General features: G+C 47.7%; 3 protein-coding genes and 1 long non-coding RNA gene across 5 annotated transcripts in view; 1 reads left to right on the top strand and 3 right to left on the bottom strand.

Moving 5' to 3' along the window:
• The window catches only part of ACACA (acetyl-CoA carboxylase alpha), a 111361-nt gene extending 77996 nt beyond the window's left edge, over window positions 1-33365 (top strand). For both annotated transcript variants that reach the window (XM_075032988.1, XM_075032987.1), the window contains 9 exons: window positions 1785-1881; window positions 5662-5758; window positions 6450-6585; window positions 12832-13009; window positions 14841-14953; window positions 24796-24950; window positions 25702-25872; window positions 29243-29379; window positions 30712-33365. In XM_075032988.1, the coding sequence (XP_074889089.1) occupies window positions 1785-1881; window positions 5662-5758; window positions 6450-6585; window positions 12832-13009; window positions 14841-14953; window positions 24796-24950; window positions 25702-25872; window positions 29243-29379; window positions 30712-30838 (1211 nt within the window). In that variant the 3' untranslated portion in view covers window positions 30839-33365. The remainder of the gene's footprint in view (window positions 1-1784; window positions 1882-5661; window positions 5759-6449; window positions 6586-12831; window positions 13010-14840; window positions 14954-24795; window positions 24951-25701; window positions 25873-29242; window positions 29380-30711) is intronic.
• Window positions 33330-34141, bottom strand: LOC142033208 (uncharacterized). The gene is made up of 3 exons (XR_012651115.1): window positions 33747-34141; window positions 33524-33630; window positions 33330-33433 (listed from the first exon to the last, which is right to left on the bottom strand). It is a non-coding gene; the product is annotated as an uncharacterized LOC142033208 (long non-coding RNA).
• A 4272-nt stretch (window positions 34142-38413) lies between these two features.
• Window positions 38414-95797, bottom strand: AATF (apoptosis antagonizing transcription factor). Its single transcript, XM_075032989.1, has 12 exons — window positions 95692-95797; window positions 92975-93163; window positions 91907-92326; window positions 91104-91241; window positions 74617-74731; window positions 74059-74263; window positions 73130-73294; window positions 72270-72353; window positions 61303-61370; window positions 59195-59275; window positions 55846-55917; window positions 38414-39648 (listed from the first exon to the last, which is right to left on the bottom strand). Exons 1-12 carry the CDS (start codon window positions 95774-95776, stop codon window positions 39585-39587), a joined length of 1686 nt encoding a protein of 561 aa, XP_074889090.1. The 5' UTR covers window positions 95777-95797; the 3' UTR covers window positions 38414-39584.
• A 9449-nt stretch (window positions 95798-105246) lies between these two features.
• LHX1 (LIM homeobox 1) lies at window positions 105247-110598 on the bottom strand. Its single transcript, XM_075033368.1, has 5 exons — window positions 109349-110598; window positions 107934-108160; window positions 107233-107510; window positions 106299-106464; window positions 105247-105864 (listed from the first exon to the last, which is right to left on the bottom strand). The coding sequence occupies exons 1-5, from the start codon at window positions 109516-109518 to the stop codon at window positions 105485-105487; spliced, it is 1221 nt and encodes a 406-aa protein (XP_074889469.1). The 5' UTR covers window positions 109519-110598; the 3' UTR covers window positions 105247-105484.
• Window positions 110599-143021: the final 32423 nt, after the last annotated feature.

Genomic DNA, 143021 nt, shown 5'->3' with positions numbered 1-143021 from the left:
CACGAGGCCAGAATCTAAACGATCAGCTTTGGGCTCACGATAAAGAGATAATTTTGAAATGGATGGTCACATTTTACAGTGGGGCCACAGAGGCAAGGAATGTAGAACACAGTAATTACAAGTTTGGTCTTGATAAAACACTCTCCATCCTGTTTAAGTCAGCAGAGGTTAGCTTGCTTGGATCTCCACTTTTAATTGGTTTTGGACTTGGGTTTGCAGAAGCAGAGGTGCTTGTTCAGATTAAAGCATTCCTCAGAAGCTGTGTGCCAAGGGGTAAAGCTGGGAGGGTTTTTGGTTTTTTTGGTTTGGGTTTTTTTGCAGAGCTTCATGAAGCCCCAGTGGAAAGCAGGTGCCCCCAGAGAGTTGTGATTTCTGTAATTGTCTGGGTGGGTGGAGTATCTCGATGCCTTGACTTTGGGATATACAGCATATACAGGCTGGAGGACTGCAGAAAGAGAGCTGTCTGCAAATCTTGTCACTCCCTAATCCAGCATCAGCAGTCAGCCCAAATGGAAGCTCTTCATCGTGGCCTTACCTGTTCACTGGAGTAGGGACCAAGCTGAAATATTGGAAAACCTTCCTGCCATGGTCTTCCTGTCTGGAGAGTGGAAACAGTGCCATGCCACCACATAGGTCAGCGTAGTGAGGCTTAACTCGTTCCTAGTGTCTTTCACGCCTGCTTAAAAAACACCTGTGGAAAGTGGTGAAATACACTGTAAACTGCCACCCCGCTTCTCATGGGGGTAATTGTCATCCTGAGAATTTTATTTGAAGGAATATATGTGGATTGTTAGTGAAGTGATATGTTGTTGCACATGGGGGTGGAGAGGTATTGTCAATATTGGAGTTTGTGATGCAGGAGGAACCCCAAGTCTGATACTGCACTGGCTTTATAAAGGGCAGATAATACTTGTTCATAGTTAGCACGATCAGGGTAATCAAGCCCTCATACTTCAGTGTAGAAGCTGATTGTCTGCAAGGGTCAGGAAAAGTTTATTTCTCTTAGAACTGCAGAGTCATCTTGGTGATGTTCTCTTCGGGAACAGTTTGATTTCTCTCAAGCATTAGGAAGCCGCTGCCGCCTTTGGGCAAGAGAATAGGTCTGATAGCATATGGTCTGGTCCAGGATGGTGACTCTTAAAGCACGCTTTAGTTTAGGGAGAGGTACATCATCTGGTGTCTTCTATGGAGCAATTAGGTTTTTGGTATCAGAATTCAGTTTTTCTAAAAGAATGTGTGAAACATGCTCAGATGTGTTGTCTAGTTTTAAAATATCATAGAAATTTTTACATTTGGTTCCTGAATGTCTTCAGCATTCTTTCTTTAAAAGAAAGATTAGGCAGCATCAAGAAAAAAATGTGAGATAAGTTTTAAAATAGAAACAGGCATTTTGCAAAACATCTTTAATGACTTTACTGCCTTTTGACAAATGTTTGTAGTGTCTTGAAAAAAACAGAGTTATTTATTTAAAAGAATGCAAAGTCCCTTTGCTATCCGAACCCCATCGTTTAACAATAAATGATGCTTTTGCTGATAAATTACTGTCTTTATGCAGACTAGCAAATGAAATAAGACATGATGGCTGAAGGCAGACAAATGCTCAGCTGTCTAATGTTCCCTTGTATTATAATCTATTTAAAAATAAATAAATAAATAAAAAGACAGTGCCACATTCTCCAGTTGGCATTTTTTAGCAAGTTTCAGTTGCTCCTTTGATGTTCTCTCCTCTTTCTTCCCTCCCTCCTCTCTCCTCTGATATTTCCATTTTTTTCCTTTCCCTTTAGGTCAAAAAGGACAGTGGCTAAGTGGTTTCTTTGACAATGGCTCGTTCCTGGAGATCATGCAGCCCTGGGCGCAGACAGTTGTGGTTGGTAGAGCAAGGTAAATTCTAAGAGGCATTTTAGACATTTGTAGAAATCAAGTTCATGATGCTTTGCATTTTTCTAGAACATCCTTTGAAAGTTGGTGGCTATAAGTAAAAATAAGTCATTTCTTGAATAGGATACTTCTTTATCACATGAGTGAAGCATGGTCTGATCGTTTCTCCTGTTTTGCTTGGAGGTGACAGCTTTAACATGGACAAAAGCCAAAAAGAGAGATATTGTTAAAACTTATGGCAGACAATATATGCCTCCCTCGGTACACGGTGGCACAGTGAGACCTTCCTGCAGCTCTGACTTAGTGGAAGGTACCTTACGCCGTTTATTGTTTTGCATTTTATTTGACTTGCAAGAGAAGTTCAGCTAAAAGTAGAGCAAATTGCAAGAAGCTCTGTGTAGAGAAGAGCTTAGTGTTGAGGTTTGTGTGGAATAACTTGCAACGGTTTCCAAACAAGCACCTGCCACACCTGATCTTAGTTGTTTTTCATGATGCAGAGGTGTGCATGATCCAGAGACCTGTGGCACTCGCCTTCCCCCAAGGGGAGTCACTTCCCCTTACCTTGCTGCGAAGTGGCATCTGTGCAGGATTCTACAATGTTCCCCATTGCCTCGAGATTTAGATCCCTGCCTTGAAAATATTTGCAGCCTGGGTCATTCTCGGTGTTGCAGGTTCGTGAACTCTCAGAGCTAGCAGGACGCAAAAGCCTGGAAATAGGATCCTGTATTTTGACAGAACGCAAATTGGAGCTGGGCTCAAAACCCCCTCAATCATCTCTTTTCTAGTTTCTTCTTTAGTTTTTTGGCCCCCCCAAATGGCACTGTGAGTTTCCTGATCCAACTGTGTACTTCCTCTCAGAATAAAGCCATTTTGAAAGAGTACATTTGTCTCCCCCGAGTTTCCACTACAAGTGCTTGAGCTGTCCAAATGCAGCGTGCTTATCCTTTGTCACTCCTCATTCCTCAGACTACTGCCAGCTCTCCTCTCAAGACAGAGCTTCATACTCTTGCCTCCAGCAGACTCACAGCTCCTAGCTGATGTCAGTGTTTTTGGTTAATTGTCAGCCTTTTTTTTTTTTTTTTTTTCCTTAGCAAGTGAGAGGGGAGAAAAAAACCTGAAGTGCCTGAATGGGATCCTGGAGGCTTCAGGTGTTACACTTAATGAGATACAGTTGTGCCCGTGCATGACGGGTGTTCAGAGTGCCTTAGTTCCTAGCAGAAGTCTGCACCAAAGAAAAATCTTTTATTTACAGACCTTTCACCTCCCGTACTGTCAGTATCACAGTGCCAACAGTCCAGAGCCAAATTACCTGATAATGCTTACAATCTTCTGGAAATCTTGTGGCCACCCCTGGGGTCTGACTCCATCAGCCTCCAGCCTCACCAGATCGGTGACTCCAGGACTGACCGTAGTACCAGGATATCCCTGGTGATGCTGTGTTTGATTACCGGAGCATTCAGTGGGAGGCAGGGAGAGACACCACTGTTCCTGAAACACACAGCACAACTGTGATAGCCACCTAGGCTCCCAGCCAGTATAACCATGAATCAATGCTGTTTCTTATCTCCATTATGTTGATAGCACACGTGGCCCTAGAATATTTGGCACTGGGAGCTCCCATTTCTCTTTTAGCCTGTTTAAAGCTGCAGCTCTACAGAGTCTCCCTAATGAGGGTCAGAGAGCCAGAGGTCATGCTATAGAATAGCAAAGCTTATGATATTCACTAGAGCTCATGTGCAACATCTCAGAGGATTGTGTCCGTTCTGGACATCTCTAAAACAACCATCAGAAACTCTGTTAATATGTTCATGAAATGCTGCGTAATAACTGAAGGAGGCTTCCAGATACGAGGATGTGCTCAGCAAAATGTTCCTCTGTTGCTCTTTTCTTAAGACTTTCGAGGGTCTTTGACGGGTTTAGAACAGCCTTTGGACTCTCCTAGTGCAGAATGTGATACGGAGAAACATACCCATTTCCTCAGATACGATATCAGGGCAGGAGGAGGAGTCTGTGCTCCAGACAGAGCAACGTGGTAGTGTGCGGGCTGTACAAGCCCTGCTGGAGACGAACTGCTGCTGAGCCAAAGGGGCGTTCGTGTGCAGGTGCAGCTTAGCTCTGCCTTCTCGGAGTTTCATGTCTCTGACCGCTGCTGGTCCCAGGGGTCTGAGTGTTATTACCCCTGAAGATCCTTTCCACTCAGAATATTGTCTGATCTTTATACGTTGTTGAGAGGAGCCAAAAATACCTGCTGACTCCACTCCTAATTGTCGCAGGTAACCTTGGGATGTCCTGTGACCTTTTGATACACTTTGGTATTTTTATCTGCCATCCGTGACACTCTAAAGTTTTATCTCCAACATCCTATAATTATTTAAAGGCTTTTAGGTTAAGCAGTATACCGTGAGGTGAGGAGGAGGGGGAAATCAATGATTTGGCAAAGCTAGAAGGTCTCTGTCCAGGCCCATGCTCAGTTTCACTTGCCGTTCCTTTCTTCTGACAAATTCCAAGTTGCTTTGGACTCTCACATACAGGTATATATAATACAAATGAAACTGACTTCTTTCAAAAGCAGTGGCATTTTCAAAAAACAAATAGGAATGTATTCTTCTGGGATTGTTACTGTAAGTGCTGCCAAAACTCATCTTTTGTATGTATGTTTGGAATATGTGTGCTGTTGGCTGTAAATTGTCTTTTATTATTCTATGGCAACTTGTCCAGGGACACACTATAAAACAAGATGTAGCATCTTCATGTGCTAGCCTGATAAAATTTATATGAAGTATAATGGAAAACAGAAGTTGTTTTGAGCTGTTTTCAAGTTCAATAAATAACTGTAATACTTGGATAAAGATGTTCTTTATTAGGTCACATGGGCCCTAATATAGAAGTTATAAGTTACCGATTTAAGACGGCTTCTGCAATTACAGGTTTCTAGGCAGACTCTTAATCATAGTGAATGGGAATATTTTCAACCCCCTAGTGCACATAGGCCTTGTCGCTTTTTCTGCCTGCAGTGCATGTCATCCAGCTTGAGGTGGTTAAGGAGAGAGTGTAGGCTCTGCTGGGACTCCCATCCTGGGAGTAAGCAGTTGTCATCGCAAGCAAGATGCCTTTTGTGTAAAGGAGCGGTTAGATGCTGTGGAACATGGAGCTGAGCATCCTCCCTGGTGTCTACACTCCCTGCCCATCCCTCTGTCCCTGCACCCTTCCCACCCTTGCAGTCATACTGCAGCAGAGGGTCTGGGGAGGAGATAGACAGGCAAACCCGAACCTTCTACCCAGCATTCACCCTAACTCTTGGGAGAGGGAGGTTTTGTAAGCAGTGAAGGTTTAGGGCGGCTGAGACATCAGCATTGCTTAGAGACGCAGCCTGTGGATGTACTTAATCAGCTGACAGTGCTTGTGAAAGCAGGGCTTTGGAAGCCTTGGGTCTTCATGTCTATTTTTTGTGGTCAAGACCATCAGTATCAAAACCTTGTGGTGGCAGGTGAAGGGTGGTGGAGATGTAGCTATATTGTTCAAAATTGGGGCTTTGGTTTATTCTATTTAATTTTTAGTGAGGTATGTGCTACTTTTTAGAACTAGATTTTGCTTTGAGAACTGTGACTTCTACTCTGCAATTCTCCATCCATATGCCGAAAGTCTTCAAAAAGGCCAAAATGCTTCTTCCGCCATTTGCTTGTATTATTTGTCTCTCTTGAGTATTTTGAAGCAAATTGGAAAAAAATGTCTAGTTGTATAACAGTAGAAATACGAATTTTGATTTGTCTCACATGTTACCAGGCTGGGAGGAATACCTGTAGGAGTAGTTGCCGTAGAAACAAGAACAGTGGAGCTCAGCATCCCTGCTGATCCTGCAAACCTGGACTCTGAGGCTAAGGTAGGTTGAACGTGTGCTTGGTCGCTTGTCTGTCCTCTACAAATGTCTCTGTGGAAAGAACACTTGTTTTGATGGGATTTTTTCCCCCAAATATGGGACAAAAAGTATAGCCATTCCTTGGTGAGGTGCTAGTGCACGGCAGTTGCTGGGAGGAGTGAATGGATACTTGTGTTGGCCATTCGTCCAGCAGACACATTCCCCAGCAGTCCTGCTTCTTTTATGACTTAGGTGAGGTGCAGGGACTAGGGCCCAGGACACCTGGCAAGCAAAAATCGTTTCCCTGTTCTCTTGCTGTGACCATAGCATTTCATGGTCTTTTTGCTCTGACATTTTGCTTTTCTCCTGCCTGATTTCACAGCTCTGGCCCTACATCATCTCTTTGGAGTTTTCTCCTTTGCATATCCTTTTCTCTCTCTTGTCTTTCACCTTCTTGCAGGAGTCATAGTGTCAAGCTTTCCATACCGTCTCTATACTTCTTAGCTAAATCAATGGGAACACTCCTGTTGATGTTGGTGACAAAAGGATTGTCCCAATTTTTCTGTGGGCATGCATATCCTTAAGCATTTCAAGTGCTGCGTTCCTCATTGTTAATTCCACGTCACAGCTCTTGTTGCATCTATTTCTATGTTTTTATGCCAACTCTTACATTAATGTGTTTCAAGGCTGAATAATCTTTTTTTATTCCCAACAGATAATCCAGCAGGCTGGTCAGGTGTGGCTCCCTGACTCTGCCTTTAAGACTGCGCAGGCTATCAATGATTTTAACAGAGAAGGGCTGCCTCTGATGGTCTTTGCTAACTGGAGAGGCTTCTCTGGTGGAATGAAAGGTAACCATTAATTCGGATCCCCTTTTGGTGTTGTCCTGTAGAATGGCTTGTCTTTTACTGCTCAGGGCACCGCTGCTGTTCGCCGCTGTGCCGTACCCAGTGGCACTAGCTCTACTGGTTTAGCATCCTGAAGCAGTTCTCTGGGGACAGACCAGCAGTGGGAGTGTGTGGCAAGGGACAGAATTAGGTTCTGTCTTTGGGCAGCAGCTAGCTATTAGATTGGCTTAACTGTGGTGACAACTCCTACCCATAAACTTGCAAGGTGGATCTGCTTCACCTGTCTTTGATGCAGCCTGCATCCAGCCCCCCTCTTTCATGGCAAGTATGTGGCCTCCCTTAGAAGTGCTAATAAGGGGATACTTTTCTAGGCCTACCAGAGTGTTTGGACATGTCAGCCCTGTGAAATCATGGCAATGCTCTTCCTGGCTCTCCTGAAAGTCAGTCATGATCATTGCACAACCAGCTAGAGGAAAGGGACACTATCCTGCAGTACCTGTGGTGATGAAGAGTTTCATTCCTCTCCTCCCCGCATGTGTCTTGTCTTTAATAGGCATGTAGCGGGAATAACATAGAATATGCAAGGTGCAAATTTACTATCAAGTTCTTTTGAAAATATGCAATGCAACTGTATTTTTAGATGTGCCCTCATACACAGTTATAGGAACTGGCCAGATCATAGAATCATAGAATCATTTAGGTTGAAAAAGACCTGGAAGATCATTGAGTCAAACCGAGTCTCATCCGCAGTAAGAACAGGTAATTGGATGTTAACAGTTGTCTGATTGCTAACAAAATTTACAGCTGCCAACCTGACCTAGTTAAACAGTAATCTCAGGAAACCCCTTCTGCTCGGAAAGCTTTATCTCCTTCTGCCTCAGCTTAAAAGTGGGGCTGGATAAGCCAACAATATTGCCTATCAAAAATGTATAGGCATATTCTGTCAACATTGTCTCATTGATGATTTTTTCCCAATGTAATGTTGTCCTATCAAGGACTGTCTCCCAGCTGACTCTTTTGGTGGTAGTTATGTTCAGAGGAAGTGAACAGTTATAAAACTGTGCAGTTAATACACCAGCAGTTATGTTTTTGCACCACATATTGCTACTTTAAATTTTGTGAAGTGCCAAGGATCTGAGATTGATACTATGAAATTTAAATAAGAAAAAGATTAGGGCCTCTTACCTGCATGTGTCAGTTAACGAACACGGAAGAAAAGTTACAGATGCACTAAGGTGGTGAAAGTCCCTGCTCTGGAAAGACTCACAGGGTGATAAAGGCCGTCTTGCTCTGCTGTCTCATTAGCAGGGCAGAAAGCAATGCCATTGAGTTTGCAGATGCAAAGATGAAAGATGGCAAAATTCTTTCCTCTGGAAAATACCTGTTACCTTTCGGGATGGTTTCTACTCCATGTGCTGCTACTGCACTCCCTTTGTGACTTGCTTTCCCTACCGCACAACTTACGGGGAAGTTGTTGATGTAACTTTACCAAGCATTCGTTAAATATTATTTTGCCTTGGTATGTTGCAAGATCTGCCGGCTTTGCCAGTGCCCTTTGCTGGGTTCCTCAGAAAATGAGTTTAGCTTTGGAGTTGAGACCAGAAGCCCAAGGAGGAGAAGGCACTACAAGGATGCTAATATTTGTATTGCGTATCCCCACTTACTCCACCCCAGCTGGTAGGAGGAGGAGGAGAGAGCTGCCACAGAGGAGAGAAGAACAGAGCCACTGCAGTTTGCACCTTGGTCCGTGAATTTTCCTGCATCTTGTTTGCTGTTGGGGCCTGCATAGCAAGTGTTGGTCTCTCCTGACACACTCTGTGTTCCTTGGGGAGTTGTTCACAGTTTTGGTTTCAGTGCTGGCTGGGGATTATGCAGGGAGGGAAAATAAACAATTATGCCACCCCTCAGTGCACACAAACACACTGCCAGGAGCCGACTGCACTGTGGGTAAAATGACTCCAAAATTGTGTGTAATGAGTAGGAAAAGATTAGAGACAGCTCTTGCTATGCTGAAAATTGACATTAGTGGAAGGGGAAAAAAAAAAAGAGAGAAAAAAACACCCCCTCTTTCCTCATCGGCCTAGGAGGTCTAATTCAAGCCATAAAATAAATAAATAAATAACATAAATAAAGGCATATCGCAATGGTATTGGTGGTTTTCCCAATGAGCTCTATCTGGCCAGAAGGCTATTCAGCATAATGCAAAATTAAATTATAAAAACTGGCTTGAATATTTAGATGGAGGAGCCATTTGGAAGTGGTTTATTTAGGCGAACCGGCAGTGACCCACAACGGGGAGACATCAAGCGTGAAATTTACTGGAAATTAGCACCAGGGTCTTGGACTCGGCATGAATAGTTTGATAGCATGCAAATCCCCGCGACATTAAACTGCAGCGCTGCTTGTGCTACAGGGTCACTCGCAGTTGGCTTTTCATGTTTTACTTATTATTTTTTCCTGGGACAGGTTATAAATAACAATAAAAAAAATTCCAGCAGAATGAAAAGGCTGTTTTAAATCTCTGATTACCTGGATGTTGAATGACGGTATTGCTTGTGTGTAATGGGTTTATGAGGGACATTATGTGTCTGCAGCCAATATATGCCTGGTGTTTACCTTCAGGTCCTATCTGATAATCCAGCCAAGCTGATGAGATCCGTTCCAGCTTTGGAGGTTCAGGGCACGCTGCCCGACACTATGGAAATGCAAAAAGCGGTCTGCAGCCTTTCGAGCATGCTTGATGCATCTGACTGCCAATATTTACACATACAGTGTAATGATAACAGCTTCCAGCAGATTTCATGTCTACGTGTAGTAGACGCTGATGCACACTGCAGCTGAGCAGGCAGGCAGAGAATGGGAAAGTGTGCTGCGAACACTGTCTGCCCTACTGAATAATGAACAACGCTGCTTTTCCTAGAGGACTTCTGCAGCATTTCTGTCTTACAAGTGGCTCATTATGCTGAGGTTTAAATTAATACAGGAATTAAATTTGGCCCACAAATACAATATTTAATTTTAATTTTTCCATTCTCAACATAAGCAACTTCTTCTCAAAGAACAGTTGTGCAAACACCTGCTCTTAAAATGTGTGTGGTGTTCTTTGCTGCATGGAAGCAACTAGGTTTTGTTTTAAACATAGTAAGTGTGTTAGTTACAGTATTAACAGTTTATAAAGTCTGCACCGTACCATGGCACTACGGCTCAAGCACAGAGCAGTGGGCACCATTGAGACCTGGCATCGTTTACCACCTGCAGCAGTTAAATTTGGTGCGCTGTTTTCCGTTGTAAGAGTGGAAAATGCAGCAAAACTGCAAATAAGAGACAGTTGTCACAGTGTGGCAAATGTTTCATAGTTTCACACTCAGATACAATATTAACGTAAATCAGGGAGGTTGTGTGTTCTGGTGATTGGGTATGGGGACTGCAGGCAGGTGTCTTGGGTTGTCTTTGCAGTATTTTTATGATCTTCATCAACTCAACTTATATTTTGCCTCTTAAAAATACACATTCTTTAAGAGTCCCCATTTTGCTGAAGTGGTAAGTGTAGGCAAATTGAACAGTTGAAATGGTGGGAGGGGAAGACTGTGTAGAAGAGCAGGAGCCCTTCCATTGCCTATGGATGCTGTGGTTCCCCTTGGCTCGTCTCTGGAGCTGTGCATGGCACCATGGGGACCCTTCGGTGGTGGCAGTCAGGTTGATTGTCTCGTCCTTATTTGAGCAAAATTGGTCTCTGTTAGTAGAAGCAGTTACCATAAGAAAAGGGGAAATTCTCTACAGCAGAGGAGTTTACAGCCAGATCTGAAAGTATTAAGGTGTATCTATAGCCCAAGAGTGCAGCAGCAGGTCCATTGACCTCAGTGGAAGTTCTGAGCATGCAAGAGAAGCCAGCAGTTGGTGTAAATCCATATACAAAATATTAAACTAGGGCTGCTGGGACGTTCCAGGAAAATGAAGTGCTCTATTGCAGCATCTCAAAAGGAGTAACTGTGTACAGAACCGCATAGTGGTAAAGTTCATGCTTTGGGCTAGCTTTGACAGTCTGATCCTGAAAGTATTGTAGGCACAGAAATACTTCCCTGACCTTGCTGATGCCACCTGGTAAACCTGAAAGAGATTTGGAGCTATGCACAGAAAGCGGCAAGCTTCTCTCAATTTCTCTGCTCCTTCTCCCTCTGCCCTGTTCAAACAAGTAGCACTTCTTTTTTCTACACTTAACCTGAGTAAAATATATACCCTTGGCAGGAGTGAAAAATGTATTGCTAATTACGCAATTATTTTATTATGTAGCACCAGTAAAAAATGTCTAGTAAAGAATTAATTCAGTTAAAATAATTTGAATCAAGCAATTATTTTCTTAACACTAGAATTAGCTGAAAGTACTTCAAGTGGTTTATTACTTGCACTACATAATAAAATAATTGTGTAATTAGTAATAAATTTGTCACCCCTTTTGAGGTCTTTTTCTTTGCTCAGGACAAAGGAAAAGGTTGGAGTTTTGTTTGGTTCTCAGTCCCCACTGTCTCTGCCAGAATTTATGTTTATTTGCAATTAGAGGAAATAAATTGTTCTTCTCTTCATCAGCATTTGACATTTCTTAAATAACGTGAAACTCCTTTTCTGGGGTACTTGGACAATGACCTTGCAAATGAACCAGAGAGATCACATCAGTGTCTATGGTACTTATATATACACACAGACACACACACACACACACACACAAACAAACTTTATATACACCTCTCTCGCTTGCTCTATATATGTTAGTGTTTGTATATATATGTAAGAGCGTGTGTGTGTGTGTATTTCCCAATGAGTTAAGTGCTTAAGTATGTTCATGTTAATGCTGAACATTAAACTGGGGTTGGGTGGAGTCTCTTTCTTCCCTGGAAATGATGGCTTTCTGAAATGATTGTAAGGATTTTAGATGAATAAAAGCATCTCAGTCTTTTAAGACTGTTACTGAAGGCCAGCATGTATGCGTGGTATGTGTGTGCAACCCACTTAGTTTTTCTGCTCTGTACACTGGTATTTTAATGGCCAGAAAAAATTAAGCGAACTGGGAGGCACTAAGCAAAGAACAAAAATGTTGAAGGGGATTGAAAATACTGTCCTGGGAGACATGAGAAATGAATACCTATAGTGTGTAAGGAAAAAAAACCTGAAAAGCCTACTGCTATTTATAGCAAGCCCGAAGGAGTGAAGAGATTATGTAGGGTGATGCAAGGAGTAGTAGTATGAAATTAATGGGGATGGGCAAGGAGGGGAAGTTTGGCTGAATACTGAGAAAAATTTCATCTATTTGGCTGTGGAAGTGTTCCTAAAGAAGTAGTAGATTTATTTTTGGGGATTTCTAAACGAAAGCTTTAAAAAGCACTGGAAAAGAAACATAGGATACAGTCCTGTGTGAACAAAGAGATGGACTAGATGATCCTAATAAGCATTTTTCATTTCTTGTATCTTTGATTTGATACTTCTACATATAATTATATGTAACAAAATATATATATTCGAGGTTGCCTGTTTCCATTACAAACTATATCCAATATAAACTATATCATCTCATATAAATTCTTTCACCTTCCTTTTTTCTCTTTTATTTAAATCACCTTTGGGGCTGATATGTTCAATGTACTGTCTTTACACAGTGGAGTTGTTCTTATTAATTTTGAGCAAAATGCCTTAAATTTTAATGCAAGAAGAGAAGAACGCTGTTTCACATCCTCCGCACACACTAATTTTTATAAAGATACGTAAAAGGCCTGCTGCTGTTAGGTGTGCCATGCACGTTACATGAATCATGATACAGGTCCATGCTAGTAAGTCTGAAATTGGGCAGCTGCACTCCTATTAAGTACAGAAATACCTGGCCTGACTTCCCAAACTGCTGTAATACGCATTGCCTTGGCTGGGAAGTAAGGGATGGGTTGTCTCCAGGACATGTGGTGTAGGTGTGAACTGAGGACCCTGCAGTCCCTGTTTTGTGAATAGATGTGGCTACGTGGGAAGTAACTGGACCAGGTCTCCAGAGTGGGGGTCCAGTGTCTGGGAGCAGGACCGATGTGGGAACATCTCCTTTCTCAGTCTGTCTTGTCCAGGTCCAGATAACGCCAGCCAGAGCTTGCATTATGGTAGCAGGAGGTGGTTAGGAGAGCTGAATAGCTGTGGGTTTTTTCCAGCTTGATCAAGCATGGCAGGGCTGAAGCACTGACATGCAGCGACTTCAAGCTCTGTGTCCTTTTTCTGCAGACATGTATGACCAAGTGCTCAAGTTTGGTGCCTACATCGTGGACGGTCTGAGAGAGTATCGTCAACCCGTGCTTATTTACATCCCACCGCAAGCGGAGCTGAGAGGAGGATCCTGGGCTGTGATTGACCCAACCATTAATCCTCGTCACATGGAGATGTACGCAGACCGAGAAAGCAGGTACGGCACCTTTCTCCTCCCTCTGTAACCACCTGCTTTGGGGTATAATTACCTGGCTGAGCGAGAAGCTCTCAGTTAAGAGTGTGGCAGTTTGTCACTGAAAGGGACTGACCACTTTCTAGTTATAACTCGTGTCTTGGAGGAGTTTGCTGTGTAGTGATCACAGCTAGGACAACTCAGATGATAGTCTCCTGACTCAGACTTAGATGGGAGTAATTTCTGCAGCCATTCAGAGCCAGCCTCTGGGAAGATTCATTACTAACATTCACAAAGCACAGCGAGGTATTGGTGCTTAGGATTTTCTTACCGTTCTGGTGTTGCCACATACTGCTTTGTGCTTTGAAACAAGTGCCTGTGTATACAATTTTGCAAATTAAATAAGTGTAAATAAGTGTGTACTTTAAAATCCCTGAGTGTTCTACTGTCTGTCATATGGGCACTTGGGTAGTTGTGCCTTTTTAATTAAATACAACTTGCATAAGTGAAGTTCTAGTTACTGGTGGTTCAGGATATAAAACTACAGGCAAACTCTTGAAGCAATTTTTAAAAAATATTTTAAAGACTCTCTAAAATATAGAGATACTGAATCATTTGAAGGAAAAAGCTAGCCCTACCTGGGCTATCTGTAGCAGGTAGAAGGAAGGTGTGTGGAAGGACAGCATGAATATTGTGCTATCAGGGTGTCCTCTCAACTCCTACCATCTCAGCAGGTCAAAATTCCTGGGCAGCTGCTGCAGGGGAATTAAAAAAAGCATACGTGTGGAGGAGTTGAGAAGATGCCCTTTCCAGGTGCACATTTCCCTTGCCCTTCCCAGCTGAATTTTGCTCCTGATGGCACGCTTGCCTCTCTTTCTGTTCTAAAAAAGCGAGACAGAGAGACCTGTGGTCTGTTGGCCTCGGTATTTCCTGCGTCTTTGAGCAAACATTGTCTAATCTTTGCCTCCTGGAAGTCAGAAGTTTTTGCTGTTCTTTTTCTACTTAGAAACGTGGAGCCTGTTTGCTTCACAGTCAGACACAGTGTGAGCAGGATTTCTACAAACTCCTTCCCCACCAAGTGTTTTTCGGGGTGCATGCAGGAACAACTCCCTCGCGCTGCTTCTGCCCCATACCTTTCTAGGATGCCGGCAGTGTGAACTCGCCTTGTGGAAATCTCAAGCCAGCTCCCCACCTTGCAAGACATCGGGAAGGACTGCATGTGGTTTGCAGAGCTGTAGTTGGACTCTAGAGGTCTTGAGCTCCAGTAGCCAACAAAGAGATTATTTTGCAAAATATGTCATCCTCTCCCTAAGTACCATTACGCATTTGTAATAATTCTCATCGCTGTCGCTGTTCCATAACCCTCAGCGCTGACCTTCCTCCTAGACATTACTCCCCCCTCACAGTTAAAGACTGAAGTGATTTTATTTACCAAACGCAAGTTTCAAATCACGTGCTCCTCTGTCTTTGACCTGGGAAGTGGGCAGGATCTCTAATGAAAATGGCTCTTTAATTGGTTTGTTTCATAAAGCTTACCTACCTTTTGAAAGAGCTTTCAGGTCACAGCTTAAAAGAGACTCCTGAAGAGCATTGCTTGTACCAGGCTGTACTATATACTGTTGGATAGACATGTTTCTGTGAAGCCTGGTGTGCGTTTGTGGCATTGGATAAATAATAGCTAAGATTCTTTCTTTCTTGTTCTCTCTTTCTCTTTGTTTTGTCTCCCTCCCCTCCTTCTCTTCTCTTCTCTTTTTTTACATACTTTCTAGATAACATTGAACCATTCCATTTTGTGTTTCCCCTTGTCTGATGACCTGAAAGTGCCTTTCTTTTCTCTTTTCCCGTCACTGATCAGAGGAGGAATCCTGGAACCAGAGGGGACGGTAGAAATCAAATTCCGCAGGAAGGATCTGGTGAAGACGATGAGGCGAGTGGACCCCGTCTACATCCGCCTGGCAGAGCGGCTAGGTACGTCTGCGCGGGGGCTGGCGGAGCAGTGATCCGTGCAGCTGGTGGCTAATGAATGTGTTTATAGACCTTAAAAAGGGGCACTGAGGCATTTTATCAAACTTATGATAATTTTTATTTACTGTCATCTAACTTGGGAAGAAAACCAGATGAGACAAGCTGCATGTATGTACATGCGAGAGAGATTATATTCATGTGCATATAGCGTACTTAGGGTGTCTGTAATCTAGTGTCTTTTCAAACTGGTGGTTGTTTTTTTTTTTTATTGAATGGGTCTTAACAACAGACACTTACTACAGATGGTTGAGTCTACTTTCCATCTCAGCAATTGCTTAGCTCACTAAAAGCTCATGGGCCAAAACTTAAGCTGGTGTCGTTTGGCATAACTAAGAATTTGGTCAAAGACATTTTGGGCTGCTGGTCTATAACTGTGTGTCTGAGGTAGTTTTGAGTAATGATACCTGTCTGCTCTTCAGTTTCAAGAAAATAAAAAATATTGTTCACCTCCTCAGTAAACTACGGGGTGATGTGCAGTGCTCAGTGGCTAGCACGTCACTGTGTGTTGGATTATTATGGTCCCTTTTGCTCCAAATGGTCCCAGCGCTTGGTGTACACCCAACAACCCAAAACACAGAGTGTTCAGCAAAATGCACTTAATATCAGATATGTACTCTCTCAGGGAATAGACTCTTTAAAGAGTTCTTTACTAGCTCTTACTGTAAGAGTATAATCTTACAGAGCCTCTTTTTACCTCCAAAATTGACTACATTTCAGTAGTGGAAGAAGCATGCTACATGGGTATGGTTTGAATTTATAAAGCCTTTTGGGATCCTTCAGGAGGAAAAGTGTTCTGCAAATGACTGATAAATCGTGGCTATTGCTGCAGTTACATTTTATTATTTGGCTTTTTTTAATTTATGGCAGTGCAACAATTTATATACAAAACAACCATTCTGATATGCCTTGGGAAGCGAATAATAATTGTAAAGGGTGCGGGGAGTGTTAAGCATCAGACTGCTGAAAACCAGGTTCTTACTGATGTCTTTGACAGCATCAAAGACATTTTCTCTCTTTTTTTTAATGATAGTATTTTGACACTCTCTTTGTTTTCTCTCACTGTGCCAATTGCTTTCTGGGCGAGAAGCCGATTAGCAGGTGTTTGAGTTTTGCAGACCAGCACAAGGCAGCAGTTTTATCTGAGTTCAGGTCTTGCTCATGTACATTATGTGTTACTGCGTGAGGGAGTGGACACAGATACCCAGATGGATGGATGTGTTGTTCTGTCTGCCCGTGTCTGTTGGAATTAAAAACCAGTTTTAATGTTTGTAGTCGCGGCAAGGAGATTCTTTTCAGAAAACCTTGCTTTTGACCTATGTTAGACTTGACAGTGTCCCTTTAGGAGCACACGGATAGTGTGACGACACCAAATCGTGGAGACCCAGCAGAGGGTCCCAAGAAATGCTCTCCTACGGTGTTTCACCCTTCACAGTTTAAAGGCTGCAGTCGAGTTCCTTATGCAGTCAGGGCTCACAGCTGCGGCTCCTGGGGGTGTTGGACCTCGACGTCCGATGCGGGAGAGCTGCCGCTCTGGTGCGCGAGTCTCCAAGGGCAGGAGAAATCAGATGTGTGGTTAGAGAAGGCAATATGCTGAGCAGTCAGCTCAGGTCCATGCAGATAAATGGCACTACGGCAGGAGCACTGTTTCTGAGAGTATTTACCTTCGCCCCGCTGTAAAAAGCACTGGCTCTGCCGATGAGCAAACCAACCTACTGCCTCTGCAAAGAAACGGTGTCTTCTGCGCGGCGAGTGCCGGATGAATCCTTTCCCAGGAGCGGCGTCACTGGCTGCAGACAAAGAGGGCTGCTGGAGTGTTCAAATCCTGAAGTGGTGGAAGAAGGGGGGGAGCAGAGCAACGCCAGCTTGGTCACTGTTGGGTGGCCCCTCCAGAGGGTCCGTCACCCTGGGATGGGTGCGGGACGCCTGCCGAGCACCCTTGAATCACACCGCTGGGACCTGCACCAGCGTCACCGGTAAAAAATACAGGGAGAAAGAGGGGGTACAGTTTTCTGCCAACAGCCTCAAAAATCCAACGCTGCGCTATGTGAGGAGGCAGGAGCCTGTTCAGGGCTTTTTTCCCCTCTTCCTCTACGGGGTAATTACTCCCAGCAAACTCCATACACTTTAATTAAAATGACTGCAACACAAGAGCAAGTCACTTACAACTGTACATACAGAGAGCTCTAAAAGCTTCAGTCACTGATAAGCATCTCACTTAGATGGCTCGTAATTGCTCCCAACATCGGGCGATCATTGCTGTTGTTTTGCCACTAATTCCGTACCATAGCAGGAAAGCCAAGATTGCAGGACACAGTGAATTGCATAATTTTTTTTTTTTTTTGCTGGTTTTCTTTCTGGCCAATTTAAAATTTGTCAAAGTCGGTCTTCTTCTGGATCACTGCCCTTTGATATTTCGCGCACTCCATTTGCCACAAACAAGCCGCAGGGCCGCAGTTCATGCTGACTCCAGCAGAAGCAGAGAAAGCTCCATTTATCTTACACTGCCTGCTGAATTCTTACTCATTAGCTGGGGGTTCACTGCCTCTCTTTAACCCCTGAATGGCTGTCATCCCTCCCTGGAGCTGCTGAATAGCGGGGAAAAGGGAGATGCTCTCAAACGTGTGCCTGTTGCGGAGGGGTGGGGAAGCAGGGCGACGGTGGTCTCATTCCAGGCGTCTTGAGACACTGGGGTTGGACTTGCAATTGGGGAGTGTGAGAGCAGAGAAGGCTGGCAGATATTGAATAATTTGACATAAATCTGTTCATTATCAATTCTCCAGCACTATTGCTGAAATGTTTATTAGCCCCATGTTTTATTAAAATGTCACTCAGAGTTGTGCTATTACAAACCAGCAAACAGTGCGGAGCAAAGGGCAAGGAAAGAAAGGATAGCCCTTATCCTGCCCAAGAGCACGTTTCCACACTGAGTAGGTGTGCAAGGAGAACGGTGATTGCCTGGAAATGTAGGAGCGATTCAGACTGCAAGCCTCAGGCCGTAGTTAAAAATACAGAAATTCAATTTTATTTTACTTATTTATTAACAATTAGAGTAAAACATGTATGAGTGGAATAAAAATTAGCTTTGTCATGCAGATTCTGGGCGTGTAGTGTGTCAGGTGCACAGTGTAATGTATGCAAAAATTTGGTGGAATATGAATGAAAGGAATGGCGAAATGGCTCCAGTTAGAACAAGATTGGATATTACATTTTCACATTTCTCCTATCAGGTATTTATCTCATAGTAAAAGGGAAGCATCTGTTCATCACCTGATATATGTCATAATAGTGGGAATATCCTCTTCAGCTGATCCTATGAAATGGTTGCCCGTGTGCTGGCATGCATCTTTAATTTTATGTGAAATTATACGCCCATTTTGCATTTGCCTGTATACACTGTACAAGGTCCAGGAGGTGGGGACCATATAGCTCCACGTGTATAGCAGCACTTTGGGAGGTGGGAGGCAGCGGTGGTTTTCTGCACAAACTCCAATACTGTAGACAGCCCTCAACTTCCCACAGGTAATATTACCAGTCAGTCTGTGCTGCTGGCTTCTGACTTGCTTCGCACTTTGTAGGCTAAAGAGCGTACAAAACTCTTCTTAAATTTCCAAATAATGAGTGAACACTCAAGCATTGAACCCATAACTCCACTTTAGCATAGCAGTTTCTCTCTGAAAATAAACGTGCCGGGGTGCGGTACCAGAATTGAACCCGCCGGTCCCTCCCGGCCCCGACTGTACCACCTGGTGAGGACTTTGCTGGTGACCTGGGGACAGCCCTGACGCAGCCGTGGTTTTTGAGTGCCTGGAAACTTCCATCCTGTGACCTGTCTCCTTCCAAGCTTTGCCTTAGAAAGTTAGATTGCAGCTTTAAAGTCTAGTAATTCTTTTCGGGGAGGGAGGCGGTTGGTTTGTTCAGTGTTGTAATTAATCAAAATGCCGGCTGTTTTCTTGAGCAACAACTAAGAAAAACGCTGCCGTTGTGATTCCATCTCTCACAAAGTCTTGGACAAATGCATTCAGTGCAGTTGTAACTTTGTCTTTTTCGGCGATGGTGATTTCCAGTAACTGCTTCTATATGCAAGTGCTGCTGCATTTAAATTGTTCTTAATTCACAATCATGAGTCTAGAAGAGCAAGTACTGCTTTCTGTCAGCTCCTTTGTGACAATTGGCATCTTGAATATCCTCCCAGGAGGGCTGTATATGTTTCCCCCAAAATAGGAATTTTTTGGAATTACCTACCTGCCACATTTTGCCCGTTTGCTCTGGTGCCTTATGAGGCCTTAGGAGCACAAGTTGGAAAGGACTAGAGTGGCACATCACATGGTGCAGCCGAACAAGGATATTTCAAGCCCGTGTCATGAGCATGTGTGACCTTCACTGCTATTTCATATTGCACCTTTATAACATAAATCCTACTGAATATTTAGTGAAGCAATTACAAGCAGTCTCATTTACAGAAACAAGCGACAATCCAAAAATGCCTGTCTCTCCAGGGACGTGAGTGGCTCTGAGTGACCTTCCTTCTCCCTTCTGGAGCGGCTCCCTCCAGCTGGGGTGGGAGATGTGTTGCCTGGACAGCCTGGATGCGGTTGGCATTCTTGCTGCCTTTGCTGAATTTTTGTCTGGCAAGAGCTTTGTTAAAGGCAGAGGAAAAGATGGTGAGATTCAGGTAGGAGGATTATTGTTGCGGGTGTGGAAATTAGATGGAGCAGTCATAACCATTATGTTAAAATCGACATTTAATTACGTCATTGGACGCCGCGTAACTGCTGTACCTCTCCAGAGTTCATTTCCTAAGGACCTGTCCAGCACAGGCTGCGGTGAGATTTAACTGCCCGGCTGAAAAGAATGTCCACAAGCAGCACGCTCACGCTCACCAGCCGCTCGTGCCTCTGCTGGGTCGCTGGCTGGGGGTGATGGGCTGGAGCCGGGGTCGAAGCCGTCTGCTTTGCCCAACTCTCTGCGTGCAGAGCCCGAGAGTAAGCGAGAGAGCCGTCTCCGCCGATCGGTTGGGTCAGAGGCCTTGATGTTGGGCTTTGCCCAGGTCTTTGAGTGCATGTTTGAGGAAGAGGCAAGAAGATGGACAAGTAAATGCTTGGCCATGCTGAGACCGTGCGCTGAGCGTGAGGGAGAAAATCCCACATTTTAACAGCTTAGAAACCATAAACCATCAAATTGATTCAGAAGCTGCCTGGCTTTCCGCAATCAGGGGGAACCTACAATAACATTTCTTGAAGTCATTTTGTCTAACCTGTTAAACTGGTCATATTTAAAAAAAGCACTTTGCTAGTAAATGTTATGGGAAGCCGTGATTCATGGTCCTGCTGAGCCATTTCCATCTGGCAGGAACTTTATTAAAGGCAGCCCGTGCCCTGCCACCGCAGCAGGCTGCAGTCACTGCAGGACACGGTGCTGTCGATGGCTCCCTCTGCCAGGCACATACATCGGAGGGATGCTCGGAGACGCCGCTTACTTCAGAGGAGATTTTTTGTTTAATGGGGCACAAATCAAAATAGTTTAGATGTGCTTTCCCTGCCATGATGCTTTCCCTTAACTTTTGGAGAGGAGTATAAATTGATATTCAGTATCAGAGCGCTTTACAGGAGAGGTCTCTGCGTGGATTTATTGAGGCAGCTTTTCCATTTGTCTGCACGGGGAGGGCAACTCCTCTGAAGCTTTCCTTCCTCCAAGATCGCGGGCAGTAAAGCGTGCGTGCATGTCCCTGCTGCAGTGGCTGGGAAGGGCTTCTCTGCAGGGTGGTCGAAGGGCTTGTTTTGGCAACCGTAGTATTTGGCATTTCTTGTGCTGTGCCAGTGGGGTACTGAGAGCCCCTACCTGAGGTCTGGGGGTCCGTTAGGGGCTCTAGGCCACGGAAAAAAGAGTTTGTAACCCCAAAAGCCAGGCTGTAGCAGCTGGATGGGGAGGCTGGTGTCACCGGGGGGGGAGATGGGGGAGGCATGAGCTGCCAGCTTCCTCCAGGAAGCATGTGGGAACATTTTCGATTAAATACTTCTTATGTGTGGTTTTAAACTAGGTTTTGTTGGCTTAACTGGGTATGTTTGTGCAGAGGGCTTTGGCAAGGCCTTGGCCACTGCTCTTTTGATGTCAGAAGAGACTCTCTAATCTTTTTGGTACCCCAATGTTACTGCTTCCCCAGGGCATTTTTTCAACTTAAGGCAGTTTTGCTATTGTTCAAAAAAAAAAAAAAAGACACCGTAGAACGAAGCGGTCTTGGTGCATTTACCACTGTGGGTGGGCTTCAACGGTGTTGAGAGCAGAATTAAGACATTTACCTGGCCTCTTCCGATCATGCCAATGGCTGTGATCATACCAGCACTATATATAGATACAAGCGTACTTGGAGACTGCAGAGCAAACTGCAATCCAAGATAAATGTGACATTTTATGGCACTTAAGAGTGCTGCCTTAGAAAGTGTCCTGTGCTGCCTGCCAAGTTAGGAAGGTCACACATGTTCTTTCTTCCTTTTAAATTGTCGTCTTGTCTTACCTGCGTGCTCCACCTGCATGCCAAAACCTGCTACACTTTGTGTTTGCATTGTAATGTGGCCGTTTCAGAGTGCTGCTTCTTTTGTTTCTCTATTGATTAGTAGCCGATCCATACCTAGAGGTCTATAATGTTCCTATGATTTAAACTTTAACAGTTTCATTAACTGTCAAGTACCTTTAGAGCAAAGGAATCCCATATTTTAACTCCCCTCTCCTTGCCAGTGTAAGATTTGTGGAAGGAGACTTCTTTTTCCGAGAAATAAATAAATAAAGCCCCAGCTTTCCGAAAAACCCTGAGGCCTCAAGATCTGACTAGGAAAGAAAGAAAACCATTCCAAGATATTTAATTGTACAGGGGGCTTACAGGATTGATCGAGAGCTTAGCTTTTTACAATAGTCCAGTGAATAAGAAATGCTCCTGACAAACGATCGATGATGGGATAATCACTCTTTATCCCCCCTCCTCATTGTTACCTTCTTTCTTCCAGGAGAACAGGGTTCAGAAGTCAAAAATCTTTATAGACGCTGCTTTTAAATTAAGCAGAAAATAGACATTGACATATTTGTTAATCTCACCTAAATCATTACTGGGCCTGGCTGGTTTGACTGTACACCGTGAGTGTGGCAGATAGGCCAGAATACATGAGCGTTACTGGCTTAAGTGCATGCATTGCCATTTAAAACAGGGAGGTGTAGGAGCCTGTGAATTTAACATGGATAAATATATATAATTTTTTATTCTGAAGGTTATAAGAGTAGCTTCTCTTAATTAAAACCTTCTTACTAGCATTTGAAAGGTTAGGTAACATTTATATTGTTAGGCATATAAAAAACATTCCTTCCCTAGAAAGAATCATTGTATGGCTGGCCTGTGGCTTGGAAGTGTGCCTGCGTGTGTGTGTGTTCAAACCTGTTCTGAATTGGAAGAGAAACTCTGGAAGGAAATGAAAACATAGGTAGTGCAAACTAGAAAAGAACAGGGCCAGGATGCAGTGGGCCCCTAAAGGTGGGTCTGAGCCAAAGCCCCGGTGTCGCGGTGCTGTGCATGAGCTGCTGTGGTGCTGCTCCCACTGGGGAGAGCCACTGGGGTGCTCAGCCCTTCGGTCTGGCAGCACTGGACCATCGTGTCTGCGGGAGGTCAGCCATGGGTGCTCACAGAAAGAGTAGGAGCATCGTGTAAATGCAGCGTGATGCTTTCCCCAGGATGCTGTCTCAGCTTCCAGCAGCCCTGTGTTTAGAGGCTTCCTGAGAACAGATCAATATCTGATCTTCATGCTTAGAAGCCTGTGATGAACTTCCCTTGCATGAATTTGTCTAATCGCTTTCTGTGAGCCCATTTGTACTTTTGGCACCCAGGACCTCTGGTGGCAGTGAGTTCCACCATTTGATTTTGCGCTGTGTGAAAGTGTTCCCTGTCGTTGGGGTTTTTGTAAAGCTTCTGCCCCCTAATTTAATCTGGTCTTGCTGGGTGGGACTTGGATTGCTCTGGCTTCTCGCTGCGATTCCAGAGCCTGCTGTTGTCAGACCGGACAGTGGCCGTGGAGGGAGCTGCTGAGGACCACCATTGCTCAGCTGCCCTCCTGCCTCTCCCCAGCGATTGCCTTCCACGTCACCCAGCCTGGAAGTGTGGCAGTTTAACAATAAGTGTAGATGTAATGGTAGATGTTGCATTTAATCCTATTGACAATCCTTCTCCAACGATAAAGATTAAAAAAAAAAAAAAAAAAAGCTCGGTGGTGGTCACACACCACAAAATGCAGTCATGGTACTTGGGCTACAAGATAACTAGGACAGGAACATCATCCTCCGGCTGAATCACGGCATCAGCTTTTGTTCCAGGTTCTCCCATTGACTTCTTGTGCTACTGGGTAGGACACCTCTTTGTTTTAGATCTCAGTTCTGTACACTGAAGGCGCAGTCAGGCTCGCACGTCTCCCAGGCACATGGGCGGTTATATTAACATTTGAACGGAAGGTGCCGTAGGACAGTTGAATGTTACAACCCACCAGTGCTTGGAGCAAGACTTGCCCATGACCCGGCTTCAGATTGCCAGCAACCTTGGCTTTAAAAGGGGAGGTGGGATGGGAGGCAGCTGTGTCTGAGGCCGTGAACTTGCAACCAGAGCTTCTGGTGTGGGTGGGAGGTTAAAAAATGGCACAATTCAGCAGAGTATCCAGTACCATATAATTTGACTCAGATTGCAATCTTTGCTTAAATTGAACTAAGATTGGCTCTAAATACTCTGCCTCTGCACAAGGACCTCTTGCACGTGTGTTGGTGAGGCAGCGTAGGAGAAGCATCAACCTACTCCTGGGCCAACTTTGACCTGGTGTAAATTACTGCAGGTTCAGCGAAGAATTGCACTTATGGTTATGCTCCCTGTGGCCTGTTACAGGGAGAAGAGGGGATTTACATTCTTGGTTTGATAAAGGGGCAGCTGTGGGAAGGAGCACCTTGTTAGGCTGCGGGAAGCGGCAGGAGCTGTGATGTGCCTCCACAGCATGATGTGTTTCCCTTTGCCTGACTTAGTCCGGGTCAGGTAATTCCGAAATTAATCGGAAACTGTTTAATGCACGTTTTTGTTTTAATCAAAGTTAATTTTAGCTGAGCTGAATGATTTAAAATAAATTAAAAATTACAAACTCCAGAGGACATTATCTTCTTGACACGGTTTTATTCTTGTTCATCATGTTAGTCTGTGATTGAGACTATTGTGTTCTGATCCCTGGTAAACTGAATATGAGTGGTTTTGGCATCTCTAGCGTATCTTGTGTTTTCCTTAATGAGGCAGTGGCTCTAACAGCTACTGGTAGGAACCAGCCTGCAGGAAAACTTGAAATTGTGTAGGTGGTTTTACATTGTCCGTGTTTCTTGCTAAATGAACTGCGTGTTGGGACATTATTCTTTTTTAGGAGTAAGTCCAGTAAATGTCACTTAATTGATGGCTCAGCTCATTGGCATTTAAATGGAATAGAGTTTCCATGGTGAAAACTCCTTCAAAGCTCTCGCCTGAATATCGGTGGCAGGAAATCTGGGCTGGAACACTTAGATTTGACTCAAGACTCTGCTTGGCATTGCTGGGAGCTGATGGTCTGGTGTTTGTCCTGGCCAAATGCAGTCTGGGTTTCACCTGTACACAGGAAAAGAAGAAACCTCCGTTCTCCCCCTCTGAACTGTCCAGAGCTGCTTGCCTTTCCTCTGAGCAGCAGTCCTTTGTACACCCCTCTGCTTTAACCTGTCAAAGGTCTCTGACGTGTGGCTGTGCCTGGTTGCAGGTACCCCTGAGCTGAGCCCTGCTGACCGAAAAGAGCTGGAGGCCAAGCTAAAGGAGCGGGAGGAATTCCTGATTCCCATTTACCACGAGGTAGCCATGCAGTTTGCTGACTTGCACGACACACCTGGCCGGATGCAAGAGAAGGGTGTCATAACTGTGAGTATCACGGAGCTTCCCTTGGGGACATCGTTGGAGGGTTTGACACAAGGGAAATGGCAGTCTCCAGTCTAGAGGCAGCCTGTGGGCCTGCAAATAAACCTCTGCCCCAATGGCTCTTGCCACAGGAGCAAACCCTCTCTACCCGCCAGCTGTTTTCTGCTCCCAGAACACAAGTACGTCATGTTTTCTAGCACCTTTACCTGATCCGTGTCCATTTGAGACCCCACATTTTCTGGGCTTCGCTGGTAGCTCATTAGCGACCACATCAAAAACCCCACAGAGCACGCTGCAGCCTGCCCTGGCAGAAAGGGAGGGCAGGGAAGGTGGTGAGTGTACCCGTGGGGACCCTCAGTGGTGGGAAGGGCTGTGATGGCACAGCTGAAGGCCAGCTCTCGTGTCAGGATTAGAACCCTGGCTGATTAGATTTTCCTAGTTCCCTCTCCCCTTGGATGTGAGTGTCTTGGGCAGCGCTGCTCACCCGGGAAGCTCTGTCTCCTTTTGCAGAAGGGAGCAGACTTCTGGTAGACGAAAGAGGCTGGATGTAGCTTCTGGTGACCGAATGGTATGACAGGGTGGAAATCTTCAAAGCTCAGCCGTGGGAGTCTTTGTCTTTCTCTTGTGCAAGCGGTATAACTAAGTATATCATGAGTGCCAGCCTTTTTTTGCCATTGGGAGTAAGGCATATATATTTCTCCATGGAAATGTTGTCCCTCACTCACTTGTCCTTCTCCACTTATGTCTTGGGCAGGACACTCTAGACTGGAAAACTTCCCGTACCTTCTTCTACTGGAGATTAAGACGTCTTCTTCTAGAGGATGTGGTTAAAAAGAAGATCCATGATGCCAATCCTGAGCTGACTGATGGGCAGATCCAGGCTATGCTGAGACGCTGGTTTGTGGAAGTTGAAGGGACAGTGAAGGTAAATGGAAAAGCAGTTTCACCAAAGCATTAGTCTTTCCTGGGCTTAAGTTCAGTGAAGTTCTCCGAGGTGGAGTTTGATCTCTGGTTTTCGATTGTAATGTCCACAAACATTTTAGGTGATGAAAGAAAACTTCTGGGTAATGTTCCAAGTCATGAATTGTTTTATGGGGACACTTTTTATAGCAGGCTAGAAAAGCAAAATAGGTTTTTCCCAAGCACGTAGCACCATTGATACGAAAATCTGAGCATCTTACAAAGACAGCTCGCTCAGCAGAGCGAGACAGGGCAGCGTGTGGGAAGAAGGCTGCGCAGAGGTGCTGCTGTCTGGCAGAACTGGCAGCAGAAGTCCCAAGAGTCACAACACATGCTCTATATACCAGCCCTGAATATCTCCATCTCCTTGCTTCTGTGCACAGCATCCCTAAAATAGCACTGCGGAGCTGCTCGCAGTTACAGAGGCTGTTATGGAGGAGCTGTCCTAGCTGCGCAGACTGCTCCCTGCGTACCCTTGGGATCCTCTGTGATGTGAAAGCAGGGGGTTTATTTTATTTTTAATTATTCTTTCTTACTGAATAATATCCTCAATCCTGCTCTGTCTCACTGACACTGAGAAGGCTATGGAGATTCACTGCTTGTATCCATATGTTTTGACTGGCCGACGTACAGCCAGCCTATCTTACCCGCCTGTCCTGCTGCTTGCAGAGCTGACCACGGCCATGCTGCCTGCCCTCTCCCCTGGGATGCCCTTGCCTTCCTTCCCTTTCCCCAGACCAGGAACTTAGAGACGGTGGGGACAGATCACGGTGCCTGGCGGTCCCTCACCATTGCCATGTCTCAGCCCAGGGGAGCCCCTGCTGTTCTTCCACCAAGTGTCCCACGTCCCCTGGGGTTGTCCCACATCCCCTGGTTTAACGCCAGACAGATTGGCATACCATCAAAAGTAGGGACACAGATCAGCTGTAAGATCTAACTGGCAGGGCTTGGGGTTGGGGGTCGCCTTGGCATCATCCGCAGTCCTCATCTCATAGCTGTGTTGAGGATTTCTTTTTTAATTGTGCTCAAACTGGGAAGCTGGCAATCTCCGAAGAGCAGTTTCTGGACCTGCTCTTAGGTTGTTTTTGTCACAGTCCTCCAATCTGAGGGTTTATTTTATTTTATTTTATTCTATTTTATTCTATTTTTAAAGTCACAAACACTCAGGGGTTCCAGAAAAGGGGGGAAAGTGTTCTCTGGAGGGCAGCAGGCTTTCCAAGGTAGTGTCTGAGCGTCTTTAAAAGCGGGCATCTCGTTAGCTAATACATTACACCAATCAAGGAGAGTTATCTTAAGCCACAATTAATCTGCTCCCTGGCATATGTTGATAGGAAAGCATCATGCTGTTTCTTAATTAAAAGCAAACGGATTAAAAATGATTAATAAGAGTATTAAATATTCTCCTAAACTAAAAGCTTTGGGATTCTTGGGTAAATCTAGCTTTACGCAGGTCTGCAACCGTAAGGCAGCTTCTTGGGGTTTTTTTTTCCCTTCCCTGAAATCTTCCTAAGTGCCCTACTTTGTATGCAGGGAGCATTTCTGTCATGTCTAGGGGCAGAAGCAAGGAGCAAAACCTAACGAGTTTAAAATAATAATAAGAAAAAACAATGAAATAAGCAAAATCTTGAGGTTGAAATGACATCGCTGATTTAAGACAATCATATACATAAAGAAAAAAAAAATCCCAGTTTCTTATTAAAGTGCACAGGCAGGACGAACGCTGGGGGCTGGAATAGGGTCTGCACTTCGGGCTTCCTTACAGCAGTGCCGGCTCTCACCTATGGGTGTAGCAACACCTTCATCAACACGGGGAAGGTGTGCTGCTCGTGAGAGTCCCAGGGAAGAGGGAAACAATTTCTTGGACTTTGAAAGTTGATAATTAAATATATAAACAAAGGATGAGCAGTGTGGAGGCTCATCAGTGTGAGTGCTGCCTTTGCTCCTCTCTGGTATTGGCAAGGATGGTGGAAAATCAGCTTTGTGAAGGCTTGTATTGGGCTGGCAGCTGTCGAGGTGCAGGCATCGCTCTGTCGGGAGAGCAGGAGAGGTGAGACGATGCTTCAGACGGCGTGGCCGGCTGGAGGAACGCATTGCATGCAGTGAAGCCGAGTCCTGGTAGGAGAAGTATTCTGCTGGCTTCACTGCTACCGCTCCAAGGGTTTCCAGGGCCTTTGCAAACATGCTGCCCCCCTGGCACCGAAGGGGTGCAAACATCCATCGTGTGCTTCTGCCTCCTGCTCCCCCGCCAGCCCCTGAAATCACCCCGCTCCTGATCAGGCCACAGAGGCAGCAGGAGGATCGAAGGTGTTTAAGGTTGCTGGTTGGAGCAGTGGTTGCTCTGCTCCCTGCAGCTCCCCGGGGTCTGCGCCCATGCTGGGAAGGTGCCCGCTTGGCCCCACGGTGCATTACTGCACCGAGCTCATTGTCATTCTGACTTTGACTTCGTTAGTGATAACAGAGAAGGATAGTGCACCTTTAAATGACGAGCTTTGTGTTTAATTACCCAAATAAAATGACATAAATATGAATGAGTGCTAATGGCGGTACTTGCTTTTCCGGAAACCATTAACAAAACGATTCTTAAATGATTTGTAAAGAAAATGAGAGGAGAAGAGAGGAGCGAGAAGGCTATTAGGCGTCTAACACACTCCTGAATTATTATGTAGTCAACTACCTAGCAAATATCAGGTGAAATGATCTTGCAAAAGAAAAAAAGGGATTTGTCGCCAAGGCTTTTCAGGGATGTGGGCAACCCGACCTCCTCTGCAGTGCTCACACCTGCTGAAGGGGCTGTTCGGTTTCTGGGCTGGATCGGGGATCCCATGATTGTTGGGGGACACTAACACCAGGCCAGTCTTTAGGTGATGGGGACTCGTGGGTCCCGTGACAGCTTAGTACTGGGAGAAGCCCCAGATCAGCCGCGTCTCTGGCCGCCCCTGCCCTCACCTCAGGGTCAGTCGTATTTTACCAGAAGTTGGGCATCAGATCACAGAAGGAAGCTGGCATTTTAGCTGGGACAGCTTTTGGGGCTGATGCAGCTCGTTCAGCTGCAGCCACTGGCAGCACTGCTGCTTCCGTTGTTCCCCTTTAGTCACGTTTATGGAAGGAGATGCAAAAGTAATATATCATCTTTTGACTTCTGCTAATTGTTAGTTGTGTTTATAAAAGCCACGCACACTGGGAAAACCAGAGAAGGCTGCCAGCCAAATTTTTACCAAAGGCTGCCAATAATTGTGAGTTAAATTTTGGGAATGGTGCATGGGGAGCGGGAGCGTGCTAGCAGCGGTGGTGGCACAGCACTGGGACACCGGGTGACACGTGTGTTTTGTTCACAGGCATACTTATGGGACAGTAATAAGGACCTGGTGGAGTGGCTGGAAAAACAGCTGACGGAAGAAGAAGGCGTTCGCTCGGTTGTGGATGAAAACATCAAATACATCTCGAGGGACTACATCCTCAAACAGATACGGAGGTAAGCAAACTACACACACTGTGCCCCTGCAGAACAGGGATTTTAAAAAGTTCAGCTTCTGATCTTGGCCATGTGCACTTCCCCAGCTGAGGAAAATGGATTCGCTGGCCTTTTTTGTGTGGCAAATACATAAGGAGTATGTGGAAATGCAAACACGGGGCAAATGTGGAGCTACTGTGCAACAGAGGGATTTGTACAAAGTCTGCTCTCCTGTTCCTCCTGCACAGGCTGTAGTGCTACTGTACATGCAGGTGCCTTGCGCAAAATCAGAAAGCAGCAGAGCAGAGATCTAATCCAGCAGTATCCAAACCTCCCTGGCCATGCCCGCCCTTTACTGAAACAGGAGCTGTGAAGAGCCAGGGCACAGAAATTTCACTGCCTATGTGTCTTTTCTCCATTTGAGGCAGATAATGGAAAATTATTTTAGAGGGCTGCATACCAAGGAGAGAAAGCACATCTCTGAGCTGGGCTACTGCTGTCAAAGCAGTGTGTTGACTACATATGGCAAGAATAGCCTTACAGCTTCCTTCCCTTTATTTTTTCTAGCCCCAGACTTTCCAGGCAAGCTACCTAGTTTCTTCTGTGCTCAATGTCATAAAATGTCCAGTTCCCTTCAATTGCTGTTTCAAACTACACCAAATAAACCCCCACATTGGTAGAGTATCTGTTCCTCCTGCTTGTAAGAGTTATTGTGCGCATTCGCACAGACATTCATCCAGCGGAGCCAGTTAAGCCTCGTGAGCCAAACGCTTTGCTAGACTTGAACAGATCTAATTTTGATAATTTTTATGTCTTACACTGGAGGTCTCTTAAAGCAGCTTTGCCTCCGAGAGAGCTGGGGGAGGGCGCCAAACTGCGGAGTGAAGCTCCTGTTCTTTCCGTGTCTAACTCCATAGGGCATCTCTTCCCATCATTTCCACCAGTTTCTCTATCCGTGCTACAGCAGACGGGGCTCTGCGTCATCTGGGAGGGGGAGATGTGGGTGCTCTCGGCAGCCTCTGAAGGTGCTGCTGGTGGGATCAGGGCACGCTCCAGAGCTCCCGGCCTCCCCATGTCCGCCCTGGGTCCACACGGTCCGGCCTCTCAGGATTTCGGCCTCTGTGCATGTCTGAGCAGGTCTGCCACCAGCAAATTAAGTGGCACGAAGGACCTCCAAGCGAGCACAGCTCTTGCGCTGCTCGCAGTCAGCTCACACAAGTGCCTGCTGCCTCGTCCAGTCTCTCTTACAGACCCCATATTTCAGTCCTCCCCCCCGGGCCTGACGGGGAGCTGTCGGACGCGGTCTGGTGTGAGTGCCAGGGCTGCCGTCACTTAACTCTCGCCTCTTTCCAGCCTGGTCCAGGCCAATCCGGAGGTTGCCATGGATTCGATAGTGCACATGACCCAGCATATATCACCCACCCAGCGAGCCGAGATCGTGCGGATCCTCTCCACAATGGACTCGCCTTCTTCAACGTAAGAGCATCGATTTCCCACACTCCCCCCTGCCCGGTACAGTGGAGGGGAAAAAAAAGCTCAGAATTGCCCTTTGTCTGCTCGACTGAGACCACTGTACCGAGACGGGGAGGCTCAGGGAAACGCTGGAAGAGTGACGTTTTTATTTTTTCAAATCAGACTGACCAGAGGAAGTGTGTTCTTTGGCCAGAGACATGAGGAAAATGTATAAACACAAGCGCCTGCGGAATTGAGTTACAGCTGTCTAACTGTACCTTATTTATTTAACAAAGCGTGACTGGACCAATGCATCAGTTCGCTGTTCAGCTGCTACCCGAAAGCGCTACAGCCAGGCAATGAAGGGTGCTCCGGTACCGTGAGGTCTTGGCATAGCAAAGCAGGGGCTCGTTTAAATTACACCCCTGCGCCCCTGCCTGCTTCTCTTTTCACATCCCGCCTGGTAGCGGCAGCTTTGTGCTGACAAGTGCCAATGTTACCCCCTGCGAGAGCGTTGCTGTAGCCGAGGACGGGCTCTGCCTCCCAGGAGCGGGTGGGAGCCCAAGGTCCTCCCGCCTGGCGTCCTGTGGGTGAGTGGAGCCCACCACCGAGTTAACCCTCTTGTCTCTGTCAGCCAGTAGTGATTTGTATTTCCAATGTCTGTCTTGTTACTTAGTAGTAGAGGAAAAACAGCATTTAAGCCGGTATGGCCAGGGCTGTCCCCGTGCCCCAGACAGGCTGTGGGGAAGGCTTCTGGGCTTCCCAGGACTGTGAAGGTGGCGGGGCAGGATTTTGGAGGCTAAATCCCCACTCGCTTTGCCTTTGTGCCCAGTTCCTTTAGAACAGGTCAGTAAACTGTGTGAAAAGGCCCTTTAGGAGGAGGTAAAAGAGGAGACCAAAACCCAGCTGCTCAGCCATTTCTGCTCTTCCTTCCCTACTTATTTTGAGGGATAACAGACATGGGCAGTCCCAGTGTTGCATATACTTCATGTAAGAGCTAATCCCTTTCATACGGGTAGGTAACTGAAGCAGAAAGCAGTTACAGCCTGACAGAGTAAAGGAGGGGAAAGGACAGAGTCAAATACACCAACATGGTGAGAACTGCAAAAGGAAATCTTGGTCTAATGCATCTGAGCAAAGTTTTTCTCCATCGCCCACCTCTGCCCTGGAGCTGGCTCAAGTGGAGCTGCCTGCGCTTGGCTGGTCCTGTTGCGCGGCTGGGGAAGGAACTGCCATTATACACATGGGAAGACAGAAATATAAGGAAAGTTATTCTTGGTAATCCCATTCCAATGGTCATTCTTTGCAGCTGGTTGGGAATAATTGTCTCTATGGCAGGTAAGTGCAGCACCGGCACTGAGCCAGGCTGCCCAGGTCGGAGGTGCGGCAGCAGCGCAGATCACCGCGGGCTGACCCCAGCCCCGGTCCTTGGCTTATTTCCACACTTTTATTTTCATGGGGCTCCTGACCATAATAAAAGATCAGAGAAGTTGGAACTCTGGAGGGAAGCACGGTCAGCCCCTAATACTTGGATACTGTTATGGAACTTGGTCTAAGTAGTACTGGAGAGCTTACACCAATGATTGTCTTAAAAGTATTTCAGATTTTACAGTTCCGCTTTTAGTATAGCATGAACCAGAAGGGATGTTTTTATGAGAGAATTAGTTAATGACGATGCCAGTGCCTCACACCTGTACTGTTCCCTTCTGAAATGCAGTGCAGCCCTTGGGTGCGTGTGGTGCCAGGGCTCCTGTAAAATCGAGGTGCAGCACCGGGGTCTCTGCTCTCCTCCCTGGGGGGACGAGCAGCAGCAGTGCAGCCCTGCCCTGTGGCCAGCGGAGCTGTGTCATCTGAAGGACTAGCTTTTTCTTAATAGTTAAGAACCCTAATTTGATTAAAAGACTTTTTTTCCCACTAGAGCCCCCTGAACAACCCCAAAAGATGCTTTTACTTACTCCAAGGCGGGCTGCAGCAGGACAGACAGAGAATGTCTCAGCCAGGCAGGACCACTCGGGGGGCATCACGGCGCGGGCGACTCGTTGGGCTCCTCCTCCGCTGTCACCGGGATTTCCTACGTGGTAGTGTCACAAGTCAGTCCCTTATCCAGGACGTCTGCAGGTGTTACGGGAAGTGTCCTGGTGCCCACCGCTCCGTTCCTTCCGCTTGGGGTGGGAGCCATCGCTGCCAAAGTCTCTTGCCTGCTGGGCAAGAGCAGACCCCTGTGTTTCAGTGTTACAGGCACTGGGTCAGGCTCCACTTAATTTGGGGGTAAAGTAGCTCCAAAAAACAAGCCGTTAGGTAACATCGGAGCTGGTCCGAAGTCAAATTCCAGCACTAGCCCTGGGAGCCCTGGGTCACCGCAGCGTCACCGGCCAACATCCTGGCCGTTCTCCCCCAGGCCCGGCTGTGACCGCAGTGCCGGTGCCGCAGGCGTGTGGGTCAGTTACCCAGCGGGGCAGGGGTGGCGGGGAAACCACCCTCGGTACATACGGTTCTCGCTGGTGCTGAAGTATTTCACTTACCTCAATTTCTTTTAATAAAAAGAATGAATTACATCTCTGTTGCCGGGAGTGGAAATCTGTCACCCCTCGTCCTGAGCACCCCTCGGGGAGCTCTGCTTCTCCTTAAGGCAAGAAAGAACAAGGAGTTCTATGCGGCACCTCTCAAACAAGGTCTGGTGGCTGCCGGTGCCGGGGGGATGGAGCCGAAGTACCTCGTGGTCTCGGCCGTGCCCCTCGCCTGAACTGCTCAGGCTCACCACAGAACATTGCCTCTCACCAGGCCCCTGTTGCTGCTCTTGTTCCTACCCGTGGTCAGACTCTGCAGATGTTTGAAATAAACCTTCTGAGATGCGACCCCACGGGCCAAAGCCCATCCTGACACCCCAGCCAGCCAGAGAAAAGCAGTACTTACACAAATCGGGCACGAGTATTTACCTTTCTCCAAGTTTCATCGTGTCCCCTTCGCATCCTCAGCAGCAGGAGGAGCTGGCCGGCCGGTGCTGAGCCGTGCTGGAGCCGCGGGTGCCGGGCAGAAGGACCAGCTCCTCGTCCCACCACAGGCTCTGGTCTCTGCCCAGCGCTCCGGCCGTAACTCCCAGTCCAGAGCCACCATCCCAGCGAGCCATTAGCAGGTCCTGTTCCTCCTCCACAGATTTGTCTTTAACATTACAGTGACTGAAAAAAACCAAAAACAGAAAGGAAAAGCCTAGCCCCAGCAGGCAGGGACCCGCTCAGCAGGAGCCCACTGGAAAGGAACCGCCAGGACCTTTGGTTGAAGGGTGTCCCCTGCCAACCCGGCAGCTCGGTGAACACAAACACCTTTCAGAAGTTCCCCACATTAAAGGTGGGTATTAATGTGACATGTTAAATGGGACCACATTAGCAAACACAACCCCAGCAGTTATTTTTCATGCATTTCTCAAACCAGAATCCTGATAGTTAAAAATTGGGGGGGTGGTGAGGGGAGCAGACCCTACTGAACTCCAGAAACACATTTAAAACTCTTTAGCCTAAAATATCTACATATTAAAATGCCAAGAAAAGAAGTACCAAAGCTGTAAGCTCTCAAAAGCCCAAGATCAAAGTGCCATCATCTTTTAATGTAAACCTTTTGTTGCATCAACAGTCTTAAGAGGGATGAGAGACATCAAAATAAAAACTGAGACAAACTGTGGCTTTGTAGCTGTTTTTTGTTTTAGTCTCTTCTCTCAATTTGGGCCATGAAATAGGTCAGCTCCATTACTGATCAGCCTTCCCACAAATATTTAAAACAAATTGAATTGCACACCCAATACCCATCACAATTACGCCAGGCACAATAACTAAATTAGCAATTCAACAAAATAATTGGAAATGCGATTCTCTCTATTCCACAGCCTCCCTCAGGGGTTTGGCCGATCTATGGGGGGAAAACTCTGCTTTACTAATTCTGCAGCTAATTAGAGACACACTTGTAAATGAAGTTGTTTGTCTGAAAGTTGAAATTCTTTGCTGTTGGGGTTGGGGGGGGGAATTAACACAACCCCTCTGTCCCCCCCATCGCACACATAATTCCCCAATACACCTTCTAGTTGCTGTGCAATGTTTTGCAAAGGTCTAATGCCCATTTGTGTAGGTACTAATTAGCAGCTGTATCATGAATTGATAAAGAATTAATATTCTATTGGGGGGGAAAAATATCTCACTTGCTGTTAATTGGCAGCATTAGGAAAACTTAGTGGAAATCATCCTGGTTATCTGTGCCCTTATTAACCAGCGCTCAAAGCTTCTGACCACGCCACAGCCCCGCAAGATCAGACGCAACCGCTCGGAACCTGCCGGGGCTGCCGCTGGGCCACCCGTTCCCAGCGGGAACGGGGCAGGAACCGGGTCGGCAGCGCCTGCCCCAGTTCGCCCAGACTGGGGGTGCCGGGCTATAACCCACAGTGCAGCCCCCTCCCTGGCCGAGCGACCGTCCTTCGGGCGCGCTGCAGGGGGCTGCCGGTGTCCGGAGCCGTGCGAGGTGCCCACCACCGCCACGGCGTGCGAGGACGGAGCCGCCGGCTGCCCCGCTGCCGGACACGGGCACGTCGCTGCCGGAGCCTCTCCGGGCGGTGGCTCTGATGGGTTGTTACTGGGGGATTACAGGGGCTGCACTTTTCTCCTGCAGCGTATTCAAATCCAGGCGAGGGACCATTTTCATGCCAGGAATAAAGCGCTGCCCTTACCAGCAAGGTCAGCAGATGAAACGGGGGCCTCATAAGCTGACGCTGCCGGCCCAGGTTCTCCCCATGTATCACACTGCCCAGGTGGGGGGGGATGGCAGGGAGAAAAGCCTGCTTAAACACTGATAAGTAAATTCAAAAGCATGCTTAGTAGGGCTTTGACTCTTATCTCTTCAAACAATACGAACGAGAAGTTATCACATTTAAAGTGTTTCATATTACCCTTTTAACATTACATCCAGCTCGCGCTCTCAAAAAAAAAAGAAAAAAAAAAAAATCAAGTGCCCTGGTGCTACAACTTTAAAGGACACAGAAGTCAAACTGGAGAGGGGTGGCACAGCTGCGGCGTGTACCGGCAGCACCCCCAGCCTCAGCCACAAAGAGAGGCCAGACAACTTGCCGGCACAGCAAACCCCAAAGTAGGGAAGGGACCTGGTGCTTTCTGTTAAACATCCTTAATGCTTGCGCTGACAGCACAAGCAGCATGAAACCATTTCACCGACACAAACTTTGGAAGCAGCTAATTTACTCCCCTCGATGCCTTTCTGAATTGCGGTTATTAAACCATGAGATTTTAATGATGTCGGAAGACCGCACAGCTTTGCCGCTGCTCAGAAAAGAAGTACGGGTACAGGGCAACGGACGGGGACGCGCGCTTTGACTCTGAGCGGGCGGATTGTGCCAATACGGTGCGGTGGAAGGTGCCACCCTCACACACGGGTTTCTGCCCATTGCTGGGGAGCCGGAATTAGTGGGGTGCAGGTGGACGGGGGGGGCAGGAGGTGACATTGCCAGGATTTGCCATGGAAGATGCTTACACCCAGAGGACCACAACAGCTGGGGAGGCGTGCGGGTGTAAGCCCTCCGCACTGGAGCAGCCCACTGACGGGCTTCACACTAAACTAAACGAACTGGCTCGCTAACGACCACGGGATTGCTGCTCACCATACCCCGGTACGGGTGTCTTTTAAAATAAATCAGCCCTTCCCTGTAGCCACGGACCCTTCAGCTCCCCGGCCGGTGCTTTGCCTGTGACTCTGGCAGCTCGCATGAGCTTCATGGGAGGGATGAGCATCACCGCTGGGCTCTTTGCTGTATGTAAGGTCGTTAGTGGGATCCTGAAATAGAAAGGGCAGCAGAGAGAAGCCAACGGTGACATTTAGTGCGTTTCTGCCTGGCAAATTTTGACCAGAGAGCTGTGAGCTGGAGGGGGACGGGAGAAATCAATGCACTTCCCTGAGAGCTGCAGCTACTGCTTCGCTGCAAGCAAGCATAAAGATTTATTCATCCATGATACGTATGTTTTCCACACAAAGTCAATACTCACCTTGGCACGCACTTATTTCCTGAAGCCAAGAAAAATGCTACATTCTTCCACAGGGCAGGGAGCCTGGCCTCCGCTGCCGCCTCTCCCCACATCGATCGAGAGGGCTAAGGACCAGCACCAGTGAGGAACAGGGAAAAGAAAAGCTCCGATGGCTTCGTGGAGCCGGCAGCTCCTCCTGGCACAGCCAGCGCTGAGGCACCGGGCCCACGGCTGCCTAAAGAACAGGCAAAAATCCAGGTAGCACTCCTGGGTGCATCGGTCAGAGGAGCTGGGTTTAACATTATCACAGTTTTTCCTCCCTGCTTTAAAAAAACCAACCAAAACCTCACAACTCCTCTCAGGGTAGCATGCTGCTTCCTTGCCCAAAGGAAATATTTCCATAACTGGTTAGCAGGCCCCTCACATTAGACTGCACAGGGCTGTCCCCAGGTTACTTTATGCCAGGGAACAGAATTCAGCTAAAACTGCATGCCTACCTACACAGGTGTGCTTCTTTTCCTGCTTTTAAACCCAGGATTTCACACACCACCCACTGCTCAAGCCAAGTCTCTGCAGCTGAGCTGGTTCTCCCTTGCTGGGGTGGACCCTTTGCTCCAAACAATATTGAAGGTACTGGGAAGCTACTTATTGGAAGCAGGTGACTAGAAGGGAGACTTAAATCTGTAATGATGAGGTGCAAAAATGATTAATTAATATCAGCTCTGCAGGCAGCTCCAGGGACACAGTGAAGTGCAACAATGCAGCTACAGAGAAAGTCTTCTAAGGGAAAAAAGGTTAAAAATGTGTTGCAATACATCCCCTTTCAAGCAGAGGCGGGACTGGGGAGCAGCACTGCAGGAGCAGAGGGAAAGGGGTAATCGCTGCGAGGAGACACAAGATGGGATCAGCTGCTCCTGCACACTGGGCCTCGTCTGCTGGGGAAGCATGGGTCATGGAGTGGGCTTCCCTCCCTCCATACAGATCTGTTACATACTTAAAAACTGAATATATTTCTATTTAAGCTTAATAAGAAAAAATAATTTAAAAAGTAAAATTTAGTTGCCCACTGGAAACCTGGTAAGCTCTAACTTATACAGGGAAAAAACCCCCAAAAAAGCCCTTGTCTTACTATGAAGTTTGGAAATGGGGCTTTTCAGTCAGTGAACAAAAAATGTGAATACTATTGCAAGCCTTTGCATTTTTGTGATGTGTGCTGGGTCTCATCAGCACAACACCCACCACCCGGTCGCTGCCGAGTGGCTGTAGCAGCCGCCCTGTGCCTGTAGCTCAGCAGTGACGGGCCCACGGCACCGTATGGATGCTCAGAGACACAAGGTCCCTGCAGAAACTTCCCATGTCACGACTCCAGCTGCACAAGAAGTTTCCAGCCCCAGTCCCGCAGTGCTCCTGCTTCTCTGTCTTTAAAAATCCCGGCATATTTTGGCTGTTCGCTGCTTGCTCCACTGCTGCTCACGCAGCTCCGGCTCTGGGCAAAGTGACGCCGAGGATGCCGGTTAAATAACACTGTGCTGGTGGGGCCAAGAGAGGCCGTGGCTGCTGGTGCCTTTTCTGCACTGATCAAACTTCGCCAGTCAGTTTACAAAGCATTTTAATTAGAGCGCACAAAACATAAAACAAAGACAGTGCAGTTCATGTGGTCACAAGCAATGGCCATCTTACATGCATATATATGCACATATTATTTACGCAAGATAACCTCCATTTCAGATTGGTCACAGCAGGCTAACAAATTCCCCTTACTGGGATTTAATTTCTGGCTTCTGACCTTTGGATATAAAAACCCCACAAAACCCCTCAAGTGAGTCATCTCCTCTGGCCAGTTTTACATTCGTGCTGGCATCCTTCAATAGCGTGTCATGGTGATGGTGAAGACAGGACGGCTCAGAGTCATGATCAGCAGAAATAATTAAGCGTACAGGATCAATGCTGGACTGAAAAATTCACCAATATGTTCTAACTGCAGAAATAGCCTCAGACGTACCCCCCGTGTTGTGCTCATCACCAGTCAGCAAATGTCCCCGTGTGCAGCGAGCGCTCATTCAGAAACAGGAATGGGAACTGGGAGCTCTGGCTGTCTGCAAGGGAGAGCACCTTTTCTCTGTTTTAAGGCCATGTTAATTATGTAAATGACATTTAAATCCTCTTGACTCGGTGAAAAATAAAAAGTCACACATTCCAGATACGCAGCCAACGACCAGAACAGCACGCTTAAACACTCCCCCCTCCCCCCCAGTCCCCCAAATAAAAATCTCGAAGGATTTAATACAGACGTGGGTGACCTGATTGCAGGGGGGGGCTGGTGGTCCCTGCTGGTCTGAATCGCGTGTCCCTCCCCCCCCAGGCAGAACACTGTGCCCGTGCTGAGCAGATATTGCAAAATCAAGGTCAGGAATTTAAAGAGAATAGTTGTTAAAAATGGATTGTCTTTGGGAGGAAGCAGAGTTCATTTTAAAGCTAGAGAGGAGGGTGTTCAGCCAGGCTAAATGTCTCCTCACCCCCCCCCCTTCTTTCTGAGCCTGTGTGGTTTAGCAGTAACCGTATTTGATGTTCCTTCAGTGAGGTTTTTGGGAACAAACCAGCAGCTGGAGAGACCTTGCTCTGGGTGCTCCCGGGCAGCTGTAAGTGACCACACGAGCACCGGGAGCGGAACCCCCACGTGCTGGCCAGGCCGGGGGGTGCACGGTGCGGAGCCTGCCGGCACGGTCAATCTGGCACAGTCGATCCTGGTGCAAAGGGCTGATGCTAATTCTGCACCGGTTCTTCAGGACTTGTTAGTTTTCCAAACAGCGAACGATAAAGCTCCGTCCTGGTGAAAAGAGGAAGGAAGGGGGGAAAAGTTACTTTTCAAGGTCAAAATGGAAGCAAGAGGCTGCCAGCAAAACCATTCACTCCTTATAATGAAAGGCCCTGTATAATTAAAAATGCATTCAACAATCTTTATTAATAAATACAGGCAAAGGGGAGAACTTGCATAAGACCAATCACACGCAGTACAGAAGTATGTAAATATTTCAGTGTGGCTGGATACCGTATCTCTAGAGAATGATGTTTTCTATAAGTTTGCCCTTTACAGACAGGCTCTTCAAGTAAGAAAACAAGATTGAATATTTTAATAGGATGTACGAGACCACAGAGCCATAAGGAGGATTCAATCAGACAGTCTACGTGGGACTATAATTTAGTTTTCATACATTTTCTTGGACTTGACGGTACTTGACAAACAATGAAAATGACCCAGCAACAAGATTCCAATTAATATCACATATGCAGCAATTCTGATAACAGAGGCAAGTTGCCCCTTAAAAAAAAAAAAGTGTTATTGATCTTTAATTTTAGAACCAAAGTAACCTGCAAAGAGAGATGGGGGAAAGGAGAGAGCAGTTTTATAAATCATGCATTTCTGGAAATCAAGAAAAAAGCATCGGGAGAGCCTTATTTTCTACATACATACATGCTTTCTAAAGCAACAGCCTGTTGTAAGAGGGCAGCACACACAGAGCGAAGTGCTGGTTACACGAAGGACGGGATTTTTTCCTTCACAGCATGCTAACAACGACCAGGGTTATTAGAGCAATAACCGAACGAGCCAATTGCTGTGGGCCAGCGTCTCGATGGTTCGTCAGGGCCAGCGCCTGGGAAAGCAGCTGCTGCAGAAGCCAGGCCAGGAAAACTGTCAGGACAGGCAGAGAAAAGAGACTTCTCCACCGCTCAAGAATGAGTAAAACACAGCTTCAAAGGATGAAATTCAGCCCTGACAGAGATGACACTGTGATTTTGGCTGCCTCCTCAATTAAGACCACAACAGGGCCCACTCTCGCCAGGGACTGCTTTGATGCCTTGCTCCTTCACAGATCAATAAAAGATGGCAACTGGCTTGAAAACTGTCTGCTTCTTGCAGACACTTCCACTGGAGAAAGTTACCTGTCAGCCTTGTGAAAGAAGGAACTTCCAAGTTTTGAATGGTGATGGCAGAAAACCGCCAGCCATTAATCCCAGAAAGACAAGGAACAAAGTACCCGTTCCAGCAGAGTAGGAGAATGGATGGACGTGCATGGACCACTGAGACAAGAAACCATTCTAATTCACAGGGCCACATCTCTTTTAAATTAATTTTCATTTAGAAGCTAATTAACCAATCAGCAGCTCTATCCTCAGAAAATGAGTCTTTGGTGAGGGATGCGTCTCCTTACCTAACAAAATGGTTGGCGCCGTGTTTTCTGCACAAAGCTCAGCCGGGACTATGAAGCCACAACTGGAGTATCTGTGTTAAATCAGGAGCGTGCACACAGGTTTTGGCAAGTTTCACATAAATGCAAAATCAAAACACTTCTAGAAAACGGAACTGATACATAAAAAGCTTGTATTGGGTCTGGCTGAGATGGAGTTAATACTCCCCACAGCAGCCCTCATAGCACGGTGCCCTGCATCAGTAGCTAGAAAGGTGTTGATAGCACACCAGTGTTTTGGCTACTGCTGAGCAGTGCTGGCACAGCATCAAGGCTGTCTCCCCAACATTTTTGCCCTCCCCTCAATGGCAGGCTGGGGCAGGGCAAGATCTTGGGAGGGGACACAATCAGGACAGCTGACCTAAACTAACCAAACAGATATCCCATACCATATGACGTCAGCTCAGATATAAAAGCTAAGTAAAGGGAGACAGAGGGGGGGGCATTTTGTCTTCCGGAGCAACCACTACGCGTACTGAAGCCCTGCTTCCCGAGAAGTGGCTAGACATCGCCTGCTGATGGGAAGTAGAGAATAACATCATCTGTTTTTTTTTCTTTGCTTTCGCACGCGCGACCTTTGCTATCACTGTATTAAACTGTCCTTATCTTGACCCACGAGCCTTCTGTTATATTTTCTTCCCCCCCAGCTGAGGAGGGGGAGTGATAGAGCGGCTTTGGTGGGCACCTGGCATCCAACCAGGGTCAACCCACCACAAAGCTGAAAACTTTGACATGTGAAAGAAAAAAAAAGGAGGAGGGAGAGGAATGCCTCACCCAAGCCTACAACATTTCCCATCTTTCTTGACTGTTAAATGATAAACGTAACTCGTTTTTGCTGTTTCAACTGAGAAATCAGCTGGCAAGCGGCACTACTGCCAACAAGGACATTGCGACTTTAAGGCTCCGGCAAGTGATCGGAAGGAAAATGCAGAGCGATGCTATTTAGTCCTCCCACAGTCACGGCCCTCCAGCCTCGCTTTGCCGGCTCGGCTCAGACCCCGTCATTACACTGAGCAAACATTTCCACTTGTGCTGCAATCTCGATGAAATTCCTGGGCAGCGCGCGGCGGTTCCTGTCCGCAGCAGGGTTCACATGTCGGGAGCACAGGGGGAAAAGCTGAAACCGGTGTTTTGATAGAAGATCATTTCACACTCAGGTGGGCAAAGCTGACAAACACTTGTGGGTTGCTCCTGTCAGCGGAGGCCGAGTGGCTTGGGTGCTTTCAATGAAACATCACCGATTTCATTCTTTCTCCCCTCTCTCTGGTATATGCCTCGTTTTAAAAAGGGTGACTTAATTGCATTGAGGAAAACAATCTAAGGAAGGTGCCGTAGTGGGAGCCACACGAGGCCTCGGGAAGCTGACAGCGGCAGACTCCAGGCTGTTCATTCCTGTGCCAGAGGAAAGCATCTCTGCAAAGAAGAACCCCCCCAGCAGCCAGCGGGGTCTCGCGGCTCCTCTTCTCGGGATTGTTTCCATTTTCCCTTCTACCATAGGGATGCTGCTGTTGCCTCGGCTCAGGGCTCGAAGCCTCTAGTGTGTGCCACTCCTGCAGTTTTGTTTGTTTTAATGCACGTGCTGGGCACAGGCAGCACAGCCACTAACCCAGACAAGTTTGATTCTCAGCTATTAAGTAACACCCCGCTCTCGCACGTGGACTCGCTCCCATCCCTTTGTGCTTTGCTAAGGAAGATCACGGTCTCCACACGATTGCAGCGCTCTGTGTGCTCTCCCACAGATTTTGCACAGCCGACCTCCACGCTGTTTCAGCTCTCGGTCCTCATCCATCTCGTGGCTCTGCAGACAAGGCCGTTGCTTGCGAGGATCCACCGCTCCCGCTGCGGATGGCTCCCCAGTGTGGGGATATTCTTTGTCCTGGCTATAAACCCCACACTCTCCTCTGGCCGCTGAGTCGCTCCGGCAACACAAAAGGCTGGGCTGAAGAAATCCCGTTTCGGAGCCTGTGGAAGTGCTGCCAGGGGCACGAATCCATTCCCAGGCAGACCCTGTTCAGCCTGAGCACTGCACACACTGGCAGCAAACTGCGTGCAGGTCCTCTCCTGCTCCTCGCCCACACCCTGGTGCCAGCCAGCATCAGAAACTGCTTTTATTTTGTCCACGAGCCCCACTCACAGGTAACGGCCTTCAAACCTGCCAAAACCGCTGGCTGCTTGCCAAATGCAAAATTCAAAGGGGACTTCTTCCCAAACGTCACCTCCGCCGCACAGAGGGGCTCCCGCCTGCAGTTTCTCTACATATGCCCTTCTCCTCTTATACATGCGTTCATGTTTTTTACAGTCCTCAGTAACGTAGGGAAGTTCAAATACAACGTGCACGTTCTGGGGAACCCCACAGAAACTAGCCAAAGACAGCAAGAGTTTCTGTGTTTTCACTGGGAAAAGCCAAAAGTAATGTTTCTTTGCAGCCTGCCTTGGCCTTTCCCACTGGTGGAGAACCAGTCTCCACAGGCTTTTGTCTTCATTTTTGTTTTTTGATAGTCTTCTGATAGGTACAAGAGTTCAGGGATCAATGCTGAATTTGCTCCAATCCTACAGATTTTAAATAAACAGTCATTTTTCAAACAAGCAGGGCCCAGGGAGACTTCAAGCAAGAATTTGTCTTTGCCAGCAGAGAACTGTTGCCAGCACTGACAGACTCCAACGTTCGCACCCCAGGTTTTCGTGGGTGCAAAGAGGGGTTGCACCCGCAGCCGCAGGCAGGCAGGACCTGCAGCGCCGAGCCCAGCACCCCCATGGCCCTCATCCTGCCGGGCACGATGCTGGCAACCTCTGGTGAAGTAAAACTTCAAGTGGAGCTGTTTGGATAATAACGCAGCACGGGTAGACACCCTGGCAGAGAGTGACAGGAGAAGGAGGGAAATCGGGTAACCCCACCACCCCCGAAACAGAACAAATACTTCACCCTGCAAAAAAAAAAACAATCGTAACCCAACCTCATTTTTTCCTCTCCTCATCATCTAGGCTACCTTTATTCTACAGCATCTCCCCTCAGCAGGATTTAACCATGCAGAGAGTAAAACTCATCAATCCTCCAGGTTTAACCTTGTCTCTGTTTCAATTCACCAGGGTAAGTGTGGATTTTAATACTTTCAGCCCCCTTAAGGCTACGCATAATGAACTTGGATTTTGGTTAAAAAATATAAAATTTCTCTCCTCCACCCACATATATTAAACATCAGACTTGAGCCACTGAGTTGAAACAACCCACCCCACTGCGAGTCCGCTACCTCCAGATGAAGGAAAGGTGACTTTAGCACAAAGAGGTACTGGTCTTAGCAATGTGCTGAGGAATAACCTATGCGAGTAATTAACAGTACTTACACCTCAGGTAGAGAGTGTGGAAGAAGCAGGTCGATACAGGGGTCTTCCTTGAATTAAAATTTAACTTACCCTTTATTGCAACCTACAAAAGCAAGTAATGAGCACTAACATTTTTATTTCTTTTAAACTGTCATTTAGGCTGTAGAGGGGATAATTACCTATTTCCACTGTAGTAAGGTTTTATCACCCTTAGTGAGGCATTTTCTAATTTAATATTTTTACTATATTATCATAAAACCTGTTTCTGGAAAAAATGATCACGAACCACACAGCCATTTGCCATAAAACATGTGTGTGTAAGTACCTTGGCTTAATTATTTATGCATTTCTTCCAAGCTGACTCCGAAGGCAGAGGACGGCACAGGTGCTCGATGCACCGGGAGCGCTGTGCCCGGGCACTCACCCCTTCCCAGCTCCAGGGCCCGCTCCACAGGCACCTGGAAAGTTTGTACAGCCCTCTCCTTCAATGCACCGGCAGTCTGAGACAAAAAGTGTACGCGAGGGAGGCGTTTTATCCCGCTCCCCGTGCCCCCGCGCCGTTAGAAGAATCTTGTTTTCGCTGCAATTTGCAACTTGGTTGTGGCTCCGCTGGTTTCGTGGGAAGAGCAAGGAAGGGATGCCCCTGCGCTGCTCGCCACGCTGCGGACCCCGGGGAGGGCATTCCCCTCGTAACCCCCAAGCCAGCGGCTCGACTGTCTTCCCATTCACGGCTTAACGCCTGCGCAGCCCTTGGCACGGTCACGGCAACGCTCCCGGCTGCGGGGAGCCCCTGTCACGACGCTGCGACGGTGAGCTCTGCAGACAAAGGAGCTGGCTGCGCGCAGAAGAGGTGCCAAGGCCCAGCTCAACCCGAGCCCCGGGTACAGATCCCACTCCACGGCGCTGCAGAAACGCTGACCGCCTCCCCGCCATGCAAACTGGCGATTTCACCCCTACGCCAGTGTTTTGAAAAAGAATTAAAATATAAAGAACAGCTACTTCGGACAGTGAGCTTTGGGTGCTAACTGACCAGCGGACTTCACCACCCTCCAAATCCCAGGTATTGCTACTACAGCCAAAATCCTTGCAACAGAGAGCAAGGAAATGCACAGACAGAGGGCAGGAGTGCCCTGGGTCAATATTAATAGCAATAGCTATTTGATAAATATATGAATTGTCAAAATATAAATCATAAAAACTGTTAGCAGTTCCCCAAAAATCTGCTTTGCCCATCTGCAGTAGCACTATTCCACCAAATATACAAAGGGGAAAACAACTACATACCTGCACATGGGAGAGGGGAACAGCTAAGCCTGCACTATTTTGTGTAATTATAGTCATGTTACTTCTTTTTTTAAATATAGTTCTCTGAACTAGTAGAAGAGCAGTATTAAGAGGGAAATTTGAGTTTCTGGTGGGGGTTTGTCAGAGTGTTATTAATATAGCAATACTGCATGAGTCACTGCTGTGCTGTTTTAGTAAAAATACCCTCCAACAAATTTCTCTACCTTTTCCCATGTACCTTTTACTTCTTCTCTTCTTCCAGGCCAAAAAAAAAAAAAAAAAAAAAAAAAGATAATTTAGACTATGCCACAAGCACTACTGAAATAACTACTGAAATAACTATAGCTACCCCATTCCTACTGACATCCTCCATTGGGAACAATGAATTTTTAATTCACAAAAACCGGCAAAAGATAGAACATGAACACCCATGAAGAAAGGGAGGCTGAAAAACACGCATCTCCTGATGAAAACTGAAGCTGGCTGTGGAACAGATGGCAGATCATTTTCTTGGAAAACTTTCTGTCTGTATCCTAAGAAATCTTTTGTCGAGGGGTGTGAAACTCAGACTACTAGGTGCCCAGCAAGCAGAGCAGGTACCCAGGAAGATAAAACAAGCCGAAGCCCTTTATTTCTCAATTTCTAGTCAAAGGCCTTACCCTAAATCAGCACATGGGGTGTGGGATTTGGCTCTATATTCACACACCTTCCAACTTGCATTCCCCACTCCAGTACTGCCGCAGCGACAAACCCGCGCTACGGTTGATGACGTGGAGCAAAACAAGCCGCGTCAATCGCCAAAGCAGAATTAAAATACCCATGTCTTTTAAAGCGAGGGGCCTGAAACGCAGAGCAGAGCGCTGCTGGGTGTCCAGCGTGCAGTGCTGTGCAGTTTGGTTCGGTGCGGTGTGGTTCGGTTCGGTGCGGTTCAGTTCGGTGCTGTGCGGTGTGGTTCGGTGCGGTGCTGCGCGGTGCTGGCCGGGAAGGCAGGCCCACGAGATGGCAGTCTCTCACTCGCTTCCCCGCCATGGCCCAAAACCGGAGCGTGCAACTCCAGCTATAAATTACACAGCCAGACGGCTCTCATCACCGTGGCCTGGCGCTTGAAGGAGATTCAGAAAGGTCTGCTGCAATTCCCTCTCGCTCAGGCAGGTCAGGATTGGGTCCTTCAAGTCTGTGCAAATGCTTTTAGCCCCACGGCTTTAAATTATGAAAGGTGACATGTGACCTCTGGTTTGTCTCATGAGACCAGGCACAAGATTTATAAATATTTCAGAAAGCTGGTTCTTGCCCTAAACAAAGGGACTCTGCACATTTTGAGGCTGGATCTGGGGATGGGGTGGGGAGCAGGAGGACAGCAGAGACGGAATGGCTGCTGCTCAAGGTACCGTCCCCCAAACTTACCCAGACCAGGGGTTCAGATCTGCCATCTCTTTCACCAATTCTGAACATTTCCCCCTTACACCAGCACACAGCCACCTGCCTATTGACCTGCCTTGTGCTCAGGACAGCATTAAGGGGAGCAGAGATGCAACCTCTCTCATCCTGATTTTGGTCCCAATAGCAGTCACGTTTTCATATGAGCTTTTACAGCACAAAGCATAAAAGATGTGGACAAGTGGCTGGAGAAGTAGCAAAACACAGGGACATGCAGAAACCTCCAGCTTGCTCTGCTGGCATGCTTTCCAGCAGCTTTAATTTCCCCATGAAATTCACAAAATGTTGCCTTCTCAGTCTCTGTTTTTAAATGGGTATTTGAGCAGAGCAGCCACCGTAATGCTGCATGTGAAGTGCCCTGTGCAGACGTGCACACAGGCGCACGGAGGGGACCATTCTTTGTGTACCTTAACATCCCATATTCCTAGGATGATTTCCCTCTTTCACAGCTTGCCTGTTTTATAACAGATTTGATGCAGGAGAAGACAAATTGTCTCACAAAGGAAGGACGACAAATCATCTTGCAGCTCTTAACAGGTTATTTTTTTTCCCTTTAAAAAGGAAATTTCCATAACAGAGGCGTCTGTCTTCTTACTAGGGATGTCAAACATCAAATGTTGGGACACGATGATTTCAGCCCATTGGCACTAACCGGGGTCACGTACACCACTTCACTACTGCCAGCTTCCAAACATACAAAACCTCCTTGCTCAAATACCAGCCCTTTTAACAGTTATGGTTAAAAGCGATACGGGATACTTAACTGCATCTACATGAGCTGACTTTTAAGGCTAAGTCAAAGGTTAGGGGATAAAATCCACCAAAAAACCCGATACACAAAGGGCAGAACGATACCGAAGCCACGGTGCCTCGGGACCAACAATCAAGCCAAGCAAGTTTAGTTTCACAGGACAACACGTGGGTTTTTTTTGGTTCCCAGTACAGGTCAGATCTCCCCCTCCCTGAGCACCAGGCTCCCGAGCGAGCCAGCTCAGGGTGTGCAGCAGGGTGCACATCACCTCCCCAAGAGAGTCCATACATCTCCCCCAAGAGACTGGAGAGGGTCCCTGCCATACCAGGCGGCTCTCTCAGAAGCCAGAAAGCCCAGGTAGGCAGCTTGCCCTCCCACTCCTAGACTCATGCCAGAAACACCAGTTTTCCCTAAAATGTCACAGCACTGCACACTCTGAGAGATTGCCCTCCATGTTAGTGCTACTCCCTTTGTTTCCGAAAACAAAGCTAATACAAAGTAGAACGACCTTTCTTCCAGGCTGTGTCTCTATAAAATTAGAATAATTTTTCTCACACCAACAAACACGGTCACCTGAGGTTTGTGCCGTGCAGCACAGAAGCCGCTGGTTCAGTTGTTCCAGAAAGAAGGGCTTTGCTTCCTTTCAGGGACTTCTGTCGTGGTGAACGTACTGGATTGACAATCACAGAGCCCAAATTCCTCTATTAATCTAGTCTCATGGTGTTTTAATACCTAAAGTACAAAGTGAGCTAAAAGTTAAAGGCTGGTATCTCACCAACCTTTTTTTTTTTTTTTTAAATACTTAACTCTTATGTCATATAAGTAAATTAATCTTTTAATACCAGGATTTCCTACTACGTACCCCCCTCTGCTTGCAGGAAGACACACTGTGACAAAGCAACTACACTAAGTCCAAGAGTGAGAATGCTGATTGGGAAAATACACAACATCCTGGTTGAATCCAAGGGAAATGCTCTAATCCAAACCTCACTGGCAGCTGGATAATCTGTGTCTTAATTCAGATTCCCAGCAGGCACTGGTCTGCTTGTGCAAGAACAAGAGTGGGCTGGATGCTCTTCTACCAAGCATGACCTGAGGCCAACGGGACTGTGGAGTCACGGACTTAATTTCTTGCACTTGGCCGTGGGATTTCAGGCAGTGACTCCTGCCCTGAGCCCAGTTCTGCTGCCTTGCAAGTCTGCGCTTTCAAAGTCAAACACAAAACATACCACCACAGGCATGGGGAGACGATCTATACGGGTATGTATGTATATACAGGCATATATGGTAAAGCACAGTGTGTTGGAACTTGACCATATGCTAAAAAAAAAATACACGTGAGGAAATGCACCACGATGAGCCCTGCAACGCATGGGCAGTACACAGGAGCTGGAAGAAGGGAGCCCCAACACAGACACACAGCCCTAGCTTGAACCCCTGCTTTGCCCGGGGTTCCTACAGACCAGGGACGTGACAATAAAGGAACTTCCACCCCAGGCAAACAGGTTATTTGGCTAAACTAACACCGTCAGCTGGTGGGGTATGATCAGTACCGCCCGAAGGCAGGGACCAGTTCACTAACTGGTGACAATCACAATGTTGAGAGGTCTGAGAAGCGCAGGGGAAATGTCCCCAGCTCCTGGAAAGGCTTCTGTGCCTCACGTTGCAGTGGAACTGCATGGTTTGACACAGTCCCGTTATGGCCATCTTCTTCCCTCTAATCTGGCTCATAATGGATACAAAGTCCTCCTCTGTAATGAAGAACCATTTGCTGATGTAAAAAACAACCCACCTAAAAGCCGATATGGTCTCCCCCACCTTCACCCAGTTATAAATCCCCATTCTGAATTTCAGCTTCCACTTGAGAACACGTCTCTTTTGTCCTGCCTGACTTTACCGCAGAAAAGCCTCCTTTTGCCTCCCATTTCTGCACTGGGTGCCATCTTTAATGATGATGTATGGGTGTCCTTTTCTTCAGCGGTGCTGTGGGGAGGGGGTCAAACATGTGACACCGCCAGCATGTGTATCAACAGCAAATTATAAACCGTGTCAATCCAAGTTAATGCAAAGCTGTAATCCTCTTTAACAAGAGATCAAATCAGTGCCATGAGTTATGTTCATTCTGTAATCTGATAAGAAATAGAGTGAGCCTCTAATAAAAGAGTAATGAGAGCCCTTAATGATGCTGTTAAAAGGTAGCGCCAGTTAAAATATTGCTGTTGTTCCAGCTGATTAGATCACTGTTGCATATTTGCACAATCTTGTTTCACCTGTCAGAATAACCTGAGTCGTCTTGGGAGATAAAGGTGTTTGGACCAAACATCTGTGTCCTTAAAGAACTTGCAGTCTCCTGCAAGTTACTGTCCTCCAGAGGTGAAATAATCGTGTTCATCAAACTTAGCAGTAATTTGATACTATACCTTTTTTTAAAGTGCCTGTGTCTAGTTTCTGTTCCACACACAGGCATACAGTGCAGAGACCTGAAGATCTATATATCAAAGCTGACAGAGAGATATAACAAAACCGAAGTCCACACACAGCTCTTCCCAGGTACACAGACTTTACCTGACCTCGCCACAACTAGGCTGTTTATAGGATCCACTCCTGCAGATACAGCAACTCTGCACGTACTGAAAATACGCTCACTTGTCTATGGACCTGCAGGCCTTCAGTGGGAATCTCTAGCCTCAGTTTGCCCATAAAGAAATACATCTACCTAGCACAGGAGCTTTCTGCGAGTGCGCAGATGTCTGATCTCCTAAAACCAGGAGGCTGTTCAGAGCTAGGCCAGCTGAAGGTGACCGCGCAGAAGATCTGGGTTCAATCACAGCTCTAGCCCAGACCTGCTGCGGCACCTTGGCAAGTCACTGAGGCTCTTGACTCATGGATTTCTGGACCCAAATGCCTTTGGAGATACGGGCTATCATTTCTCCGTGCCTCATTTCTCAAAGTGTAAACCAGAGAAGACTGGCATCTTCCCAGCTCTGTTGCACATGGTGGTACTGACGGATGATTAAGTTCAAGATTACACTATGCTGGATATTGGAGCAATGGGATCGGCAAAGTACCCTAGGTCATGAAGATGGGAAAAGCTTATTTCAAGGGAGGTCTAAGAAGTGGCACCCACATGATGCCACGCTCAAACGCAGGTGAAATCACAACCAGAGAGAGATCAACCCTGTTCTAATCCTGGGTAATTCCTGCCCGAGACAGCTACCCTCTCCTCTGGACAACCATCACAGCGCACTCACGTTCAAGCTTTCGCCTTCAGGTTCCTCGTCTTAGGGCAGGCCCATTTACATAGCAATGACCTTGGACCGATTAGAAAAGCCTTGGCCCAAGAGTACAATAAATGTATTTAAGTCTATAAACACATACCCCAAGATAACCATAAAAATCACTTTCCAGTGTATGTTTTAAAATACTACCAAAGAGGGGTTAAAACAGAGGAGGGCTCGAGGCCACCAGTGTCCCACACATTACAACATAATATATGTGAGCACAAGGTTAAACAGCCATGCCCATGCGTAGGGTGCATGAAAAACTGGCAACTGGAAGATTAATTGCCTGCACGAATGCTATTATTCCAACCAGCAGCAAGAATAAGAAAGAAAGTGGCAGTGATGTTGACAAAGGCAGTTATTATACTTGTACGTTGCTTTGCTCAAATTCAGGCTGTAAAACAATTGTGGAGTGACTGTTCGTCCCCTTCTCTATGCAGCGCTCAGGCTACTTCTCCTCACACGCATTGGCTCTTTGTTTCCCCAGCCAGTGGCAGCGGCAAGTGACAAACCTGACATGCCAGATTCCCAGAAGTCCTGGGCATCCCACAGCCATGACAACACCACACCGGGACCTTCACGTGAGTGCTAGCAGTGCCTTGCACTATTTTAAGGTCTCTCTGCACAGCCAGAGTACTGTAAAATGGCTTAAACATACAGGAGAATCAGGCCCCAAATGCATTCCTAGGCTGCATTAGCTAATTAAATGTACAGAAAACAGCAAGGTATTACAGTGATACACAAACTTGTGCCTTCAAAAGCACTTACAGCAAGCAAAGCAAGACAACAGTCACGGACAACTCCCCTCTGCTTTTGCCCCAGTGACAAACAGCTTGTGCCATTCATCACGGGGAGCGAGGACTTTGCACAGCCAAGGAAGAACCAGAACTACACCACCATACACACCCCTCGGACTCTATGCCATCCCCCCAGGCTTCTGCCCATCCATATCTGCACATACATATTTATTTACTGGCATTTTCCAGGTATCTACCTGCCGCTGTAGGCACTGGTAGAACTTAAGGGGAATGTTCTGCCAGCTCTGTTTCTACAATCCTTTTTTATATACAGCTCACTGACACTTTAAAATTTCTCACACTACAACACAGAGCGCCCCGTTGTTCAGATGTGTATTTATTTGGGGGTCGTGCCTTCTAAGTGCCTGACCAGAAAAAAAAAAATGGCTCTGAGCATGATCACATCACTGTGAAGTGTATACTTGCATTTTCAGTCTAGTAATTCAGACTTGCAAACAATAAAATTACCTTCTTCTGTCACAAAGGAGAGCTGTTATCATTATTGCTTCCCTCTCATGCGTACAGGCCTGGCCCTTTCTTTTTAATTCACCTGCAGTTTAAAGCAGATGCTGAATTCTTCTTGCCTTCTCTGGTACGGCTGTCTGCTGCTAGAGAGGTATTATGGCCCATGGCAAGTGCAGGGGCATTTTAAACAGGGATGTGAAATGAACCCTACAGAGTGGCTATGATTTTCAAAAAAATGACTGATAGCTGCAGGTATCTTCATTTTGGGAGAGTTGAACCAAAACACCTAAAGGGGCCTAATCTTCAGACACTGGCCACTCCAGTATTGTGAATGTGTTGTATGTCTGGATGCAAACACAAATGGTGTAAAGTAGGCAGGAAAAGAAGAAAGCGAAGCTAAGTAACGCCCAGGTTTTCAGTGCACAAAGCAAGAACGCCCACCCAAATGTGCCAGGGCTGCTGCAAACGGGAAGCAAGAATCTGTTCCTAAAGCCCATGTTGAACAGGACAAGAAATAATGGGCTTAGATGACAGCAGAGGGAAATTTAAGCTCAACGTTAGGACTAAACAATGCCAAAGCACATCCTGTGCGGAGGAAGCTGCAGAGAAACTGCTTAAGGAAGACTGTAATGCCTGCAGTAGGCAAAGGTAAGGCATATTCTTTGTGTTACAGGTAACCGGCAGGCATTTTGGCAAACAGTGAGGAAAGCTTAGGCTTCTATTTGTGTGTCTGTCTCTTGTCTGAAACAAAAGCTTTCCTATGCATGTTAAAAAATGAAATACTACTACTACTACTATTACTAAACCAGTTTTTTTACAAGTACGTCTCGACAGCAGGCCGCCATTGCACAGAAGGGGAATCAGAGTCGCAGAAACTCGCAGTGACTTGCTCAAGGTCACCCACGAAGCCACTGGCAGAACTAGGAACAGAACCGGCCCAGCCTGGTTCCGGCATTGCCCCATCCACGTCCAGGGCTTGCTCGAAAGCCTCATCTTGGCAGAATGGGATACAGCTGCCCACACGATACGACCCTCGGGCACACTTGCTGGTACGCGAGCATATCAACCCACAGTCTCACTCTAGACGGCTAAACCAACATCAGGAGATAAGCGACTAAAATGCCATTAACAGAAAGTATGGCGGGCCTCCAAAGTGACTAATAAACTTAATGTAAGAAATAAGTTCCCGCAGTCAGACAATAAGCAGCAGCAGCTGCTGCCACACTGCTGCCACCAAAGAATCAGTAAAACATGCAAGCGATGTAATAACCCGCTCAATGTGGAGAAAACCCCCAGGAGACATTTTCAGTAAACCAAATGTCAAACACTCTGTCCCTACCACAATGATAACTATGTCGACACAGCATAACATAGATAGCATCCTATTAGCTGTAATAGCTTCTGAGGGTCAGCCAGACCCCGTGCAGTTTGTGGTGGACTCAAGGTGCCTCCTGAGAAGTGAGGGGAATAAGGGTTATGAAGATGGCAGCCAGACGAAGTGTAGCTGAGGCCCAAGAAGGCTATTGTGCAGAACGACTCCACTGTCCCAGCTGTTTCAATGCACTTCACGTTTGGATTGACTTGCTGGAGGATTTTGGCTTACAGAATGCATTTTCTATGCAACTTTTGGAACACGAGTGAGTGCGGTGGACTGCGAAGGAGGAAGCAATGTCACCTCGGGGGACAGCAAACATAGTATGGTAACTCCTAGATTATTAGGGTCGGTCTCACTCTTTTTTTTTTTCACCTTCCTCCCGCTCACGCACACCCCGTGCAAGCTAAGTCTGCCTTCATTCTGGGTACAGAGCAGGGGTCTGTATGCCTGCCTAACCTGTAGGACAGTGCAATATGTAGTATACGCAAAAAATGACAGACACTCTAACCTCATTTGAAATTCTCAAAGCATAAGTAGTAACCAGTCAACTGGACATAATACTAAGAGAAATATTAGAGTCATGCATATTATTAATGAATATGGTATGAATTGGTTCTTCCTATACACACATATGCCACCTGCTAATTACCCCCAGACAAAAAATGGGGGGAACGAGCAGCACATCCCAGAACCATTTCTACAGGATGGTACGACTCCACTAGGAATGTCTCTATCCTGCCCCATGTTTTATTTGGGGCTATCCAAAACAGCAAAGACACCAATTCCATACAGGTAAGGAGGTCCTTGCCAGCTGGGAAGCACTGATAGCTGCTCACTCAGGCCCTATATATCAGAAAAAGAAAAAAAAAATGCACCCCATTTTCCAAACAGACAAAAGTGTCTGTATCTAATCTCACAGTGCCTAAGCCACTTCTGTCCCTCTCTTCCTATGATCCAGGTAAGGGGGTGGCAGAACTGACCACCCCCTTATATGGCTGGAGGCATAGCTTTCACCCTACACATCCAACACATTTATTTCTGTGGTGAGAGGAACTAGACAATTTCTGTGGTGAGAGGATCTAGACAATATTCAGAAATCAGAGCAGTTTTCTCACTTGAAGAAAAAGAAAAAAAGAAAGAGTAAAGAACGTATGAGAAAGATGCATGATGAAACGGCACAGGTCTTATTATGGACACAAAACGTCTTAGTGCCAGCTTACTGGAGAGCTCTCATCCAGAAGCCTGTGCAATATCCCAAAAGGCAACAGTCTAAGAACAGCAGGTATTTGGTTTCCATTTTGCAAACAGACAAATGACATCTCTCTCTCACAAAGCACAAACATGTTCCACAACCCAGGGGAAAGATGTTTCTCAAGCCTTCTACATCCATTCACTGGAAAAATTATTCCACCTCCTTCCCACAAAAAGCTCAGCATTTCCAGATTTAGTTTAAAATGTAATACTTAAGAAATATGGGTGTACATGTAGAAAAACTATCTAGTAGCTATGCACAAAACTTCACTAATATTTTCTTTACTAATTAGCACGTTAAAACATTATAGTCTTCTAATAAAATTTTTCACTCTTTAAATAGACATAAACACAAGCAACATTTAGGTCTTGAGTGAACCTTGACTGAACCATTCCAGTTATTAACTGATCTAAGAAAACGCATACTAAACAGAATTTAAAACGGTTGCCACTTCTGTTAAAAGACAAGTTCTTTGTAAGTTTCGATTATACCTGAAGACACCAGATAATGTAAGTTGTCTATTTCCAAAATAATTCCATAAAACTAGAAGATTTCAAAATCGGAGGAGTTTTAAAGCAGGAGTCAAAATGTAGGTACCAAGATTTATGAAAATTTCTTGTTTGGTGTCACAGTAATTACAGAGTGAAAGCTCAGCCAGACTGCCTGGACAGATGTGACCAAGACACCCAGGCTATGATGCCAGTGACAAATGGTTAACTGATAAGAAGAAATGGAGGGGGCGACAGACTGAAGAACAGGTCAATATCATGCTGTCATGAAGCCATTTGAGAAACATAATTAATCTATTACTCACCTGGCATCATCATTCATTGTACAGTGGTCAATAGGTGCCATGAAGCTCACCAGCTTGCTATGGACATGATACCTGAATAGTGCAGGAAATAAGCAGGCAGCACATTAGTAACTATTAATGAAAAGGAAATGTTGCTGCTTGAATAGAAACAAACCAGCCCCTGAAATGCAAACCGCTGGCTTTCCTGGTGGCTGATACCTAATGAGTCACTAGTTGTAGCTGGCAATTCCCCCTCCCTTCCCTCCTCCTCCTTTCTTATAACATGGACACAAGAATAATCAGATGATACACTGAACTGAATAGCAAGCCAATCCTTTTTTATCACAGCTAGAAAGAGGACATAAAGCATCCATTAATTGTGTGCGAGTACCTAATCAGACTCCCAGACAGACAACCCTGAAAAGTCAGAGCAAGAAGAACTCGTTTTCAGCCTTCCATTCAGCTGGCATCTTAATCACCTTCTGGAATTTGTGCCCAAAGAGCCCACTGCAGGCAGCAGAAGCGTCAGAGCATCAGACCTTCCAAGCATCCATCTGCTATCACTTTTTCCTTGCTCTGTGGTATCTAGGGCCCTAAAGGATATCAAAATCCCACTCTGCTAGCCATACCCGTAGTTGGAAAGTCTTACCCTGAATACCTTATAAATGGAGCATGTAAAAACAAGCAAAGGAGACAGGAAAAAGACCTGTGCAAAGAGATGGGGTATATTCAAGGTGATACAGTGCTGCATCTGTCTCAGCTTCTGCAAGCTGTGCTGCACCTCCAGATACTGGAACCCCTTCCCGCTTTCCACACTGGGCTAGGAACTTCTGGTAGATTTCATGACTTATATTCAAGGACCTGACATAAAATTTAACAGAGTACTGAAAAACTCAGAATGGAAAGGTGGCTTTAAACCCTAGTGTCTAAGGGCAGGGGATTCCAAACCAATGGCTTTTGGTGTACACTACCATGCTGCCGACCCAAGTCTGAAATGTTTTATCCGACCAAGCTGCTGCTATTTTTAGAGCTTGACAAATAGCAGGCAAAAGGATTCACAAGCATTTGCCCAGAATCACCTTTCCACTCTGTCACCTCTGCACTCCCTTTTGTTTGCTTATGCAGGAACATTCCCTCGAGGGGATTTTTAGCTCACAAGACTATTTCAGAATGGCTCTTCAGGCACAGCACACACTCACCCTTACACATGGGGCTTCTCTGCACAATCTAGTCTTTCTCACTCGTAATGGAATCAACTGCCCTGGTCTAACGCTGTAATGATCGAGTCAGGGAACAGACATAGCCATGCAGGGCTAGTACTGCAGCAAACAACAGGTCAATAGGCTGGACTATGAAATAGTTCGCTTATGAGACATCAACAACTGATGGATTCATACAGATCAAACCTTATACAGGGACAGCCTGCGTAGTGGCAAGGGGACTTAGCAATTCTGATAAATTCTCTGATACGAGTTGTTTGTCCAGAACTAATTACTGTCACATTTTTTTAAATCAGGACTTTAAAAATACCAGTCTAGCAGATATAAAATACTTAATTTCTTTCACAGAAAGACATCCCATGCAGCACAGGACCAGAAATCACTGACATGACAAATAGGTGTGCACGCATCACTCCTCCGTATCTACCTCAAGAAAAGGCATGTCCTAGTGAGGGATAGCGGAGTTCTAGGCACCATGTTTCTTAAGCTGGATGGTGGAGTTTTAGGACGAGCTCATTTCCCCTCTTAGTGCCCCAATTTCCCTGTCTATGAAGGGGACAGGTACTCATGTCAAGCGCAAGATCGGCTGCTTTTGAAAGCACTTGGAGACCCTCAGACCCTACAATAAGCTAGCACATTTCATCCAAACGTGCTGTAACATTGAAGGTTTGCTAAAGGATTGCTAAAAAGGTAGAATTACAGAGACAGATGAAAATTAGTATGTGATACTTTGCTTTCCAGGATCTCAAAGTCCTTCAGGAAAACAAATCTAAGTACTGCTGCCCCCATTTTAGAGAAGGAAAAAGAAGAACAGAGGATAAGTGATCTGCCTGTGGTGACACTGAGTGTCTCAGTGGAAGAACCAACTATTTAAAAACACCCATTTGGACTCTACTGGACTATTCTGAAAAGATGCTGGAGCTTAACTGCATGTTAATCCTAAACACAGACAATGACACTTTTTTCTTTTATTGATATTTTCCCTGCAGGGTCAGTACAACTTTTATTTAAAGAAGAAAAAAAAGGCACCTAAGATCTAAGAGGCAATTGACTTGGCGAGATAGCTGATCTCTCAGGAATGCTGAAGCGCACAGATTGCACACAATGAGAGACTTCCCCATTATTCCTGGAGGTTTACGAGTCTGACTCAGTTGTGTGATGTTGTCAGTAGTTTTGACTGAATCATGAATATATCCAATTATGTGTGATGCTGACAGAAAAGAATATTGATAGTCAATAATTATAGGCTTTTCAGGCCAACAAAGTAGCTCTTCCCTCTTTTAATAAATTATCTTATGACATCTATCTTAAAAATTGCTATGCCAGGCCTGACCCAGACTGACTCCACTGACTTTCTATCAGATGCCATCTAAACTCACGATTTATAGTTTACTCACAAAAGGATGGTTAATGTTGCGGATTTTTCAGGAAGCGGTGCAGCTTTTCAGCATGCCTCCCTGCCACAAACACCTCCTCCACTACAAATCATGCAGTCATGCTAAACTCAGGGAGACTAATATATCTGCTCTGCAAAGGGGGAAAAAAAAAATCCTATCCTCTCCAGACTGCTTCCCTTTCCACCCCACCGCACGGAAGATTCTTCCACTAGAAACACAACGGGAGAGATCAACCCAAATTAGTGATCCAGGAGTCAGGATGTGAAATGCTTTGAGGCTAAAGAATGCTGCGATGGGACTTATAAAAATAAAGAGAGATTAGACACCAAATTCCAATTGACAGTCAGTGGGAAACAGACATCTACCTCACTGAGGCTTTTCTGCACATCTTCCCCTAGAGCTGCTATTCACGTTTTAGTCAGCTAAATATATATTGCACAAGAGATGTTTATTGGCTTTCACTGGAAATTACGGCCCCAAATTGCTTAGGAACATTTGAACACCTCTCTCCAGTGTTTTCTGAGACCAATGAACACTCTTGCCAAGACCGATCTGGGCAATGCTCACAGGCTGCATCCAGCTAAGCTTTTATTCTAGGCTCAGAGAACATTAAGATTCCCCTGTGGATGCCCCAGAGCAAGACATCTTGCCCTAAGAGGCATGAATAAGCCTACCAATGCACCCCACAGCCAACCCAGTCCAGTCAGACTTTATTTGGCAAAATCAGAACTTCTTGCAGAAGCTGTCACCCACCGGATTCTCCTTCCTTTACTGGCTTTTCTGTCCACTTTCTTCTTTATTTTGCTTCGTAACTTCTGGATGGCCAGCCATTGCCTGAGGAATGCAAAACAACAGTTACACAATGTTTAGAGCCACTAGGAAAATGAGCATTAGGTACACTGGGGTCTGAGGCCCTTCCCAGCCCTTCTACCTATTGCATTTACACAAGAGAAGAGATCAGAACCTCAGAAAAACAAGTACGAAACTTCAGGTGCCCGTGGTACTGCTTCACTCCACAGGCATGGCATTTAAACAATAAGCTGTTCTCCTGACTCCAGCCATAATGGGACGTGCAGACCAGACCTGCTGATCCCGATGAGACAGTTACTGTTCAGTGAGAATATTCTACCTGCAGGGAAATCCATGGAGGCCACAAGCTTGGCTTCATTTTTTATTCTTTCTTGATTACTAAATTTTTTAAAGAATCCTTAGAATTAAAAAGAAAATCTTTACCAAATATAAATGCTAAAATCTGTAAAAAATGTCTTTACAGGTACTGCTTTTTTGTTTCAGCCTTGATTACTAGAATAACTTCTGTTTTGCATATAGAAAGCCCATAACAGAACAGATGGTCTGCCACATCCTAAACTGATTCTTTAAGTGAGATAGGTTATGCTAACTTCATGAACAGAATTACCATGATGCAGTAGATGCTCTGAATTTATTTCCTCCCTCAGTTTTGCAAGGTATATTGAAAATTATAAGCAAGTATTTCTCCTCACCATCTCTGACTTAAACCTGGCAAATCTAGCAAGAAGCCCTATATAATGCTCCAACTATTACTAAACAAAACAGAAGAAAGAAAAGCAATAAACACTTTCAGAAAGTGCTGTCTGATCCCTGACTGTATTTAGAAGGGAAGGCTCAACTTCTCAAACAGAACTTCATCAAGTCAAAGAAGTTTTCAGCAGGGAAAAACTTCTACTAGTTATAAATATTTTTTTATGAAAACGAGCGTCATCTTACCTGATTTATACAATGAAAACTTGACATCAGGGAAAAAAATCTAGCAAAATCCAATTACTGCAATCTTAATATAATCTTAATTACTGTAATCTATTTTATTGTAAAGTCAGATAAATGTACAATGTAATCACCACTTAAATGTAATTTTGTCTATATCATGTTAAATTATAGTGAATAGCTTTCCATAATATTCCAGACATACACAAAATAAATTTGACACATTGCACTAAAATTTGGGTAATATTTTACAAGGATAAAAGTTATTTCACCATCACAAAATTTCCTAATGCATTTTCTCCACCTCCCCATACACATAGCCCCATAGCACTTTTTCAGTGGAGAGCCCTGCTCCAGCATTTTCAGCCTTCCTCTGCTTACACACTTTTCTAAATTATAGCCCATGGCTACTTAAATGTACACAGTTCACTAAGTGGTATTTGGAAGATTCTTTATTTTCTAACTGTAGAATTAAACAAAGAAATAAGAGCTTCCCTGCATGGAATGATATTTTACTTCTGCATGTAGGAAACATTCCCTGACACTGTTCTAATTGTATAGTATCTTTTCTTACAGCAGGGAGAGAGCATACACAGGAATTGCTTTAACAGATCTCAGGACAGAAGGTTTGCTCCTCTAAAACAATGACAAATCAGAGCTCGTAATGAGAAAAGGCCAAATTTCAGCAGCTGGCAGTCACTTTGACTAGTTCCCCCTCGCTAGGGTCACTTAAGACACCCCTCTATGCACTCCCTTTGTGCTGCCTGAACCACTGAGAGACAGAAATATCCAAAGTCTGGAACAAGCCTTTAAAAGGAAAGTATCTTCAGGGGATCGCAGACAAACCAGGGCACAGCTCAAAGGCTGGTGAACTCGGAGTCAGACAGTGTGATCCATAACTAAGGAGTATGTTAGAAGGATGACTTTCTTGACTACTGTCATACTGTTTTAATAATTTGTTATGTAATTTCTTACACCCAGATGATTTCTCCAGAGTAATTCAAAATTTTGCCCTCTACAATGAACTGGACTGGAAGCTCACAAGTAGTTTTGAACTTCTGGACTGGAATACAGTGCTGGGGTGAAACTAGTCATGTTACAGACAACTTCCCACTTACCTGCCCATTGCTACCTGGTCATTGGGGTCCAATGAAGTGGTTTTACGTTCTATAAGTTCTCGAAGGAGCTAGAAGAAAGACAACAATCCCATTTAAAAGCACAGTAAAGACAAGTTAATGCAAACACGCTCACAGGTTTCTCAGATGACTTACTTAAGAAATTAGCTGCCAAGTTCCCAAGGGAACCTGTATGCCTCATTTCTTGAAACTCCTGGTAAAACTCCAAGCCCAGAACCAAGGCTTTTTAACACCTCCTCTGCACAAGAGAGTTTTCCAAGGGAAAAAGCTGATGGCTATGCTAAAAGTTTAAGTTACTGTAGATTATCCCCCTCTTCCAAAAAGGTCCCCACAGAATATGTGACTGGAGCATAGCACTGAAGGCCACTACAAAGAGTTTCTGTATATAATTTCAGATGGATCTAGGAGTAGTATAGTCTTCCCTCCAACACATCATGGTTTATTTAGGTGACATATAGCGTCATGTCATTCATCTGAAGAGAATCTCAAAGGTTATGCAGAGCTGGAGGGGCACAGTTCAGCAGCACCGTGGTCCAAGCACAAGAAGCCCCACATGGGCAAAGCAAACTAATGATCTTAAGTCTAAGCAATGGCAAAGGACTGGAATCCCTGGGGGCACTGCAAAGCCTCTTCTGGGATTGTCAGATGGGCCAACCCTTCGGTAACTGCTCGTCCCAGGAGCCCAGAGCAAAGCGTACAATCCCACAGCAGGCAAATAGGTGACAAGCCTGAGGGGATGTGAGCAGCTGAGCCTCCGCTTGTATCTCAGAGGCTGGTACTGTTCCTTGGGCTTCGGAAGGATAAAAAAGGCCTGAAGGTTCACAGGCTGTTGTGTACACAACTCCCACGGGCAAGAGATGTAATGCAGGCAGATCTGCAGTAACACCTCTGCCCCACAGGTCTTGCCCCACACTTTGAGTGGGGAGGGCAGGGGAGAACTGAAACACTTCACCAAACAGAAGTCAAGCGTTGCTGGGCAGTTACGCTTGCTCTGAGGAACAGCACAGCAAAATAATTTTTATAGCTAGAGCAGGAATGCTCAAGCAGGCTTTTCTATTTCTTTTCATGTCCTGAGGGTTGGGTTTTGTCCTTTTTGCTTCCTGCAGCCAAAGAATATTGTGAACAGCCTTTTTGGATACTTGACCGGTGCTATATGTTTATCACCACTCACTGTAAATTGTACGTGCCGTGCCTTGGGTATTAGCCAACGTATTAACACAAAGAACAGAAATAAACCCTCCAAAACTGAGGGGCATGGACTGCTTTCTAGACGCCGACATTTCAATGCCTAGGGAAATTACTGCCTCAGCTCAGCAAGCACCCAAAACAGACCCACCTGGAAACCAGAGAGTCCAGGCAATTCCACAAAGATGCTAGAGAAGAAAGGATGAAAGATGCTTTTCCTCCACCCTATACTTTTGCTCAAGTAGGAGAGCTGGACTGCAATGGTCATTCGAGGTACAGTAACAGTCATGGAAAGCAGGGCTTGGGGAGCAGCCACGGTCCTGGCTATAGTCTTCACCTGGCCCAAGACAGCATGCACAGACAAGGCAAGAGGACAAGAAAGAAGCTCCACATCTCCCCCACGGCCAGGGATGTGGAGAAGGAAATACCAGCTCAAGTGAGACGACGGCATTTCTGAGCACAGCTTAGCTCGTGACTGCCACTGTGCTCAGAGCAGCCTGCCCTCAACCAGCTTCCCAGGCACCGACGCTGCCCCACCGAGCGCAGCTGACACCAAAAGCTGTCCCGGGCACAGGGCTACGGGAGAAACTTGCTGACCCCCATAGTTTCTGATCGCTTAAGTAAGTAAGTACACTACTGGAGGGAGGGAGGGAAAAGGCAAGCACCCCACAAAAGAAAAATACCATAAAGGTAGATGGGTATCATTTTATGACCCTTTTTTATTTTCAAATAAGAGACACTCAAGCAACAGAGATAATATTTATACCTGTGCACATCTTTTCTCTCCTTCAAGGCATACATCATATTACAAAAACAAAAAAAGAGCAATTCAAGCATAATTAAAAACCTGCCATGACTTTTTTTTCTATTTGCTTAGTTTGGGAGATTATTACTGCAGCAATTACATTTAAAAATTCCAGGATGAGAGGCCGCTGGTTTATTATCACAAGAAAACAGCAAGCTACTTCTCTGCCCTGTTTATCTGATTGATTCCCAACATCTTTCTGGCACACAATCTATCAGTTTATCTCTCCCACTTCATCACAGTCACTTCTGGCAGCTAAATACAAGATCCAAATCCAGTGTTACACAGACATACGACACAGTAAACCTATGTAACACCGCTACTCTGTAAACAGCTGCCCTTAAGGCTAAGCAGAAATGGGATCTTGGTTTCTAGTCAATATTCTGTCAAAAGCAAGGTGGGAGGGAGGGTTTTAACAGCAGCGAGAAATGGTGCAGCAAGGGTTTAGTGGTTTCTTCCTGTACCAGCAATAAGGTGTGTTTACTGTCTCCTCTTATCTTGCTTCTTTGGCACGATGCACAGAAAAAACTGCTGAGTAGTAATGGCAGAGGCTAAGGCACAAAACACGGTAACGCACAGACGTCCTGCGCTCTTAGAGAACTAAGCAGCAAGACATTTTTCAGCAGGACTTGCTCGTCCTGGTGGCCCACCAAATCCACAGACTGGTATAGACTCAGGACTGCCACCAAGATCTTACACCTATGTCCACACTGATTAGAACAAGATGCCTTTTTGGGGCAGGTTCCTAATGCTGCACCTGGGAAGCGGGCAGGATCTTCTCGGACGGGATCACTCTCCTTTTGGCAAGGCAGCGTTTCCCGTGATGGCTGTGAAGGGCAAGGAGCCGAACTGCGTGCCACTTAGCAGGGCGACAGCAGGGATCCCATTATTTGCTGGGGGGCATATCCTCTCCTCTGTGTACAGAATTAGCAGGGAAAAGCTTTGCACAGCAGTAGGAGACTAAACCTTGCACACAGTCGTCTCCTCTGCACTAACTAGGCCACCAGCCGATCAGCCATTAGTTGAGGCAGAGACGGTTTTGTTGACCTTGGGGCTGACAGTGAAATGTTCTTTCGGTGCAGCATCAACTGCAGGACTGGGGACACTGCTGTGGAGAGGAGAGGGGGACAAAGGTGAGGGGGAAGTAAAAAAAAAGCCAGAACAAGAGGGAAATTAGGAAATAGAAATAAAAGCTGCGAAGCATCTTATTACATCTAAATAGTGTACGTCTTAAAGCTAAAGTTATAAATCATGCTAACAATGGTTACTAAAATAAAAGTGGATGTAGCCAGAGGCTACCACTGAAAAAGTCAGTCTAGACCTGCCTCGCTGCCTTTGGTCTTTAAGGATTTGATTAGTTTTTCCGCTTTCTAGTTCAGAGTCTTGCATTCAGCCCATGCTCCAGAGCCAGCTAGGGCTCAGGATACAAAATGAATGATAAATTCATTTACTGAATAAAGCAACACTGTTTTCACAGCACAAGACTTAAAACACTTCCAAAGCTGTAATATTTCATTAAGCTTGGTGATTCTGGTTAAAATTTATTAGTCAAAACAGAAAACTCTCATCAGACCCCATATATTCCATTAGAAGTGATATATGGTGTCTCCCGATGTCTAATTATTAACTAGGAAGTGTAAGTAAATCACTATCAGCATTAAGCCCTGATGTGTGAAGACAGAGTTTGAGTTAGGCAATTTCAGCATCAAAAGGCTTTGATTTGAAACATATCCCTTTTTGCTTTCCTTCCTTCACCTCTTCACATCTTCCCTGGACTTCAAAAACCTAAGCTCAGTCTCCCACATAAGCAAACACAACTGCCTACCTGCAACCAAGTGCAACCATGTCCAGCAGCCTGCAGCTCAACTACCAACTCCAAGCTGCTCCTACCAAAAGCTGGAACCAGGAGGACAAACTATGTGCAAAGCGGACAACGGGCAATAGTAAGAAGAAGAAAGCTGCTAACGTCAGTTTTATTTGCCTCTGGAATGAAGCAGCGATGCTTGCCACGAGTGCTCCTGCGCGCGCGTTTCTGAACTCAACAGAGCTTCGCTATTAGAACCAACCCAGCCAGACTCCCTAGTGAAAACCAAGGACTACCAACCACACGAATAAAGAAAAGCACGCAGAAGTCGCGTGGTTTGCCAAGGCCCACAAGCCGTATTTGAGGAGGGCTGGGACCAGACGGGAACTGACTCTGCCTCCTGCGTCCTGAGCACGTGAGAGAGCTTAAAATCTCCAACTGCTAGCCAAGAGCAAGGCAGTGCTCCCACAGAACAGGTCTGAAGGCAAGAGCTTCAAAAGCGGTTAGTATTCACCTACCTTTGCTGACACCGAAGCTGGAGTCAATGATGTGTGCTTTCTAAAGAATTCACCTTAAAAGGACTCCCTCTCTACACTAGTTAAAGAGATGCACACAAAGTACATTGTACAAAATTAGAGGGATTTAGAAATGCCATCAGGGTGTTGTTCAAGGGTAATAGAGATTCATTTCTCATTTTAGAGGTCAATTTTCATTTTAGAGGTTAGGTCTCATTTTCATGCACTATCTATCAGTGTTTCTAATACTACAGTTGCTGACCTTTCTGATTTGCAGACCCCTAAGAATTTCCAGTTGAGACAAAGAGCTAAGTATAGCTGAAATAAGCCTCGTGACAAAAGGCTCACTTTTCTGAGACCTCACAGATCAATTCAAATTAATACCTTGCAAAAGTTGATCTATAGTATATCACAGGAAACAGTTGAGTTTACAAAGCTTAGAAATATAATCGGAACAAAAGGAACACTTTTTCTCTGATGTTATTAAAATCTTCAGAACAGCCAGCAAAGGCACGGGTCATTTCTGCTACAGCACATCAAAGCCACCTACTCTGTCTTGCAAGTGGCACTGCTGCCTTTGAATTCACCGAGTCAGGTATGCGAAGAGGTGAGAGGCAGCCTCAGCCCGGCCACTGTGCTGGCCGCTGTACGGGAAAGTCAAACCAGTCCTCTTGGGTTCCCTGTGCCAGAAATAATATCAAACAAGGGGCCGACAATGTTCGTCTTAAAACAACTGTGCAGAACAGTGGAAAAGCAGAACCTCGTACCGCTTCTGCCATCTAGTCATTTGCTGAAAGCAACAGGAACAGAAAAAGATTTGACTGTCTGTGGATTCTGAAACAATGAGAAAAATGGGAGAAACCCACACTTCAGGTTTACCAGCAGCTGCTTACCTTTACTAGACTACTCTGTCACTCCTTGGCTAAAAAAATACTCCGTTTATTAGTGAGGAACTCTAAAATATTTGCAAATTGCTTATGTGGACTTTTCTAGCTAAATGTGTATTTGTTACCAGACACAGTAAACAAACAATTATTGGGGTGTGAAGGTCTACTAACGGCGCTCTGCTATCTTTTAATACAGAATCCTTTCAAAAGCTCAGGCAAATTACCTTCATCCTGCCTCACACAGCTGCAACACGATACGTCACATTGAAAACGTGTTATTGTTAAGTTATCTTTTAACAGTTTAAAAAGCAGTTATTTTTTAACAAAATCACCGTAGGAAACAAAAGGAGAGAAGCTAAAGTACAACTTGTCAAGTCCAAGTAAAGTAAGACTGCAAACACCAAATGCTTTTCCTCTTTCCTGGTGAAAATGCAAAGTCACTCCTGAACAGAAAGTTGACAAAGCTGCATTTTATCAATGTAATTTCAATACTTTCTAATTTAATTTTTTTCTCCTTTAGTCTTTGGAGAGACATGGTAAATCACATGACTTTTCCCTTCTTTTTCATATTTATACAGCATACAATTATTTAAAACAGCATAAATTACGAAAAGGTTGCTTCTAGTCCAGGATTCATTCAGCATGCATTCTGTCCCAATGTAGAAACAAGCTGTTTCTTTTCTTCTTTCAAGCTCTCACAGAGTAGTAGTGTAACACCATTTGGATTTCTAGCAACACCAGAGAAAATTTAGACTGCAGCTCAAATATTATTTTTAAATCCCCTTGAAACGCTTTTTAAAAATTTAATTTTCTGCAATCTATATAATGTAAAAACCTAAACTGCAAGATGATATCACTGGACAATGTCTTTTTAAAAAACATTTTATTAAAATTTGGTTTTATATAAAATAGGCATTGACTTGCGTATTTTCTAATAACCCATTAAGAGAAGTTTCAAATCAAGCTTTAAAACGTGTTATTAACCATCTACCCAGCCATTTGAAAGATACATGCCTGTGATAAGAGTATTGTATTGCCATTAACCTGTGGGATGGTTCGAGACATCTCTTATTCACACAAAACTCTAAATGCATCTAATTAAAGCCACAAGATCAGCTGTCCATATTAATCACTCACCAGTTTAATTAAGGTAAACCAGCTTGTCAGAAAGCCAGTCTTCTCTCTATTCCTCACCATTATCGACTTTTAATAGTTCACTGGATTAGTAATTACTTGTTTATGGCATTATGAAATACCTGGGAGAGAAAACCCCAGTATGTGTCCAGTGCTTTATGCCAACTCTTGCTTGGGAAATGAGGAGAAATTTACCCCATCAGGTAAAGTTTTCTAAAAAGCCATACACTGCGATTTGGACACAGGTACAACAAATTGAGCTAGAAGTATCTTAACATGAGATTCAGACTTGCAACTTTATTTTGTGGTGACTCAGATTAGAGCAGGCATTCTGAACACTAAGCTAGGAAAAAGGCAGTTAGTGAGATCTCTTGCTCACTTTAAAAACCATACCTGTCACACAGAGTGTGCAAGAGTGGGCAGGCACATACAGGGCCACTCCACAAGGGACAACAATAAAGTAAGTTACAAGTCCTACAACTAAACAACATTTTCTACAGGATCAACTCCTTTCCTAAGTACTTAGGGTATAGGTAAGGAAGGGAGCAAGCCTCTTCCTTGCTGTTCAAGCACGCTCACCTGGGGAGTAAATCCCGGACAGTAACAGTTCACTGCAACATAATGCAGTAGTTGAGGGATGACAGTCCTCTCCAACCTACTGGCAGTCCTGCCTGGCAAACTGCTGCCATCTCTCTTTGCAGACTTCAGTGTTTCGTTAAATGTTCCCCATCCACTTTGGCTCTGCTCAGCTTCTGAGGTTGTGGTGATCACAAACAAGACTGATGACTGCGGGTTGTTATAAAATGCAGTGACATATAACGTAACCAAAATCAGGGGGAGGAGGGAGCAGGAGAGCAGAGAAAAAAAGGGATTATGTATATTCCTAATTCTCCTTAGGCATACCTGCTGCCATCAATGATGAACATTTGTTCTGGGAAGAGCTGCTACCAGTGGAACGCTTAGCATATGAACACTAACCTAATTCCTGTTGGAAATAAACCAATTTCCACTCTCTCCTTTACTAGAGGAGTATTTCAACCTAATAATAAAATCTCCACTGTAGCATGTCAGACCAGCAGCTCTCTGGTAGCAGGCTGGAATTTTAAGTCTTAATGCTGCAGTATCAGCTGTAATGAATTCTACGTAAATATGACTTCTAAAAATAAAAAGCCTTTTTCTTCCCTTAAAACCATGTATGAAAGAGAGTTTAAAAGAAAAGGAAATGGGGTCTAGCCTCTCACTGCTGTCAGTACTGAGGATCCTTCTGAAACAGTTTAACTATTCCCACCCCGTGCAACCTAGATAAAAATATTTCACTTGCATTATTCAGCTCAGCTTTACATTACCATTCAACATGGGCCACTACAATAAAAATTATAACTGCTTATAAAACAAGTGAAGAATATGAGAAAAGGCAAAGTGAGATGAACAGACAGAACAGAGTTAAATCCTGAATCATCGTAAAATTCCACCAGCCCCACATAGTGAATTCCATTGAATACCAAGACCTGGACAAGAAAACTGTTTTTTTCCACAGGAAAAACAGATTCATTAAAGAGTTTTCTATTATAATCTATAACAAAACAGTACAGCCACTTATTCTGTTATCATTAACTTGTGCACATTCATCAGATCTTGTTCATTTTTACTTGCTTAATTTCACACTGAAATATAAAGGAAGTTGGTTTCCAATGTCCTTTATCTGAATGTTTACCTTTAATAAACCGTAAGCAGTAATCAAAATAAACTAATCATTATAAAATGTTATTTAGAAAAACGAAAATGATACTAAAAAGAGTCTAGATCTAAATTTAAATACAAAGCAAAAAGCACCCATTGAAATGTACGCATATACTTTGCAATAAGTATTACGCACAGAGGTCAGAGCTTCTGAGTAACCTCAGCTCCAACAACCAGAGACGTTGCTGCTGGTTACTCCTGAAGAACCAGTTCCCTTTTCACATTTTATTTGTATATGTACATCCACACACGCAATCACACACGCACACGCACACAAAAGCGCTGCACAGTTATGACCCATCTGAAAGAAAACACATTCACTGTATTGTCAGCACTCTATTGTAATGCACTCTACCCTTTCTGAATGCAATGTTCAGCTTCAGCTTACCACCCTGACAAATAAAGGAAAGCACTTTATGAAACCAATTTAATTGGGAGGTGACAGAAAACATACAGCCATTTTCTTTAGCCTTATCACTGAATTGGCTTCAGCTCCAATCTCTGCCAAATCCCACTCAACAGAAGACATTAACCAGGTCAGCGGAACAGGTGCTGCGCGGTGTCTGGCAAGGGGCTGGCATCCCCACAATTACTTGCACACAATGAAGCGGTAATCTTTACAGATCATCTCGCCCAAGAAGCATATTGGGGATGGGAGGAGAGGAGAAGGGTGGAAGGGAGGGAGGGAAGGAAGGAAGGAGGGAGGGAGGAAGGGAGGGATGGAAAAAAAAAACAAGAAAGGAAAATGAATGTGTAGCTGCCTTGCGGCTCAGCAGATGTCTGTGCGTGATGTACGAGGCTAGGATAAGCTGTCGTAGCCCGCTGCCAAAGAGTGGTAAGTGATTAAAGCCTCCACCGGGCTAAGCACCATATTTAGAGTCTATGGGGTTTCGAAGTTGCACCCATTCCTTGCTGTGCTGCCAGATGTTGCTGGCTGGTCCAGCTCCTATTCACTGTGCACGGGAGGCAGCAGTTGGTACAGCAAGGAAAGCAATCTGGAATGTTTCCGGAGGTGCCGTACATTAAACCGGTGTCACCCATCCTTCACCTCTACCGAATGCTGAAACAACTCCAATTTGCTGCCACTTCCCTCTTGGGAAATGGCCAAGATACAGTTGTGCCTGGCAGACCCATTTGTTTTACTCAGGTGATTCTCTTCCCTCAATGACCTCTATTAGTTTAAGTTTTAATTTAGATTAACCCCAGCACCCCAATTAACCAGTGAGGGGAAAAGCTAAGCTGTGACTAGTCATATTTCTGAAATCACGATTTATCGAAGTTAAAGTTATTAGAAGGAAAGACGGGCCATTCATCTATTGCTATTTTTCTTTTTAAAATTTAACATTTCATGGCCAAGAAGCGCCTTCTCTGCACAGGTCCACGGACTGTCAATCACAGCTATTTCTCCTTGACCACTTCACGATTTCATTATACTAACTTAATTTGTTTTGTGTTCTTAGGGTCCACTTGGCTCCCAAAGCTGGGTTTCTGGTCCACTTGCACCCCAAATTCCACCTCAGTACTATGTCACTGCCTTACAGATTCAGCCTCTTCAACGACTGCTGCCAACAAGACAGGCACTCTTTGATGGCCATTTTGGAGCCTATGCAAATGAAGCTGGCATCTTCACTTGCTCAAGAGATGCTGCTCAATTCTATAGCAATACTAACAGAGATGCTCTTACAATAAATACAAAGCCTGGAGAAGAGCTAGCTTGGAATACAATCCTGGCTCTGAGGCAGGCTGCTTTGAGTAGATCCCTCACAAACATTAAATATTCAAATTGCCCTAATTCTGCACTAGGTGAGGTCTACTGCAAAAAAGTTTCTTGGACATCTACAGCAGTAGGGTTGGAAGTATGTTGAAGACCTTCTTGGAGGGGGAAAAAAAGGCAGCATTAAAGTTCTCTGTATTTCCTATCCATAAAACACAGATAAGAATTACCGATTTAATACATATTTTTATTCACCTTCAGTCCTGGTTCTGTACATGAAACCCCAAATTTTGAAAGTATTCAAATGCTTCTGGTTAAATCAGTCATCAGAGCACAGTCACATGGCAACAGCTCTCTTCCACTGCCCTAACACTTTACTAGCCATTGCCTTTCTAATGATATAATGATATTTGTTTAGTCGTGAAGTTAAAGCTCTCTGTGGATCATCAGTGCAAAACTAGTTTTTCATGCATTGGGGAGGGACTTACAGTGAATCATTACTCCTCAATATATGGCAATTTCAGTATTTCATAAAGTTGACACTGTCCTTTATTAAATAAATTACAAACACAAGGTTTCCCTAAGCTGCAGTCTCCATGCACCGGGTGCAGATTCCTTGTTTCTAAGAATTTTGCAAATAAAAAGAATAACTGGCCTAAATCCAAGCTGGCACAACTCCAAGAAAAGTGCTAGAGAAGCCCTGCAGCTTTTTCATTCAGTAGGTAGATGAGATGATTTAGGTTGAGATGAGAGTAACTTAGGTGCTTCTGAGGATCTACTAGAATCGTTTTTCAGAACGGGACTCTACCCACAGAGAGCAGTCACCTTTAGAGAATTCAGTAATTTTTCTCTTGTGTAGCCATGTTCACCAGCGAGGACAACAGGCATAGACCTTATCCTGCAGCCCTGACTCACTCAAGTACAGCAGTGCCAGTGACGGCAGTAAGTTTACATCCATAATGCAAGTTTAAGCTCACGTAGCCCTATATCGAAAGTTGAGAGCGAAGTCCTCAGAGGTATCTACAGAGGTTTCAGATGTTAAAAACACGTAACTGAGTTTCACTGGTAAGAGAAACTTAGAGCACAGAACCAACCGCATTAGCTCTGTAAGTATTAAAAACTGACTGGAGCCGTAATTCCAGTACACAGATTTACCATCACTTACCTGGTGATAAAAGTCATCATCATCAAATATCTCCTCATCTATGTCCTTCAGGTGCCTGTTGGAATCTGACTGAGGGAGGACTTCCTAGAAGCACAAAGGAAATGCTGAAAGCTCATCTGTGCGTATTTCTGTCCCTAACTCTGATGACACCACATGCAGCAGCTGGTAAACACACTTGAAGATAGGAAGGAATGGAGAAAAGCGCCCAACATAACAAGCTTTTAAGGACTAGGAATACATTTAAAGGCAAGGCAGAAACGCTGCCAATGCCAAAATAGATTTATGATACCTTTACTGGGAAATAAATAGGACTGTGCAAAGTCTTTCTGGCAAAATACTACAGATATTTTTAATGTAATGGCAAAAATATATCTTGCAAGTGCAGTAATTCTACATGATCTCTCAGAATTGAGTATTTATTCATTCTCAAATACTAAATTAATAACAGACTTACTACTAACATATTCTGTAGGTTGTATGCAGTATGATTTTAGAAGTGACTTTCTGGGTTAAAGATTCTAAACTCTAGAGTAAAAACAAAGTTTTGTAGCTGCTACCTCCAAAAGCAGCTTTAGTGAGCATCACTTCCTACAGCACAAGAGGGGCACAATCACAGACCAAACCTCATTTTCCCCTGTCAAGAACTGGCACAGGAGATGATAATGCAAACACCACAAAACTGGAATTGAAATGTCTACATCTTTTTCTTAGCCATTACATTACAGGAATCAAACACTCAGATATCTCCTCAATAAATCTCTCACAAACAAGAATATTACCTGCTAAAGGCTCAAGCTAATTGTTTTGCCAAGAGTTTTGCTGCTGCTACAGGATGAGTTATATAAACAAAATACCCTTACCGAATTTTCAGGCAAAGATTCAGGGACCGGATGAGATTCCTGTTCCTGCTTTCCCAGCACTGTATACACTGATCGCTTGGTCTGTGTCCGTCGTAGTAATCTCTCTTTGTCCATCATAATATGATCAATCTGAGTCAAGATTGAACGCTCAAAGGCACCGAAACCCTGCAACAACATTAACTAGTGTCAGATAATGCAGAAAGCTTTTCCTCAAGGCAGCAACGTTCCTCTATCTTTCCATGTCAGTGGATAAGCAGACAGCATTCCAAGAGGAGGGGGTTTGGGTTTCGTTGCAGGGATTTCTGCTAGATTTTTTTATTTGTTTCTCCCTCTCTCTCCCTTCCCAACCTGAGGCAACCTGACGCCTGGCTTAATAAAATGCCTTTGTTGTTCTTGTTCAGATGAACTTCTCAATGATTAATACTACTCACAGATGTTAGGAGACCCTGGATCTTCAGGTGAAATTATTACCCATTGTATTAAAGTGTATACTTCATGGAGGAGGAGAGCCACAGAAGCCCCTAGTTCTGTTCTAAAACACAAACAGCTTGTTGATCAGCAATAGTGGCATTTTCCTAGAGCTTACTTGCTGCTGGAGACTGGCTACGATGAGATGTCTGGTTGGGAGAACACCAGTACTATCCAATAGTTTTTCCCAAAACTTGGGAAACGATTTGGCCCTGAAAAATTTTTTCCTGCCCATCAGCTCAAAACAAAAGAGAGCAGCTTTTGCCTTTGAAATTTTAGGGCTGAGCTTCTTTCCAAACTCCTTTAAGGCTGGGGAAAAGCGTGTATCTGTGTATTTAATTCTTACTGCTGTAACTCTCAGCTTAACTTGGAACATCCATGGTATGAAACTTTCAAATCAACTTGTTCCACAAATCTCTGCTAAACAATAAGCACGTCAGCACACATAAACAAAGACTCGCCTTTCCCATTTTGCCAGATGCCAGCTTTGTCTTATCATGCCACTTCTGCAAGACGTTGTTCCGATACGTCCTGAAGTCAGCATACCGCTTGGCTATGAATTCTGGGTAGTCCTCCATCTTTAGCTTTCGTTTGGGGAGGCTCCTCTTCTTCTCCTGAGCCTTATCCACTTGCTCTTCATCGCTACTGCTAGGGATTTCATCATCACTAGAACAAAAATACAGAGACTAAACACCCTGCACCTCTCTAAGACAACATGTGTGAATTCTTAATGGCCCCTCCATGACCACCCATGCTTTTTCCACACCATGGTGATATTTATGGCAAAAGACCCATGGTTTAGCCCCTCCTCTGTTATCAGAAAGGTTACAAAACAGACTTCCCACACTGGCAGAAGGAATTCAAATGGTCATTTGTCCAGAGTGTCTCTCACCCAGAGACAGCAGCAACTGAGAGAACAGCAGAGAGTGAGTACAGTCAGGAAGGCTGCGCATTGTCCTGTTTGTTGGAGAGCTGGAGACCAAAGGATTCAGAAAGGTCTTGTCTTATTTTGTATTTACCTCTCAGTTTTTGATTGCTTTCCATCCACCAGATGCCTTGTGCCTGGGTATTGATAAAGCAGCTCATCCTGAAGGTCCACTAGTACTTTCAGCAATGCCTCCAGGGCTTTACAACCTGCAGAACAAGAGACACAAGTGACAATTTCCCACTGATCCTTGCTTCTGGTGAAGACTTAGCGTTGCAGTGCTTAGTTTCTCATTCTGAATCTGAATTTCTGCCACAGCTACTGCATGTCCCATCATTAACTGTTTTTCTCTGATCAGTTAGAGATGTGGTTTTATCTTCAACCTGATTTATAGCTGTTAATGTCAAACACCACCATGCTGGGAAAGAACACTTCTTTCCTAAATAGGGAGGAAAGGAGGACTGCCTTCTAAACATCTGCCTGGCTGCACATCAGGAGTATACTGATCTAATGTTTCATTGACAAACATTCAGACTGCAGAGCCTAAAGGATTAACATATTGAAGAAGCAAGTACTGTGTGCAGAAGTGTCTGATGACACATGCATATGACAACCTTTTTTGCTGACTCACTCATTTCTCTCCTGTGTTAAGTTCTGCAGTAGAGGCCAGCTTCAGTTGAAGCAACACAAGGGAAAATGTATATATGTACATCCCAACTAAACTTGACCTCCGACTTTTCTTTCTTGTATATAATGTGCACGTTATAGGGAGCAGAAGGAGGGAAGGCAAGAAGAAAATCCAAACTCCTGCAGGGCTGTGACTACCGCTGGTTTCTACGGCGCTGTGCTCACCACACAGGAGGTATAAGAAATTGGATGGTAAGTAAAATTAAATGTAGCAAGATCTGATCACGAGGGGAAACTTAAACAATGACCTGGCAAGTTTAATGAGAATATTCTGATCAGAAAAGCAGAAGTGCAGGCCCAGAGATCCTTAGAAAGAGAGAAAGTGAAGAAAAGATTGGGGCAGAGAGGTGTTCAAAATGATCAATACATGGTGTGAAGGTTAGTTTTACCGGGATGAGTAGTTGCTTTCCAGGGTATCTGCAGACACAAATCCTAAATGTAGATCTGATGCTATGTATCCAAAGGCTTTCACAGCTGACAATTTTCCTGTATCTATGCAGATGCCAGAAAACTATCTCTGTTCCATGAGCTTTTATGTTCTCCAAGAACACACAGTTGCAGGTGACTGTGGGAAGGGTTAACTGCACACTGTTGCAGCATCTGTTCTTTAAAAATAGTTCTTTTGTAGCAACCAACAAGCCTCCCTGCAGAACGCTCTGATATAAAACAAGTGTTTGTCTAGGCCTACACAAACTCTCCCTTTGTACATTGCTACACATCAATCACAGGGTCAGCTCTTACAGGTAAAACACTTAGCACACTTCCATCCAAAAACCTAAACTGAACTTTACACAGATTAATTTATATTTACCTGGCACTGGTGTATTGCCTTCTACTTTTACAAAGAGGCACCACAGAAAGGAGAAAAAATGCACCGCTTGGAGGAACGTAGCAGACCACTTCAGGATCTGTTTTCTTGCAGGACATGTTCTCACAGGCTTGGCTTCCCTCCCCACGCACCCAGAGCAAGCATCCTCGCAGGCAGCAGTAACTCTGGCGGACAGAGCACGCGGACTTGTCCGGAGGGCAGGAGGAGCACTGGGGTGGTGGGATGCTCCCCAGAGCTTCCCCTCTCTCCCCGTTCCTCCACTGACCTGAAGTCGGTAGGGCTGTTCTGCTTCACTCCCAAACCTGTTTCTTTCTTTGTAGTTAGCATAAAAGAATGGAGAGAACTTTTCACCACTCGATTTTTTTCTTTATTTCTTTTTTTAATGGAGGACACAGAGATCATGAGTAGAGTGAACAGCAAATCTTCATCAGCCAGACAGAGACAGTGCAAGCAGAAATCAGCCCAGACATCCAGAGGTCTCAATTTCCCGCATGTTACCACTGTGATATTGCTCAGTTGTCACCATCTTCAGATAAATTACGGCCTGACCTCAGCAACAGGAATGTCAAGGAGAAGATGCTTTAAGATTTTTGTTGCAGATCAGCTGTTGGACTCATCCTCCCCCGGCCTGCGGTTCATTACAGATACGTTCTGACAATTCTTCTATATAAACCTATTAACGGATTAGGTTTGCCATACTTGTAAAACAGTCATGTGTTAGCATCAAAACAATTCCAAGAGACAAACAAACAAAAGCCCTTAAAAATTCATTTGCTGTATGTGTCTGCAGCTAAAGCATCACTTGCAAGAGGAAAGTGCCCCCACCCTAGCCTGAGTGCACAGCTTACAACAGCAAAATCTTTCCCACTGCCTGCAACACAGCTAAATGTCCCCAGAGCTTCTGAAACTGTTTATTTTCTACCCGCTGCCTATCCTCCAGCAGCAGTGCTAATGCACCCCAGGCGGCTTTGATCCTGTCAATTACAACTGGAGTAGCACTCCAGCTCTTCTGGGGTATATCAGGGCCACAGCAAGCCGGCAAGGAATAAAGACAGGCTCAAGCTCCCCCAGGCTATGAGATATGGACCCCAACAGAAGTGGGGATGGGGAGCAGTTTTATTTGGAGTGAAGGGGATGGAGAGGGCAGGGAAGACAATGACCGTGCGCCTAACCAGGTGTGAGGGCTAATTATTCCAGACAGTGGCTTCATCATGAGCCTCTTACAGCTGGATAATTTCCGTGTTTTCAGTTCTTGTGTATGTAATAGCATTATTGGATGGCATTCTCTTTGTTGCTGTTGGGTGCTTAAGTGTGCTGTAAACTCAACTTCAGAAGCCAAGTGTCACCCTCCCCTGCCCTCTTCCCATCCAGCCCTGCCCTATTCATTTCACGTTTAATACCAGAAGGGACTGTTTTCTTCCCAGTCTCCTCTCCCTCTTCATCTTCTCTTCCCTCTAATGCCCTCATCTGCCTTTACACCGTCTGCTTTGGGGGAAAGACTGAATCCATTTGTGAATGAAGGCAACATAAACCAAAACTGTTTCATCGATGCAAACTGTGTCAGTTTGAAAGAAAGCTGGACGCTAACCCTCCTGCTCTCCTACCACCCCCCCCAGCACATTTTTTTTTTAAATGCTGCTCCTTGTCTGAAACAGACAATTAAACAGAAGAGTCACAAACATGGAGCTTTCAAGCACGCCAGTACACTAAGGCAACCAACTAGCAGCTTTCACATGTGATAACCATCAGGTTTGTACCTCCTGCTCCCTTCCCCGCTCTGTTCACAGAACAAAGCCAGCAATACCTCTAAGAGCACAGGCAATGCCAGCCCTGACCACGTAGCTGGGGCCTCCCACTGCCATGAGCTGCGTTAGGTCCTAGGTAGTCCCTGATGATTTTCAGTTTCTAAAGCTTTCGGGACCAAGAAGGTATCAATACTATGGTTTTTCACAAGCACCACAAACTGGCCAAGGCTGAAACAATGCTGTTAAAGCTCTATAGCTGCCCTCCCACCACTCGTTCACCAGCGGGAAGATCCTGATGCCAACAGCTTATTCCCAGAGCTACTTACACTAACTCTGCCATCAGTACCACTTCTGGGTGTTGCTCTGTTGTGTTCAGCCAACTGCTGCTGCTTAAATGTCCCCAGCTGCCCCTTCCCAGTCCAGCGCAGCAGGCAGCGGTCAGTGACTGCAGGCACAGCGCTGCAAAAGCAGCTGTACGTCGCGGTACGTAAAACTCCCCCGAGCTGACTTTGCAGGCACAGCCTATCACTCCAGTGAACCCCAGCCGGTGCCTCTCCCGCTCCTTCTCTCCCACTCTCTGCTGGCAGCTTTGCTGCATCTCTCTTATAATCTACACTGCAATGTGCTGGGGTAAATATTCCATCTTGTATCGACATCAGTGTCACAAATGACGCCTTTAACACTGGGCCATACATCACTAGTGAGAAAAATCTCAAAACTACCTCCTTTTCCAGGAGTTACTTCTGCATGTCCAACCTGTGCTTTTTGAGGACAGGTGGCTCAGCACTGCCTTAAAAACAAGGAAGCTGGATCCCTTTACAGCATTTCAGTATGAAACCGAAATCCCCAAAACAACAACTCATACTCCGCATGTAGGAGAGGCCAACTAACCCCGGGACAACACGCAACCCCTCCTTCCATTAAACCTTTTCAAAGCTGCCCTTTGGGAAAGAAAAAAAGATGCTGAGTGGGATCCATCTGCAGCTGCTCCAAGAACACAGGAAACGTGGTTTGAATATAACTTTCAGCTTAAATGGGACTCGGAGTGTCTGTGGTGAGATGCTAACTTGTAAGAGTCACTTTTAAGAGTCCACGGGAGCCCCTTCATTTTGTGTACAGGAGTGAAAAAGTTGTTCCAGATCCAGCAGACAGCATATCAATCCACCAAGAAAGCTGGGAGCCAGTATCAGTAAATCAAAGTGTGCCTTTCTGTTAATACTCTCTCATACGTTCTCATTTTATACATCCCTTCACCCAGTCAGAAAGTAGCCCTGGAGTATTTAGCTCCATTCAGGGATAGCACTGCCATGTATCAAAGTGTCAGGAGACCCACCAGAGATGAAATCTGTCCTACTGCTCTCAAACCACAAAAATCAATTTTGTCAATGCCAGTGGTTACGGACAAACTGGCTGTGCTGCTGGCATCCCCCTCTGTGTGGGGTGGCTCCTGGCTGCAGGGTACCGACCCCACCGGGCGCTCCCCCCCCCAGCAGCCGTCTCCCCACGCAGAGGGCAGCCGTGCCTCCGCTGCCGCTGAAACCCAAGCAATGCCGTGCTGGGGACTCGCAGGCGTGACGGCTTCTGTGCTCGCCCATCGCTGTAAGTTCGGCATTTCTACAGCAAGGCAGCTTCCTGCGCAGAAAAATATCTGCGCTCTCTTTCCTGACCTCTAAAAATGGGGTCTCATTTCATCTTCCCAAGCAGCTGCGGAGAGCAGCAGCTGGTGCGGAGCAGCAGGGAGCGGCCTCACGCAGAGACACTTTAAGTCGATGGAAAAAAGCCGGTGCCTCAAGGCCAGGCTTTCAAAGGTGTTCACAGAGAGCCAACCAGTGGGATTCCCAAAACTGCTCCACCAGGCGAGCTCCTCCCCGCCTGACCCTGGTGCATCCATCCAGCAGATTCGGAGTACGACGGTCAGGGACGGCATCCTAAAAACTGGGGCAAAACTCCCAGAATTTCACTGCATTGCTGTATGTTCACGGCACTTTACAGGATGTGACGGGGCACTGCCGGGGCAGTGCTCCCCTACAGAACAGTGCATATGCAAACACGAACAGGAGCATTGTTACCGTGATGTACCAGCACAAAACACCGCACACACAGGACATGGCTGAAATTCTGAGCCCATGCCAAAGCTGGAAATTAACTACCTTTTCCCCTCAATTAAATCTGAGGATCTGGCATCACAGAAATATCATCAGCGTGCAAGCTTTTAATTTTCCATGTACCTCCAAAGGCTGTATGAAGTGCTCACATGGAAAAGCTGGAACAATGCTGGTGTTTGAACCACGGTATGCAGAGCAGGAGCTGAGCTGCCAAATATTGGGAGAGTTTCCCCTGCCACCAGGGAGACTCACCGTGTCACCACCGCACAGAACAGGCGCAGTGCCCAGCGCACTGGTCACATTATGCAAAAAAAAAGAAGAGGAATCAAACCTCTTTTATTTTAATAGCTGTACGTAATGAAAAGTGTCTTTATCAGGTACACGTATTTATCCCAACCTTCAGATGAAGAGGGGAAACTTTCACTCCTTTCAAATGACTGTGGGACAGGAGTTAAACTACAGGTCAAAATGGCACTCAATACACTGGCCTGAGAACAATACTTCTCATTCAAATCCACAAGCCAGCCACTTGCACTAGTCATCCCCAGCAATTAATCCCCCAAGAAACACGTTTGATTAAATCTTTTCAAGCAAATCCTTTGCTTTGCTTTTGTTAGTTCACTTCTTGTCAACATCTATTAAAATATGCCTTTAATTCTCCCACAATCTTAAAAAACACCGATTCCACTGTCTTCAACTTTAATCAACTGTATGGCCGGCATTTTTCATTTCATAATAATGTGCTGTTTGGAATTCAAGAGGCAGGCTCAACATCAATCATTCGGCAAGAATTTTTCCACTGCAATAAATATGCAAATGAGGAAAGCCAGTCAGTCGTATTTCAGGCCCGACTTGCTAGTGTTTTAAAAAAGACACAAATTTATTAATTGCCGTTGGCCAGCGGAATCCTATTACTTTGGGCATTGATTACAAAGCTGTGTGAGTGATTATTGTGCAACTCGCAGGCTATCCAGGCATGAGGAAAAATTATTAAAGCAAGGCAGAGATTATCAACTCAGAATAACAATAAGCCTTAACATTTTAGGCCTCTAACTTCTTCAACAAAGAATTACGCCAGAGCTCCAGTGTATCATAATTCTGAAGTCTGTCAGTATTACTTTTGGAGCTTGCTCTATATTCCCAACAGCAGAGCAACGTTACCAGCCAGGAAAAGGCGGGGGGAATTCCTCCAGGTATCGCATCTTAAACATGGGGCTTTGGACAACAGCTTTTCTGTAATTCCCGCCGCGGAACTAACTCTAGGAGGAACAATATGGTGCAGGCAGGACTTCCACTCTCTTCAGTTTTGCACCCCCGTATGTCCTGGTGCCCCAAAACCAAGATGGCACAGAAATAAAAGGCTACTACTGATAAGCCTAAGACAGAAGCTACAAGAGCTAGCCTAGACTAAATTACAGGCTAGCTGCAAGCCCTTTGGCAGCAGAGAGCGATCTGGTTTTTTTAGAGGTGGTGTAGTTATGTATACGTTTCTCACGGACTTCAGCTGAATCTGAGCACAAAGCACTTGTAAATCTATCCAGGTTATTTTAGGAAATTAGGGAGTAACATTCCCTTCACGCTTCCCAAAACACTGAGTTTGTGGAATTTTATCAAATGGTAGTAGCAAAAAGGCTGACTTTTCTGCTGATTGCAAAAAAAGGTCTGCTCCATACCGAAGGCCCAATTTGCTGGTTCCATTGGAATGCAAATGATGCAAAAGCCTTTGCAGACGGGAAAATTCTATTCCTTCAGCACAAAGGAGCCAATGCTGCAAACCCTTTTCACGCAAGCAGTTCAGCCTACTCCCAAAGAGTTACAGAACGGACTCAATTTAGCCCTTTCACTCTAATATTACTGCGTTTGACAGTAAGGACAACAGGATCGGACATAGATGAGTTTGCTAAAAGTAAAGAAAATAACTAGATGCAACAACAGAATAAAAGGCTTGGTATTCAAAGATTTTATTAGTGGGGACTGGGGGAGGGGGAAAGCTGAGAAGAGAGAGAAAGAGAAACACTTCCATGAAGTTCATGCTCTGCTGATTCGCCTCAACCGTCATCTTTTGATATCAGCCCAAACTGGGGAGGGGACAGGGCTTGTAAAAATGAGATTTATAAAAACTGATGTTTTACATTACTGTAAATGTAAAGAAGCTGACAGCATGCATTCCCGTCTCTGCCAGCCAGGAATCCCCAAGTACATAGGCAAGAATGAGGAAGGAAGAGGAAATGTGAAATTTCATACTTATCTAGATATTAAGGCCAGAAGGGAACATTAGCCCATCTAGACTGACCTCCCCATATAATACCAGGCCATTAATTACATTTATCATGACAAGCACTGAGTTTCCATCTCAAGGTAACCAATTGCCAATTAATCCAAGTTAGCTGACATTTGCACATGCTTGTCTGGATGCTTTGCAAGCCTTTGTTTCCCTGCATCTTGTTTGTGGAGTATACAGACTAACATGCAAAAGTATTTAGCTAAACTCAGTTTAATTAGCTATTAATTATCTTGGGAAACTTAAGTGTAGGCAAACCTATTTGATGTGTTTAAAATGTGGTGCAATCCCACAGTCCAGAGTTCGGGTGTATCAGGTCAACAACTATGGACTCTCCTAGCATTTCTTGCACTAGAATTTAAGACAGCTTTAAAATAAACCTCAAACGCCAATAGTATCCAACACATATGGCTACGAAGATAACCTATAAAATGGGAGCATTTCAATTTTACCACATCTATACAGGAGAAGCAGACAAAAATTCTGCTCAGAAAGACTAAATACCACAAGCTAAAAGCCTTGGCACTCAGTCAGGAAGGGCAAGAGGGGTTTTTTTCTGAAAAAAAGAAAAAAGAAAAAAAAAAAGCCCCAAATTGCACCTTATATAAATATCCTGCACTTCTCCACCACATCCCACACAGAATTTCTGAACAATTCAAAGCCAGTAACGACAAGCCACAACATACTTTCCTGGTACCTTGCACAGCCCAAATTCTGCACATGCACAAAACATCACACCCCCCATTACCCAACTAAACATGCACACAAACAGCAACAGAGCTCCAAAACCAAGACCTGTGCCTTTGTCTAAGGCTCCTCACTTCATATCTCTTCCCTCTCACTCACTGGCATGTATGCAGAATGGCCACCCATGAGCCTGGGAGCTTAGCATCCTTACTGACCCCAGTTCTTACCAGAAGTTCTCCACAGCACAGGATCATTACAACAAAATTTACAAAAAAGGGTCTGATTCATTCATTTATTTTAGTTGAGAGAAAAGTCTTCATTGAAGTCAACAGGCTTTGGCTGAGTCCCAAAAAGAGTTGACTAGATTCTTCATTAGATCAGAGAGGAAAGGTGAAATTTGGGGACACCTGCATCCACATCCATTTAAATCAAATTCAACCCTGCATGAATTGACAAGCATGATGTTTTTTGTATTCATAAAGTGTCTACACTAATACAATTCAATTAAAATGAACTACCAGTTTTAAGTGGGCTAGATCTGATCACAATAATTTACACTCAGGCTTGAAACCCAGTTCTGCTGTCACACATTTGTACAGGCTCCCAGTAAAATCTTCAAAGCAAGAATATATTTAAGTCCATGATCTTGCCTAGTAGCAATTAATCCTGTAACTGCTCTATGCCTCTGGAAACTGTGTAATCTGCCTGTGCCTCAGTTCCTCCCCCACTCCCCTGTGACACCTACCCTGCTCTGTATTAGTGCACTATCATCTCCAGATGTACGTATAGATACATTTTAGTTTTAAAAGTGATGCACGAATAGAGATGATAACAAAACTATGAGTGAATTATTGGCAGCTGATTCCTGCAGGCTTCTCTAAAAAATCCCGAGCCTGTGTCAATAAAGCACATTTCATCTGACAGCTTTTCTCTAACCAGATGCGTAAAATGACAACCAGGTGCAGCCGAGGAGCAAGGCAGAGGGTGAGCCCATCAGACAGAGCATGCTGCACAACTGGAGAGGAGAACGCCTTGCCAGCCACATCCTCTCTTACAGGAAGTGGAACAGGTTCTCCGGTACCTAAAGCAGACTTGATCTTATTCAAAGTTAGGCAATGCTCGATCAGCTTCTTCGATATGACTTACCTGGATGTTGTATAGAATGTATTTTTTTTTTTTAAATCAGGAATCAGAGTAACAGAACCCAGCAAAAATCATCTATTAAAAAGACACTGAGAACATACAAACATACACTAAATAGATACTAAATAGAATCCTTCCCTCTGTCTCGAGTCCCTTTTCAGTGAAATATTACAGAACCAACCCAAAGAAAATAAAGATATTCAGTGTGAAGCATTCATACAGAAACATTTAATATGCAAGAATGTAAAACCAGAAAACACATGGCATCTTTGGAGGTCTCCTGCTGGCAATGAATGTAAGTGGGATTCTTAATCACATCCTTAAGAGGCCTTGTCCACAAATGTGCTGTTTAGTCACAAGCCACAGATATTTGTCATGGGAGCAGTTAACCAACCTGGCGTACCAAGAGCCCAACTCAGGCAATTATTATAAAGGTCCACATAGCTCCAGGTAGAAGAACAGTTCTTTACCAGCACACCCACTAGTAGTGCACCTATTTCCACCCCAGAAATAGACACTTCTGGGTCAGTTGAAGTGTTTGGACTGGACTGGACTTTTAGAAGCAAAAAGTCAAGATCTCTTTCATTTCCCAGAAGGCACTGCACACCCAGCCTTCTGCAGTCCCAGGCAAGTCCTGCAAAGTTTTACAAGTCCTCTTTTTCGCTCTACTTTTCAATAAAACATAATTAAATAGCAACTGTTGGCTAGCTGCACCTGAGACATATAACACCTTAAGGGAATAACTAATCAATGTGCAATATAAGTTATCCAGCAACTGACCCTGAGTTGAAGAAACTGGCTACAGTAAGATTATGAATAGTGGGTCGCTTCCCGCAAACTTTACAGGTAGTTCACACTCATTTCCCTTGTTTCATCTTTCCAAGTCTTTCTTTTGAATAAAAGTTTCTTTGCAGCACCCCATTTAAAACACGCATTGAAGGACATAAATAAAAGGTGCACATGCTCTCCTATTCTGCAGTCCAAACTCAGTACGGAGAAGGAAAGGCAGGACTGGGAACCACTGTTCAGGCAGTAACTCCCGTTTCCCATTTCAAGGTGTAATTGCATCCCTAGAGTGGCCACAAAGAAACATGCTATCCGTAATGCCACCCAGGCATTGTACCTGGTAGGGTACAAAAAAGAAGTGGTCTCCACCATTACATTTAAGTTATTCCCAAGAGGCAAAACGCACTATTCTACTATCCTCGGGCCCCGGTGCAGCATGCTCATAGGGTGAACAAGGTCATGCGTTGCAGCATTGCGCATCAGCCAGCTGTGCTAACTGCAGCACTCTTCAACGCCCTGTCTCCAATACAAGCTCATCTCTTTGTGTGAATGAGCCCAACACAACAGTTCTTCTGGAGGGATTTCAAAGGGGATACTATAGAAATGCTATATGATGGGGGAAACAAGGTTTCTTCTGGATAATGCACCCTCCTTGAATACAAGAAATACAGGAATTGAGTTCTGTGCATCGATGCAATGCCACTAGCTCATGGCCACAGAGAATGTCCAAGGATGAATCATCTAGAGTAACATCACAGTGACCAGGAAAATAAGATACAATTGACTACAGAGAATACAAACTAAAGTTCAAACATCGCTGTGAGTTGAGAAAAGATGCACAAATTTCAGCAGAATTTAAAAAGCTGTATACAATTTGGTATCTATTAGCAGCAGACGAGGCACTGTGCTGAAAAGTTCAGGCCGCTGCTAGGCAGAGCTCACTGCTGCTGCTCCATTAATACATTAATAACCCAGGCAGGTTTGGGGATAATGGCCTTGCAAGCACATGGAGCATTTAATTTGATTTTTTTATCTGATTCACTTTATTCAGGTTTATTTTCTTATTGATCACAAACCTTTGTATAACTTCTCCACAGCTCTACAAAGTGTAAATAACAGTTAATATTTGTTGTCCCCACTTTTGTTCTTTCAGTGAGCAAATCCATTCTTACAGACCCTGCATATCTACCTTTTACCCAAACCAGTATTTTCTCCATTTCTCCAAAACAATTTATCTTGAGCTTATGCTGAAGAATAGAAATGTGGGATTCCAATATTTTCTCTTAATCCGCTGACAGATGGAGTCAAAGCAAAAAAAAACCCCACAAAAATTCAGCCAGTAGTTTACATTTCAGGGACCTATTGAACTCTTGAGAAGTGAAAGCATATACATATGAAAACATACACAACTATTCGTCCCTTTAAAGTCTTGCAATTTTCATCAGCATCTTGCCTTCTGCAAGATCCTCACCTGGGTTTCTGTATGTTTTTAACTCCTCATCTCGCCAACTAAAAACTGAAAATAACACATTATACTATTTAAAAGCTAGAATTCCCAGCTCTTTTTGTGGAGCACAAAGTACTAGTCACTGAAACATTCCCAGCTTAGAATATTTAACCAGAATTATAAAGAGAAACTAATTAAAATAGCAAGAACAGAGCTACATCACCGTATTGGGAAGCCCAGCTACCCAGGCCACATAGAACAACTAGCTTCTAGCCTTTGTCGATTGAGAGATATCATTTCTTAAAGCTCTTGTTGCCCTACTGCCCACCAATTAGCTGTGGGGTTTTTTGTCACTGAATCAAGATTTAACATAACAACCCCCAAACCTAGGAACTGTTTAATTCCTGACACTGGATGTGGCTTCACTAATGTTGCTACCACCTCTTCTTTGGCTCTTTCTTGCCCTTGAGGTAATTTTTGGTGACATTTTCACGATATCCACTTCTAACCTTCCTCCCCCTTGAAAACATACATAGAAATATGAATGGCAGGCATGCAATCTGTGCAGAGACACAGCACAGAAACTTGCACCTTGCACTCTTTTTCTATGTAAATAATGCAAGGATCCTGCGGGAACATGCCAGGGATTGGAATTTTTAATTAATGGGTCTCTTTAATGTGCAAATCAGGAGCAGATTGCAAATTCTGACTTGCATTGATTATGAAAAACATTAATTGAACGTGCAAGACCCCAAACAGAGGCAACATCTCAAGCCCTGGACTAGACTGGAAGATACAGTGCAAGAGAATACAAATGTATCTTGGAGAAACAGACCACTCCAGGCGGCAGCACCTCAGAAACGTAAGCTGTGGGAGTTCACGTGTGCAGTGCATTAAAGGTTAAACATTTGCACTGCATTCAGAGCGCAGCCACTGTAATTTCAGTATTAAAAACCACTCAGACTTTCTCCATGGATGCAAAACAGGAATAAACATGAGCTCCATGACCACAGTTCGGTCTCCAATTTGTATGTAAAAAGGGTGACAGAAAAAAATCTGGAATATAATTAAAGATTTAAAAAAAAAAAAAAAAAGGGCAAGAAAAAGTAAGACAGTGCAAACAAAGCAATGCTGTCTCTTTAAACAGAAATTCATCCTATATAAATTATGGCCATAAACTTTTCCTGCAGTGCAGCCTAATTAATTCTTGTTCTATACACAAAGGGAAATGCTGGGTGACAAATGGGTGTGAAGCCTGAAAGCTGCCAGGTCTGCAAAACATTTTCTACTTCAATTTATAAGCAATTTTGCAGTAAATCATCCACCAGAACCTGAGATCTCAGGAATCCAAGACTGTCCAAAGCGTGTTGTATCATTTTTTAAAAAAAATTATTTCATAAAAGATTACAAAAATAATAAATTAAACACTTGAGGTTTTGTAACCTTCAATCTTGAAATCTGGAAAACAAGCATGACCTTACCATTTTCATTTGGCTTTAAAACTGCAAATGTATAAAGCACTGCTGTCTACTCTTTAACACAATTATACTCAAACCCTTAGGGAATTTCACTACCGCGACTAGCTGCACAGAGGGTTGTCCCAAGCGGGAGACACCAAAGAAGCAAATATATGAAGGACCATTTTCCATTTCAAAAAATTCATCCTTCCTGTGAGCACAGAGAAGAAATTTCAGGAGCGATGGAATGACTTGGGATAAATTACTGAAAGCATTCTGGGGCAGCTTTCAAAGAGATGTGAGGGACTTGTCCAGGACCTCAGAGAGAGCTAGGTGCCGAGATCTCTCTGTGCCCTCCTGCCTTCAGCAGGCTACAGTTTACACCGAGAGTCTGGATTTTTGGCACCAACTGCTTTGTGCAGCTTGAACACCAAATCATTTCCTCCTATTCAATGAAGGTGATGAAAGCATGCCAAATTTATTCTGTGGATTTGGAAAGAAGTGCTGAGGCTTCCCTGAAAGGAGATCATCATCCAGTCCAAAACAGTGTCAATGTCATGATTATCCCAAATACTGTCCAAGACTGAAGCGCATCACGTACAAGGGAACGAACTCAATGTTCAGTATTTACAAAGTCCTGTCTTCCACTCATCTTTAAACTTACTCACGCACAGTTCTTCTAATTTTTCCTGTCTGGGGAATGGGATCCTACCCACAAGCTGGTAATACAACTGGGATGAGAACTCAGGAGTTCAGAGATGTTTACCCAGCCCATTACCTCACTGTTCAGAATCGAGTAAAAAAGTTTATTTTTACAGAAGCCACTAAACCACTTGATCAGCTAAAAATTAGGACTTTTATTGGAAGCTGATTTATAGTAAGTGAGATTTTTCCCCCCTCTCATAAATCAAGGTGCATCAATTCATGAAAGAATGTTAAATACATCATTATCATGTATATTTTCAGAAAGGACTTAGTTTCACCTCCTGAATTGATAACAGGGTCACAGCCCTGTTATCCAGGCAGAAGCTCTGTGAATGAAGACGTAACACAGCTCAGACTGCCCATGGGGTAAAGCTCTAGCTGTTGATTAGACATGAATCCCTCTCCCAGGGCCCAACACAGCAAAGTAAGAGAGAAATGGGTCTTTGCCACATAATACCAACTACATCCCTAGTCTTTCATAAGATCTTCATGTATAAGTTTACTCCTTATTTCATGCCTGGCACTTTGTAACTTCCGGAAAGAGCATTTTTGCAGGGCAGTGAAAGATAGCTGCACTGGACAATAGTGTAGCTCATCAAAAAGGACTATTTGTTGTAACCTACTTTACTGTACAATTACAGATTGTATTTTAAAAGAATAGAAATTATAAAAGTGAATATAACTTTGGTCCTTTAGAGAATACTGGAAAACATGAAACAAGCGTAGTAGTAGCAGAATGTTACTAAATTCATTACTTCCCGCCTGCTAGTCTGAGCACTTCCTCTGCTAACTTTGCCCAGGTCACTTCGGCTTTATTTTCTTGCTGTCTTCACAGATGAAATAGAGAACACAAACCCAGGCTATCAGGAACATCAGAGTGTACTATTGCAACTTTCCCGCCCAGACTTCTCTATGAGAAGAGGGTGGGGAGGGAATCACTGAGTAGTTATTAACAGTGGATTTTCCTTTAGTGTTCTGGACAACTGAAAGATGAGCCTCTCTGCTGTACTGTGTACAGTATTATACTCCACGTTCTTGGATGTATTTTGCTTATGGGAAATATCAAAATGTCAACCATTGTTTCTGTTAAAGGTCTTTAATGATATTGCATTTTAGACCTGTAATGAAACATGGTGCTCAGTGCAGTTTGTAATGCATCTCATTAAATACATTAATAACATGTATTTCACTGAAAGGTCAGCTTAGTATTATTGGGAGTTCGCCTTTTTTTCCTTAATCACTTCGTTTAAAGCAGCAGAGCTAACTTTAAAATATAAAGTATCTCACCTGCTGTAACTCCAGATAAGCTGATTAGCTACCATGTTCAGATCAGGTATAAGCCGTAAGATGATAGTCAAAACTTGGTGTAGGGGCAAGACTCAGGGTCAAGTTCGATGATGGTGAAAGTTCCTAATCCAGTTTTAAGATGACTTGTGCCAGCCCAGCCCCAAATTTCTCAATGCGCAGGTATCACTACAGCATATACAAACTGGCACATCGTGTGGCTGAATGAATATACAACCACAGCAAACCAGACGGTTCAGATGACATCTCTGATGTTTAGCATGAAGGGCTGTAGACACCGTTACAGTGTTTCCCACCAACTGGTTCGCATAAGGGCGCTTCTCAGGTGCTCACCTACAGAGCTGAAACGTTCTGGAAAGTATCTCAAGATTGGGAAAGAAGAAATAGAAGGGAAAGGGATAACCAACCTGGCAAGCTTTAAAATGCTACTGGGCTTATCTTTATTACTCAAAATCACTGGAAGAATATCCTATGAAGTTTATTCATTTCTGATTAGTGGGATTAGAAAAAAGAACAATCTGTGTAGAAATATTGTCATCTGTGTGGTTTTTGACAGAAAACAACAAACATGTCAGGGAGAAATGGACACCAACTGATACCTGTAGTAATCTGTATTTATTTCTGAGGATAACATACCAGACATTTTTTCTCCCTGCGCATTTACCTTCAGGCCAGTAAAATAGGTGTCCAATTCTAAAAATTAAATAGACCCACAACACACTGAAGTTGAGTACTTTGCACTTATCAACTGCAGCATGCACACTGTATTTGCCACATTGGAGAATCTCCTACAAATCTCATCAGATCAGTATTATTAATAGTGATCCTAAGAAATAAACAGATGAAGCAGCTCCAAGCTGAAAAGATATTTGCTGTTGATTTAACAGCACCGGCCCTCTCCCTTGGGCTACATTACTCCTGGTTAGGGCAAATCTTTGCATCCACTGACCCAGCACAAAATTAGTACCGCAAGGTGTCTCTGGACAAAGCAGCATCCCAACTCTGCACCAAAGACCAATAACCAAACCAATTATTTCTACAATACAGCATGAAACTTAAATTTGATAAGCAAACTTCAATCCCGATGTGAACTAGAAATAGCAGCAGGACCTGAGCTGAGGCTTTTCAACATTACGTAAGTGACGACAGGCCACCAGCAGAGATCAGCTAGGCATACACAGACGTGGGTGATAGGAGGCATTTTCTTTGTCTGGGTAGGAAACAAGTTTTGGTTTCTGTTTGTACAGTACCTAATTAATGATTAAGGCAATACAAACCGACAGCTAATACTACAGACACATGCAACTCAAAGCCCTCACTTTCCCATTAACAATTCCCCACACAGGCAAAACGTACTGGCTACAGCAGAGTCTACCCAAAGTAGAAAGACTGAAGAATTCTTACAGTTCTCGACAGCGTTGTCAAATTCTTGTCCACCTTCCTTTCTGAAGACTGGGTAAGTGTCTGGCTGTGGAAGCCGGTTGGCTGTTACGAGCGCCTTCTGCATCTTGATTCTCCCTTCCAATAGTTGATCCCACAGTGCTTCATAACAAAGAGGAAATAAAACAATTATTTAGCAAGCCAAAGCACTTGCTCCTTGTGAAGGAGCTGTTGACTTAACAGCACAGGCCCTCTCCTTTGTGCTACCTTACTCCTGGTTAGGGCAAATCTTTGCATGCACTGACCCAGCACAAAACTGGTACTGCAAAGTGTCTCTGGACAAAGCAGCATCCCATCCTATAATCCTGACTGCAATTTTGTGATCCACAAAAAAATAATGCTCCCTTTGCTTGACTGTTTAAAAGGACATTCTGCAAATGGAGGTTTGATAGTTTAATAGGACAGATAGGAAGAAGTTGCATTCTGTATTACATTTTGAAAAGAAACAGAAGGAGTATCAGCATCACTGCACAGCACTACCAGTGTAGGAAGTCCCCATCCCCACCAATACTACAAGTACATTTAGTACTGGTTCAATTAAACCAGTGGATAAATACACTTCATAACATGAGATTTTGTAGCAGCAGTGACACCAGCTTGCATAGCAGATTTGGCAGAACATTTGCAAATGACTAGGGCTGCTGTAGCATGCACATGCAGTATGCTAACAGCATGTTAACATGCTGAAGTGGCTCCTAACATGGCCAGTTTCCACAGCGTCAGCAAGGTGAAAGTCTTGTCAAAATACAAAGCAAACGTGCACAAACCTAGCTGGTTCTTCACAGCTTTTCCTTTTTCTACTTCTTCAGCCTCTTGTTCTTTTGAGAATGTCATCATCCCCCCATCATCTTCGCTGTCTTTGGTTTCCTTTATATTGTCATGGTTTTCACTCCCATATTCCTCCTCCTCCTCATCTCCTTCTTCCATGCTGGCATCATCTTCATCTTCCCCTTCACTGCTTCCTACATCATCCATCCCCTCTGTAAATTTCTCAAAGTCGGTGATATTCTGGAAACTGAACTTCGATGCCTTGGCCTTGACAGACGGATCTATCTCTTCATCATCTTTGAAGTCATCTTCCTGGTCACTGCCAGCACTGCTGGGTTTCTCCTTTGTTTTAGTGCCTAAGCTGCCATTCTCTTCTGAATCTTCACTGCCGCTGTACCATTCATCCGATGCTTCTTCAGCTAAAGAGACAAAAAGTTAATTTACTTACCAGCAAAATGTGCCACTTTGCAGTATGCATCATCAATCGCTACAGGTTTGGGCTATTTGAGCTCCAAACTCCAATTTATCTGTGTATGATGTTACTCTTTGTTTTGCCTAAATAACGGAAACACTGGGCCGTATTCACAAAAAGATCTCAGCTCACATTTTCTGCAGCAATGATTAGTAGATCCATGGCTTAGCTTTCCCATGAAACAGTGACGTGATAAGCAAACGAGGTGGTCAGAATTCACTATATGCATTTTTAAAATTAGAATCTTTATATACTTGCAGGCCCTGAGATATATTGGCTTAAATATGGGAGCTGTTTCTTTTCCTCCACACAATGTTCTGTCAGTGCACTGAACCTCACCTTACACTTAGTCATACTCTTTCCTCTGCCTGTAGAGGTGACCTCCTCTTTGAGATTTCCCCTTCCCTCAGGCCAAAAAACATGGCCTGAATTTCAGGAAGGCACTTCAAGACAATGTCCAACTTAACTGTACCCATCTATTGCCCTGTAACAGGGACCTAAAATTTGTCATCTCAGTTCACATGGCACTAGCTCAGCTAACATGCTAACATCAAATTGTGAGTAGTCTAAAGGGGAAAGAAATGAGATTTCTTACCAGATCCTTCTTCAGACAGAGCATCTCCCCAGAGTTCTTCTTGCAAAGCTTTGCGAGATGTAGCTTTTCCACTGTACCTTTTATCAGCTTCCAAGAGAGAGGCTGAAGCTTTTTTCCGTATATTACCAACAGGGAAAATGTCATCTGCAGTTTCATCCTCAAATTTGTCAATCACTTTAGCGACTGTAGCTGTGGGGAAAAAAAAAGCGGGGCAAGGATATCTAAACTGAACTGAATTCCAGACTAGAAGAACTAGCTGCAGGAAGGAGCCATGGAAAACTCCTCATGCTCTACAAACAAAAATATACTGCAAAGGTAAGCTGGATGGCAACATGGCCTCACATAAGAGTCTGGCTTTTAGACTCTGAGAGAGAGCAAGGTTCTTCCCTGCCTGGTGAAGGAAAGCCAGTACACTAATTTTCTGCAAAGCGGGAAAGGTTGCTGGAGAATCAAAGGCAGAGAAAAAGCCTCAAAGTTGAGTTTTGTGTAGAGCAGCACCAGCCCTGCCTAGAAACTACTGAGTAAAGTAATACTTAAGATCTAGCAGAAGAGATAAGACAGCTCCAAGGGTATTTTTCAGAAAATATCCTGTGACTTCTCTGCAGCCAGAGGTGTTCTCCCACCTGCCAGATTAACCTTTGCAGGAAGAAGGGAGATGTTAGACAAACTGACCAATTCCAACCCCCCTCTCAGTACTATGGTCTTCTCCATATACAGGTTTGGTACCACAGGGCTCACCTGCAAAGTGGAGATGGATGTTTATTAACAAACACCAAAAATCTTGCTGAATTTTTTTTTTTTGAATGAACACTGCCTACATTGACACCTTCTTCCCTGCCTCTTCTTTATTTTGCAGAACCTGCACAGAGCGCTAGACAAACTAAGCCTATCCAAGCCCTTCCACAGATTCATGAGGGTCTCATGAGAAGTGTAGTCCTCTGGGTAGAAGACTCAGTAAAGATGGAATGCCTTCAATCACTTCACGCTTACAGATTAAATGAGGAAAACTGCAATTCAGTTGCACTTTGGCCTCTTGCTATATATATGACCCACATAAATGCATAAACATTTTAGAATGGCTAAACAGAGAACATAATTTCACTGTGGTTATTACCCTCTTTCATACCCATCTTCTCCAGCTCACAGGAATGGAGCAGTCCAGCAAAGAGAACACATCATACCATACTCCCTGCTTATTTTCATTCATGTGCAAGACACCCTGTATGCAAAATTACAGGGTTAGCTTTGTTCAACCAATTGAGTGATCCAACTGGCTGAACATCACTAAGTGCTCTTTTAACATGTGTTTGGAAATGTTAATGCCTCACATACAGTGTTTACTTGAGGCAGGGGGGAAGCAAAAAAAATCTCTTGCTCATAACCAAAGCAACAGGATCAGGTCTAAATACAGTCACTCCAGCTACAAGAGGATGGCAAGATGCATGGCACCAAGGAATGACTGGGCAAGAGGGGCAGATGCAGAACGACCTGTGGCACTCGATGGATCTTCTGGCATTCTCAGTCTTGGCACCACTAAAGTACAAAGTCTGAAACTAAATCATGATTACTAAAATGGGAAAACGCCTCTGCTGACCACATTAATTTCCTCAATGGTTACTTCGATGTTGCTTACAAGATACTATTGCTCTCACATACACTTGCATAGAAGAACCAGGCCAGCTGGCACAACCTTTACCATGACTGGTGCCTAGTGCCTCCTAAAGCCAGCCGCTGTCGGCGTGTGATGGTGAACTCGCTGTCTCTAAGGGATGAGCGCAGGAACTGTGCGACAGACGTGCCCCAGAGATGAGTCCTGCCCCACGGTCTCCTGACCGGTGGGACGGCTCTGCCCTGCAGAGGGTAAGTCGAGGAAACACAGGGACCAGCCTGGGCACTGAGAAGATGACACTGCCACCTACATGTCACGGGGCAAGGGATGAATGTCTCAAAACCCCCACAACTAAGGCAAAAAGAGCGGGATTAAAAACATAAGTTGGTAATGGGCCGCTGGTAAGCATCAAACAGGAGACGTGCTGGGACACAGGCGACACCAGCGCCCGCCAGGCCTCCTCCCCGCTCCCACAGCCGCACCGGCTCCGCTTCACAGGCAGAGGCGAGCGGTCCTGCCCCGACGCTGCGCTTTTATTTCTCTTTTCTTGGTGATTTCCAGCCGGATCCGCTCCCCAGTCTGCCTCCGCAACAGCCCGGCCTGTGGCGGGGCCCCGCGCCGGGGCAGCCCTGAGGGGACTCAGCGCTGAGGTAACTCCAGCCGCGGCTCCTGAGGTAACGCCGATCCCTGAGGTAACGCCGATCCCTGAGGTAAGCCCGATCCCTGAGGTAAGCCCGATCTCTGACGTAACCCCGATCTCTGACGTAACCCCGGTCCCTGACGTAATCCCGGTCCCTGACGTAACCCCGGTCCCTGACGTAACCCCTGTCCCGAAGGCGGGCAGCACCGGGCGGGCCGAGCGCCGCTCGCTGTGAGGGCCGCCCGGAGCTGAGGGGGGCACAGCGAGGAGACCCGACCTCCGCTGGGGGAGACCGAGGCGCCCAGCGGGGCTGAGGGGGCCGAGCCCCCGGCCATCACCATCACCACCATCATCATCATCATCACCGCCACGTGCGGCCGGTCCGCCGGCACCCCGGCCCGCCCCGGCCCGCCTCCGCCCGCCCCCGCCGGCCGCGGGTATTAAACCCTCCTCCCGGCCCTCCCTCACCTTCCTCCGCGTCGTCCTCGGGGTCGCGTAAGCTGGGCCGGGGGTTGAGCAGCTCCTCCAGCTGCCGCGCTAAGGGCGCCGCCATCTTGTCGAGGGAGGGAGGGAAGGAGGGGCGGGGCCGCGGGGCGGAGCCTGGGGGCGGGGGCGGGGCCGGCGGCCCGGGACGGGGTAGCGCGGGGCGGAGGGACGGGCCGGGCCCCGCAGGGTCCTACCGCCTGCCCGCCGGTTGGGAGCGCGGGGTCCCGCCGGGTCCCGCAGGGTCCTATCGCCCACCGGTTGGGAGCGCGGGGTCCCGCCGGGCCCGAGCAGGAGCCGGTGCCGGTGCCCGAGGGCGCGGGGGGGGGGAGAGGGGCCGGGGGGTGGGTGGGGGGAAAGACCCGGCCCAGCGGGTCTCAGGGGCTTCGTGAGCATCCACCCTTTGCTGGGCTGAGGTGTGTGGGGTGTCCAGCCAGGAGGGACAGGGATAAATAGAAATACCCAGAGAGGTACACACGGCCTGGGGAGCGGGGGCTGTCCCAGCCCCTCACCCATCGTTAATGGGGGGTAATTATAATTGTGTGCATCGGGGCCGTAAGGGTTGCTGTTGGCCCGGTGCTCTGCAGCTGAGGAGCTCTGGGGTAGCAGTTCGTAGTATAAAAGCGTTATATAATGCAAAAAAAAATCACAACTGTTTCTTCAAGTCAACACTGCACTTTTTTCAGCACCGCTAGCTGCCCAGAACCGAATTAATTCTTTCCTTGTCCCACACGCTAAACACTTTGTGGCCCCTGTTGAAGCCAGGGTCCCTCTTACAGCAGTGAGAGCTGAAACGCAAGTTCTTGGTTAACTCCGGTCCTTACACCGGAGTTACACCGGGATCAGTGAATCCACACCAGCCCCAATGCTCCTGAGGTGTTTTCGCCCAACTCTGGCCTAGAAGCAGGAGCAAGGCGATGCAGAAGTGACCGGCCAAGAGCATCAACGAGAAACCGGCTTTTTGGGGGGTTTGCCCGCCGAGAGCTTCTCCTGGCCGCTTTGTGGGGTGAGGCAGCCTCAAAGCCCCAGGTCAGACCTGGAATTGGGGAAGAGCACTAGAGGCTGGCACCCATTCTGTTACAAGGGAACGGGGACGCAAATCAGTATCTCAACTCTGAGTTGCAGAATTAGGTCTGAACTTCAGACCCCACATTGAACAGCTTGGGGGGGGGGGGTGTCAGGATTTGGGCTTCCCACCACCGGCGTTGGGATTTTTTTGCCCGCGAAGGTGCTAGCAGCAACTCGCAAACACGAGCTGGGTACCGGGTCGAGCCCTTGCTGGGAGACGAATTTACGTAGCCTGCTCGCTCACCCCCTTCTTGTCCGCACAAGACTCTTCCCCACTCCTCGTCTGCTTTTTAAATGCTCTAAAAATTAATCCAGGCACGCTTTCTTTCTAAGGCAGCAGCGTTCAGTGCAGGCAGCTCTCCTACAGAGGGCAGAGGAATATCATCCATCACCGCCGGCTCCAGCAGCCACGGCTGGGTTACTGGGATGGGACTGGGGGTCCTGGGAGGCACCATGGGAGGAGACCCCTGGAAAAACCCAGACATCTCACCCCCTTCTCAATAGCCTGTGACTCTCCCTACAGAGCTGTGCGATACTGTGAAGACAATATACAGTTCAATTTATGTAAAAACTAATGTTTACCAAAACCGCACATTTTCATTGCAAGCAGAGCCCTTGGATTTTATGCTGTTGAGTATTTCAATCCCGTTTCAACTTTCTTTTGTAGTTTGTGGTTATTTTATCATGGCATGAGTGACAGCTGTAAGCCTCTGCATTATATATTATGTGGGTTTGCCATTGCTCCAGCAATGTCAAATTAAGCACTGCTTTTTTTTTTTTTTTAACCAAGACATGGTTTTATAAAACAAGAAACTTGTACAACGAGAGGTGTGTAGAGTGTGTTTTCCCTGGCTTTGCTTCTAGGTTTGTTTTTTTTTCACTTTGAGTTTGTAGGCATTTTGTTTCCAGAGTAAAAGATGCCATTATAAACAAAGGGAGGAGCCTGGAGAAATAAATCTATAGAAAATTAAGTAGCAGAAACAAGTGCTTACCTGAACAGTTACTTAGGAGTAACTAAACACTCCCCAAACCAAAGAACTAGTGCCAAGACCCCCCTGCATCATTGCATTTTCAAACCTCTGGGCTCTTACAGAGTGAAAAAGGGATGTTCTCTAACCTAACAAATAATAAATAGCCCTGTTAATAAAGGGAGAGAGGTTTTTAGTGATGCTTAAATAAAACATACCCAATATAATTAATAAAAAATACACAGTGAGTTGCATTAGTCCTCCGGAGTAAAAAATGGGCTTCTTGAAGTCGAGAGCATTTTTGCCACTCACGCCAGTGAGATCAGGATTTCACCCACTGAGACTAATGGGACAATTGTTCAGTATAAATCCCGAATCCAGCAACGCATTAAAATTCACGTATGTACAACTGCAAACTCGAGGGCTTCTGACAGAGCTTATAGACCTGTTTCTTTCCCGTCCTCCATCCGTCACTCCTATCGGTGCAAAACAAACGTGGAGGGGGAAAAGCACACGGCGCTCAGCCGGAGGCGTCGCGCGCCCCTTCCCACGTGCGGGGGGGAAGGGGAGAGCCCCCACGCTCTGCGACTTGCTCGGGGTACCCCAGCTCCGCTGATCAGCACCCAGACGGCTGCAGGAGCTGTTAATTCAAAATTTTTGATAAGGAGATTCAGTCAATATAAAGCGACATCAAACAGAAAATGCAGCGTATGAAAGTCATGGGTTGTTAAAATATTTCACCAAGAGAGCCTCCTGCTTCGCTGTTTATTCTCTCTCTTTTGCCTTTCACTTAGCAGGGTAATTAAATCAGACTCTCAGGCTCGGTTTTAATTTCTGGTTCACATGCCCTCAAACCATGCTGCCGTGGTTTGGACTCATAATCATGCTGGGGAATATTTGTACAAAAATTGTATCAATACATTTTAATTTAAGACGATCATGAAAGCCTTTTTTTATGCATCACGGTCCGTTCTGTAAAACCCTCTGCCTGTTTATAAACTATAAGCAGAAGCCGTCAAACTGACTGACATAATTTCTGTGGCATTTTTCCTCTTAATTTTATTTTTTTATTTACGCGCTTGTTTGCTAAAATGGAAGTAACACCCTAAACACAGAACAGATAAACAAGTGAATTTTGAACAGTCTGTACTACAGAAAAGCACTTTTAATTTCTCACACTCAGCTCCTTTTGCTCCCGTGCATTCGTGGAGCTTGTCATCTTTTAGGAAACTGTCAGATTAGATGGTAGCTTTGGCAGTGAAGGACCGTATCATCCTTGTGCGCCTGCAGAATTACAGGTTATTAATACGAATCCATTTTTCAGAGCAATCCTTCACTTAAATATATAAAAAAAGAAACGGGTTGGCAACGCAAAGCCGTTCAGACACCACCACCGAGTAATTCGCTGCTCGCCTGCGCTCAGCAGCACCCGGCGCTGGGTCCCTGCCGCCGCGAGCAGAGCGGTGGGAGCGCGGTGGGCTGCAGGCACCGATCTGCGACGGGATTCCCATAGAGATCCATGGGAATTACACGCGCCAGAGTCGCGTCAACTGAATTTAATTGAATGGCACTATCAACGGCAGAATTTGACCCATATACAGAGGACTGCATGCTGTCCAAAAATAGCTACAAGCCAGAGCTGAGCTTGTCTTTCCGACACTTTGGCTAGCAGATGTGATTTTCCAAACCGACCTTCTTCCTTTCAGTCATACTATCTCATTCAAGATTTTCTTTTTAAATCGGCAAGACAATTTGTCAGTGAAAAAGAGAAAAAAGGACAGGAAAAAAATTGGGGAGAAGCGGGAAAGAGCAAACATCAAACCTATCCACTAAAACAAATTACACAACAGGAAATTTAGATCATGTACATAAAAAATTGCTCTCCTTATAAATATTTATTACTATTTTTCTTCCGTGTTGTTATTTACTTCAGTATTTCTGATATTCCTAACCCATCACTCATTCAAAAAACACAACTGTTTTAAAGATTTAATCAACACTTAATGGTCCTTACATCTGAAAACATAATGAATATTGTGTGTCTGAATAGATGCACAGCCTAAAGATGCTTCCAGCAGATAAGAATTTTAAAGGCCGCCCAGAGACAACTGAAAAACTAGAAGAAAACCTTTTTTTTTTCAGACAGAGCCAAAAAGACCTATTTTTTCATCCACAAAAAAATCTCCCCGTGCGAACCCCACGTGCGCGCTCTCCCGCACACAGAAACGCCAGCACGCAGCTATTCTCGAGACGCTAAGCACCATCACGCGAGGCAGCAGCCTTTGCCGTCAGCTTCGCTCCCGGCGATTCACCGCAACGCCCCGGCACGCATCTCGCTCCAGCCCTATGGAAGTCGGGGGGGTGTTTTCCAGGGGGGTGTTTTCCAGCTCACGTTTACAGTCTGGGCTGCGTGAGGATTCTCGCGCCACGTAGCATCCTTTCAACAAAATCACACTAGACCTGTCCTGCAAACTTGGCCTTCCTCGATTAGCAGAGCTAAGGATTTCATTCCAAACCACGTGAGAGACCGTCGGCCTCTTTAAAGGTTCAGATTCTGCCGGAAGCAAGCTTGTATTAAAACCAATCAGGGAAAAAAAAATCTAATTCTCACAGTTGCCAAAAATGCTCTCTAAGCAGCGCACCAAACGTCATCGAAGCGGAGCTATTCCTGAATTTGAAGACAGCCTGTAACAGAAGACTTTCGAGAGACCAGTTGTGCCCCTCATCCCCAAGGAGGAACGCGTAGAGGGCCAAGGGGATTCTCCGAGCACCGGACGGTGATACGCACAATAAAACCAGCGACGTGCATCCCATTCAGTGATCCCGTGCACAAATGGTGAAAACGCTGCCGGAAAATCGGTCGCCCTAAGAGTACCCTTACCATTCCAGTTACAGCAGTCCCAAGCACAGAGATTTAGTAACGTGAAGGTCAGCTAACTGACCCGAAGGCCGCATTTACGCTTCAATTTCTGCATTACAATTCCGCATGTAATGAATGAAAAACTCACCAGGCAACAACAAACTTTGCTTTCTAAGCGTGACCCCATGCTCTACAGCTAAAAGCACCACAAATACTATTGAAAAAGAAACAGAAGATAGCAATCCCAGAAGGATTTATAATCAGAATCTATTTTTAACGGTCCTGCTAATTTCATTTATAACTTCATGGGTATTTTGTTGGCATGAGGAATGCTGACCGCCCCAGTGCCATGGCAGACGCAAAGAAAAGACCTTCCAGAACCCGCTCCAGCATCACGATTCCCTGTTCCCAGCTCAACGCCGTCGGCAGCGTTTAAGGACATGTATCAATTGTGTAATCTTAACATACCTGAATTTATCTACTGGGGTAGTAACAGAAAGGGAGACTGCAAATGCTTGCATTTAATATGGTAAGAACATGCAAAGCTTAAATACAACAGTCTTGTTCAGGGAAAAAATCCAGACTATGGCAAAAGGAATCGCTCCTGAGAGGGCACTGCAATATCTGCCACTTCCTAGGATGGCAAAAGCATGTAAATCACCACCGATATTTTTAAATTGTATTTATTTATAGATTTGTATCGTGCACCCTTCGCTCAGCATCTGGGCACACACACACATATTAAAATAATATACATAATTTGTCTACAAATCGTAATTTAAGTACATTCTCACTCCTGGGATACAGATCTTTTTACAAGTCCCCTGCCGTTCCCCAGGCAAAGGCCTGAGTAAACAGATACCAGCAGCGACTGGAGACGAAGGGAAGGGGCAGCGAGGAGCATCGCGCAGCGGCAACGCGGGGGGACGCGGCGCGCGATCGCTTTGGGCCAAAAGCAGAGTTGTTTGGTTGCTGGAAACACGGCATTTTACAGCCGCTTTGATTAGCCTTCAAAATATCTCCTTCGTATAGATGAGCTCAACACGAGTAATACTTACACGGTTTGCCTTGCACCTTTTTTTCCTAGGAAACGGTCTTATACGTGGGGTTCGCGCGAGTCTTCGGTCTCGCGCGTTTGACGACCGAGCCTCCCTGGGCCGTGCCGGGAGGGCGCGTACCGCTCGCCCCGGGAACGCCGCGGGTGCCGTCCCGAACGGGGCAAGAAGACGAGGGCCTGCGCGGGGTTTAACGTCACCGGGCTGCACCTTCTGCTGGGACGCAGCAACAAGGTGAAGGTCACCGAAACCAGCAGCAGTCAAGGAAGGAAAGATCAAAAGAGAGCGATTACTTCTAAAAAGGCTTTCGAAATTACATTGCACGCCCGTACAGTCGCATGTCGCACGTCCGTGTTTCTGCAGTTAAACCCCCTAATACCCGCACGTAAAATCCACCCAAGCAGCACACATTTCTCGAGGCCCTTCTCCCGCAGACCTCTATTCACCCAAGTAACGCTACCGAAGTCAATGGAAACGCTCTTGTAAACAAGGACTTACAAGAACCCAACGTGACAATGGTTTCAAAAGGAGTTTTGACTGTGCAATTGTTGCTGGATTAGGGTCTTCAGAAACACCGAGCTCGCTCTGAAGAGCACAGAATTCAAATCTGCAAAGCGCTGGGGCCTCCAGAGCGGATCCCGGCAAGCCCTGAAGGACGCGCTCAGCCTTAGGCATGGGAACGGCTCCTGGGCTCCCCCCCCGAGGATGGGCAAAACCCCTGCCGAAGGGATGGGAGCTTCGAAAAAAATACAGGCTCTCCTCCCTCCCTTTTATAGGCCACTGACCTACCCTGAACCATATCACATCGCTGCCTAAATTAACAGGGAAGAAACTGTACAAATACCTTGTCACCAAAAAAAAAAAAAAAAAAAAAAAGAAGAAAGAAAAAGAAAAAGGAAAAAAAAGAAAAACCACTTGGCAGACAGGTTTTCTACAAAATAAGCCTATTTGGTGAAATTCTCATTTAAAATAATTGATTCAACAATAAACCAGCAGCATAGACCAGAAGCGCAAACAGCAGTATTTATCAATAGCACTTGCCCAGATAAGTAAAAGTTTGTCATAAATAGATCACCCATTACTTTGCTCATATAAATGCAAAACAGAGCAACAAAACAGAGCAACAGTACAAAAGACAAATAAATGAGTTAGACACAGAGTCCATGAGTTTAAGAAGTCTCCCCTGTATTTAATAAAGCATGAATTTTTTTAGAAACACTAACAGATCCCTTGCAGATAGTTTTTATCTTTATATTATTATATAAGACATTTTGTGTTTAAAGTGAACTATTGCTTCATCTAGGTGGCCCCTCTGCTGGGCATAGAAACTAGGTTGTGAACAAAATAAAAAATCACCATTGAAAATTACAAATCATACAACTTTAAAGCATTTGGATTTTTTTTTCCCCCCTCAGTCCAAAGAGGTAAATAATTGAATAGCTGGGAATGTAGAAGTCTGTGGTTTAGCGTAAATTTCTGAGTCTACATAAAATAAAAAAGAAGCCAGCCAGAGTCACGATTAGTTGAGAGACGAAGGAAAATATGCAATTATAGTTCATCCCATCCTATTAGCTCAGCAGGTGGAAAACATTTAGACCAGTGACTTTTCAGAACCGAACCTAATTCTTTGCTTCTAACACAGGTCAAAGTCCTCTCGGAATCAATGAGACTTTTGCTTTTGAAGAACTGAGTATTTGGGATTCTGCAATCATTTATAATTAAAACATTAAATCTGTCATTTCACAGGGTTCCAGAATTTTTTGTTTTGTTTCATTTTTCTCCCAAGAAAATTAGTATGTATCTAGTGCAAAGCAAAATATGCTCCCCCGCTGCCCTTCAGAGAACTTCACATATACCAAATGCTATTAGACAATTGACTTTGTACCAGCTCTAAAAAAGGATTAAAATTACTTTCATGACATTGAGGTTATGCTGTGTTCAAACCCATCCAATCAGGGGAAAAAAAAAGAAGAAAAATTACCTTTGGAGAATTAATTTAACTAAAAATGGGTCAGTTAAAAACCGTATCTTTGCAAGTTCTTTACAGTTACAATACATTTTTGTTTATGCATGAAATAAGCATTTTGAATATGTTTTCTCTTAGCATAGACCAAGAATAGCTTAATATATTTAACAAATTGCTTAGTTTCCGATTTTGAAATTTAACGTACAGCGTAACATATTATTTGTACTTCAACAACTGAGCCTGCAGATGGGAAGGAAGGCTGGAGCTGCCACTGACTGCTATCTGCATCGACACCAGGGTTTAGACTTCTACCAGAGCAAAAGAGCTATACAGGATTATCAGTAGAGTGGATCATTCTTTCTCAGGGCTATTTTACTCAAGAGAATCCATTTTAAATTGCTTAAAACATCAAATGAAACACAAGTTATCTAAACATCAGATTTTCTAATTTTATTAAAAACGCACAAATTTTATCCAACATGTTTTCTTTCATACAGTGAATGGTCTAATATGCACTGGAGGTCACACAAGCTTAGGTTTATTAGAACAATAAAAGACATATGAGAAATTTAATATATAAAGAAAAAAGTAGCAGCTGTTGACTGCATATTTGACCATAAAATTTAAATATTTTGGACTTTTATTTTAAAGACACAAAAATAAAACCTGTGTGGGTCTATATAAGTCATATTAACAATTCCATGAATGTTCAACAGGACTAAAAATTAGCAAAGATGTTTTTTGTTGTTTTGTTTTTTTTTTTTAACCTTGTAACACTTTTTAAACACCTTCTCGGGTTGCTGGTGCAAAGCACCTTACAGTATTTGTGCTATATATTTACTTTATTTGGCAACTGTCTGGGTTTCGTGGGGTTTTTTTTCTTTGCCTTCTGTAAACAACACCTTTTACAAACTAGCACAGTGAACCACAAGCCCTGCAATCTGTTATAACATCTACAGAAAAGAAAATGAACTATTTTGGTTGGTTGCTCAAAATATTTTGCTTTTGAACAAGAGGTTCTAAAACAGGATTTATTAGTAAAACATTGAACTCCTGAATTTAACATTAGACGTAAACAGTTGACTGTTTTTAGTTCAATAGAGTCTTTTTGTTTAGCTTTTCTCTCTCTGTGAAGGTAGAATACTTTTTGTTTGTTTGTTTGTTTGTTTGTTTTTCAAGTCATTTTCGTTAGAGGTCTGGGTGGTGACCTTTGCTATGATGAGGAGGTTTTGTACGTGTAGCTTTGTGAAGGTAGAAGAGTTGGTGCTGAGGGCTTAACATTTAGTATTTGCTATTTTGGAAAACAAAACAAAAACAAAGGAAAAAGAAAGTTGTCCCACCTGGTAGTCAGCAGGCTGAAATGGCTGAAGCTAAAAAGAGTTTCTTGTTGACGAACTTTCTGAGAGACAAAAATTAACAAACAAATTCATAATGCCAGAACCATCCTTAACCGGGAACGCTAGAGTTCTTGCAGCTTTTTTCCCCCTTTTCTTTGACCTTTCCTTCATTCACTTATTAATTTTTTAAACGAGAAGTTTCTAAGGATTGTGGCTCTTAGGATGACATCCAACAGGGTAAGCAAACTTACGCCATCCTACGGTATGGCAGCACTTTACTGTACAGCTTCACCAGTTTCTTTGTCAATGGTACAAAAAAGTCCCCTCGCTTGTTTGATACAACCGTAACATGAAGATTGTCCCGGTCTAGAGCAAAGCTTGCCTTGGAGCGATTTGGATTCAGTTCGTTCCCAAGGTAATATTGTCTTAGGGCAGGAGAGATGTTATATTTATTCATTTCTGTACACCGTAACAATAAGCAGACTAGATGATCATCACTTACTTAGACCCAGTTTGTTTTAAAGCTACCACACAGCCGCTTCGTTCATTTCTGGTGGATGTGACAAGTGATTGCCATAGTTAGCACCACCGTTGACGGATATCGAAGAAAATGGAGGACTGGGGCCAAAAACTTCCGCGGACATGGAGTGCAAGGACCCGGGCAGGTTGGGTTCGGGGCTGGGCGAGTCTCCTGGGGGGTGCGACATGATGTCAGTGAAGCGCTGAGCCTCACTGGAGGGGTGATGTCCGGGCAGGGGGTGATCCATGGCCCCCAGGGGAGTGCCTGACGGCCCCGAGGAGGGCACGAAAGGGAGATCCACGGGGGTCTGCGCTTGAGACGAAGGAGGTCCTTGCGGGAAGAAATCGTAATTGCTTCCAGGGCCGTAATACTCGCTCTGATAATCTGGCGGACAAGGAGAGACAGAGGGAAGGTAACACACAGGCCAAGGAACCCGAGGGGAGAGACGCGGGCTGGCGTGGCTGGCGAGGGAAACGCGCTAACGGCTTGGGGGGGGCTCCGGCCCGGTCCCAGGGGTCCCCGGCCGGCGGAGCCCCCGGCCAGCACCAGGGACACCGAAATGCGATGGCTCGGTCTGCGAAACCGTCTGGCAGCGGGGGGAATTACCCCCCGCCGGGCTCCGTGGAGGGGCGAGGAAACCTGCCGGCTTGGCCCCCACCACCACCACCACCCCGGGGAGACGGAGTGGGGGGACACAGGGGACGGGACCCCGCCGGTTCGGATGGCCCCGGCGCCGAGCGGGGAGCCCGGCTGGGGGCAGCGGGTACCGGACGGCGGTATGGGGGGGTCGAGGGGGGGTGTAGCACGTTATTACCCACCTCCGTAGAAGGAGAAGGGCCCGTTGGGGATGAGCTCCCCGGGCTCCAGCCGGTCCACCAGCGGCCGCATCCTGCGTGGGCTGCGGAAGAAAGCGTGCCGGCGGGCGCCCAGCGCGCTCAGCTGCTTCATCCGCCGCTCCTTGGAGCGCCGGTTCTGGAACCAGACCTGGGGGGTCGGGTGGGGGGTGTGGGGGGGGGGGAAGAAACACCGGTCACGGGAGTTGCCGCCGTGGGGGTCCCCTTCATGGGAACCCGGCACCCACCGCCACCCCGGCAAGGACGATCCCCCCCACCCCGGGGCTGTGCTTTTCCCAGTCTCTTTTGTCCCGGGAGGGGGGGGATCGGGGGAAGGGGGGGGCCCGATCCGGTGCGCCCCGACCTCGCTCCTCCTCCTCCTCGTTTCAGACGGGGCCAAACCCACGCGTGACAGCGGCCCCGCGGCCGGCCGGGCGCTCCCCGCAGCTCGCCGGCTGCAGGTCAAGAATGATTGAGTTAATTCTTATTACCCTGACAAGATTACTCCTAATTACCCTCACACTGAGACTCTCCAATCTAACCTCGTCTTTAATGGTCCTTTAACCCCCCATTACCCCCAGCGCTGCGGGTTTATAAACCTTTTAATAATTCCAGCGCATTGTCATTCTTATTTATCCATTAACCCCTCACATTTCTGGTTATTAATTTCGATACCATTTGCAGCTTTTTTAGGACTTTCTAAAAGAAACCTGCAGCTCTGCCCTTGCCCACCGGCCAGGGCTGGGGGGGGGGATACACCTCGGTAATACCGATATAAAAGGCCGGCGGAGCTTTCCTCGGCCCTGCAGTGCGGGGGCTGCCGGTCCCGCCACGCCACCGCATCCCCCGGAGCGAGCGGGCAGGGGTACCCGGTGCCACCGGGGCATTTGGGGAGGGGTATCGGGGGGGGTCACGGTACCTGGATGACCCGCATGTTGAGGCCGGTCTCCTGCGCCAGCTGCTCCCTGATGTGCCGGGTGGGTTTGGGGGTGGCCGCGAAGGCGGCTTTCAGAGTCTCTAGCTGTTTGGCTTTGATGGTGGTGCGGGGGCCCCGTCGCTTGGCCCCCAGGTTCTGGTCGTCGTTTTCGTTGCTGCCCGTCTCTTTGTCGGACACGTTGGCGCTTTCCGAGTCCTTGGCGTCGTCCTGGGAAGGGTCTTGGGAGTCGGGGGACAGGCTGGGGTCACTGCCGGTGGTGGCTGGGCGAGAGCAAACCGGGTCACGGCTTGGCTGGGGGGGGCAAATACCGATCGCAGGGGACGGGTGGTGGGTACGACTCGGGGAGAGGAGAGGAGTGAGGGAGAGAAGGAAGAAAGAGAGAGAAGAACGAAGGGAGAGGGGAAAGAGAAGAATGAAGGGAGAGGGGAAAGAGAGAGAAGAACGAAGGGAGAGGGGAAAGAGAGAGAAGAACGAAGGGAGAGGGGAAAGAGAGAGAAGAACGAAGGGAGAGGGGAAAGAGAGAGAAGAACGAAGGGAGAGGGGAAAGAGAGAGAAGAAGGGAGAGGAAGACGGGAAGAAGGGAGAGGAAGAAGGGAAGAAGGGAGAGCACCGGCTCCCACCCCGCGCAGAAGCCAGGGCCGAGCGCTTCCCCCGGCCGCATCGCCCCGGCCGCGCTCCCTCACCTGAATGCAGGCTGTTTTCTTTGGCAGTATTGCTGTTATTTAGGTAATCTTCTTTGCAGACAAACTTGTTTTCGTCTATGATGTAGAGCTCCTCGCCGGTGGAGAGTTGCTTGTTACACATCATACACGTAAAACAGTTCAAGTGGAACACTTTGCTCCGCGCCCTGCGGACCAGGTCGCTGGGGGAGATGCCCTGGGCACAGCCCGCGCACTTGGTCCCGAAACACCTGCGGGGAGAGGAGCCGGCCGGGGGGGTCAGCAGCGCCCACCCGAACCGCCGGGACCAGCCCTGGCCGCACGCCCTTCACCGCGGCCTCCGCTCGCCCCACCCGGCCGCGCAAAAGGAAAAAATTTGGAAATAAAATCAAGCGACCCTCCGAAGCGCTCTAACGAAAGGCTACCTTTAAAAAAAAAAAAAAGAGGGGGGAAAAAAAAAATAATAAAAAAAAATTCCCGATCTGGGCAGGGGATGGAGTGCTGGGGGATCAGTTAAACACCCGGTTTGCCTTGTCCAGGGTTTCCCCTCCGCGCCCTGCTGTGTTGATTAACGACGCTCTAATAAACGTTAAGCAGGAATTCTTCTATGTTGTTCTTCATCGCTCACGGCCACGCGTGGGCCCCAGCAGCTGCCGGTACAGGCTCGGCCGGCGCCGGGCACCCGAGGACCGGCCGGACCCGGACCCGTTCCCGGGACCCGGACCCGTTCCCGGGGCCCGGTGCCTCCAGCTCTCCCCGCGGGGTTCCCGGTAGCCGGACCCGGGTCAGCGCCGGGGGAAGCGGCGGCCGGCGGGCGAACGAGCGCCGGTACCGGGCTCCCATCTCCATCAACCCGCCGGGGGTCGCCGGGGGGGGTTTGTCGCTGCCCTCCGGGGCGGCCTCGGCTCGGTTTGACGGGAAACGCTGGGCCCGCGGAGCCGCGCACCGAACCGCGCACCGAACCGCGCACCGAACCGCGCACCGAGCCTTCCCCGCCGGGGCGGCCCCGGGGCTCCGGTCCGCGGAAAATCCCGCCGGGAAAACCCCAGCGAGTCCCGCTGCAACGGCGGCGGGGGTCACCACCACCACCCCCCCCGGCTCCGCGGCACCGGGACAGGCCCCCGCTATCGTTCCGCCGGTCGATAGTTTCGAGGTAACTTTGGGGAACTCGAGCTCGACCGGTGCCCGTCGAGAGCGGCCGGGCCTCGGTCTGGCGGCCCCGACGGGGAGCCCCTTCCCCGGGCAGGACCCCCCCGCCCGCCCCCGGAGATCACCTGGGGAAATAACACCGGGGTTCGGACGGGGCGTCCGCGGGTCACACCGACCAACGGGGGAAAACAAACAAACAAACAAAAAAACAAAAAGCGGGGGGGGGAAAGGGAGATGAAAAATGGATGCGGAGGAGCTACGGCTCCGGGCAGAGGGGGGCCGGTACTTACCGAAAGAAGTCGTTTTTGCAGTAAAGCTTGCCTTCTCGCGAAAAGCATTTCTCTGTCAAATTGCATTTACATTCACAGCACTGAACACACTTCACATGCCAAGCCCTGTCCAGTACATTCAACAAAAACCGGTCCAAGATTGGCCTTTTGCAGCCTGCACAGTGAACCATTGTCTTTGGTTATTTCTGAGAGCGGGGGGTAGTGGTTTCCCAGATGTCAAGAAAAAAAAAAAATTAAAAATAAAAAAAACAACAAAAAAATTTCGAAAAGACGACAACACCGGCGTAGGTTTGCTTTTTTGTGTGTTTGTTTTAAAAGCCTTGGAGAAGTGAAGGAGGAGAAAAAGGAAGGGAGGAAGAAAAAATCTTCGTTCGAGTGTCCTAGGAGGGATACACAGGAGAAACCACCCACTGCCCGAGGAGACCAGCGCTTCGACACAACCGCAGAATCCCGGCCGCTACCAACCACGACAGCAACAATGATAATAATAAGAGTAACAATAAAACAACAACGACTATAAAGATCGGCGCTCGTAAAAATTAAAAATTAAAAAAAAAAAAAGAAAAAAACACCAAACCCAAAGCCAAACGCCAAAAAGCGAGCGTGACGAGTTTTTTCTCAGGTCTGAGGTAGAGCAGTCAGGAGTCAAAGTGCTTTTCCCAAAGAGAAATCAAAGGAGGAGGAAAAAAAAATAAAAAATATATATATACAAAAAAAAAAAAAAAAAGAAAAAGAAAGAACCAACCGGGACATGGAGACCCGACAGCGGTCAGAAGGGCTTCGCCTGCTGCCGCGGCGACATGGCCCTACGCGCCGCGGAGCGGGCCGCCGTCCTTACGCGGGGTGGGAGGGGTGGGGGGGGTCGGGGAGGGGGTGGAGGGTTGGGGGGGGGGGAAGATGCTCCGCGGCTCCTCGCTCCGTCCCCTGTCTCCTTCTCTTTTTCTCTCTTTTTCCGCTCTCCCCCTCGACGTCTCGCCGGTACCGTCGCACCCGCTTCCTACCTCCCCCCGCGGACCGCCCTGCTCGCTACCCACCGAGCCGGCGCGGCATCGTCCGGCTCTGCCGCTTTTTTTTTTTTTTTTCCCCTTTTTTTCTCCCCCCCCACCCCCTCTTTTTTTTTTTTTTCTTTTTTTTTTCTTTTTTTTTTTGTTCCGCCTCCCGCTTTACCGGACCGGACCGGGACCGTCCCGAACCCGGTACCGGGAGCGGAAGGCGGAGAGGGGGGGTGGGGGGAAGGGCAGGTTGAAGGGGGGGTGGGAAAAAGGGGGAGGGGGGGGGGAAAAGAAACCCGGGGCGGGCAGGGCAAGGAGAGCGGCGCTGCCCGCGCCGTCCCGGCAGCGCAGGGCGCACTGCATGTTCCCGGCAGCCCCGCGGCCGCAGCCTTATGCACCGCGCCTGGACGTCACCGCCAGCTTCGGCCAATCGTCTCTCCCTCCCACTCCCACTCCCACTCCCACCCTCCCCTCCACTCCCTCCCACCCACCCACCCACCCACCCCTCCCCACCCCTCCGCTCCCGCCGCGCCGCCACCGCCGCCGCCGGACGGGGCGTCCCGCTCCCCCTTTTATAGAGCCGCCGGGGCGCCGCCGGCCGCCTCCGCCCGCACCGCGGACGGACGGACGGACGGACGGACGGACAGACAGACAGACAGACGGCCCCGCTGCCGCTCGGGCCCGGCCGAAGCGCTCCCCTTCTGCTCGGAGGGCCGGGAGCAGCGGGTAGGTGCGCGGGATGGGGAAGGTGGTGGTGGTGTATTGGGGGGGAATGGGGCCGCTCGTTGGGGTCTGGCACACCCCCCCCCCCCCCCCCCGTAGAGGTTACGTATCCGTTATAGGGATCCGCCGGCCGGTTTTCGCCGCCGAGGAGCGGAACGGTTGGCTGGGGAGCGGCGGCAAACGAGTTGCCGTGGGGTTCCCCATAGTCAACGGCGGGACACGGGGGGGGGGGGGGGGGGCGCGCGGAGCCTACAGAAAAAAAAATTTAAAAATAGAAAAACCAGCAACGGTTCGCCTTTTCCCGGGAAAAAAAAAAAAAAAAAAGGTACGGAAAGGCCGGGACCGAGGCCCCGGGTAGCTCCGACGTGCCCGGGGGGGCGGTACGGGGGGGAGGAGGGGGCCCGGCCTCCGCGGGCGGAGGGAAGGCGCCGGTAAGTTCGCGGTGATTCCGTTGCCGGCGCTCGCAGCGCCCGTCTGGGGCCGATCGGCAACCGGGCGCCGCTGAGGTACTTATTTTTTTCCTTTTTTTTTTTTTTTTGGCAAATAAAAATTCATTTGCTTTTTACCTTCCAGGGGCTCGGTCGGTGGCCGGGGCGGTTAGGAGGGACGTGATTTCTCTTTCCTCCGCGCTTTGCTGCCCGGCGGGAGCCGCCGCTCCGGGGAGGTGTCACCGCCCGGCAGACGCGGGCCGGGCCCCCCCCTCCCCGGACCCCCCCTCTCACCTTCCCCGCGGGCCGATTGATCCGCTGGCGGGGAATTAGGAGGGAAACGGCGGATTAAATGGCCGGGGCGCGCATCCTCCGCACCCGCGGAAGCCCCGCTCCGGAGCCCGCAGCATCCCCCGCCTCCGCGCGCCCTTACTCACTGTCCGCGCTCGCTTTCACGTCTGTTTTCCTCGTCCTTGACGGAAAAAAAAAAAAAGGCGAAGGAGAGGAAGAAATTAGAAAATAAAAAGGAAAACGAAGGCAGGAAAACCCCCTCCGGTGCCGGGGCGCGGAGCCGCGGCTCCGCGCTCTGCCCGCCGCTCCGGCCTGGGGGCGGTCGGGGGGGGGGTGCGGAGCCCGCCCGGACCGGTTTTCGGGGCTGTCCCCGGGCCGAGGCATCGCCACGATGCTTCGGCGGGTGTTTAAAAGCCCCGGGGCTGCGTCCGCCATTTACTCTCCCCGCTCCGGCTCTCCCGGTGCCCCCCGCACCGATCCGGAGCCGGCCCATCACCGTCCCGTCGGGGCCGCCCGGGCTTCTCGGCGTCTCTCCGCGTCCCTGCCCAGCTGTTGGGTCGCTTTGCCGTCGCTTACGGGGATCAATAGAGCCCCGGGTGTCCCCGTCGTCCTCCCCCCCCCCGCATATGGGCCGCTTCTCATGCGGAGCGGAGGGGGCCGAGGCGGGGCGGGCGGCCCCGCTCCGCCGCCCGGGAAGGCGACAGCTGTAGGCGGCCGTCGGGGGACCTCTTCCCTTTGACTGCGGGCCCCCAAGTGACATGTGTTGGTGGGGATGAATGAGGGGAAGGAGATGAGCATCTTCTGTCCATCGAGCACCAGTTTTTCACAGCGATTTTTTTTTTTTTTGATGGTGGTTGGGGTTTTTTTCTTCTTTTCCCAGGCGTTGGTGAAAGCATCTGGTTGTCCCCTGCCCCTCTCCCGCCCCACGCAGGGCCCGGGGACGCCGAGGCAGGCACAGACCCCTGTACCCCCCCCCCCGGGCTGACGGAGGGGGAGCGGAGCCCACCGGCCCGGGGCACCCACCGTCCCCGTGCGGTGGAGCGGGCAGCACTGATTTACCGGCGGGGCTCCCTGTCCACCCGCCCACGGCACACGCAAATCCCCCGAAACCCCGCTCCGGAGTGGGGGGGACGACGGACCGTGGAGTGCCCTAGGTCCGCCTCTCCCCCCCCGGGGGACCCCGACTCAGCGCAGGCGTTCGAGAGGTGAAAATGCCAGCGCTGTTTCCAGCTGGCTCCAAAAAGAAAAAAACTCACCAAGCCCGGTCTCCCACGGGCCTCCTCTGCCCCGCGGGACCGGCGTGGGGCACCCACGGGCCGGGGAGTCCGCGGAGCCCGAGGTTGGGGGGGGAATCCTCTCCACACCCCCGGGCCACGGCCTGCCGCCGCCCCCCCCCAGGGCAGTGCCTCTGGGTTGGGGGGGTCGTTGTTGTTTGTTTTCATTGTATTTTGCAATTCGCCCAGGTCCGTTCCCGGCTGGGCCCTTTGCCGGGTTGTTTCAAAGAGGGAAATTAAAAGGGTGAAAAAAAAAAAAAAAAAAAGAAAAAAACCTCAATTTAAAAAAAAAAATCTAATACGGAAGAAAAAAAGAAAAAGCCCCTTTCAGGCGAGTTTGAATTTGCGTTTTCTCGCTGTCGTTCCCGTCTTTTTAGTTAAACATCCCCCTGTTTATCATCAGCCTTTCTACACCGCTGCGCTCCGGGATGGGATTTCTCCCTCCTTTCCCGGGCACTAGTGCTGTACAAACACCGGAGCCCTCTCGTCCCGGACTCTGCTGGCAAAGCTCCGGGGACCCCCCCTCTTCCTCCCCCCCCGGCATCCCCGAGCGAAGCCGAAGAAGAAACTTCCCTCCCACCCGCGTCCAGACACTTTCTCTGCCGTGACCATCCTCGACGGGGCGGGGAGGGGGGGGAGGCAGCCGAGACCCCTCCTCATCCCGGGCAGCGTTGCAAGGGGGGGAACACACACACCTTCCCCCCCCCCCCCCCAACTTTTCCCCCGTCGGAAGAGCGCCTGCGCCTGATTAAATATATATGCGGTTAATGCACTCAACAAATATTGAAGTTACGATGTAATTAAGCCCGGCGAACAGCCCCGCGCAATAAACCCGTTGCTGGACTGGATCCATCGCTGTGCGCCGCGCCAGGTTTGTGGGGGAGAGAAAAAAAAAAAAAAATCTTTAAATTATGTATTAGAGGGTCCCAGTTTATTCTGCCGCACTCGGGTCGGTGCTGAGAGTAAATACGCCCGCTCCGTCCCCCCCCCGGCTCCGCTCCCCTTTCCTCTTTCTTCTGTATTTTTGTGCCCCCCTCCCCTTTGCTGAGCCCACCCGGGTTTCCTTCCACGTCGCTAAATGTTGTCGCTTACACTCCAAGCTCATGCATTGTTTATGGAAAATATAGTTAATAAATAATTACAAATCCGAGGTGTGCGTCTCTGACTGAGAACTGCCGGCGGAGACGGGAAAGTGCCCGGCAAGGGGCCGGCGGCGGCCCCGGGGGGGTCCGAGCCCACCCGGGGGGGGGTCCCGGGGGTGTGTGGGGGGGGACTCGGCCGTGACCGGCTGGGGGGGTCGGTCCGGGCCCGGGGCGAGCGGGACAGGGCAGGGGGAGCCCGGCGGGGAGCCCGGCTGTGTGCCAGCTGAAGGGGATCCTTCCCGTTGTTAAAGGGCAGATAAAAGACGAATAAAAGAGAAAAGAAAGAAAAGTAAAGAGGTGGCGGGGGCGGGGGGAGACTATAAAAAAAGAGGGTGAAACAAACCCCAGGAGGATGCACCGATCCCGGCTCATCCATCTTCATTGTCTCCGTGTGTGCAAAAGCAACTCCAGTATAAGGAAAAGCCACTATCAAAGCCATGGCTTTATTTTATATCCTATAGATCAGGAGGGAGGCAAAGCTTTATTTTCGCCCAGAGACAGATATTTTATTTCTCTCTTACGGTTTTATGTGTGAGAGATGTCAAAAAGGTAAAATAGATTGCTAATGCATAGGCAAAACGAAGCTGTTTTGGCATGCTCTGTGTCATGAGGTCTCCCAGGGAGAGCAGGCTGGGGATTTAGGGCTGATGGGAGACTCGGGGGGATTTCTGCTAAAACATCTCTCTCCATAAATTCAGCCGCATGGTCAGCTCGAGGGGGAGAAAGAGGTTTTAAAGGGGAAGCCTTGGAGCAAGGTGGGAAGGCACGGCTCGGCGGAGCGGGGACCCCGGCTCGCCGGGGAGGCCCGGGCCCGCTCCGGCTCCGGGGGGGCCCGGAGCTGGGGGGGGGGTTACAGCGGAGGTTTCGATCGTTTCTGTCGCCGGAGCAGGGACCCGCAGGAGCCGCTCCCCGCCGGAGCCCCTGCGCGCAGCCCTCAGCCCCAAACAGCCCACTCTTCACCTGATGGTATTTGATTATTTTTTTTTTTTTGGTTGCCCCCACCCCCCTAAAGCAAGCCACCAGCCCCCGACCTGGGGGTCCAAACCCAGGAGCAGCAGCCCCCGGCCACCCGCAGCTGCAGCCGGCCGCCGGCGCGGCACGCTGCTCCGCATCTGCCTCGCCACCGAGCCCCGGCAGCGGGTTTGTGAGGACCTTTTGCAAAGTTAAAATATATCTCCCCAAGCTGCAACAATTTTCGTACTTTTTGACCTCGGGGATTTACTTAGCACGTTAAGTTCAAGGCTCAGAAGCCCAAGGCTATTATTCATTTAGGCACTCCCACCACCACCACTTTTCACCACATATTTTATCATTTGACTTCCCGGCTTAAATTCATGTTATGGCAAATAATGGATGGTAATACTTTCCCCCTTCCCCATGTTAATTGTCTTGTCTGACAACCTCCGCATTCGAAATGATTTAAAGCAAACAACGGTGCGGCGAGACCGGGAGACAAACCAGCACAAAACATCTGCGGGAGCCCTGCGGCTCCGGCTCTTCCCTTGCAAGTTGGTGGCTGGATCCGGGGGCTGGATCCGGAGCACGGCGAGGCCCCCCTGAAAGCATCGCCCAGCTCTTGCTGGGGTCACCGCGGTGCTAAGGCAGCTTCTCCCCAGCACCCCACAGCCCCCGGGGTGCCGTGCCGCCGCGCTCGGCCCTGGCCCGGGCCCCTCTGGCTTTGCTACCCAAAATACTGCTCTTCTTGAGGTGGCTGAAATGGGGAAAGAAAACAGAGTGCTAGTTGCAAATTAAAAAAAGCAAGGTGTAGTTGATTAGCAAATTAATTATTTCAGTACCCCCAGGATTATATTGTTTTTCTAAGTTCTGTGGGCCTGTGTAATTTACTAATTTCACAGTCGCTGAACTTCCCTGGGAGTGAGAGTCAATCTCATTCACCTATCTAACACGTATACGCGATTTTGTGCAGAGGCAGTGGTTCTCTTGGCAGTGTCGGAGGGAAGAGGGTGTCCAGACCTTTCCCCCTGCTCCTGCCGCTGACCTGCTGCGTGACTCGGGGCAAATTGTTTTTCTTGTTTCTGAGAGTGGACGCACTGTCACTGGCTTCCCATGTGTGCCCTGAAAAAGGGCTGCTGCATTACTCATCCTTTGCAAGCAGCTGGAGAAGAGGGTTCCCAAAATAAGAGGGTTTTTGTCATCAGCAGAATGTCAGCTTTCGGTGTCTGACATCACCGTCACGCAGAGCGCTTGAGAAAAATAATTGAAATCAAAACAAACAGGACTATCCCAATAAAATACAGGGAGAATACGCCCGCACTGGTGAGAAACCAGGGCTTCTCTCTGCCTACCTGCTGCAGATGCAGGAGCAGATCTCAGTGGTTCAGGGTGATAAAACAGCATCACCTGGACCAGGGGCCACAAACTTCCCTCGCCGTTGGTGAAAATGAATCCAGAGCTCCTGGCTGTGTTTATAGCTGTCTGCTTAGTCTCGACCTCTGATTAATCTTCTTCTATATATAGATTCTATAATTTGATACCACGTTACTATATAATATCCTATGTCACACCCTATTTATACAGGCTTCTATTTTAAGGCTTCTGATGGGACGGGGAGGCTCTGGCCAGTGTGCCCTTCTTTCTCCCCGCTTTATCGTACACACACAAATCGAGGCAGCTGGGTTTATGTGGTCGGAGCCCAGCAGAGTTCCTGGCTGCCGGGTGTCTGCAGCTCAGCACAACATTTTGTCTGCCCGGGCCAGGGGCAGGTAAAAACCAGGTAAAAGGCAGAGGCTGCGTGGGAGCCCGTGGCTCAAAGTGCTCGCACGCCCCTGCGCTGCAAGCGTGGAGGCAGTTAAAGAGGTCACTGGCACGCTCCAGACAGGGCTTGTTAGCACTGCACGGCACTGCGCTGCTCACGACACCTGAGCTACTAATTGAGCATCTCATTTCTACAGGGTCACCACTGCACTGGCATGGAACTGGAGCACTGCAGTAAGGAGATGTGGCCAAACACGTTATTTTATTAAAAATGCAGGTTTAAAACCCCCGTTACCTTCCCTTTCTTTGTACAGTGGGTGATGTTCTAAGTTTCACTATACGCATACACAGCTCTTTTCAACACTATAGCAAGGGTATGGCATGCACAGCCACAATCCCATCAGCATAACTTTTTCAAGATGAAAACCCAGATCTTTTTGTTCTAGAATGTGAAATCCCACTAGTTTCAGCTTAATTTTTCCAGGAGAGGTCAGGGGTAGAGTCCGTCCCCATGAGGGTCCTGCCTGACGATGCTCTGCTGTCCTCTGCTGCGCTCCGGGACAAGTCCCCCCATGCAGGGCAGAGCCGCACGCCGGCATTACCGAGGACCAATCCTCCATGCTCAGAAGCTCATTGCTAAAAACACGTTGCGTTCTTAAAAAAAAATAAATAATTCCTCAACATTGTGGTCATTCATATTCCAGCTGGGCCTGCAGATCCCTGCCAGAGCCGCTGCGTTGGGGAGGCCGTGCGGGAGGGCGCCGGGTGGGGAGCAGCTCCTTGAGGGTCACCCAGAGATGGGCACAACCCAAATCTCCCAACTCCCACGCGGATGCACCGCACCCTTCAGACTCCATCACCCCTCAGCTCCCTTCCTTATCCTGTTGTCTGGTGGATGGGGACCCCCCCCTTGCCCCCAAGACCCTGTCTGCGTTGTTGCCCTCCCTGGGGCTGCCGCAGAGGGCTGGACGAGGCTCCGGAGTCTTGGCAGCACCGGAGGGGCCGTCTCGCTCCGCAGGGCATCGCCTGCGCTGGAAATGCAGCCCCACGGCGGCATTATCACTCCAAAGCGGCAAAAATGTCACGCGAAAGGCTGCTCACCCCTGGCTTTGTTATGCCGCGGTCTGAACCGGTCTTTTTCCTGTTCCGTACTTTCGATGCACGGTTATTTGTTGAACTCCTGGCAGCACGCTGTTAACATCGCACGTTACAACTTCTCACGTCACCCGCTCCCAGAAACACGCACGCACGGTGCTACATAACCGGAATAGTTAATCAGCCAGCTGGGGAGACATCACCCCGCTCCTCTCCTTCCTCACGGCCTTTCCTAACGTGTTATTGAGTTTGTCACTTGGGAATTACCGGGCACCGAGAACTTCCCATCAGCCAGGTCCCTGGGTGCTCTTCTCATCTCTCTGTATCCACAGGTGAAGGTGGCTCCGGAGAGCAGCGGCCGATGCATCCAACCCCGAACCAACGTAACCGCGATGGCGCGGGAGCTCGTTTTGCTTACAAACAAGTAAACCTTGTTTCAAATGGAGAGTCCCTTACTTATCTACGTTTCCTTCGGGAGCAACCCCAAACCCTAGCGAACAGTTTTACAAAGCATGTTTCTCCTGCCGGTGAAACTACACTGATAACAATTATCTGAAGGAGCTATTCTGTGCTGATCCGCCTCGTGCTGGGAGCGCGCTGATGGCATGTGCGTATGAAAATGGAAACTTCCCGAGATGTTCAGACTCTGAAACTCTGAGTCTGCAGAATTCCCTACCAATGTGTTTTTTCAGTTGTTGAAATAAAATCTTCATTGCTGTAATTAGTTAATATTTGTAAAGCCTGTAAGATTCCAGAATAAATGGCTGAAAGAAATTTGCATGGCTATTAGATAAATGTGTTAGTAATAATGAAGATGGCTGGTGAGAAGACATCACTCCTAATGATGTATGATTTATTTCCTTAAGGGTGTGCTAATAAACAAAACTCATTTTTAAAATCTGGCACATTTATTCCACATACGCTCTCAGATCAAGTAAGTTAAGTCTAACCACAGCAGGGCCTTCCTCTTCTCCCCTCCCTGACATTCCTCATTAACACTTGCCATGCCGGGCTGTTGATGGTGAGGACAAGCACTCCTTCCCAGCCAGCACCCTAGATAGTAAAACCTATTGCCCTTGGTCCTGGCCTGCCTGCTGCCAGCCAGAGGAGTTTCCCAAAGGGTCACTTAACCTCTGCGAAGGAGCTTGGGTATTTGTCCTCATCCTGACCTGAGCTTTGCATGGAGTCCCTGGATGGATCTCCGAGTCCCGGATCAACTGCATACTCTCAAACCAACCTAAACCCACACCAAATTTTATGCCCCGTAGGCTGTTATCACTTCTCGTGTAAAACCAGAGAAGCTGTCCCAAAGCTCGTGAAGGGATGCGTTCCCCTTCACTTCGTGGGGTCGGCTCGCAGTGCTTGTAGCAGCTCCATCACCGTGGCCTCTGTGCACAAGGTGAAATGCAGCGGGAGAGCGGAGCGGGGCTGCGTGCCGATGGAGCTCTGCGGGTGCCTGCCGTGCACTGCGCATAATCTCTGCTCACTGCCTTTCCCTTGGATGTCTTTACACAAAATCAATAAGGTGTTAATTTGAAACAAATCTTGCCTGCATACCTGCAGGAGATTATGTCCCCTGCACAAGGAAGCACACGGAAAGCTTCCCTTCCCACCTCCGTCCGCAGGCTGGACAAGCAAACACACAGGGCACAGTCCTCTGGTGTGCAGGATTGCTCCAGTGTTTGAGGAATGGTTTAGGGCTGTGTGTGCTCTGGAAAGATGATTTCCTATCGTACCTTTTAAAACCCCAGATTAATATTCTACAGGGCTGGTGCTTCGCATGGGAGGGAAATGCCATTTCCAAATACCATCGTGGGTTTCACTCCCCTATTTGAATACCAGTACTTTCATACGTAAGATACAGACTTGTTTAGCTTTAAAAATGACAATGGAAAACCTTTTCTATGCCTCCAGTGTATGCACCACCGCCACGAGCGGCTGTGCCAGCCGGCAGGGTGGCAATACTTAAAACGAGTCGCCGGACAAGGACAGGGACAGTCCTGTTTCGGGGACCTGATGCCATCCGGGACACCAGGGTGGGACCTGGGGTAGCTCCCGCGTTGGAGCAGAGCCCCGGGAGGCGAGCGTGTATCGCCTTCGCTCTCCAGAGGAAAAGTGAGTGGAGGTAGGCACCAATAAAGCATCCTGAGCTGTCAGTTTGGTGTGGAAATCCCTGTCTCGGACACTCTGGGGTCGTGCCGGGGCTATGCCCGGTGCTTGGTGCCCGGCTGGCCACGTGCTGTCCCCAGACGGCCACGTCTGTGGAGCCAGGCTGCCGCTCGCACAACATGCTGTAATGAACTACGAGTGTTTCAAATTTAGAAAGAGGAGGAAAAATGTTTGAAAACAGCAGTTTGAGAATTAGCAGAAAAACACCCTTTTCCTTGGGGTCCAGCTCGTGCCAGGGAAGGTGCGAGGCTGAGCCAGGCAGGTCCCCCCATGGGGACGTCACCTCCCGGGGCTGCAGCCGCCTTTAGAGCCCAGACCCAGGGTAGGAGAGTGTGAAAACTGCTGCTTCTCGCCCCACACATCTTGAAAATATGTATTTTTTTCTTATTACTACTACAGTCAGAAAATCCATCTTTGCAGGCATGTGCCCAGCTGCCTGCTGGATCCGTCCGGGCTAGGGGGTCTCTGGGCAGGGACCCCCCGCACACCAGCGCTCCGAGAAGAAATTATTCAGCCCCACTAACACTATAGTCATCAACGGCGATGACACACAACGTGATATAAAACTGCAGCTAAACATGCAAACAGGAGGAGAAGGGCAAGAAACACCTTTTTACAGGGAAAACCGAGGATGGATGCAAGGCTTCTTCACACGGCGGAGGGCAAAATGCCACGGTGTGACGGACGAGACTGTCGCACCCCCGGGTCTGACAGCGCAGCACATGCACCGCAGGAGCGATAAAATGTTTCTTTAAAATAAAGAATTTCCAAGACGAAGACTAAAAATAATCTCCATCAGGAAGCCATTTGAAAACCTGTGCATCTTTTACTGCACTTATTTGTTGCTGCTTTTTTTTGTGCCTAAAAAAATCAACTAAACTCCTGAGTTTTATATGAAAACAAAAAAATATAGTTAAAACATCTCTGAAATGGCCACACAACCAAAATATATGCATTAGACATTAAACCTTCTATCAGAGAGCTCTGCTGGATTTTTTTTTTAAATCTGCAAAATATAATTAAATAGGTGTTGGTAAAAAAAAAAAAAAAGAAAAAAGATAGCCCAGTCCAAACCCTTATAAGGATATTTCAGACATGCTGAGGTTCCTTTTCCATAAATGTTAAGCAGACATCTGTAAACATAATTGGAATTTACTGCACACGTGAATAACTGCATATAAATTAGCCTGTATCATTGGGGTTTAAGAAAGGGCTGCAGGTCCCCCCCCTTGTCGATAAGACGACGGCGTTTCCAGCGCACATCCCAGCTCAATTCCAAATGTCAATTTTCTACATTTTAATTTTTTTTTTGCATAGCTGTTGCCTTGTTACATTTATCATAAAGCCTCTATAGATGAGACATTCTGCTGAATTTTGTACATTTCCAGGTTTGTTTACCAGGCTGATAGTTATTCTTTTGGAAAATGCAGAGTGGTATTGTCAGGGATTGCTTAATATTAATGACAGAGACCCGGGCATCTGAGGGAGCTGAACGAGCACAACTTCATTTCAGCATTCCTCATTTTTTCCCATTTTTTTTCCCCCCTTCCTCTCCTTTTTCTCAGCCTTCTCTTTTGTTATGGGCAGGACCGCATGGGGCACGGAGCCCTCTGGCCCTAAACCTGCAGGGACCTGAGGCCAGATCCTGCTCCTCGTCAGGTCAATGGAAAGACGTCCAACTTCCATGGCTCAGGATCAAGCTTTTAAGCGCCCGCTTAACTTTATGCCCCGGGGGCTGAGAAGTCCTAGTTAAGCCACAGTGAAGCCTGTGCACCACGATGAGGGCTGAAGCTCTCAGTGGAGGAAGGAGCCTCCTCCTCCTCCTCATTTCCTTCTCCATCCTCCTGTCCCCATCCAGGCCCAGTGAAAAGTCGGGAATTCCTGACCCGGAGCAGAGGGGAGGGCAGGAGGGGCACACGCAGCCGGCACAGCCTTGGTTGAGTCCAGTCTGAAAAGAGGTGTCCAGATACAGGGAATTCAGCTAGAAGAAGGATTACTTCAGATTTGTATTGAGTCGGTCAGGAGCAGGATTTACACAGAGCCGCATCACGTAAAAGCCCACTTTTATGCAGATTTAGTGAAAACAAAAGGTTGCGCCCGCTTTCAGAGACAGGCTGACACCCGGCTTACATCAGCTCCACTTTAGTCGGTGAATTTACAGGAGCAAATTCAACCAATCCCACCAGTTTTAAGCAAATAGGAGCCTGAAACCAACAGGGCTGAGGTGCCGAAGCACCTTTGGGGCACGGACCCACACGCTCGCAGGCTGCGGAAGGACCGTGCGGCTCAGCGGAGAGAGGCAAACCCAGGAGGAGAAATCCCTCCCGCTCCGAGATAAACCCTCGGACCAGGCTATGACCCCGATCCCAAATCTGTTGAATTCCAGGGAGAACCGAACACGGGTGTCTCTGCACCGCCTGCTCCAGGTTGGTGGAGCCAAGGACGCGTTTGGTGGAGCTGAACGGGTGCCACACGCTGATGGCCGCTAGCTAAAGGTGAACATCGGTGTTAGGCTATGACACCTGATGAAATTCTGCTCGCCCAGGCGGGCAGAGGACAACCCCGTGCCCTGCGGAAGGGGACGGTCCTATGTGCAGCCCCCCCACACCCCGGCATCCCCCAACCCCTGCCGCGGCACGATCGCGGGCGTTCCCAACGGTCCCTTCTTTATGATAACGGCATTATCAAGTTGTGCCAACGGAGCGACCGGGTGATTTATTTCATTGTCACTCTTCAAAGGCGCATTTGTTTACCATCCATCTCTCGCCCCCGGCTCGCCATAAGCTCTGTTTGTTTGGAGGGGGCCGCGGTGCAGGAAACACGGGGCTGTGAACCCGTCCCCGGGGCAGCGGCCCCCGCGCCCGCCGCCGTTCTCACCTTGACTCCGAGCCGCCGGAGTCGGCGGGCACCGCCGGCGCGGGGATCCCTGCGGCTTTCCAAGGGATGCTCTCCGAAACGTGTGAGCGGGGAGGGCTGACCTGAATTTAACCTTTTCTCTGTGCCCCACGTTTGATGGGGAGGGGAGGTGAGAGATATGGCAGCCTGGCCAGAGCCGGCGACAAACTGCCGGCGTTTCTTGGGATGAAGGAGATGACGTGGGAGGGGGGATGCACTGCAATCCCGTCCCCGCAGGACCCGCTGGGCAGAGCTGCCCTGTGGCTCGGAGGGACTTTGGGCCACAGCATCGCTCTTTGGTAACGAAGGTGCGGTACCTCGCTTCTCTTTAACCGGGAAAAAAGGGAAGGAAGAAGAAAGCAAAAATAAGCAAAAAATGAAACAAAAAGCTTTTTTCCTTGTTTTTTTCTAAAAAGGAAAAAAAAAGATGGATTTTTGGTCAAAACTCCCCAGCCCATCTGGCCCTACAATCTCACAAGTCACGCATTTTAATCTTGCCAGAGCCAGCTAAGCGAGGGAACGGCTCCGCCAGCGAGGTTTAGGCAGGGACCTCAGCCGGAGGAAACCATCGGTGTTTGCAACCCAGGCACACGGAGCTGCGGCCCCCGAGGATGCTGCCCAGATAATTGCGCTCTCGAGGTGCCGGCAGCGCTCCCCCATCTCCCCACCTAATTAAGCGCCAAAGTGGATGGAAGCGACGAGGAGGACGAGGAAGGGTGTGAAGGACCGCAGCTTCTCCCTGCCTGCACCTCGCACCGGCCCCTGCGCTGCGCCGGCGTGGCCACGACTTGAGGTCACCACCAAGCCTCCCCGGTCACCCTCATACGGCACAATGGTCATTTTATAATTCAAAATTATCGACTAAGTGTTTTTTTCCAGGCCGGTTCAATTACTTTCAAACGCACCTATTTGATTTTAGTGTCAAAGAGATTTTCTCTCTCTCTCAAGTTGTTTTCACTTAAAAAAGTCCAGGAGCACCAGACAGAATAATAAGCAGACTCACTATTTAGTCATAGAATGACCTGAAATTTCTCCGAGGAAACATATTTTTCACTGAAAAATACTGCAAAAATCTGTATGAAAGTTTTTCCTTGACATTTTCTTGGTTTAGAGGAAACAGGAGAGCAATTTTTCCCCATCACTTTCATAGTTTGTTATTTTTTCTTCCCTCTCTCTCCTCATCCCCAAGAGTTTCCTCCAGGATGGCCAGTCATACAATAAGAAAAAAGGGAGCGGGATGAACAAGGCATTGGGAACCACTGAGAAACAAGGACACATCTCAATGAGGAGAAATAACCAAAGTTCTTTTGTTTCTGATGCCTTCCAAATAAATATAAAAATGCTTTAATTCTACAAGTTGACCAAGATAAACCAGTGTTTAATGCTCTTCTTGCAAAGGTAAGGTTTCTCAGCTTTTATGAGACCTGGTTTTTCAGCAACATTTAAGTTTATAATCCTTAAGAGCTTACTAGATAGCCTGGAGCCGGCAAGATTGGGTGAGCGAGAGTAGCCTGAGAGGGGGACTTGGAGGGCTGCATTTTATCCCTGGCTCAGCCAATATTTGGCAGTATTATCCCGGGAATGTCATGACCCCTACTCATGACCCTATCACCCCACTGCAGAATAGAAATAAACTACTTGCTTCATACGGGTTTTGTGATTTTAAAGCATAATCCTTTATAAAATGCTTTGAGATCCTCAGACAGAAGTGGCTACAAATGACCATTGGGCAACCCTTCTTCCAAGCCACCTCCTGTGCGTCACTCAAGTGTGGCTGTTTGCACTTAACAGTAGTTTGCAGCTGATGCTCTGCCACCCGAGAGCTGCCAAACGGCGTCCCCTCTGCCGGCCCCGCTCTGCCTGCAAAGTGTTGGGAGAAGCCCAGATGGACTTCTGACCTGTGCATGCAGTTTCATAGTCGGAATCAGGCTTTACGGTAGGAATTTAGTTTAAAATAAAATTCACAAGCAATTTGGCTATTTTGAAGTCCTGACTCAAACGCTACTGAAGTCAACAGGAACCTTTCCTCTCCCCAACATCGAGCTGGATAAGGTCCTGTTGTGTCTCCCTTCTTGAACTTGCTGTACAAAGAACTTCACTGCGGTTCCAGCTGTTTACATGTGCAACACAGCTGGATGAACAGAGGAAAAAGCCGAGAGCACGACGATGTTCCTGCACCAAACTCAGCAGCGAGCCGGCCACAGCACCAGGTCCTCGTCACGGTCAGGGTGCCGTAAACCCAGGGTGCAGGGGGAAGCCAGCAAGCTAATCTGGATTTCTGGGGGTGTAAATGGGATCAGGAGTAGCTGTTCACAAACTTGACTTCACAGCTGAAGTCAGACTAAAGGAATAAGGGTCGGGCTGAGCTGAGGGTGCTGGTTCATGCATGTTCTGCTGCCACGCAGAGGAGAGCAGGGCGGCCAGCGCAGGGACCAGCACAAACCACGGCACCTCTTCAGAGCATCCTTTCCTGACCGGCTAAATCAGCAAGGAGGAAGACCCTCTCCTAAACCTCTCCTGGCCAGAAAAGCCCCGATTCACAAGATTTTTGGAAGCCGCTCCGGAGTGCCATTTAATTATTGTTAGTAAGAGTATTTGCATTACAGCGGCATCCTGAGGTTTCATCTCGGATGGGGTCACAACGTGACAGGAGCTCTGGACGTGTACGACAAGACATGGTCCCCAAAACAGCCCCAAGGCGTAGTTATAAGCTCTGTGCAGTTACCCTGATTTTTCTAACAGCCCTTATATTTGAAACACAGACTTGATGCCTAATTGTTTGCACAGCTACAGCATTAGTCAACAGAACAGAGAAGAAGAGGAGGGAGGAGGGAGGATCCCCCCCATCTCCTAGTAGGAAGCTGAGGGGACTAAAGATGGAAAGGGTCTGGTTGCTGGACTTGGCAGAGAGCTCGGACAAGCCCTGCCTGCAGAGCTACTGCCACGACGTGCAGGCAGGGCTGGAGGCAGCTGCTACAGCTCCTCAATCCCGTTGCAGCCCCGCAGCCACAAACCCCGTCCTGCGACGGTGCCGCCCCACGTTACGCCACAGCCCGTCCCCGGGCCACTGCGGAATTACGAGGTGAGCTTGAAAAAACCATCGGCAAAGGGGGAAAAAAAACCCCCAAGTACCGAAGCCGCCACCTCAATTATCGTTTTTACTCGTGCCACTGCTAACGCCGCACGCGTCTGCACGTACGGCCGAGGATCTGCAGCGGGCGAGACGTGCGAACCCCGTGCCTCAGGCAGGCACCCACGCCGCTCCAGCAGCGGCAGCAGGAGGTACGGAGCCACAGGGCAGGGCACCGAAACCCCAGTTATTGCCACGTGTCCTTCTCAGCTACTCTGGGTTATCTGGAGATAGCGGCGCTTTGCTGAATGGCACAGGATAGGGGTGGGGTGCGGGGGGTTGCAGTAAATCTCTGGCTTCCCTGTATAGTTTTCTTTTGCTTTCCTTCACTGCAGTTAATCTGGATTGGGTGTCCACTTCCACTCCCGGGATTTATGGCAGGAATCTGCTATAAACACAGGGCTCTCACGCTCATGTTTTGGTGGTCTTTTAAGGCCTGTTTTTATTATGGCATGGCACATGCTAAGGCATCATACTATAAGCAACATAATGGGAACAGCTCACATTTAATGGGAGAACTTTGAGCCGAGCTCCCTGCTCTCAGCTGAGGGCAGGCAGAGCTGCCCCAGCCCATGGGAACCAGTGCCCGTCTCCCACTGGGACACCACTTTCCACCGAGACACCCAGTGCCCAGCTCCCGCCGGGATGCCGCTCCCCACCGAGACACGTGGCTGAGCCAGAATCCAAAACCTGAGCCTGCCAGTTGCTTTTGTCCGGGTTTTTCACGCCCTCCTGCCAACCAAACATTGTGCCAAGTGGTCTGTCACATTTAAATACGTGGAATTATCTATTACAACGCTTCAATATTTATTACACAGATTTCGCTTTAACTGCTTTCTAAATCATAGCAGAAATAATGGCCTTCCAACTGAGAGTCATATGCCGTAATCAACCAACAGAAAGTCAAGATTGTAATTTAAAGTATATATTAAGAAGTCCTTATGTGAACATTTTGCTTAAATTAAGAGAGGGGACATGATTCAAACAATAAGGCCCTACCAAAGATAATTTTTTCCCAGCAAATCAGTCAAGGGTTTAGAGGAGGCTCAGGGGGTGCGAAGGAGCAATCGTGACCTTCCAAGACTGTCTATATTTTTTGTTGTCAGGTTACTTGAACAGAAGACTCTGCCCAGCCAGCGTGGCCTCTCTCTAAGCGGCACCTCGGAGGTTCCAGCGAGCGGAGCCGGGTTCGCCCGCCCGGCAGGGCCGGCTCAGTGTGGCAGCGGCAGAGCCGGACACCGAACGGCGTCCTTGGGCCGTGGCCAACCTCCCCCCCGGGCAAAGCCGCGCCGCCCTCCGTGCGGTCTCGCCTGCGCTCTCCGGCCCCGTCTGTCACATCCTTCCCCGGCCCCAGCGCCCCGACACGCGCCGTCTGCTCTGCCTCCGGCGCTGGGCTGCTCCGTCTCCGCTCCCCACGGCTGAGCTCCCCGCTCCGTCGGTCCGCTCGCCATGGCAAACCCAGTCCCGTCCCCGCTGCGGGGTGCCGTCGTGTCCCCGAGCTGTGCCAGTCCTGCCGCTAAACCCAAATTGCCGAATTGCCGAACTGCACCGTGCTCGCGTCTCCCGCTCCTGGAGCCCTGGAGCCCTCCCTGCCCGCTCCGCTCAGGGACCCATGGTTCCCTGCCTGCCCTTCGCGCCCACAGAGCATCTTTCGGATACAACTGCCATCACCGTTTGTGCAACAGCGCGCAACCCTATAGAGAACCAAGCAAAACTCGAGGTACGTCATCCCTGGGATGGGGATGCCCTAAGGACCTCAGGGGTAGGACTTCTCTGAGACCCTTCTCCTGGTGAGGGCCAGAGGTTTGCAGCCCGGTCCCACGCAGAGATCGCGGGGCATTTATGAGCTCCGTTCTCATAACGGATCACCGTATTCCGGTATTTATGAAGCCTCCTTTCAATAATTATCACGCTGTTACATTGGTGAGTTTCTTGACAAGTTATTAAATCATAATTTCTAATTTAAATGCCAGCTTTTGGCGTGCATGCCTGCTCAGGATAAGCTCATTTTCATTTTTATTAAACATCACCTATTAAACACAAGGAGAATTTTCTTAGGAATAACAGAAAACACCACAGGTGCCTTATTTCCCAGCTCATGTTGTAATGGTTTCAAATAATCCCCCAAACATGTACCCACAACAAGGGAATCGTTAGGTGGTTTAGAGGAGGACTGAGGTCTGCCAAGACCCTTCTCTGGGTGCCGGCTGGCACCTTCCCTTTGTTTTTTCCTCCTTGCCAGCCCTGAAGGTGACAAACCCCCCGCTGTAGGCATTGCATCACGCCATAAAGCACCTCCACCTTCCAAAACCGAAGAGCACTCACATAAAACCAAAGGAAAGCTCAGGACGCCCAAGCTAGATGTCAGTATCCAAAGCACCCAACTTCCAGCGATCTTTCAGAGGCTCGCGACATGGCAGTCATACTTCAGTGCCACCCAGTACTTGGCTTTTCAAGCAGATGGTCAATTAATTATGCTCATTTGGCATTTACAGTGCCTGGCCCTGGGCTCAGCGTCCAAACCGGGTACCCCTGCGTTGCAGGAACAGTTGCAGCGGTGCTGCCGGCTCCGTCCCACCCAGCGTTATCCTCCCCACCCCGCTGAATTTACGAGGCGAGGGGTTGTGCGTCCACGGACGCCAGGATTGAGCCCATGGTGTAAAGCACAAACCATGCAAAAATGGGACTCTGCAGCTGTGTTCATCTGAATGGGAAATAAAAGGAAAAGAGTAAATTCAGTGCAAGAGATGTGGGGCGAGAGGATGTTCAAAACCATCCCTCAGGACGAAGGGTCGTGCACTTGGCTTAGCCCCTCTCTCTGGGCTGGATTTTGTGGTAAAATCCTGCCTTACTTTGGGGATGATGGGAAAAGGAATTACCCATTTCCCCCAAATGATTTCCATCTCCAGACTATACGTTCTCTGTGATCAGACTGATTAGTTAAATAAATCATCCTTACCTGAAGATAATCCATTTACGCTTTTTAATTAAACACAATTATGACAATTTGTTCTGCTGCCTGCCAGATTGCATGTGCAATCAAAGCCGAGGGCAAGAAACTTTTGCGGATGTGTTTACCTCCAGGCCAAAAAAATGAGCAGAAAAGTACTGAAAGTGCACCTTTTGATGATGATGCTGAAGGTTGGCTGGGAAACAATAACAAGAGGGGAGACTGGGGAATTAGTTGAGGCGACTGGTGTCCTCTGGAACAGCCGTGGGCTTCTCTTGTGCCACGCTAGCACTGGAGTATTAGGCTGGGTCCCCTCCGCACTCCCGACGGGTGCAGAAGGAGCTCGATTTTGGGGCTGTGAATCCCCCCTGCTGAATGCAAAGCCAGGACTAGGTGCAAATAGGAATATGGCAGTTTCCTTAAAACAGCGCGGTGTCCTTTTCACAGACTACAAGACAAGAAAACATGTCCCATTTACTCTGCTGAGGGCTTTTATTCAGATCAACTTTCCTTCAACTTGCTTGTACAGAGTGAGAGACAAAATAAGACATAATGAGCCAGCTTAAATAGATGTTAGAGACCTTCCAGTTATTTAAAAGCCCTCTGCAGTCCCCCTCCCCTCCCCTTGCCACCGCGTGCTCAAGTTCAACTGCAAGCGAGTACAGCAGACTATGTGCTGTTTGTTTTGGGTTCAATGGCATCTCATTTACACGTGTTAATTGCAACTAATTGGCACTAATTGGATGAACAGGAAACCCTCTGGGAGCACTCATACCTTTAATTTGTAGTAAATATCATTAATTAACATATGCTAATTAGAGCCAATTAACATTGATTAAGGGTTGCCAGCTACTTGGAAAGTACAACTATCCATGTTGTATTAAGTCAGCACAAAATATGATGCATGCTTTAAGTATAAAAGAAGAGGCAAGCTAACACAAGGCAGCATCTGGGTCGCGTGCTTGTTTGCTGGCTGGCTGGACGCGTGCCGCGCACGGGGCACGTTGAGCTCTCGCAACGCAACCCCACCGCCGTGCAATCTCCTGCGGGCAAAACGCAGCGAGGGGAACGGCGTCCTACCCACCACGCACCGCGCCTCACGCCCGCAGACGTGGCAGGAGTGAAAACGTGTCTCCAAAATGAGCTGTTGCTACCCAAAGCGTGCAAAAACCAACATCTGGGGCATCCAGGGAAGCTCGGCACCTCCTTGCAAGCAGGTCTGTGAAAGGGGATCTCTGGCCTTTAGAGCAAAAGTTAAACCAGCACTTCTTCTGCCTGCATCCATCAGGGACCGACACGTTTCTTGTGGGGTTCAAGAACAACATGTCCCACCACGCTGGCCCGGACGGAGCCACAGGCCTGGGCGCACAGGGCAAAGCAGTGACTTTGCCAGCTGGATGAAGGAAAAGGGTCTGGTCCCGACCAGCACCGACCGCTGGCGGGTGCTGTGCCACGTCCGTGTGGGGCTGCAAGGAGAACCAAGGCGGTGCTGTCCTCGTAGGAAACCACCTCCGCGCTGCGGAGAGCCACGAGTGCGCTCCCAAGGGATATTTCTGCGTGCCTGGGCTTGGCAAAACTCCCCGCGCAGGCTGGGGACGTTCCGGAGAGTTCAGCCCAAATATCTGTACTGCCGCTGAGCTGGATCCCTGCTTTGCATGGTCCTAGGGGCAGGCAGGTGTGAAGATAGCCTCGAGCCACTGTACCTTATACCAGGGCTTCTGCGGAGCGCAGCTATCTGATCCAGCAAATATGGGTCACCGCGTTCCCGGGGTCTGATAAGAGCCCAGGGCTGCTCTGCGCAGAGCTCAGCCCCGCTTTCTGCCAAATGTATTTACCCAGCAAAACCTGGAAGGTGTAAAATAACACGGCAAACCTCCCACAGGGTAAAATCCTGCTGCTCCCACGTCAGCTGCATTTTTGGGCACGGAAACATTGCAGCCTGCAGCCAGGGCTGAAGCTCTGCGCTGGCTCAGAATGAGCCAGCTCAGACACCAAAAATACCAACAGCTGCAGCGTGCGGCACCGCATGGGCAAACATACTCCGTACCGTGGCACCCACCGAGCCCCAGAGCCAGGCGAGGGTGTTGGAGCCAGCACATGCCCCCCGTCCCCCTGCAGATCCCCTGGGATGTCGGTGCTGACATGGCCAGGCGTTTGGGAAGCTCCAAGTTGCAGGGCGAGCACGGGGCTTTTCCCGCACAGGCCACTCTCTGCTAATTAACGAGCAAACAAAACTAAGACAGTCCCTGACAATGGCTTTTTCCTAAAGGGTAGGTCCTTTTTGGCCCTACCTTTGCCACCCAGAGGTCACCGAGGGGCTGCAATGCCCAACGGGCACCCAAGCCCACATATCCCAGTGAATGGTGGAAATACTGGATTCAATCATCCGCTCTGACAATTAGCGGAGATGAGCGACCTGGGGGGTGTCCAGACGTGGCCGAGTCGGTCACAGGAGGCTGAAGTTCAAATACCTCTTGTTCCCCTAAAGCTTTTGCACTAAAATTATTACCAACCTGTTTACTCTGCTGTTTACCATTTTATTATCTGATAAAACAACTACTTATCAGCTTGCGCAGAAGGACAGAGAAGTGCAGTGCTTAATCTTAACAAACACCTGGGAGGAGACATGATTCGAGCTGACACCGGGTCTGTTTCCCAATTAACATGTTTCTAAAAGGATTAGCTTTTTACATTGAGAAAACAGAGGCCGGGGTTGAGACATCACGGGGAGAAGAAGCACTGCAAATGCCTTGAATTTTGTTGTTTGGCGACAAAATGTGCTTTGCTAGCAGAGGGGGAAGCACGAGGTGCCGGCCGAAGGGGGTGTGTGGCGGCGTGTCCGTGTGCTTTCCTTTCCCAGCTCCTACAGATGTTGATTGCACAGGATGGGAGCACACAATTAGCTCTGCCTCTAATTGCAAACTGACCCCATAATTTGAGGACTGTAATTAAAACACAGCGTTTGAGGCCTCTTTCCAGCGAGCGTTTTCAATATTTATGTCGCAGACTGCCACAAGACAGGGTAAAGGAGGGAAAAGGGATGGGGAAAGATGCTGCAGCCCAAATCCCGCTGCTCAAGTCCGGACCCAAAGCCCTGAGAGAGTCCAACGCCCGATGTGGGAGCAGCGGAGCCGTGGGCACAGTGTTACCGCTCCAAGACCTCCCTTCGTCCCTAAAGACCACCGCCGAACAATGCCACTGAAGAACTAGCAAGGTTTTATGGTTGTATTTTTGTCAAGCATCCAGAGAGACACAGAGAGGCAAGCGCTGGGGAAGCTGCGGTGCTCCTCACCCTTTCTGGGAGAAACCTCCTGCTACGCTCCGCCCCTGAAACTCCCCATTCCTTGGGCATCATTTTGGGAAATGTTAAAAACCCTGTCCTCGGCCTGGACACGGAGTGGGGCAGACACGAAGCCTCGGGGAAAAAACGGGACTGTGTGTTGAAAAATGGGCTGTAAAATTTCAGACAACTGCAATCAGAGGGGACGTTTGAGAACCTGAAAATGTATTTTTCATGAGTTTAATAAAAACGTCTGTTGGAGAAGAGCATCGCTGACACATTTAAAGCAGTATCAGAAAGCTGATAAGCTAAAACCGCCAACAACATACACACACATATATATATATGGACACATAACCTGCCCCTCCGTGAGGATACGCTCAATAATCCAATAGGCCTGTTCCACCTCTAATTACAGTGATCCCACAACCCAGTATTCCTCCTGTAAATCTGAGTTTACAGTATTTAGGAAGCGTTGTCAATAATGTTTACAGTGAATTAATTACTGAAGCGATTTTAATTTATTTTCTCTAATTATAATCTTATTAACCAATTAATTAAATCCAAATACAGGATGCGACATTGTTTGGTGGTTACACCCTGGTAAGCAAACAAGCAGCAAAACCACACTTCCAGCAAAGCAAACCAGCAATTAGGGAGGACCCAGGACACCAGCGCTGCTCCAGGTGGATCCTTCCAAGGGTTGGATGTTTTTGGGGTGCTGCCTACCTGCTGCTCCCCGCCACCCCGTCCCACTCCCTTGCTCGGCACCACACGGCCAGGTAAACCCACCCGGTACGCACTCAGCTGCAGCAACAGGGTATTTTTTCCCCTTGGGACTCCCCCAAAACATGAAAAACTTTGTTCAAACAGCCCCCCGACAGCTCCCCGGCGCCGGCCCGCTGCTGCTCCTCACCCCTTACCCGCACCGTGCACTGCCTGCCGTGGGAGGTTATCAGATTTGCACCAACGTGGTACGAGAAATTCAGGATTATTTGACAACGTTCGGAGTGCAGATTCCTTGGTGAAAAGGAACAAGCTGAGCAAATGACTTAACCGCTTGCAAATTCAAGATCTCTTTTTGTTTTACGACTGCCTTAGCATCCAGCCGCACATGGATACAACCCCCTTCAACAAACATTATGCATAGGATTTATTACAGATGTATACTATTTACTAGGGTTTATAGTGATATATAGTGTCTCTTCATCATTTGAGCAGTAAAGTATATTGTTCTGACCCTTCCGCTCCCTCCATTTGCCTAAGACTCCAGCCACTTGATATTTTTCCAGTTCTGACATTTCAAACATGCAATGCCATATGTATTGCCACTTTCAGGTAATTATCACGTAAAATTAGGCTAGTCTTGTACATGAAACTAGCAATTAGCCAAGGATTGAAGGTCAAAGAGATCTCATTTATAGAGTCTCTAACAAAATGTTAAGTGTAAATGTGTGTCAGATGGTCCACGATGCCGGATTATATGGGGTCATGACAACGGGTCTGAAGTGTCATCAAGCACGATGTAACCAGTCTGTTGGGCACAGCAGTACAATCTGGGACTTATCTCTTTCAGCCTTATCAGAACCTGCGCTAAATCTAGGACATGGCCTTAGAGGAGTTTCTGCAAAACCAGGAAAATGAATCGCAGCCCATTGTTTCCCTTCCTAGGACATTTAAGCGAGCTGTTCTTTATTACAGTGCGCTGTGCGTGACAAGCCCGGTCCTCGTCCTCCCAGGACGCGTGTGTGCAAGCCGGAGCGGGACCCATTCGGAGGAGGCCAGGTTTTGCCCCCACCACGATTTTAAGGAAGGGCAGCAAGGGCTGCGGTGCCATGAGGAGGTGAGCGGGACGTGCCAGCGCTGGCTCCTGCCCCGGAGCCGTGCCATGCTCCCCGCCGGGCTCCGTGTGTCCCCGGGCAGGGGCAGCGCTGCGGCGGTGCTCGGTCCTGCGTGGACGCCGAGGGGCTGTAAATCCCCCTCCAGCTCCGAAGGGGCTCTGCCAGGAATGTATCAGCTACCAGCACCAAACCATCATCTTTTAATGTCATCAGACCGGGGTCATCCGGCAGGCTCAAAGGCATTGGGGGCCTTAATCAGGTGTTAATTTCTTCAGCCCCTGTGAAGATACCAGCCTTAATTTTTGCTGATGCACGGAGCCTCATCCTGCAAGCCCTCGGGAAGGCAGAGCAAAGCTCCTGGGGACACCACGGTGCTGGGCCAGACCTTCCCTGCCCGAGCAGAGCATAGAAGGGCTCCCCGCCATCTCCACGAGCAGACACCAGGCTGTCTGCTCCTTCCCCAGTGCCCGGGAAAGTCCGTGCTGCGTGGAGAAGTCAGGGATGCTGTCATACGCATGCATCTTCTACCAATTTTCTTTAAGTGTTTGCAGCTGAAATCTCTCACAAACCTGATCCCTCTATTTTTGCCTCCCCAATATAATACTATCCCACTTTGCAAGTGCACTTGGGTGAACATAGATGGAGCACAAAAGCCAAGCAGCGGCCTGTGCCAGGTCTGTTGCTGAACAAGGTCTTCTTCTCCGACAAGGAAGGCGACTGCACCCCAATCAGGTGTTAAAAAAACCCTCCTTGCATAGTTTTGTTTATTCTCACCCGTACAAATATTTATCCTTTCTTCCTGCCACTCCGAGAAGGAGAGAAATAATAAAAAAAGTCTTTTCTTCAACAACCCAATATGCCTTCCAGTGGGATATATCCTCCGTCAGCCCTGCCAACCATTCCAGGTCCTCGCTGCGCGTCACCCCCTCCCCGGCATCAAGCCCCCGTCCCCGTTACAGGCAGCCGTTCCCACCGCGCATCCCACCGCCCGGCGGCGGCGTTGGCGGCGGATGCCTTTCGCGCCCTCCCCCACCGAAGGCAGACGAAGCGGAGGGCTTGCAGCATTTTCCTTCCAAGTTTTTCCTCCCCGTCTCTTCCCTATCCCTCCGTTCTCCCCCCCCCCCCCCCCCGCTCTCTGAATGCTGTCGCCTCGTTTGCTTCTCCTCCCCTCTCCCGCTCCGGTTTCCAGCCCGCGTCCCTCCCGGCTCTGTGCCCTGACTACCAATGATGCTTCCAGCCCTGCTCTGTATTCTGGCTGGAGGCAGAGGTGGGGGCACGCCAGCCCGCTCCTCTCGCCAGCCCTTCGCCTCCCGCGCAGGGCCGCGAAACGCTGCGAGGAGAGAGACCGAACGACTTTCCCATTTGAGCTGAACATGGCGCCGGCCAGCGCTTTTCTAATTGCAAACGAACCAACCCGCGGGCACGTTGCGCGGCCGCGGCCCGACCGACGCGCGGCAGATCCCGGCGGGGGGCTCTCCCCGTCCTTCGCTCCCTTTCCAGCGGCACCGGGAGGAGGGATGCTCCCTGCGGTCGACGCGCCGGAGCCGGTGGGGTTATTGCAGATTCGCCCTTCGGTTTGCCGTCCAGACCCGTCCCCGCCGGCAGAGCCGCGTCGAAGACGGCCTCGAACTTCCCCGGCTCTTCCCTCCACCCGGCGGCCCCCCGGCTCGTCACCTCCTTTTCCTCCTCGAAGCCCAGGTCGTAGCGGCACTTAGCTAAATTATATAACCGCAAACAAAGTGTGACAGCTTTATTCGTAATTATACCGCATTTAAAGGAACAAGATGAGCTTAATGAGTTAATAAAGTGGCTGCCTGTCAAAGCAGGGGCTGCTTTGCATAGGCGCCCGGCGGGTCCCCGCTCGGGGCTCATGCATATGGAGGGGTGCACGGAGGTGCCCCCGGCCATGGCAACGCGCAGGTAGCAGCCCGCAGCCAGCTGCCCCCGTCCCAGAAGACTTGTATGAAGTGAAGACTTGTGAGAAGCGAGCATTTTGTCTCCGCACACTTGACAAAACAAAGACAACTCACTCCTCTGGTTTCATGCCACATTTTTTATTCATAAACAAGCTGTTGGCTGTAAAGACATGATAAAACTCGAGCTCAGAGGAGGCTGGCGAACATTTGAATGCAAATCCTCAGCTGCTACAAATCCCTCCTATTATTCAGCCGATTTTTTTTTTTTTTTTCCCCCATTTTTGTCTTATGCTAAGCTAGGCAGGATCCCAACCAGAGATATGTGATAAACTCTGGTCAATGCAAAGAAAGGCACTGGCATAAAAATTCAAAGGCTTGCCTAGGAGAGGGGAGGCAGGCAGGCTCCGCGGGGCGAGGGAGCACGAACAAAGGCCACCGTGCTGCCGGGGGGCTCTTCAGCAGCAGCCGAAGGTTTAGCTCTACATGCGCAATATTGCCCGTTGCGATCTTTTTTCAACTTTTTTTAGCCCCGGCCAGGTAGCTTTCCCCCAGAGGGGTTATGTGGGGAAAACGTGGCACGCAGACGAGGCAGGGAGGGCTGCCCGACTGCTGCAGCGCTGCGTGGAGGAGCCCCGGCCGGAGGCGAGCACAGCAGCGAACCCCCAGCAAAACCAGGAGCTTCCCAGCCCTGAGCAACGGGAATATCTCACGGGGGAAAAACCAGCTAAAAGACACGATAGAGATTGTTTTCATGAAACAGGGAAGGAACAGTAATTTAATATTTTCCACTTTCTTCCCCAAACCTTTCGGTGACGCATGCACGTTGTAAAGCCGCTCGGACCCTTTGCACGTGCAAACCTCCACGCAAGGGATTGAGTCTCTTTGGCCGCTACCACTGAGAAAATCAGGTCCCAGATTAATGACAAGGCTGGTGCTGGGCAGTGAAGATCGAGGATGGCCCAGTGGCCAAGCACACCACGGGGTGGCCGGGACCAGAGTCTGTAACTTAAACCCAGCTCTGCCGGCGCCCCAAAACCCCACATCCCCGCTGGTTTAAGCCCAGATGTTTCACAGAGCCCAACTCTGGAGCTTAAGATTGCTTTTCGGCTGGACCTGACCTGGCTCCTCTGTAGCTCCCACCCCTTGTAGACATTTGTGCAAGTCTTTTAACTTCTGCAGCCCCCCGTTTTCTCAGCAAGCGGGGGGTGAGAGCGCTCCTCCCTGCCGAGCCTGCTGGGGTGAGAAAGGCTTGTGGCCTTTTGCTGAAACGTGCCTCGCCAGCACCAGCAACGCACCCAAGCTTTGCCCTTGGCCATAATAGAGGGAATTTCCTCGGGGAGAAGAAAAAAGTCGAGCAGAGATACAGTTCAGAGAGATGAGTTTTGCATGACAATTGGGAAATAAAGAAAATAAAAGTTAGTAGGAATTCATTTGCATGAGAACACAAAGGGGGAAAAAAAGATAGATCCTTTCTTGCCGCTTCTATCTAATAAATTATTTTGAGAAGAAAACGCACCAGAGGTCGAGAGCACGAGCAGAAGGGCCGAGGGTCACTCAGGGCTGCGGTTTGCCACTCTGGATCCTGACTGATAGAGATATTTGCATTTTGGGGGTAATTCTGCAGCATGAGGAAATCTGCTATCACGGCGCTACAAGACAACACGGATCCTCCGCAGAAGTAAAACAAGAAATCATTAAGCCCAATCCCTTTGCCTCCCCGCAAAACAAATAGAACTGATGTCGTATCCCCAGCTGTGTTTCCAGAAACACCGAGCGCCAACTCACTTCATTTGTGGTGGCACTTAAAGCCAGGCCTGCAGTCGGGGTGTCCCGATGCAGGATATATTTGCTGTTCATTCAGCTGGCAACGCGATAAGAGGTAGATGGTGAACTGTGGCTGAAATTATAGCCAGGCAAAGTACTCGTAGGAAACAAGCGAACCAACGAAAATAGCCTTTCATTCTCCGCGACAAATTACAAGGTGCAAACTTTGATTTTTATGAATGCGCTCATTATTCTTAGGCATTCAAGCAGGTTTTTGTGAGCATATGTCGCCCTATGGCCCGGCTGCTAACTGAACCCCCTGAAATGGGGGTTCTACTCATTACTCGCGGCGGGGCTGGTACCTCAGGAAAGCGCAGTCCCCCCTTGCCAGCGGGCACAGGCTGCCCGTGGGCAAGGCAAACCTTCCCTGCGCCGGCAGCGATGCGCGGATGCCCTCCGAGCACCTACGGGTGGGAGTCTACACGGACAAGCCCTTGTTCCCCTCCATCAGCGAAGGCAAAAATCCCGCTGATGTGAATGCTGGTGGAAAAGACAAAGCAGGGCGCGAGCGGGATCATCTTGGAAAATGACGGAAGAGGAGAGGGAAATATTGGTGGATGTTTCTGCCAGTTCTGGAGTAGCTGCAAGACGCCCCAGCGCGGGATGTGCTTAGATGTGCGTTTAATCTTCAACCTGTGCTAAACCCACAGCTTTGACCCCCTCTACGCCCCCCCGGCTGGATTTCTTAAGGTGCCTCTTTACACAACCCGGCATCGACGCTACCTGCTTGGCTGGGGGCCGGTTTCTGCAGATGCCGAGGCCAGGCACCAGGAGGGGGGGTCAAGCGATGGCACCTCCCCGGCTGGGCAGAGGCTCCTGCTCCCTCCCCGCCACTTTGGGCAAAGCCTGGGTTTCTGGCGTTCGCGATGCGATCAATGCAGGGCCCCTGGTTGTGGACAAGAGGAGAGACTTAATTCTAATCTGTATTGACTGCTCACTGCTTTGTCTGCCAATTTGCATCATGGACTTGTCTTAAACAATGATGTGGGCCTGGCAGGTTCTCTCACAGTAATCTATACCAGCGGGTCAAAATCTCTGAGCACTCGTTAAAGTCCATACATACAAAATGCACGTTTAACTACTGGAAAGATACTGAGCTGCATCTGTCTCAATATTTATCCACCTTCATCTGTAATCTGCTTAAACCCCAAGAATGCTTTCAATTTTTTAGCAGCAGAAAGAGGGCACTTTCTGGAGCGGAGAGTATTTCCGTAAGTTTTTATTCTAAAATATTTTGTCACGCTACCTCATGTCCAAGGAACAGGTCAACAGAGGTGGACGGTAAGGAGGGAGGATGCCTGAAGGGAGTGAACACACTCTCCTGCCTCCTCTGGCAGCCTAAGTTCCAGCTTACTGAACGCCTACAGCTTTTGTTTCTTTTAAAACTGAAATTATGTGACCGAGAAAAAAATGTCTCAGTGTCATTTGGGTAAAGCTCTTTGGAGTTTCCCCTATTTCCACTTCCATTTTCCCCCAGGTTCGTAGCTATTGGCAAGAGCAGCTCTGGACACAGCTGCCGCTGCTCTCTGCCGTGGGGTGGACGCCGGGACCGAGGGACACGCGCGGTGCTGTGGTCTGTCCTGTGAGTCCCCACGGTGGGGTGGCACAGGGGACCGGGGGGGAACATCCCCGGCTTTGGCCGCTCACGGACCCCCCAGATCCACCTCCAGCCACCGCCGAGCTGGAGAAAGGCTTTGATCTGCGGTGCCAGGTCAGCACCACCACCCCGTCTCGTAAAGCCCCTGACTCCCAACGCGCAGAGCGCGGCAGGAAACACAGGCAAGGTTTTGGGTTAAATGTTGAGCTGACAAAGACGTCGCTAAGCTCCAAAGCCCAGCCCGAGCGTGCACTTCCACAGATTTTGATAATGCGGCATGTCAGCAGCCGTGGAGATTGAGTGATTAGGCTGGGGACACGGACACTTGTCTGCACTTCATTTAAGCTTTGCCACCGTCTGCCTGCTTGTCAGCGGAGGGTTCGGGCTGCGGCGAAGGGGGGGAGCGCGCGTGCGTGAGCGTGCACGCCTCCGTGCGGGTCCGTGCCCTGCGTCCTGGCGCTGACTCCGGAGCAGCTTTGGCTTCCCCGCGTTTGGGCGACAATTTACAGCCGCCCGTGACCCCGGCCGTGGTGCTGCCAAACACTCTGTCCAGCCAGCGCTGCCTGGGCCGTGACTGCAGCCCATAAATGTGATTTATGGGCAGCCGTTAGGGAGAGACACTGCCTCTCACATCAACTCATTGCACCAGATGGACTGTCTGCTACTTCGGCGATGGGCTCGGGCGGCAGGCGGGTGACCAGGGCGCTGCCCACCTCCCTCGACTTCCTAACTAGCTGGTTAGATGGGGTTTGCCACCTGTCAAGAGGAGCCTGAGTTTTATAAATAGGTTTCTGCTCTGGGGTTTTTAAAAATACGAAGCGTTCGGCTGCATGAGAAAGAAGGGTCTGAGGAGAAACAGCCACTTTATTCGAGAATAAATAAATAAAAAAATCCACTTTGATCCCATCCCGGTGACAGCGGGGCAGCAGGATGGCTGGGGATAGCTGCAGCAAAGGGAATTTCACAGCCACGCCGGCACCATCCCGCCATGCCAAGCGGGGTCACCCTGCCCGGTGGCACGGTGCGGGGAGAGACAGCCACCGGCACGGCACCACGGGGACCCCCGGCAAGGGCCGGCACCTCCTGCTCGCTGCCTTCAGGCCGCTATTACGTTTTTCCCCATCGCTTGGCCGCCTCGGGCATCTGCCCGCACGGAACGGCGCAGGCGTTCGGGGGAGCTTTCGGGTGAGCCTCTTGGCGGGACAAAGCCAGTGCGGTGACGAGCCGGAGAGCAGCCGCCCCTCCCGGTATGGGACAGCAGCCCCAAGAAATACAAATATGTAAAGTAATGTTTTCCCCAGCTACAGTTTTCATACTCCAGCGTGGAGAAATGGTCTGCTCATCCAGCAACCGTAGAAAATCTCAATTTCCCACATAAAAATATTAGTGGCTGGCTTAAAATATTAACATGTGGATCGCATTGCCCTCAGAAGCTGTGGGATCGGAGTTTAGCATCAGCAGTTAGACACAGATATGGAATTAAAAATGTAAGCAGTGGCTTTTCAGGCCTTATTACTGCAGCGGGGAGGCCCTGCAGGACGGATGGCGGAGGGAGGGAGAAGGAGCACGGCACGGGGATGGGGTTTCACGCTACAGCTTTCCTCTCCCGCTGCTTTTCCCCCCCTGGGGCTGCCGCAGCCCTGGGGTCAGGGGGCTGCTCCCCCCCAAAACCGCCAAGATCACACCCCCCCCCACCCGCTCAGCCTCTCGTCCTCTGCCAGGCAAACCGGGTTTGCATTAAGCAGCATAAACCGTCTCAGGGCAGCGGGAGCTTACGGTGACGGCGTACGGGACGAGGATGTGAGGCACGGCCGGGCTGGCGGGGTGCCGGCTCGGTGCGGCCGAAGGTGACGGAGAGCCCCGGGACAGCCCCAACGCCGGGCACGATTCCAGGGAATCCGTGTCCCCCTGCATTCCCGGGACATTCCTGTCCCCCTGCCCATGTGGAAGGGCTGGGGGCGAGGGCTGCATCCATCCCCACTCCATCGCGTGGGGACCCAGCCCTGGACCCGGTGAGGCCTCTAGGGGCTACTGTAATACAAATAATGAATAATTACAATGATATTAAACGGGTAAACGACAGATATTCCGCGAGCCCTGCACAGCACGACACATGTAAAAACCCCCTCCTGAATGCAGAGACCTCTTTTCCCCGGAGGTTTGGGCTCGGCTGATTTCACACGCCGGCTGCACGCACGCGCCGGCACCCACAAACGTGCCGGGGCCAGCCCGGTGGGCACCGGAGCGTGGCCGCTGCCGAGCCGCCCGGGGAAGTTGGGAAGAGCAGAGTTTGGCAGAAGGTTAGCGTCGGAAACAAAAAAACTGGACTAAATTATTATTCCACCCATAGCCTTCACAAGGAAAATAGAAGCAGCAGATTGAGGCCTGTTTTCATATTTGATAGGGAACCAGATAAATGGCAGGCAGCTTGCTCTGATAAGGCCTTGCTCTGGGCATAACCTCTTTCTCTGAAAGCCTCTTACTATGCATAGAGTCAGGCTATCTGTGCAGCTGCACCTTGACACAAATATATCTGCACCCAAGATGAACCAATTCCCCCAGAAATTACAGGAGTGGGATTGCATCTGGGGAAGGGGCCGCAGCCACCGCTTTGCCACCTTCTTTTTTTAACGATACTTTTTTTCCCCCCAAGTAGCTTCGCAGGCAAACATTTTTTTCCCTTATTCTCCCTTCTCCCTCTGCATTGCTCGGTCCCTCGTGCCAGCAAAGAGCAGAGAGGGCGATGGGGATGCCGAGCTGGGGTGCGGGGTGCTGGAGCTGGGTGCTCTCCTCCACACCGGAAAAAAGGATTTAACCCTCCCGAGCAATGTCATGCTTGGAAATCACCCCCAAAATGTTCCTTATCTGGGGGGAGCAGCAGCCGCCGAGGAGACATCAGTATAACCTGGAAGTTCCCAGGCTTTTAGAGGGCATGAACAAATGCGTGATGCTCTACAACATCAGTGTGCCCACCACCCCGCCTTGGGTGCTTCGGTACTTCCCAAACTCCCTCCCTGTGTGACCACAGAGCCAAATTACTTTGGGAAATGGGTCTTAGCTCCAAAGGCATCAGGGCCAGATTTTCTAATGGTCCCCATGTAAGACAGAGGCCATTCCCGTTGAATTCCATCGACAGCTAGTCGCCTTAACGTCCTCGTCTTCTCTCTGCTGCGCTTTAGGAGCCAGAACAAATGTGTCTTGGTAAATATGACTGATAGCGGAGAAGAAGAGCTGGGCCGGGGCTGAGGGGCTCGAGGATCAGGAATTACGAGGCAGGAAAGGTTTTTCCCATCTCTGTGAGCAGAGCCTCTGCCCTCCGGCACAAGAAGAAATAGCCTGAACACCCCCAGCTCCCCACGGAACCAGAGGAAACCAAAAGAAAAGTTAGTTTTGGGAGAAAAGGAGGAGAGA

Source organism: Buteo buteo, chromosome 7, assembly GCF_964188355.1.
Source record: "Buteo buteo chromosome 7, bButBut1.hap1.1, whole genome shotgun sequence".
NCBI lineage: Eukaryota > Metazoa > Chordata > Aves > Accipitriformes > Accipitridae > Buteo > Buteo buteo.
Note: the sequence above shows the minus strand (reverse complement) of the source record. Positions and strands in the feature narration are given on the sequence as shown.

Excerpts from the sequence above, each read along its gene's own strand:
- LHX1 (XM_075033368.1), bottom strand. The coding sequence starts at position 109,518 with ATGGTTCACTGTGCAGGCTGCAAAAGGCCAATCTTGGACCGGTTTTTG. Across the intron at positions 108,161-109,348 it reads TGCAAAAACGACTTCTTTCG|GTGTTTCGGGACCAAGTGCG; the intron begins GTAAGTACCGGC and ends CTCTCCCCGCAG. Across the intron at positions 105,865-106,298 it reads GCCCTTCTCCTTCTACGGAG|ATTATCAGAGCGAGTATTAC; the intron begins GTGGGTAATAAC and ends CTTGTCCGCCAG.
- AATF (XM_075032989.1), bottom strand. The coding sequence starts at position 95,776 with ATGGCGGCGCCCTTAGCGCGGCAGCTGGAGGAGCTGCTCAACCCCCGG. Across the intron at positions 74,732-91,103 it reads TGACAACGCTGTCGAGAACT|GTTGTAAAGCCCTGGAGGCA; the intron begins GTAAGAATTCTT and ends CTTGTTCTGCAG. Across the intron at positions 72,354-73,129 it reads AATCTTTGCCTGAAAATTCG|GAAGTCCTCCCTCAGTCAGA; the intron begins GTAAGGGTATTT and ends TTGTGCTTCTAG.